The sequence below is a fragment of the Lactuca sativa genome, chromosome 3 (assembly GCF_002870075.4).
Source record: "Lactuca sativa cultivar Salinas chromosome 3, Lsat_Salinas_v11, whole genome shotgun sequence".
Classification (NCBI taxonomy): domain Eukaryota; kingdom Viridiplantae; phylum Streptophyta; class Magnoliopsida; order Asterales; family Asteraceae; genus Lactuca; species Lactuca sativa.
Window position 1 is genome coordinate 82,880,354 of NC_056625.2, and position 144,179 is coordinate 83,024,532.

Here is a 144,179-nt window from a genome sequence, read left to right on the forward strand (position 1 = left end):
GTCTACAATCCTTCTTGGCTCCGACAGCTCAACTTAGCTATCCACTGCAACACTTATGCTTACCTTTGATACATTAACTAACAACAACACTCGGGCTTACCCCGGTCCACTAACTAACAATAGCACTCAGGCCTACCCCAGATCCACTAATCAACAACAACACTCTGGCCTACCCCCGATCCACTAACCAACAATATCGCTCAGGCTCAACAAGACTTAACTTATCCTACTAGGTCTTCAGGCCGTAATTCAGACCTCCAAGCCCCAATAAAACAAGAACAGCCAAGGAATCCCTCATTACATCCCTCAAACTGGGCTCCTAACACCCTAAAGTCTAAAGCACAAGCACACCCCACAGATGTTATCACAACTAAAACTAATACGAGTCAAAGGGAAATCCAACAAGTGATGAACATATTAGCGTGAAATCAGAAGATTCAGTAGCGCGAAAGTCTTGAACTTTGAGAAATCCGAATGAGAACCAAACCTTAGCATAAGGTCTTCATGCTTCGAGGTTCCACTCTCCCCCACTTGAAATATGCTAGAATCTGGAAAATTCACAATCCTTCGATACCTAGACTAACCTGAACTCTATCACTTGATCCCAACCACTGATATCCAGATACACTAGAAAATCAAAACCCATATAATATTGCAGATTTTAATACACATACAACCATGGAAAAAGATAACTAATCCATTCACAACAAGAAATCAAAATTAACATAGCTAAATAAGATAATTTCTATAACACCTGGTTCATGGTACATATTTAACTTAAATTTATTCCATTTTATAGAGCAACTCGATGATTTGGGAGCCCCAAACTCATCGAGTAGAGATCATAAGGTCTGCGTAATTTAAGTAACCTATTCAACGAGTTAGGAGGCCTCAACTCGATGAGTAGGCTGACAGGGATGAAACCCTAATTTCTGGGGTTTACACCCTATTTAAACGTCTTAAACCTTTCATGCTGGCCTCATTTCCCGCCTCCAAGTCCAAAACCCTAAATCTCGAAAACCCTAAACCCTTTGAGTGTCTGTGAGCTATTTTTAAGTGTTTTGGTGTGTATTTGAAGCTATTGGAAGAAGGAAGAGCTTAGAGACACAAGAAGGAGTTTGTAGATCTAGAACCCTTGCTTCAACCATGACACTTTGCTGGTATAAAGCTTAAACCTTGCCTTGTGGTCATTTAGATCTCCATTTTCGAAGTTCCTTACTTATTTTGATCCAAATGATATGATTCTTGGGATTTGGACATCCCAAGTGGAGAACACTTTAGATCTAGGGCCTTAAGGAGTTTTCATGGCATAATGGTGCCAACTTTATGGCCATGGAAGCCCCATGCAACCTTTAAACCATCATTTTGGTCTTTTGAAGCTTCTAGGGCCATGCATGTGGGTAAAGTTTAAGACTTTTCATGGTTATTTAGTCCCTAGAGTCCAGATCTATAACCTCATGGTCTATCTTGTAGTTTTGGTGGTCTTTGGATGAAGAATTTGGCCTTTTTGGGTTAGGGTTTGAGATTAATCTCATTAGGAAGGGTATCGAGGGGTAAAGTTGGAAGCTTTACCCTTCTAGAGGCATTTCCATTCTAGATCTGGAATATGAGACTTGGATTTGAAGAATAAGGACTTAATGCAATAAGAAGGGTTGACAGAGTGATAAACTCGACGAGTTGGTTTTGAATGTTCCCGATTTTGTTGAAGGAACTCGACGAGTCCACAAGGGAACTCGACAAGTTGTACTGGGAAAGTTTCATTTATATTGAGAAGAAGGAACTCAGCGATTTGGAGGAAAACTCGACGAGTTGGATCACGATTTCATGATATTGTGATTCATGGGAACTCGGCGAGTTGAAGGGTAAACTCAACGAGTTTAGTCAACTTGGAGCATTGACTTTGACTTGAGTTGACCGGATTTGACCCTTAAGGGTTATGAGTATGGATGGTATCTAAGGGGTTGTTTTGGTTCAGGGAGTGAGTAGAGTTGTTTCTGGGCAGAGACGTTTCAGCTATCATCTGACATTTGAGTTGCCTTTCCTCTTGAATTGAATGGGTAGAAGGCACCAATGTCGACCCCTATATGTTATGTGTGTTGATTAGTAGGTAAGTGTGGGCAGGGCCCGTATCTTAGCATTGTTTGAGTATGAATATGGAATGGATTGGTAGATTTTGTTATACTTGTTGTCTGTGTGATACTTGTATGTGTGCTTAGTTAGTTGAGTTTGGGCAAGGCTCGTATCTCATTATTAGATGAGTGTGGGCGAGGCCTGTATCTCATTATTAGCTGAGTGTGGGCGAGGCCCATATCTCATTATTAGTTGAGTGTAGGCGAGGCTCGTATCTCATAAATAGTTCAGTGTGGGTGAGGCCCGTATCTCATAGTTAGTGGAGTGTGGGCGAGGCATGTATCTCCTAGTTAGCCGAGTGTTGGCGGGGCTCATATCTCCTTGAGTGTCGGTGGGGCCCGTATCTCCTAATAGGATGATATGTGGATGATATGTGGTAGTTTGGAGCGAATTCACTAAGCTTCGTGCTTACAGTTTTTAGTTTTTATTTCAGGTACTTTCGATAGCAAATGGAAGAGCTCGAGATGACTGCATTGCACAAACCACAATGTTTAGCCTGGGATGTTCACTCTGATGTTTTGATATTATACTCTGATATGATACTATGATTTATGTTTTTGGATGGAATGATTTTAATAACTATGGTTTATTTAATAATTAAAAATGAAATTTTTGGTCATGATTTTTGGGATTTTACAATTTCATTCAACTAATCATCCAAGTTTACAACTGAACTTTGAAACACAAACTGGAATTACAGATGAATACCAACATTACAATAATTGCCAAATAGAAGAATTGATAACTAAAACCTCGGTCTCCAATATTTCGATCGTCCAATAATGACCGTCGGGTAATTGCCAAGCTAGGATGTAGGGTCCAACACCTCACCTAAAACAAGAAAGGGACACCGAGCTTTGATGTGACCCCTTGGCCACAATGGAAACAAGTCCATAAACTCCGCCTATAATCCCTACCAAAATGACCCTCATCGCTATACCTGCGACATATAAACGATCGACATCTTCCATTATGAAACTCCTCGCACCTGCCACACTCGAAACACCTCCCCTAAGATGATCCTGAACCTGGGTCAACGGACTTGACCCGTTTGGCATCATCTAAGGATGGACAATCTGCCCTTTCCTAATGTGGATCCCGTTGTACCACCCCCCTTCTCAGCCACACAACATTGGTTAGGATTGTCCCGGTCCTTCAGGCATGCATCCTAGAGACACAAATGACAATGACGACGATGATGAAGATGACGATGACAAGGAGACCGAGACAGATTCGAAGGGTAGTGAGGAATAGATTTGTGGGTTTTATTTTGTATTTTGATACTTTATGATGTATTCTAACATATTTTATTTGGTTTGGGATTGTATTTATATATTTACAGATTTTATGTTTCATTTGTCTATCCTATTTCAGATGATGTTTTGGTTCTGTCAAGATTAAACATAGTTAATCAGACTATAATTAGGGTGACTCAACTTTTACACACTGAATTTCCAGGATATTTATCTTTATTTGTTGCATTTCTGTATATGTTTATTTGTGATTGGTGGTTTATTTTTTTTATACTTCTAGACAGTGTACGGATTGGTTAGGTAGGAAAAGTCGGTGGGCAGGACCATTTTGGCATATAGTTGTTTTGAAATCCAACAACCTAATGTCACAGTTCCAGTCTAGTCACCTTTCCAATACATAATCTATCAGTAAAAAATTTTATGGTATAAAATTCTTAGTTATAGGTTTGATAACAAACCCAATCAGTGTATTTGACCTAAGCTATTGTCGTAATTTCTAAAGAAATACTACGTCGCTATTCCTAAGGAAATACTAAATCACTATATCTTAACCTATGTTATGATACCATCTCAATCACACCCCCTGCCCGGCCTTTGGCAAAAACACTGAGTTGTGTGACGGTATAAAGAGCGTCAATCCTATTAACCAGAGAATATATGCATTTTGAAAGTCAACATAATGTTGGTGAGTTCTTGAGTTTTTATTTTTGAATTCCTTTAAGCATAATTTTATTTTATGAAAAGCTTTCTTATTTGTTTACCTAGCCTTCTATCTTTTTAGTGCATCTTTTATAAATCTTAAATGACTATCTTTTCAGGATATCTAACGATCCTAACGTATTTTAATTAGGATTATCTTTTGTTAACCCTAATTTACTATCTTTTATGGATTTATAACAATCCTAACATATTTTAAATACCATACCAAGCGTCCCTAATGGTAATCTAAGCTCTAAGGCGATTTTTAATGTATTAACCTGAGCCCCTATAATCGACGCTACGACCGTAAATGTACCCCTAATCATGACGCTTCATAGTGCATCGAATAGTAACTTATATTGAAGGTATTATGCCGGGATTGTAACTAGCAATCGCAGGTGAGGTTGTCATGGCCTCGTATAGATATACATAACTTTCTAGCTTTCGCAAGATTAACGATTATAGGTATTGGGGATTTGCCGAATTTAATCAAGGATTTTGGATGAATAACCAACTTAGTAACCCATTAACCATAGGCTTTTATCTTTTATCTTTTAGTTTTTGATCTTTATCATAATTACCCATATATATATATATATATATATATATATATATATATATATATATATATATAGATCCAGTAAGAAAATTTTTTTGGTAGGAAGGTAAGAATTTTTTTTTCGGCTTATTTTTTTGGCGAACAAAACAAATGAATCATTAGATGAATCAATAATAACATGATTCACAAAAAAAATCCCGAAAAACATTTCGATGATTCATTTTTACGATGATTTTGTTGATATTCACTAAAATTGTCATAAAAGTGAATTTTATTATTGATTTACCTAAAAATGAATCATGAAAATGTTTTATTCTGGATTTTTTTTTCTTATGAATCATCTTAATTTTGAATCATCTAATGATTCATTTGGGCAGCGTAACAACAAAATACAGTGCATATCCTAAATCTTATCTAGCATAACTCCTAGGTACTTAAGGTTTCCTAGGGATTTGACCATTATAACATCTAGGTAATACCTACTCCTTGATTATTGGGCATCATATCTTTTATACACACATCATAGCTTAAATCTAGGCATAGTATCTATAATTATACTATCCTAAGGCATTTAGCTTATTATAAGATGTATTAATATTTATAAAATAAATATTTTTATAAAATCATTTATTAATCATGTATCCCCCATGAAAACATTTTAAAACAGTAAAACAAGGGTCGTGACCTCACTCTAATAGCATATCGAGAAGTGCCAGAACCTTTGCAACCAGAGATTCTTGCCCTCAAGAGGGTATTGAAGTATAGAAAGAGAGTTTGAAGGTTGGTTTGAGATGAAAAACCAGGAAGCAAGCACCTTTATTTATAGTGATTGTGCGTGTCGGGCACTCTCCTGCACGGCGTGCACTTGCATCATGGCTCGTGCAAATCTTGCCACGTGTCACCCTTCTGGTGGTCTACGTATCCAAATCTCCGACGAGTCTGGTGGTCAGATGTGCGCAATGGGCATGACGTGCATATTGACGCGCACCCTTAAATCCGTTTTAAAAATTCATACTTCTTCATATGAACTTTGTTTCTTACCCTCTTTATATATTTGTGTAGCTCTTTCTTAGAACTACAACTATCCTTTAGGTTGCATCTTCTAATTTTAGCTTTCATGTTTAACCCACATTTTTATATTTTATAAAAATCGTATCTCCTTCACAAGACTTCCATTTTTCCCTCCTTCCTTCCCAAGTTCTTATCTCATGCTTTACTACAAATTTTCTTTTTGTAGTGTTAGCCGAAACTCAACCGTTATCTTTTTTCTATTTTTTATGTCAATAGCGGTATTAACGTGGTTGGTTTCTATTCGTCATAAAATCATAACTCTTCAAATCTGAGTTAGATTTTTTAGCCATTTATATTTTTGGGATCATTAGGTCGTGTATTTTTTAAATACACTAACCATTTTAACTTTTTGATTACTTTATTTTCGTCTAAACTTTCCATATTATTCTTAAATATGAGAATTTTTTTTTGTTATTATGAGTCGATCCTAAGTCCTAGTAACGATTATTGATGTAAAATTCTCAATTGTTACACTTCCCCCTTCTGCTGAATCTCCAACTCAATCTCCCTCCTGGCGCTTGACTGCATCTCGGTCAAGGTCTGGTATTGCTGAGTAGATAAAAATGCTCGAATGTCTGTCTTGAGCATACTCAGGTATCGTGACATCTTCACTTGCTCTAAAATGGCATGCTTAGGGCGGAAAAGAGCCCTCTATGTGAACATCTTGGTGATCTCCATGACCGACTCAGCCGTCTACTTGAGCGACAGGTACTCCTGTGCTAGTCGCTCCCGCCCCATAAGAGGAACATACTTTACTCGGAACATATCCAAAAACTGCTCCCAAGTCACTACAATTCGCTCTGCCTACGAAAATCCTTGGTTCAAAAACTCCCACCAATCCTTCGCACCTTAACGAAGAATATTTAGTGAAAATTTCACCTTTTGGGCCTCGGGAGATGAAGACTTGATTTTGAAGAAAAATCCCTCCACTTCAGAAATCCGTCTTGAAGCGATGATCGGGTCCCTATTGCCTCTGAACTATGGAGGCTTCGTATAACTAAACCCTCGATACTGCATCACCCCGCCTCCCTGAGATCTTGAAATGGAAACAACTGTTGTGGCTACCACAACAACTACCCGCGTGACGTCGACATAGTGCTAGTCAAACTCCTCAATCAAAGCGGTCTTCACTAACCCAAACAACTCTAGAATCACCTACTTGATCACCTCGGCCACATTGGTAGCAACGATCATGCAGATCTCCTCCTCACTCAAACCTACTCCCCCAGTACCAGCAGATTCCGATCCCGAATCTTCAATAGCCGCCATACTGAAAAATACACTATGCAAAGGTCAGACATTAAACACAGTGCTTAACACACCAAGATACCCTTCTATTAGTTCCTTATTTACCTCGAGGTTCCTCCTGAATCTCATATGGATCTTTTGCTTTCAGTAGTACGTGTCCATACTACCTTCCACACATATCCGCAGTCGAATCAGAATTTATCCCAATGTCCTAAGGCACTACACTAGACCACTCCTAGGCATGCTAACTGATACAAAATTCTACTGGCTACAACTAAATCTCTAGGTACTCCTCCTAGGATTACCCTCACTCTCGCTTAATTGGTTGCTTTTGTGCATGCTTGTCGTACACAATACATGGTCAGACAGACTGTCGAATAATTGACTCTGCTCTAAGTCCACAACCAAACAAGGAACATGAAGTAGGGTTAAGTTGATCATTCTAAGGCTACTTAATCCTGACCATATAAAACTAATCAACATACACACAACAATTGCACAATCAAGTAACATATAGCAAGCAATTCCCTATATCATAAGGCGTCATTGAAATTAGGAAGTTTCTATCCAATTGTAACATCCTAAAATACAGTCCAAAAAATCTTGTTTTTAATTATTAAGAAAATCATAATCATCATACATCAAATAAAAATCATAATTAGCTCAAAATATCATAACATCTGCCAAAATATATGAGAGTATAAACATCCCAGGCTAAACAAATATTGTGTACACTGCAATCATCCCGAGCTCTTCCCCTTGCTACCGAAAGTACCCGAAACCAAAACTGAAAACTGTAAGCACGAAGCTTAGTGAGTCTCCCAAAACTACCACATACCATACACATAATCACATAATAACATACATTGGGCCTTGCCCGCTACATCGCGCCCCACCCAACATCGGACGCATCCGGCATCGGGCGTCGCCGGACATCGAACCGAAGTCTGGTATACATATAACATATCAACAAACATATATCATAAACAATAAATATAAACAAATAAACATTCCTCGGGCTTGACCTGACATCAGATCAAAGTCCGGAACACATAACACATAACAAATAAGCTAAATATTCCTCGGGCTTGTGCTGGCATCGAACCGAAGTCCAGAACACATAACACACATGTAAGAATCATGAAGACATTAAGCATACAAACATTCCTCTGGGTTGCATCAGCATCGGACCGAAGTCCGGAAACATATAATCTACATCGAGCTAACCCCAACATCGGACTGATGTACGACATACGCTAACACACATAAACGGGCCGACCTTGGTGCCTTAGATCCATTCCTATAGGAGAATACTCACTTCACACTGCTAGAGTCCTGTGGACAAAACCCTAGCTACTAGATGATAGATTCTTGAACTATCAACATCAAAATAACACCCAATTAATAATTGGGTACCAACACATAACCATAAGTCCATGCTTGGGGTAAAAGACTACTTTACTCCCATCTTAGCTTGATTCAGGCTCAAGGCCCAATCCAAAATCCCAAAAGTCAAACTATGAACCAAAGCCCAACATATGGCCCAATTTTCCAAATTGGGCCCAAACCCCTACATGGTCTTACCTTAAGGCCCAACCATTTATTCTTGGTCCAATGCTTGGCATTCTGATGGTCCAATATCTCATAATTATCAAGGCCCAAATATCGCCCATCTATGGCCTAATTTTCCAAATTGGGCCCAAACCCCTCACATGGGCCTTACCCTAAAGCTCATCCAATATTCTAGTCCATATGCCTGTTCTTGGATGGCCCATCAGTAGCCCAATCACCAAAGCCCAAAAGAAAGGCCCAAATCAAGGCCCAATCCAAACTAGGTTTTCTAAACCCTAATTAGGGTTTCCAACCCAATCATGTTCTAGTTAATCCATTTGTTAAGTTTTTAGATTAATTAATCATTAATGAAGTTAGTGGCGGTCAATGGCGGCTAACGGTGGTGGTTATGATTCTAAACTAAAAGTTGATCAAACATCCAAAAAATATCACTCTAATCATTTAAATGTACACCGCCGCTGAACACGGTGACTGGTGGCGACAAAGGGTGGCAACCACCACCTTATTGTGGAGGTGGTGGGTTTTCTTTGGGTTTTTTTGGCAAAATGATACATTATACATCAATATCCTAAATCACACACACACACACACACCCAATATAGCACACACATACACTCATGCACAACCACCCTTGTGCTGGTCGGTGGTGGTATAAGGTGGCAGAAAAGGAAAAGTGGCGGTAGCCACCATGGCTGGCAGCCATGGTGGTTTTTCTCGATCTACGGCCAAACACAACTGCTAAGGGATACAGGAACACACATACACACAGGAAAAAATACCCACCATGCAACCACACAACGTTCTTGGAGGAGGATGGTGACGGAAATAGCTGCAGCGGTGACATCAGCAACGGCTAGGCAGAAAGGACGGAGGAAGCGCGTCCGAGAATGATAGCACCCAGCCACAACATTGCATTTCATCGGCCTTGCCCTCGTGAGAAGCACCGCGGCAATGGCTGGTGGTCGACTCCGGCTTCAACTGGTAAGGAGGCGGCTAGAGTTTACAAGCGACGGTGGTGGCAGCAACGGCTACCAGCTACAGAAACGAAAGGAATAGTAAGGATGGAGGAGTCCTGTGGTCCTTGTTGTCGTTTTCTGATCGGAAACGACATGGTAGCGGGACCAGATGTTGAAGAAGGAGGGTGGCGGCCGGTGGTGGGAGACATAAGGTGGCAGCGGGAGCTATTACTTAGGATTAGGGTTACATGGGGTGCGTCCATCCGACGGGTATGTAGGGTATCAGGTTTTAAATCTCGTCTCTATGAAAACTTATAATGAAAATGGCAGAACCGGTCCCTCCCATTCACAATCTCTTCAAACAAAGTCCATAATTTACCATTTATACCCTGCCTTCTTAAATTCCTTTCAAATAAAGTCTGAAATTTACCTAAAAGCCCTCAGTTTTTAAATCCTTTCATGATAATTCCAATACTTACCAAACACTCGATGTCTTCTAAAATTCTTTACAAAATAAATCCTGAAATTACAATTTGACCCCGAATAATCCAAATTATAACATTCGGCTCCCCAAAACCAACACCCTGCTAAATATTATGGATATTAGGGCTACTATTCATTCATCAATTTTATGTATTTATTTATTTAATAAACGGGATGTTACAACTATCCCCCACTTTAATTTTATTTCTTCCTCGAAATCATTTCCTACCATCCCTTACACGCCCAATAACTTGAACGACATGGCCACAATCCCGAGCTTAACTCTAGCCTTCCCAAGGCAATCTAAATCATCCCTCACAGGATTCTAGAACTCGAAGATAAACGAATTCCTCGCAACATGACCGCCTTTACTCAATCTGAAATCTGGATTCTTGAGATGGTCTGACTCCCTGACAGACCGCCCATATAGAATCATTATTGTTGAATCCAGTCCAGTTATCTCTCAACTGACTACTCAACTTTTAATAACTCGAGGTTCCCATTAGAAAACATAATTATAGACCCAATTGTCCTTGCAGATCACTTATACTTGGCCAAGGCTTAGATAATCCTGTTGTGAGTGGTTTAGCATAACCCAAGCAATATGTTACCCATTCATACTTGCAAACTTAGATCACTAATACCGCCCATGACACTGAAACTGCCCGAACACTGAACTGCCTGAAACAGTATGATGCATCCTGGGTGCCTTTCAAAATCCACTAAGACCTCCCTGGTCTCAATTTGTTTGCCAGTCAGCTGAAATACCGGGTTCTGGCCTAGTTGCGAAGCCAAAAGACTCTCACATAGTTGCCCTTTCCGACTTCCAAACGAAATCCTCGCGTGTCAATAGTTGCCACTAGTTATCTTGCCCCGTGGCTCTAACGACGTTCTGATCTAGCTTATCGAGTTCATATATTGAGTCCTGACGTCACCAAATCCAACGCTAAAAGTGATTGTTACATGACCAAGGGTAGCCGTATATCACAAACGACCTTAAATGGTCCATCGCTTCCTTGATCCCATAACTCCAGTTATGTTCCTACGGTCTTATCACTGGCTCAAATAGGTCTAATTCATGTTGGGAATTCCGTAAATCAATCTGTGGATTTGCCATGCCCTTGCAGTTGCACCAGGACTGGGGGTACCACTGTTCCCTCTATGATCCAACACACTCTCATGCTATTTACTAACCTAGTGAATGTTGCGGCTACACCCGTAGACTTATGCTACACTCGCAGACTTACAACACTTTAGCATTATCTTCCAATTGATGGGTTTTGAGCATTCTAACACTTCCTAAGTGTACATGCAACCCTAATAACCTTGGATCTATGTTTGTCTAATTATCATGCAAAGTTGAATTTCCAAGGTTATATTCCTATCTAGCATACATGGGGAACAATTTTAACTTGAATAATAGATAGAATAACTTACCTTGTTGATGCTTGTGTTCCTTGAAACCTTGTGAGCCTAGCACCCCAAGTGTGATGCCTCAAATGCTTCACACAACACCAAATGCTCTTGGAAAGACTCTTGAGATAATACACACTTCTTAAAATCGGCCAAGCCCTCTAGTTTCTTAGTGTAGCCGATTTTGGTGGAGAATATGATTCTTATATAGTGTTGACACATCTAGGGTTACACCATGTAAACCCTAATGTGTCATGATTCTTCATTTCCATGACCCATGGGTTTGTAACTCCCATGGAGCATCCTATGGGTAGAACCCAACTTGATAATCCATGGAGCCTCTTAGCCCACTATACAAGATATGGATGATTTACATAATCAACCCATATATTTAATTAGTTTCCTTTTGACCACTTAATTAATTCTAAATTAATTATTGATCAAACTAATCAAATAATGTTATTAATATATTAGAACTTATAATATATTAATAATCTCCAAGTGTTATTTCTCTCATTTAGTCTATCCAATTGCATGGTGCCATGCAACCCAAATGGACCATGCCGGGTCGGGTCAAGTACACACCCGAAATAGTTATGGACTTAGACACCTTATCCAACAGTCTCCCACTTGGATAAGTCTAATAACTATATCTCTAGTACTTCAGGAACCGACCGGCAATCGTAGCTCTTTCAAGGTCTCTCGGAACTGAAAAGATGATGGTACGGCATTTAAGATAAGTGATCATATAATCCTCCGTTCTAGATATCAGCCAGACAAATACATGGAACATTGTCTTGCTTATTGTCCAGCATTTGTTTCCCGATTTCCGATTTGTTTGACAAAGAACTTAATTAAACACATCAACTTAGTTTTGACCGGGCCCGATACATGGGTCAAAACAAAATCATCGAGGGGCCCAGATATCAGCTTCTAATCCAAGAAGGAACAGATAAACTTCGACTCATATGTTTGTTCTACCACTCATTGAATTACACACAAAAGTACGTTTTATAGCATCGAGTTACCAATGCGTTTTCGTACAGTCAATGCATAACCAACTTGTAAGTAACAAATCATATCTCTAGGTTTGAAGACTTATACGATATTATCGTCTCACGATCACTCGAGATAGAATTCCATGAAGTGATTCCAGTGAGCGTGGGTTGAGTCCAATGCTCAGAACTTATGAGCACTCATGATTGCTGTAGCCTTGTCCAAGACCTCTACAACCAAACATGACAGTCTTGATTCATACCTACTTCCGACATATGACTGACTGTGGAGGTTTGAATAATATGTTATACCAAACAAAATTATTCTGGAAGTCAAAACATGCAAAAGAAATATAGTAAACAATCGACAAGAGATAGCAACACCTTACTCATAAATAAAACATTTTTTTATTCATCATCAAATGTCAATTACACTTTACAAATTTCGAGGTTATCTAACTACTAAATCTAATATCATCCTTCAGCCCTATGCTCCGAGCATGCTGAAGATGCTTAACCCGAGTCAGTCCCTTTGTGAGGGGATCTGCCGGATTCTCATCTGATGATACCCTCTTTGCCACGAGGAGTCCTTCTTCGATCCGATGTCTGATGAAATGGTATTTTCTGTCGATGTGTCTGGATCTCCCGTGATCCCTTGGTTCCTTGGCTAAGGCAACAGCACTTTCACTATCACAGAAAATTTCCATTGGCTCTTTAATAGCTGGTACAACTCCAAGGTCTCCAATGAAGTTCTTCAGCCATATCGCCTCCTTTGCTACCTCGCTAGCTGCAATATACTCTGATTCACAAGTAGAATCTGCCACTGTCTCTTGCTTGGAACTCTTCCAAGAAATTGCTCCTCCGTTTAGGGTAAAGACCCATCCTGACTGAGAGCGGAAATTATCCCTATCAGTCTGGAAGCTAGCATCACTGTACCCTACTACTCTCAAGTCATCACTCCCACCGAGGGTAAGGACCCAGTCCTTAGTCCTTCGTAGGTACTTGAGGATATTCTTTACCGCAGTCCAGTGTGCCTTGCCAGGGTTCGCCTGATACCTGCTAACCATGCTCAGGGAAAAGGCTACATCGGGTCGAGTACACGTCATAGCATACATGATCGATCCTACAGCCGAAGCATAAGGTGTTCGACTCATTTCTGCTATCTCAGCCTCAGTGCTAGGGCTTTGTGTCTTACTCAATCTGGTGTTACTCTGGATGGGTAACTCTCCTTTCTTGGAATCCTGCATGCTGAATCTCTTCAGCACCTTATCCAAGTAGGTACTCTGACTAAGTCCAATTAGTCTTTTACTCCGATCTCTCAAGATCCTTATCCCTAAAATATAGGCAGCTTCACCAAGGTCCTTCATAGCGAAACACTTCCCAAGCCAGGACTTTACTTCCTGCAGGGTTGGAATGTCGTTTCCTATGAGTAGTATGTCATCCACATACAATACCAAAAAGCTAACTATACTCCCACTAGCCTTGACATACACACAAGATTCATCTTCACTCCTAGTAAAGCCAAATTCCTTGACCTTCTCATCAAAGCAAAGATTCCATCTGCGAGGTGCTTGCTTCAATCCATAAATGGATTTCTCAAGTTTACACACTCTATTAGGGTACTCATTGCTGACAAAACCCTCTGGCTGACTCATGTAAACATCTTCAGCCAACTTTCCATTAAGGAAAGCGGTTTTGACATCCATCTGCCATATTTCATAGTCATGAAATGTAGCTATGGCTAACAGAACCCGAATAGACTTAATCTTGGCTACCAGAGAAAAGGTCTCATCATAATCCACTCCAGGAATTTGAGAGAAGCCCTTTGCAACCAGTCTAGCCTTATAAGTGTGTACTTTACCATCCATGTCGGTCTTCTTCTTGAAGACCCATTTGCACCCTACTGTGTTACGACCTGGTACATTTTCAACCAAGTTCCAAACTTGATTGTCATACATGGATTGTATCTCGCTATCCATAGCCTCTTTCCATTTAGCAGACTCGGGGCCTGCCATGGCTTCCTCGTAGCTGTTAGGGTCATCTTGACTTACTAGTGTCCCATCACTAATAAGTGTCTCACCTTTTGCAGTAATATGGAATCCATAGTAATGCTCAGGTGCACTCCTAACTCTCGTGGAACACCTCAGAGGTACAGATTTGTCAATTGGCTCAACAGGAGTTTCCTCCTCAAGTTGAGGGCTAGAGTTTGAAGTTCCTTCACCACTTGATTCTTGAATTTCTTCAAGATCAATTTTCCTCCCACTGTCTCCTTGGCTTATAAACTCTCTTTCTCGAAAGACTCCTCTTCTTGCTACAAAGACCACATTGTCACTAGGTCTGTAGAAGAGGTAACCAAAGGATCACTGTGGGTAACCGATGAAAATACACCTCTCGCTTCGAGGTTCGAGCTTATCATGAGTCTCGCGTCTCACGAAAGCCTCACAACCCCAAATCTTGATGTGGTCTAGTTTAGGTACTTTACCAGTCCACATCTCGTGAGGAGTTTTGGCAACTTTCTTTGTAGGGACTAGATTAAGGATATGGGCGGCAGTCTCTAAGGCATACCCCCAGAATGAGATTGGTAGCGAAGCTCGACTCATCATGGAACGAACCATATCTAACAAGGTTCGATTACGCCTCTCAGCCACACCATTCAACTGTGGTGTCCTGGGAGGTGTCAATTGTGAGACTATCCCACATTCCCTTAGATAGTCAAGGAACTATGAACTAAGATACTCACCTCCTCGATCGGATCGAAGCATCTTAATGTTCCTGCCCAATTGATTCTCGACTTCCTGTTTAAATTCCTTAAACATCTCGAAAGTCTCTGACTTATGCTTGATCAAGTAGACATATCCATATCTACTATAATCATCAGTAAAAGTCAAATAATAACGATTAGCATCCCTTGTGGCATGTTTGAATGGTCCACACACATCCGTGTGTATAAGGTCCAACAAACCTTCACCCCTTTCACACGAGCCTGTGAAGGGTGACTTTGTCATTTTTCCATGTAAGCATGATTCGCAACTATCATCTGACTTTAGGTCAAACGACTCCAAGACTCCATCCTTTTAGAGTTGGCCTATGCGTTTCTTGCTTATATGTCCAAGGCGACAATGCCATAATGATGCTTTATCCAAGTTATTATTAGTAGTAGAATCAATACACAAAACATTATTTCCTAAGTTATCTACAACAGACACAGCTTCATACACACCATCACAAGGTAATGCTTTAAAATAAAGAACATTATTAAAGAAAGCATCAATAGAACCAACTTCATTATTAAACGAAAAGGTAAACCCTTGTTTGTACAAAGCATGAAAGGAAATAATATTTCTTGCCATTCCTGGCAAGTAACAACATTTATTCAAATCTAAACTAAACCCACTACTTAGCGATAAAGTATAAACTCCAATCTTGGTAACAGGTAAAGCTTTCCTATTCCCCATGATCAAGTTTATTCTTCCTTGCTCCACATCCTCACTTCTTCTTAGTCCCTGCAAGTCACAGCAAATATGAATACCACAACCGGTATCAAGGACCCAAGAATTAGAATGGGGTGAGTTATTAGAAATGATAGTGTAAATACCTGCATGGTTGGGTTTGACTTTCCCATCCTTCACATCCTGTTGGTACTTTGGGCAGTTCCGCTTCCAATGAGCCTTTTCATGGCAATAGAAGCATTCAGCCTCTTTTGGGTCAGAAGAAGGAGTAATGAAACCTTTCTTGGTTCCACTCGAGGAAGAGCCATCAAGGGTCCGAGCCTTGGTACCCTTCAAAGATCTCTTTCTCTTCCTCCCTCGACTTTTCCCGATTGCCAAAACCGGAGTTGAGTTTGGAGTAAGAGTGATAGCAACCGACTTCCCTTTAAGACCTGATTCTGCGGTCTTGAGAAGTCCCTGAAGTTTGCTGAGGGTGACTTCTTCCTTGTTCATGTGATATGTCATGCGGAATTGATCATAGCACGATGGTAAGGAGTGCAAAATGATATCTATTGCAAGATCCTCCGGGAAGTTCACATTAAGCTTCAGCAAACGATCCACATACCTTTGCATTTTCTGCATGTGGCTCATGACGGATTCCCCATCCTTCATCATGGTTGTTATCATGGAGCAGATGATTTCATACCTCTCTTGTCTTGCACTTTGATGGTATCTTTCCATCAAATCTTGGTGCATTTCATAAGGGTAGAAATCCTCATAAGACTTTTGGAGCTCCGCTGTCATCGTGGCCATCATGATGCAAGCCACTTTCGTAGCATCCCTTTCATGTGCCCGAAAGTCAGCGATCTCCTGAGGAGTTGCAGTGGTCTCATCAATCTCCTTAAGCTCCTTGTCAAGGACATATTCTTTGTCCTCGTAGCGGGTAATCATCCTGATGTTTCTGATCCACTCATTGAAGTTGGATCCATCAAAGGTGACTTTCCCACACAAGTTCATAAGGGTAAAGGAGCCATTAGGATTAGAGCCAGAAGCATTGTTGAAAGACATCTGAAGAGAAGAGAACAAGGTTAGTTTAGATATAAGAGAGTCCTTAATAAGACACCCAAATGTAATATTAAGGCTAGGATCCAATCACAATATAATATAACTTAGAAGAGGTATGCCGTAATCTAAGCTATATCATATTTGAAAGGTAGGTGAATGACGATTCACCAATTTCCACCACGAAAACCGCAATATTTTAGTATTAGGTTTTTGAATGGTTCTTAGAAATTCCTAGATTCTTTGAGATTCAATGAACTTTTCAAAGGCATGTTTCAATCTCGAGTGTGCCCTCCAAGTTTTGTGACTGGGATACCGAGGATCACAAAACGAGGTGTGAAGTAACCATGCAAATCACTTGGTACCCTTAAAGTTTATCACTCAATCGATGTGCCGGTAAACCACACACGCTCCATCGATACTATAATAAACCCTAAGTCACCCTTTACCTACCTTGTTAAGTCCAAGTTAGTGTGCCGGTTAACCACACACGCTCCACCAACGACTTAAACAAAGTGTAAAGTGTAATTTCATGGATTAGCACCTTATTCACATTTTTCCTAAAGTAACTAAGATTGGGAATTTAATAAAACATTTAGTTACTTTATAATATTCATCATACTTTGAATGAGAATTTGTAAGTCCTTGTCTTACCCGTTCGGCTAACGACCCTCCACCGGTCAAGCAAGCGGTGGGTGAGAGTGGACACCCATTAAGTCACCATTTTATAGGCAACAACCTTATACCCACCTTATAGACCGGCTTCGTGAATGAGGCGTACTAGCGGTAAGACGACTTTGTTCTTATACATATATATATAATTATTAAATCATAATAATATAAGTATAAGGGTTGAATTTTAACTTTTAAAATTCTAGGGGTTGGAACTAAAGTTTTAACTTAACTTTACTTGTTCCAAAACTTGAGGGCAAGTTTTGTAAACTTTCAAAACTTTTCATTTCTTGTAACTTATGAGTTTAATAGAGTAATAAAATGAGGACTTTTCATTTTTCCTAACTCTAGTGTTCTTTTAATGGTTCTTAAATCCAAGAGACTTTTGGTTTTCCATAACTTGAGGACAAGTTATGGACTCCATTAAAACACATTATGATCATGAATTAATCTACCACATAGGTTACAAATAATTCCTATGATCATCTAAACATCATAAGAACAAGAATATGAATATGAACACCTTCAAGAATCAAAATCACATTTAATCTTTGTAATTTTGATAACTAGTTGTTGTAAATGAGTTAGAAAAGACATTACACCTTCTAAAACAAGTTTTCAAGTACCAAAACAATTTAGGGTAATGTTTCTAATCCATTTCCAGCAACTGAAGTCGAAATTCTGCACTCTGTCGACCCTACTCGCCGAGTGCATAAACCTACTCGCCGAGTAGGTTGAAGATACACGTGAACTCGACGAGTCCTCCCCATGGACTCGCCGAGTCCATCAGTCAGACAGCAAGATTTTCGACTTTCTTCAACTTTTAAGCACAAATAACAAACAAACAAGCCTAGGCTCTGATACCACTGATGGGTTTTGAGCATTCTAACACTTTTTAAGTGTACATGCAACCCTAATAACCTTGGATCTATGTTTGTCTAATTATCATGCAAAGTTGAATTTCCAAGGTTATATTCCTATCTAGCATACATGGGGAACAATTTTAACTTGAATAATAGATAGAATAACTTACCTTGTTGTTGCTTGTGTTCCTTGAAACCTTGTGAGCCTAGCACCCCAAGTGTGATGCCTCAAATGCTTCACACAACACCAAATGCTCTTGGAAAGACTCTTGAGATAATACACACTTCTTAAAATCGGCCAATCCCTCTAGTTTCTTAGTGTAGCCGATTTTGGTGGAGAATATGATTCTTATATAGTGTTGACACATCTAGGGTTACACCATGTAAACCCTAATGTGTCATGACTCTTCATTTCCATGACCCATGGGTTTGTAACTCCCATGGAGCATCCTATGGGTAGAACCCAACTTGATAATCCATGGAGCTTCTTAGCCCACTATAGAAGATATGGATGATTTACATAATCAACCCATATATTTAATTAGTTACCTTTTGACCACTTAATTAATTCTAAATTAATTATTGATCAAACTAATCAAATAATATTATTAATATATTAGAACTTATAATATATTAATAATCTCCAAGTGTTATTTCTCTCATTTAGTCTATCCAATTGCATGGTGCCATGCAACCCAAATGGACCATGCCGGGTCGGGTCAAGTACACACCCGAAATAGTTATGGACTTAGACACCTTATCCAACACCAACCTCGTGAGTGCTACGGCTACACCCACAGACTTACAACGCTTCTAGCACTATCTGCTAACCTTGTGATTGCTATGACTACACCCGCAGACTTACAACACTTTCCACATTATATGGCTGCTAGTGAATGCTACGCCTACCCCACAGTCATACAACACTTTCCACACTATCTCAATCGTTAGTTACTAATCCGAACACATCCAACGTCGAGCATACACACGACCTAACATCCCAAACTTAACTCATGTCATGACTGGAATTCCCAACCTAATTCCCTAAGGCCTGCTATCAAACATTCCTAGAATGTGATCTCATTATTGGCAAGTTTTTGAACTTCCAACTCACACTATCCTCAATCCATATAGCCGCTTGGGCTGTTTTCCTTTCTGACAAGGATGCGGAACTTATCCCAGTTTCAAAACTGCTCTTGCTTCTGAATCCCTGGATGATTCTACCCCACTTATATTCGAATAATTCTTCACAATACATGAAAATTGGAAAATTCCCAATCGTTCTCACTTTCCAACGATCTATCCGATGACAACCAGTTCTTAGCAGCTAACGCTCCACTACTAGCCAATGAATAACGGTTACTAAGACCATCGAATCCTATGGATGCTGGATAACCATCTTGCAGATCCTTGACTGCAGACCTTCCATAGAACACCCCTGATTTGATCTCGACCATAAATCAAGATGACGCTGTACACTCCCAATCCCACAATTAGGAAAATGACCTTTCTATATCTGCTAATAATTCTCGGTATGCAATTGGCATATTACATCTCTATAAAATATAATTCAAACATAAACAGAGGATAAACCCAGAGTTACACTTACTCAAATCCTTAAAACGAAAGGCTCCACCATGCAGTTTCCCGCACGTGCTACACTGAATCTGGCCCTGCTGGCCTCTCAAAAGCTGATCCGAAATCTTGGTTCTCCTTCCGAGACCCTTTAATATAAGTAACTGACCTGGTTTCCTCTTTCCATTTTTATCCAAGTCAATATCCCGTTCTCGGGCTCTAAAAGTCATATCATTCTGGGTCTCACACCCCGTGATACTCACGATTTCCCTGCTAACATTCTGTAGTATGTCATGATACCTTACCTTCTCCATTTCCTCATCTGCTACATACTGCAGTACCAAATAACCTCTCTCTCGAGACTTGGAAGTGATCTCTGCCTCAGTCTCCGTCTGGCGGAGATCCAACAACTCTTGCGCCAACTATCACATCTCACTTGCCGGGGCAACTTCACCCAGAATCCAATTGAAAAGTCATCCCGTGACATTACATCAACCGCTTCATCACTCACTACCAACCTCTACCAATCAATCACATGCCTTTTCTTTCAGGATGCAGGGATAAAGTCGGACCTTATCCCTCTCGGGCAACGGCTGGTACAAAAAGTGTTGGCGACATTTGCTAACCATCTGCTGCTAGAAATGGGGTCCCTCACCCCATGAAAATCTAGAGCTTCATAAGCTCCTAACTCCCGAATCATCCACGTACGGACCTCTATCATGGACACTATCTCAGTGCGGAATGCACTCCGCCTCTCATCAAGAAACTCCAAAATGTCCTCCTTGACCATGCCGAAGATCACATGAGTCTGGTAAGTGATATTGTGCGTAATCTCATGTAACATCCCAAGCCCAGGTATACCTTGTAACCCTTGGTCTTTTGAATACTTGTCCATTTTAGTCCTTTATGAGAAAAGATGGCAAATGAGTACGTGAGGCGTATGTGAGTGTACGCTCAGTGTACTCATATGCTTGTATTTGACTTGGAAGCCACCTTGTACGCTGGGCATACCAAAGGGTATGCTGGGCGTACCAGAGGGTACGATGGGCGTACTAGGGCTAGAGTGAAAAGCCTAATTTAGGGTGAGTCCCCTATATAAAGGTTATGATGGCCTCATTCATGCCCTCCATTCTGAAACACTAACCCTCCTAAACCTTAGTTTTCTTTCTTAGTTCTTGTGAGTGCATTTGAGAGCCTTGGGAGTATTCTTATGTTTCTTTGGAGTGAAGAAGGAGCCTTGAAGAAGGAGCGGGATTCCAGGCTTTTGATCTAAGTTTATCTGAGTGTAGAGCTTCATTTTGAGGTATAAAGATTAAAGCTTTCTCACTCTTTTGATTTGTGCATTTTTGTAGAGTATTTTAGGGTTTTGTCCCAAAAGTTGGAGACTTTATGTGATATTGAACTCCAGAGACTCTGATCAACCCTCTTTAAGAGTATTTAGTGGTGTCGTGTCATAAAAATGCAATCTTGGACGTTGGAATCAACCCACGAATAAGATATGGGCTTTTTGAGATAAGAGAGTGAGTGTTTTGTGTGCTTGTGACCATTCCAGCCATGCAAAGGCTTAAAGTCACTAACTTTATGGAATAAGAGCTATTAGGGAGTCCAGATCTATGATATGAGCCAAGGTCTTAACTGATTATGACCAAGTGAGTGAGAAGAGTGAAACTAGAATGTACGATGGGCGTAATCCCAGTACGCGTAGTGTAGTGGTTGAGCATCTCCAATGCATGCATGATGGCAGAGTACGCCCGACATAGTAAGCTGGTATGCACAGCGTACTCTCTGTCGTTGACTTTTGGTTGACTTTTAGGGTTTGGTCAATTTGTGGACTATTAAGGCCATTGAGGGGTAAAATGGTCTTTTACCCTTCTATAACTTTGTAGAAGGTTTAGTTTAGCTTATTGAGATCCATGATTAATTAGGGATAATTGTCATGTGTGTTAGGCGGAGGATAGACCGGTGATTTGAGTTCGAGATTAGCCGATTTCTTGCGAGGTGAGTCTTCTCACTATACTTACCATGAGTGGTATCTTTGTGTGATTGCGATGTCTTATGTGCTTATCTGTGTATTCTGATACCCTAAATTTTGTCTTTGTGGTTTATGTTTATTGTTATGAACTTATTGAGTTATGGCCGGAGGGTCCACCCGAGTTGTGGGACCGGAGGGTCTCTACTGGAATACATTGATCAGAGGGTCGTATTGAGTTACACTCGAGTGACTAATGTGGTGTGTGTGGTATTTTGGGGAACTCACTAAGCTTCGTGCTTACCGTGTTATGGGTACGTGTTTCAGATTCTTCTCAGGATCACGGGAAGGCACCGGCTTGATTGTACACACACTCGCTTTGAAGATATGTTTTCGGAGGATCCTGGATTATATATATATATATATATATATATATATATATATATATATATATACGCATAATTTTTGGATATGAGATTTGATGATTTGACATTGTGACATTTTGTGATTTCATTATTGAGATAAAGGTGTTTTTAAATTGAAAATTTGGTTTAAAATTTTACGTTGTTACAAGTTGGTATCGGAGCCTTGGTTTGAGGGATTCGGATGCACCTTCGGGTGTGTTTGGACTCAAACTGAGGATTTGAGAAAAAATTTCAAAATAAATGATTTTCTAAAATGGGAAAGAGTTCTAAGAGGAAACGAGTTGGAGCGGTGTGTACAATCAGCCAGAGCCTGAACGGTGATTTCCCAAAATACCCTTACTTTTGTGTTATGGGATATTTTATTAGAATTTCATGCTAGAGTGTAGGCTACATATTTTATATTTTAGGGCTAGAATTTCCTGATTTGTAATGCCTTTGCCTAGGAGATGCTTTTGATTAGTGTTATCTGTTATTTGCTTGAGTACATGCTGATTTATGAGTCGGGAGATAATCTCGGAAGAGATACTTAGATGAGTTTGAAAGGGGTCTTCTAAGAGAGTAGTCTATGATTCGTGAGATATAGAGTATTTGAGAATTAGAATCCTAGGAGGAGGACTTGGGTGACTACAGGTGGGGTGTGGAAGGTAGTATTGAGCTCGTACTACTGAAAGCACCCGATCTGTATGCAATCCAAGTAAGAATCCTTAGGATGCCAAGGGTCAAGTAGGGATGAGTAGTCGAGTGTGAGTATGCTCGAGTGAGTCTTTGATTATTTTGTGTAGTGTTTCAGAGACATCATGGTGGGTAAACGCCATACCCCAGGGAGTAGTGGAGTTAGAGATGATCAGATTTGCAGGATGATTCACGACGATATGGCCGCAGTCATATGAGAGGCTATTCCGGAGATGCTTAAGTCTATTAAGACCACTTTGATTGAGACGTTTGACGAGCGATATGCTACAGTTTCTGAGGCGGCTGCTGCTGCAGCCACCGCAGCTGTCGCTGCTGCTAGGCCGCATGGAGGTGACTCATTGCTGTATCGGGAGTTCAGCAACATGAAGCCACTAGATTTTGATGGGACTCATGATCCGATTGTTGCGATGAGATGGATCTCTGATATCGACGGGTGTTTCTGCACTTATTCATACCCATACGATTTTAGGGTACGGTTCGTGCTGAACCAACTTCACTTGGGAGCGGAAGACTGGTGGAGGTTTGTGACGACCAATTTTACTCCTGCAGAGCACACTGCAGTGACTAGGGAGAGGTTTACTAGGATGATCCAAGATGAGTACGTTCCCCTGATGGAGTGGGAACGGTTGGCCCAAGAATTTTTGTCTCTCAAGAAGAAGACTGAGTCGGTGACTGAGATTACACGAATGTTTTACGAGAGGGCTCTATTCTGCCCTGAGCATCTGTTGCCGGAGCAGGAGTGCATGACCCGGTATTTGAGCATTCTGAGGAGGGATATTCGAGAGTTCGTGGGGAACTCGTATTATTGGACATTTACTGAGCTTCAGGAAAATGCCAGGAGGAGGGAGATCGAGCTAGAGACTCAGGCTAAGGAGGATGCGGAGTCTCAGTGGAGAGACTGGAGGCCGGTGCAGTCACAGCTGGCAGCTAAGCGGGCTAAGCCCACTGATGCGAGGATTGGGGCCCAAAAGGGCCACACTAATGGAAAGTGTGGCAAGAGTCACGAGGGGTCGTGCCGAGCGGGGATTTGTTACAAATGTGGCAAGGAGGGACATATGGCGAAGGATTGCCCCAAGGGGTTTGCAGTTTTCTTCCACTGCAACCAAACTGGCCACCGGAAGGCCAAGTGCCCCCAGCTTCGTCAGGGATCATCACAGGGATCTGCACCTATTTCTTTGTGTGCTGCTGATAGTCAGTCGGTGAAGGCCAAGGTTCCGAGTGCTAGTGGGAGAGCTTTTTGAGATTTATTGTGCTTATTATGTTTTATCTTTAGGTACATTCCTTGTGATTTATGTACCTACTTTAGTGTTATTTGACTCGGGTGCGAGTCGATCCTTCGTGTCCTTAGCTTTTAGTCATTACATCAGCATCCAACGTGATACATTGAGTTGACCCTTGAGGGTTTCTATATCTGATGAGCATGCTGTTTTCACTACTGATGTGTTCCGAGGATGTGTGCTAGAGATTTTTGGACTCGATTTTCTGATTTCTCTGGTACCGATTGCGATGGGTGATGTCTGTATCATCGTGGGCATGGATTGGTTGAGTCGTTTTGGAGCTGTGATCGACTACGAGCTTCAGTTGGTAACTATACGAGACTCTAGTGGGGGAGTCCTTACAATGTATGGAGAGGATACCAGATCTGGGTCAGCCTTCTGCTCTGCTGCCAGGGCGAGGCATACCTTACAATAATTTTGTATGGGTTTTCTAGCATAAGTGATGGATACACAGTTTGTTTTAGAGAGGCCGAGTTCTATCTTCGTAGTTCCGATAGTGTGCGAGTTCCCGGATGTTTTTCCAGAGGAGTTACCAGGTGTGCCTCCCGAGAGATAGGCGGAGTTCCAGATTCATTTAGTTCTAGGTGTGACACCTATTCCCAAGCCACCTTATCACCTTGCACCACCAGAGATGCAGGAGTTATCTTCGTAGCTCCAGGAGCTGCTGGGGAAGGGATTTATCAGACCGAGCAGATCGCCATGGGGAGCGCCAATCCCTTTTTTAAGAAAAAGGATGGTTTACACCAGATGTGTATTGATTACCCGGAGTTGAACAACTTGACGGTCAAGAACCGTTATCCACTTCCAAGGATCGACGATTTGTTCGATCAGTTGCAAATGTCATCTTGGTTTTCCAAGATTGATTTGAGATCTGGATATCACCAGATGAGAGTATGTGAGGAGGATATCCAGAAGACGGCCTTTAGAACTCGTTATGGGCATTACGAGTTTGTGGTGATGCCTTTCGGGCTCACCAACGCACCGACAACATTCATAGATCTCATGAATCGGGTGTGCATGCCTATGTTGGACCGGTCGGTGATCGTATTCATCAATGACATGTTAGTATATTCAAGGTCCAGAGAGCAGCATGGGGAGAATCTGTGAGAGGTTCTTGGGGTATTGAGGTCCGAGAGGCTGTATGCCAAGTTCTCAAACTGTGATTTCTGGTTACGAGAGGTCCAGTTCCTGGGACATCTCATTAATCATAATGGGATTTTGGTCGATCTGGCCAACAATGAGGTAGTTATGTGATGGGAGGTGCTGAGATCCCCATCCGAGATCAGGAGTTTTCTGGGATTGGCTAGCTACTATAAGATATTTATCAAAGATTTCTATAAGATTGCGATTCCTCTCACCATGTTGACCCAGAAGGGCGTTACTTTTTCTTGGGGGCCTGAGCAGCAGACATCATTCAAGGCTCTTCGTCAGAGATTGTGCAAAGCTCCAGTTTTAGCCCTTCCGGAGGGAGTGGAGGACTTTGTAGTCTATTATGATGCGTCTATTTCAAGGATGGGTGCATTGTTGATGCAGAGGGGTCACGTGATAACATATGCGTCGAGGCAGCTAAAGCCTCATGAGACGAGGTATCCCACTCATGATTTGGAGTTAGGGGTAGCAGTGTTCTCCCTCAAGATTTGGCGCCACTATCTCTATGGTGTCCGGTGTACTATACATACGGACCATAAGAGCCTGAAATACCTGATAGATCAGCCCAACCTGAATATGAGACAGAGGAGATGGTTGGATGTAGTGAAGGACTACGACTATGAGATCTTATATCACCCATGCAAGGATAATGTGGTAGCCGATGCCTTGAGTCGCAGAGCCGAGAGCGCTCCGATCTGGGATGCGTGTATGAGGATAACGGTGATGACTACAATCTTAGATACTACCCGAGAGGCCCAGGTGAAGGCAATGAGACTGGAGAACCACAAGAGAGAGTGTGATTGGGCAAGTTTCCGAATGTGTGACGGATAATCGTGGGCTTATGAGCTTCCATGGGCGGATTTGGGTGCCCTACATAGGTGGAGCTTGCCATGTATTGTTGGAGGAGGCACATAGATCGAGATTCTCGATCCACCCATGGGCCACTAAGATGTATTTAGACCTAAAGAGAGATTATTGATAGCCCTTTATGAAGAGGGACGTGGCATGGGTGGAAGAGAGGTGTTTGAATTATCACCAGGTTATGGCGGAAAACCAATGACCTCATGGTCCATTGCAGCGCTTTGAGATTCCTTAGTGGAAGTGAGAACATATTTCTATGGACTTTATCACCATGTTATTGTTGGATTAGGTGTCTAAGCCCATAACTATTTTGGTATGTACTTGACCCGATTATGAGCATGGTCCTTTTGGGTTGCCTTCACCATAGCAAATGATATGATGAATTAAGGAGAAAGAGGATTAATTATGATTTATTAATATATTATATGAATAATATATTAAAAGAGAAAGCATATTGTTTAAGTAATATTAGTCAATAATTAATTAAGAATTAATTTTGTGGCTAAAAGAGATTAATTAAATAAAGGGGACTGATATTGTATTATAAGATAGTTGTATAAATTGGCTAATGGACTCTATAGAAGTTGGAGTGGACGAAATCTATGGGGAACCCCATAATAATTCGTCCAAGCCCTCTAAGGAGGGAGTCTATGGGCTGCTTAGAGCTTAAGCAATCAAATTAGGGTTTCCTTGTTTGATAACCCTAATAGCCTAACTATATAAGAAACCTCTAAGGCCCCAAGAACGTGGCTAAGTGATCCCTAAGGGTTCTTGGACGTTTTTTTTGTGCCTCCTCCTCCTTCTCCTAAGTCATCTTGTTGCTCATGGTGTTTATGATTCCATTAGAGGTGCAACATTTGAGGCACTAAGCGTTCAAGAGTCAAGATCAAGGAGATTTGTGATTATTATTGCAACATAACAATCAAGGTAAGATCTAAACCCCAATTCATATGTTAATTCGATTATTGTATGCTAGATCTTTGGATGATTATTGCATGTTCATTAGACAAACTAGATCCAAAGCTTTAGGGTTTGCATGTACACCATAGGATTGATGTAGTGCTCAAAACTCATTAGTAGTATCAGAGCCTAGGCTGTTTGTTTGATGTATTTGATGCTTAATTGTTCATCGCTTTCTTGAAAATCGAAATTTTGAGTTTCTGACTGGTAGACTCACCGAGTCCATCAATGGACTCGACGAGTCCAGGGCTCTGATGCCGGGATTTTCATTTTTTCTACCAGATTTTGTTGAGGATAATTGCCAAAACTCGTTTTTCTTGCCTAAAATCGATTTTTTAAGTTTGGAATGGTTATCTTCATCAAAATTGATGGATTTGGTTAAATATGGATAATATAGGATTATTATTTGTCAAATATTTAACCTAGTAAGTTTGAAAAGTTTCAATTTACACCCTTAGGTTTTATGGTTTAAATTTGAACTTAAAGAGTTTTAGTTTTTGAAATTTAAATAGTTAAACCCTAATGTTTTGAAAGGTTTCAAAACTTGCCCTCAAGTTTTAGAATTAAAATTTTTTGATTAAAAGTTTAATTTTGAAAATTAAAATTCTAAAACCCTAGTTGTTTGAAAAGTTCAAATTACACCCTTATGGTTTTATTAAGTTAATTAAATGTATAACTAAAAGAGAGTTAATAAATCCATAGTGATATATTTTATATTTAATTAAATTAAAATGTATAATTTATTAAATTGGACCACCTAGTATTTTAAAAGTGTAAAATACATCCTTATACTATATATAAAATTAAAAGTCTAATATTATCTATGTATGAGTAAAGAGTCAGTCTTACCGTTAGTAGGCCTCATTCACAAAGCTGGTCTCTAAGGAGTGTTTAAGGAAATTGCCTATAAAATGGCGATTGAATGGGTATCCACTATTACCCACCGCACTCTTGACTAGTGGAAAGTCTTTAGCCGGACAGGTAGGGTAGGATGCAACCTTCCATTATAAGTATAATGAAATACGAAGTTACTAAACACTTTTATAAATTCCCAAATCTTAGTTACTTTAGGAAAAATGTGCATTTGGTGCTAATCCATGAAATTGCACGTTGCACCTTTTTGGTCGTTAGTGGAGCGTGTGTGGTTAACCGACACACTAATATGGAACCAATGAAGGATGTCAATGGATAGCCCGTAGATTATTATAGATCAATGAAGCATGTGTGGTTAACCGCCACATTGATTAGGTGATATGCGTCTTCGAGAGTACTGAGCAATTTGCATGGTTATCCACACCTTGTTTGTGATCCTCGGCATCCCGGTCACAAATAAAGGGCACAATCGCGATTTAAACATGCCATTGAAAAGTTCAATGAATCTCAAAATATCTAGGAGTTTCAATTTATTTAAAACTTAAATTTCCTCTTTGTTTTTCATGGTGGAAATTGGTAAATCGTAATTTACCTACCTTCAAATGTTCTGCAATTTGGATTACGACATCCCTCTTCCAAATTGTAAAATATTGTGTTGGGTCCTAGCCTTAATATCTCATTTGGGTGTTTTATTAAGGACTCAATCAACTAACTTGAATTTTCTCCCATTTTGTAGATGTCAAAGTATAAAAACCGTGGTCTTCCTGAATCCATTGGAAAAAGTTTTCCACTTGAAGATGGTGTTCCACGATTGGATTGTGGAAAAGGAAATCATTCTTTACTTCCTCCACCTCCTCCAATAATTCTCCCCGACCCACGTGTTCGAAGACTTGAAAAGTTCACGGTCACTCAAGCCCTATTGTTGAAAAGACACGAAGATGGAAATTCGGTATGCTCTCATGTCTTGGATATGAAGTTGCATATTGATAGATTGGGAATGTTGGGTGTTGATGTCTCGGAGGAGTTGGCTATTCACTTGGTTCCTCACTCACTTCCCGAATCATATGGTAAGTTTTTTAGAGAGTGCTATATGATGGAACACGACGTGACCCTCATTGATTTGACTTATTTGCTTATTCCTGCTGAATCAGAAAAGATTTGGCGCACTGGTCGAGCAAATTTTTCTGGTAAATCAATATCCCAACCTTCTATGGGCAATGGCCACATTGGAAGTCCAGAAAAGTTTTCTCCTCGCAAGAGAAAGGCTGGGTCTGAGATAGTCCCGTGTACCACTCCAGAAGAATCCATATGTTTCTATTGCCAAAAGAGGGGGCATTGGTTACAAAGCTGCCCTGACTACCTGAGAGATCTAAGAGATGGGAGAGTCAAGATGTATGACTCTACTTCAGGTAAGATCCACTATCTAACTCTATTAAGTTATTGTTTGTAGATTCTTAATGCATGATGTGATAAGATTGCATTTTAATGTGTTGTAGGATCGAAGAAAAGAAAGGAAGCTTAAAGGAAGAAGCGTGGTGAGTCTAATCGCGAAGATATGGATTTCAATCGCATGATTCGATGATCGGATTTTTGAGCTGCTGCTTAGTGTTATGATAGATTGCTTAGGTATATGTAATAGCATAGTTTTCATTTGAATTTCATTGTAAGGACAAGTTTTTCCGCACCTTTTATAAATAAAATAAATTTTGGTTTTTGTCTTATTTATATATTTCATTGCAATGGCATGTATGAAAATTGATGTTTGTGTATTTCTATTTTTAGCATTGTTGAAATGGATGTGATTTTCAGTTATGTTATTTGTGGTGATGTTGAGTATTTACCAAAATAAGGAAAGATTTTTGTCGCCCGAGTTTCAATTGAACATAAACTTGGAATCATACAACTTGTATTGTATGATGAATGAGAACCTTCATATTTGGAAAATTAAGACTTATTCCTTGACAAAGAGTCAAGTGAAGGACTAGGAGAACTGGTACACAATGTTGTGCACTGGTCATGTCTACCACAAAGAACAATAAGATTATTCGTCATGATTTACTAAAAGTCTAGTAAATGTGGTTATGCTTACAAGATTAAGTATAATTCTGAATTATTGAAAAGTTTCAATGAACGGCATAACGAATAAGAAGAATCAATTAGGCTGGAAAAGTTTCTCCAATCTTAAAAGATGGGAGAGTACTTTAGTATCATGTTTTATGGTCGTCTTATTGATTGTAAAACCATATCACTATTAATCCTCTAAGGACACCTTAGTGCACTAGTATGGCTAAGAAGAGGAATCGGAAATTGTTGTAATGGTTAAATCAAAAGGTGGATCATACTTTGTTTCAAAATCAAGTCTTAGAGTCATACTCCAAGATTGTGATTTGAGTAACACATCTTAAGAAGTTTTAACACACTCATCAAATATGGAGTAGAAAAATATTTTCTTAGTCTTGCACATTTGAAATTGGTAAGTTGTGATGTCTTGACCAATTGTGTGTACTGTTTATCTTGATAAGAATCCACACTAACTCTTGAATATTTGTTTGTCAAGAAATGTTTCTTGACAAAAGAATCTTATATGTCAAGAGGTTAGTGGGAGTCCAAGTGATCTTGAAAAGTTTCAAGAACTAATAAAGAGTAAACCTATTATTAACCACTAGCATACCACTTGAGGTTTGTAACCTATTGTATTGACATAATCTTGTTTCTGTGCCATTCCAGTTTGGTCAACCATGCATGTGAGTTCTACAAGTTCTCAATAGACTGCATAAAGGCAAGCACCTTGTTCAATGAAAGTACATTGACTAGTATAGGTGAGCTGCTAAATAACATGGAAGCAATGGTGGGACCCTTGATGAAAAGAAATTAAGAATGAACAAGTTCAGTCCATATGAGTTTGGATTTGTCTTAAACCTTGTGTTACGATTATGGTTATGACAATTCAGATGGATAGGAACACATACATCATAAAATCTAAGTGTCATAAGGTTTCTCTCCATTTCATGAAAATGATTGTGATGAAACGCTTTCACTAAGAGAGATTTTAAGGAGATAGCAATTGTGATATTTGCATTCTCAAATTTAATTATGATTACGACATCCCTCTTCATAGTTCTAATAGTGAGATTTGGCAATTAGTTTAAACATTTAAGACTTATTGCTATAAGTGTTGAAATTGTTTAGACACACATATGAGCTATCTAAGGAAAGGTGTATGAGTTTGAGAAGCTTAGATAAAGGGTTATCGAAGCATATCGTATTAGAAATATGAACTTTGGAAGTCAATAAGTATTACATTCTACAAGTCCAAATGCTTTCTGAATATGTGTCAAAGCGAGTAGGAGCATAACTGTTATGCTGGTATGGATATAATCATCATGTTAGTGGGAGCATGATTATTATTTTAAGTGTTGCAAGTTAGCAATATTAATTATAGAAAACAAAAGGTTTCACTTTTCAAAGTTGCAAGGGGTTGAAAAGTTGTTTTTCTATAATTATGGGAGAGAATATTATACTTCGTTTCAAAATCTAAAAGCTTGGATCGAGAAATTTTAATCAAATTCAGTCAAAGGATATATATATATATATATATATATATATATATATATATATATATATATATATATATATATATATATATGGATGTTATGTTGAAAAAGGTTCAACTTAAAAGGATTCTATATATGGAAATATTATAGCAAGAAACTGGTAAAGTATCACGTTTTTCATTATGAATCGGGTCCCATACGCTTCGGGTATATGATCGATTGCATATGCTGTAATATTCGAACGTTCTAAATTTTCCAAATGCCTAGGGCATTAGGAGGGAAAAGGGACTAGAACCGGATGGACTAAAGTAATTAAACTACTGTCAGTGACAATCTAAGGTTCGATAAGGATTGGTCGCTTGTGAGCAATTGGAAGTATAGTAATGAATGGACCATATCAACATTATTATGAATAGATAAGACTCTATTCACAATGAGTTGTCGTACGGAAAATATGGGACTGTTTCCATATTGGGAGTTGGATATCAAGAATCTGTGTCTAGATTAGAAACTTTTATGCAAAAAGGACGTTCAAAGGAATGTACTTTTAATGTGAGACTTCATGTCTATGGAATTCTCTTGTAACAATCTCCAATAGAGCACTTTGTAATTTCATTGGCAAAGTCTTTGTGATTTTGGTACTGTGACATTACAAAGGATCATTGCATAAAATGTTGGAATCAAACATATTCTAATAGTGGGAAGAAATTCGTATTCTTACACTAATAATAAGTATTAGGAGTTGTGAAATGAGTATCATTGGAAATGTGTTCAATTGATCTATTTCACAAATTAAGGACCATAGGTAAACATAATGTGCATGCTTGGAGCACGGGACAATTGTTGTTATAATTCAAGTAATAAGTTGATTACCTGAAAAATTATACAATGAATAATGAGTAATCAATATGGTGATTAAATAAATGTGTCTTATTTACACTTAAAAAGTTTGGGGCCTTATAGGATTACGTATTACTCTTGTGTTTCACTTTGCATGTTTTGACTTCCTGAATAACAAGATTATTCAAACCATCCACAATCGATAAATACTTTAGAAGTAGGTATTGAAGCTAGACTGTCATGAATCCGTCTGTAGATTGTCTAAAGGGTTTAGACATAGCACAAGTTTGCTGCAGAGTTCATGAGTGCTCTTATAAGATTAGATTATTGGATTAAACCCATGCTCACTTGGATTGCTTCATGGATTTTATCTCGAGTGATTGGTGAGACGATAGTATCTTATATTCTTGAAACCGAGACGTGTGAGTTGTATTCTACAAGTCGGTTTCACATTGATAATATGTAAACGCACCAATAACTTGGTTTTATAAAACATATTGTTGTGTGTGATTTGTTGAGTAGGTACAAGCGATAATTTGAGTTGAAGTTTATCCGTTCCTTTTACCCAAAGTGGGATAAAAGGGATATCTATGGGCCCCTCGATGATTTAGTGATGACAACCTAAGCGCTTGGCCAAGCCGAGATTAAGTTGATGTGTTCAATAATAGTCTGTTGTTAGTCGTCATAAATCGGAAATTGGGAAACAACACATGAACAGAGAGTATGATTAAAATCCATGTCTCAGTTCATACGATATCTAGAATGGAGGAATATATGATCCCTTATCTAAAGGACACGTTACAGATAAGATTTGAGTTGACAGTGGTTTTTGAAAGCTATGATTGTTGATTAGGTTCCGAAGTCATATGCAAAATAGTTATTAGACTTATCCAAGTGGGAGACTTTTGAATTAGGTGTCTAAGCCCATAACTATTTTAGTATGTACTTGACCCGATTATGAGTATGGTCCTTTTGGGTTGCCTTCACCATAGTAACTGATAGGATGAATTAAGGAGAAAGAGGATTAATTATGATTTATTAATATATTATATGAATAACATATTAAAAGAGAAATCATATTGTTTAATTCATATTAGTCAAGAATTAATTTTGTGGCTAAAAGAGATTAATTAAATAAAGGGGACTAATATTGTAATTATAAGATAGTTGCATAAATGGGCTAATGGACTCCATAGAAGTTGGGGTGGACGAAATCTATGGGGAAACCCATAATAATTCGTCTAAGGCCTATAAGGTGGGAGTCTATGGGCTGCTTAGAGCTTAAGCAATCAAATTAGGGTTTCCTTGTTTGATAACCCTAATAGCCTAACTATATAAGAAACCCCTAAGGCCCCAAAAACGTGGCTAAGTGATCCCTAAGGGTTCTTGGACGTTTTTTGTGCATCCTCCTCCTTCTCCTAAGTCATCTTGTTGCTCATGGTGTTTGTGATTCCATTAGAAGTGCAACATTTGAGGAACTAAGATCTTAAGTGTCAAGATCAAGGACATTTGTGATTGTTATTGCTACATAACAATCAAGGTAAGATCTAAACCCTAATTTATATCTTAATTCGATTATGTATGCTAGATCTAGGGTTTATGAGCTTTGGTTGATTATTGCATGTTTATTAGACAAAATAGATCCAAAGCTTTAGGGTTTGCATGTACACCATAGGGTTGATGTAGTGCTCAAAACTCATCAGTTACCGAGGACTGCGCATGGATTTGACGTGATATGGGTGATTGTGGACCGCCTAATGAAGACCGCTCACTTCCTCGCTATCAGTGAGAGTTCTTATACAGAGAGAGTGGCCGAGATTTATGTGAGAGAGGTGGTAGCTCGGCATGGTGTGCCAACCTTGATTATGTCAGATCAACATGTGCGCTTTACTTCCAGGTTCTGGAAGAAATTTCATGAGGAGTTGGGTACCCGGTTACATTTTAGTACCACATACCATCCGCAGACAGATGGGCAGAGTGAGCGGACGATTCAGACGCTTAAGGACATGCTGCGTGCATGTGTTATGGACTTCAGAGGAAGTTAAGACACTTATTTTCCCTTGGCTGAGTTTTGTTACAACAATAGCCATCATTCGAGTATTGGTATGCCTCCCTTCGAGCTTCTTTATAGGAGGAAGTGTCGGACTCCCATTTGTTGGGGAGAGGTAGGGCAGCAAGTGATGGGTGGCATTGAGATAGTGCTAAAGAAGAATGAGCAGATTTAACAGGTCAGATAGAGGTTACTGACAGCCCAGAGTCACCAGAAGAGTTATGTAGAGAGGCGACGATCCGAGTTGGAGTTCTAGGCCGGAGATTTGGTACTCTTGAAGGTATCCTCTTGGAAAAGGGTGATTCAATTTAGGAAGCGGGACAAGTTGGGGCCCCGGTACATTGGCCCTTTCAGAGTGATCGCCATAGTGGGTAAGGTAGCATACTGGTTGGAGCTATCTACAGAGTTGAGTCAGATTCATAATACCTTCCACGTGTCTCAGTTGAGGAAGTGTGTAACCGATTAGACGACAGTGGTACCTCTAGAGGACATTCAATTGGATGCAAGACTGAATTACATTGAGAGGCCGATCGTGATTTTGGATCGAAAGGTGAAAGTCATGAAGAACAAAGAGGTTCCCTTTGTCCGGGCCCAATAGCAACATCGGAAAGGGTTCGAGTCGACTTGGGAGCCGGAGTCAGAGATGCAAGAGCAATATCCCAAGTTATTTTTGGATCATGACTACGAGGGGGAAGTCTGATTCTAGTGGGGGAGATTTGAAACATCCCAAGCCCAGGTATATCTTGTAACCCTTGCTCTTTTGAGTACTTGTCCATTTTATTCCTTTATGAAAAAAGGAGGCGAATGAGTACGCGGGGCGTATGTGAGTGTACGCTCAGTGTGCTCATATGCGTGCATTTGATATGGAAGCCACCTAGTACTCTAGGCATACTTGGCCCAAAGTGAAAACCCTAATTTAGGTTGAGTCCCCTATATAAAGGTTACGATGGCCTCATTCCTGGCCACCATTCTCAGAAATTAACCCTACTAAACCCTAGTTTTCATTCTTAGTGCTTGTGTGTGGATTTGAGAGCCTTGGGAGTATTCTTGTGTTTCTTTGGAGTGAAGAAGGAACCTTGAAGAAGAAGGAGTGGGACTCCAGGCTTTCGATCTAAGCTTATCTGAGTGTAGAGCTTCATTTTGAGGTATAAAGCTTAAAGCTTTGTCACTCTTTTTATTTGTGCATTTTTGTAGAGTATTTTAGGGTTTGTGTCCCAAAAGTTGGAGTTTATGTGATATTGAACTCAAGAGACTATGATCAACCCTCTTTGAGAGTATTTAGTGGTGTAGTGTCATAAAAATGCAATCTTGGACGTTGGAATCAAGCCATGCATAAGATATGGGCTTTTTGAGATAAGAGAGTGAGTGTTTTGTGTGCTTGTGACCATTCCAGCCATGCAAAGGCTTAAAGTCACTAGCTTTATGGACCAAGAACTATTAGGGAGTCCAGATTTGTGATATGAGCTAAGGACTTAACTGATTGAAGACCAAGTGAGTGAGAAGAGTGAAACTGGGATGTACGTTGGGCGTAATCCCAGTACGCGCAGTGTAGGGGTCGAGCATCTCCAATGCATGCATGACGGCAGAGTACGCCCAGCATAGTAAGCTGATACACGTAATGTGATGGGTTTTGTAACACCCAAGATCAGAAAGGCCAAGAAAAAGGAAAGAAAACCCTAAGTTTAGGGGTCGACTCGGCGAGTCCAAGGAGGGACTCGGCGAGTCCGAGCGGGATCCGGGTTGGGGAGTAAGTGACTGACTCGGCGAGTCGGCCAAGGAGACTCGGCGAGTCTGTTCTGTGTGAGGAAAACCCTAATTCTGGGAGTTGTATCTTATTTAAAGGGTGTTATGTCCCTCCCTCAGCCTCCATATCATCCTAGAGAACCTGTAAACCCTAGATTTCGTGGGAGCCTCCATCATTTGAGAGAAATAGCTTTGGAGGAAAGAAATCTTGGAAGGAAATTGAAGATCAAGAAGGTTGCTTCAAAGGAGAGGTGTAGATCCAAGATCTACTTCAGTTTGTGTTCTTCTTGGAGGTATTAAGCTGCCATTTTTCCCTTCTTTGCATCTAGATCTATTTTGTTATGAGAATTGGGGGTTTATGGTTGATTGAGACCCATTTCGAGTTAGAAGCTCAGATCTAAAGTTGCTACTTCAGATCCAAGTGTATCTTGGCCTAGAGAATCATAAAGCATCAGTTGTTGGGTTGATTGTTAAGCCCCTTTGTCTTAAACCGTAGTTTATAGTGTTTTGAGCCTAGATCTCCATAGGCACATGTAAATTTTGCCACTTTACGTAAGGAATAGACTTTAAAAGAGTGGACCTACAGTTTGGATTCCATGCATGACTCAAAAGTCCTCTACATGTATGTAGAACCGAATGGACTCGGCGAGTCCTTCGAGTGGACTCGGCGAGTAGCTTGAAGATGAGGAGGAACTCAACGAGTGGGATGAACAGCTCGTCGAGTCGGATGAAGATGGGCATGAACTCGGCTAGTTGGATGAACAACTCGGTGAGTTGGTTAGAGATTGCCATGTGCTCGGCGAGTCTGTTCTTGGACTCGACGAGTCAGGTCGCATGGTCCCAAACCCTTCGAGTTAAGACTCGAATCAGTGAGTCGGGTGGAGACTCAGCGAGTTGGACAGGTCAGGACTTAGGAATAGTTGACTCGGCGAGTCATGGACTGATTCGGCGAGTCGAGTCGTGAATAGAAAGACCCTGAGCATATGAACTCGGCGAGTCATTAGGTGGACTCGGCGAGTAGGGTTGACCTGGAAGGTTGACTTTGACCAGATTTGACTTAGTTGACCTTTGGAGGTCAGTTGGACTAAGTGTTATATTGATATTGGTAGCTCGAGGAGCTAGTGGAGCAGCAGTTCGGAGTCAGAGGTCAGGTAGCAGTCAAAGGGATTAGCAGCAGCAGTTCAGCAGTATCAGGTGAGTTTCCTTCCAGTAGGAACGGGTCTAAGGCCACAATGCCGGCCCGTTCAGTTAGCAGTAGTTTCCGGACATCGGTCCGATGCAATAGTTAGTATGTTTGATGCCTTCGTGGCTCAGACAAGATTTATGTGTTATGTGCTATGTGTTATGTGTTCCGGGCTACGGCCCGATGCAGTATGCAGTATATGTGTTCATGCTAATTGATATTTTATGCTATGCTATGTTCAGTCAGTTTCCGGACTACGGTCCGATGCAGGGGGCAAGGCCCCAGTTAGTCCGGACTTCGGTCTAATGCAGGGGACAAGGTCCCAGTCAGTTTCCGGACTTCGGTTCGATGCAGGGGGCAAGGCCCCAGTTAGTCCGGACTTCGGTCCGATGCAGGGGACAAGGTCCCAGTTAGTTTCCGGACTTCGGTCCGATGCAGGGGGCAAGGCCCCAATTAGTGCGGACCTCGGTACGATGCAGTGGGCAAGGCCCAGTATGTGCTTTATATGTTATTGCATGGTATGTGGTAGATTGGGGGAGGTCACTAAGCTTTGTGCTTATGGTTTTCAGTTTTGGTTTCAGGTACTCAGTTTTCAAAAGAGGAGCTCAGGAAGATTGCAGTGCACACACCATAGTCAGTTAGCCTGGGAATATTTGACTCTGATAATGATATTATGTTTTGAATTAATACTTGAGAAATTATGTTATGACTTATGATACAGTTTTTATAAATATGATCTTAGTAATGTTTGAAAGAAATTTTTAGTTGAGATTTTTGGGTCGTTACAAGTTGGTATCAGAGCCTTGGTTTGAGGGATTCGGGCATACTCTCGGGTGTGTCTGAACTCAAACTAAGGGATTGGTATAAAGGTTTTCAAAAGGAAAAGACAGTTTTGTAAAAAGAATTTTGAGAAAGAAAGCAGTTTTAGTAAAGCAAAAGAATTCAGAAAGAAAGGAGTTTTGGTAAGAGAAAAGGGTGTGGTGCATGGAATCAGCCGAGCTCAAGTAAGTACTCCCAAATTACCCATACAAGTTACGTTATGATTATCAGTATCAGTATCAGTTTCAGTTTCAGTTTCAGTTTCAGTTTCAACTTCAGTTTCAGTAGAACAGCATGCTAGAATAGGACTAAGGATCTAGGATGATACCTTATGTGCCTACTTTATGTGTTTCAGCTTGATAAGAATTTCATGCTAGTAATGAGTAGATAGTAGTAGGATAGCCTGTGTAGGTTATGCCTGATAGTATGAGCTTAGCATTTTATGCTAGTACAGTTTCTTGTTATGAGAATAGTTTTGCCTGAGTATGTTTCCTTTATCCGAATGCTGCTTGCTTTGTGCTTTGTGGGACTCTGAGTGATGGGAGTTAGCCATTAGGTGAATATGTCACATCACATGTGATCAGGGTTGAATAATCTCAGAGTGCTGGATTTGGCCCTATTGCGCAGCTCTCGTTTGAGTCCAACCGTTGTAGGGACGAGACTTTTACTCGAAGGATTATCCGAGCCTCATTGCATGTGATGGTATTCAGGTGATGACTAATTATTATTACAAGGAGGCCTTTAGCAGCTGAGGACTGTTTTTGAGTGGAGTCAGAGATTTTCCTAGGGCAAGCTTAGGATAAGAGTAGAAGAGATCAGTAGTAGAGAACAGGGGACTTGGTGGAGTTGAGGTAACTCTTGAGGAAAGTACGGATATATGTGGAAGGTAGTATGGGCCCATACTCGATTCAAGAGGGGCCAAGGCAAAACAAGGGGCCAAGGCAAAACAAGGGAACTAGTAGAGTGTGTGAGAGATCCCTCAGCAGTAGTGTGTAAATTGATCAAGAATTGTTATATTTTCAGCATGGTGACGTTACGTAAGATATCAGTTGGCAGTTCAGGTGTCGGGGAGGGATCTGGCTCAGGCTCTAGAGCCGGGCAGCTTGATGATCAGATGAGGAATTTCATTTCCGCAGAAATCACGCGCAATATTGTTGATCAGACTCCAGTGATTTTCGGTTCAGTTATAGAGGCCATTGTGGAGCTTATGGACAGTCATCTTGAGGCCTTTAAGGCCGGGATAGTTTCAGGACAGATTGGGGCTCGTCTAGACCCCGATTCTTATGGAGTTCAGGGATCCATCGGGAAAGGAGATCCCATTGCTAGTTTTTTCCATCAGGGGACAGGAGTGAGTGGGGTACCCTGTCTCCAAGAGAGACCTTTGCATGATTGGATAGTAGAGGAGGTTTCGCGAGCCATTCGCAAGGATCTGCCCAACACGGTTGTGAGGATCACTGATCGGTTGATTGTGAAGCTCCAGGATCAGACTGTTGTTGTTCAGTCGACGGGTGGTGTCGACAAGGTAACGCAGGAGCGAGAGACAGGCATGGAATCGGAAAGGAAGAGGAAAACAGATGGGACACAGGTAGCCACAGGTTCGGGCAAGAGGCCCAAAGGGTCGGATTGGAGATCGAGGTACCATCAGAGCCGCAGTCGATGCGGGAAGTGTGGTAGGTCGCACTTGGGTGCGTGCAAGAGTGGTAGTGGTGGTAATTTGGGCTGCTTCAGATGCGGCCGAATGGGTCATTTCAGCAGGGATTGTACTACTACCATCGCCCAGGGACTTGACCCGATATGTTTCCATTACGGTCAGAGAGGCCACAAGAAGGCCCACTGTCCAGGTGTGTATGCAGCAGGGCAGGTGCCAGCTCCTGCCCTTGGGACTTCAAGTACCGCTAGCGGTTGCCAGGGCCGGGCAAGGGCGCCCACGGCTCGGAGCTGAGTTTTTCCGGTTGATTTCAGCAAGGATTCGAGCAATGCTGAGTGATGGAGGTATGTATCTTTTACCTCCCTGTAAATTATTATTCATGGTATTATTGTTATGTTGCTGCAGCGATATTTATAAGCGTATGTATTGGGGTATCATATTACCTGCTTGTGACGGAGTTTTATGCCATCTGCATACCATGGGATTAGAATGGTGAATTGGAGGTCATTCCCTCTAGATCAGGTTGCTTCAGATGCGGTGACTGTAACATGTATGTGTAAGATTCAGTAGTGCTTTACTACTTGCAGAAGGCGTTAGTCGGGTAATGATCAGTTATATTCTCAGTAGTGATAATCCAGAGTTCTTAGTGGAGTAGCTAGCGGTCAGTAAGGAAGTGGGTTGGGGATGTGCACCCCAAACGCAGGTTCTTAGAATGCAGTTCCCTTAAGCAATTATGGTTAAGGATTGAAGGTTGCTCAGTTAGATAGCAAGAATGGTTCGGAGCTGGTAAGAGTTAGTTGGAGCGCTGACATAGGTGAGCGTTGGCGGATAGCATATCGCCCTTTTAATGGAAGGAAGGCTGGAAATCCTTTCGACCAGTGAGCAGTAAGGAACTAGCCGAATCCAAGTGGGGGAGAACCCTACGATTATACAAGGATAAGACCCACAGATACCCAGAATGAGTGCGCGGCCTCTGAGAAGAAATAATAGTAACACAGTGATTGATGGATTGAGAAGTTCAGAATTGGGAGTTCGAGGACCTTCCCAGCAGTTAGTTAAATGTAATCGAGATGGTTAGAAGCTGGTTGGGAATCCAGGATTGGAGGACCACCTGTAGGGCTCAAGTGAGTCGGAATGAGGATCCTGAGAACGGTTAGCAAGATATGTTTTCGTATTAGTAGTCAGTGACAGAGTCAGCATGCAGGATTGTGTAGATTCAGGAGTTGGGAGTTTGGAAACTTCCCAACAATATCTTCTGGTATCCGGACTAGTAGAAGGTTGGTTTGGGAACCAAGCCGAAGAGTTCCTCGATGAAGCGCTAAGTATATCAAGGATATAAGATGTCGAGGATGATGTAGTATTCAAAGACCGAGGGCTGGTCTTGAGAAATCAGGATGAGGAATCACTAGCAGGACTAGGGATAGTTAGGATGTCCTCAGATAATAGTAATAGTGTTATAAGTCTGCGGGGGTAGCCGTAGCATTCACTAGGAGTCCGATAGTAGTAGTGGTGTTGTAAGTTTGCGGGGGTAGCCGTAGCATTCACTAGCAGCCAGATAGTATTAGAGAGTTGTAAGTCCGCGAGCGTAGCCGTAGCCTTTATCAGATTGGTAGGCAGCATGAGCGCGTTGTTGGACGCGGGAAAGCAGTAGTACCCACCAGTTCGGGTGTAGTCGTGAGGATATGGGAATCCACGGGTTAGATTCTGGATTTCCCAAATGGTTCAGTTATGGTTAAGTCGGCGATTTGTTAGTAGATCGTCACCACAGTTATGAGATCAAAGTAGCAGTGGACCGTTGGGGTTCGGATATGTTAAGGGCTACCGTCAGTCTGGGAGCCATCATATTGTTAGTCGTGGAATTGATGATGTCAGGATGTGACGTAAGGACCTGATCGGAAGTCGTGGGAGCGACTAAGTAAGGAGTCCTTTGACTCCACAGTTGAGTTGGAACTCAGTGTTTCAGTCAGTCCAGTGTTGCAGGCAGTTCAGTGTCTGGATAGTTTCATAGTTTTGGACAATATTAGTATTTGTGTTGGAATGCAAGTGCTGACGGTATAGTTGGTTGCTTTGGTAACGACAAATTCCTCTCAACAGGATTAGTTGAGCCCTTCTACCAAGTATAAGTGATATGAAAGGATAGCTAGGCAGGTAGCTTTTCTTTCAGGATGAAAGGCTCGAGTTAGTAGGAGTTGAGTAATCAGGTGAGAGATAAGCAGGCTGGTTCCAGCAGCATCGATTCAGTATGGATGGCGGAAAGGATAGAACAGTTATAGATAGTCGAAGTATCTTCCGGAGTCGCTGGGAGCGACTAGGAGATTGCCATGGAGTGTAGTAACCGGTGGGGAGTCCGGTAACTCAGATATTGGCAGAATAGTTGGACCAGGGTGGTCTCAGTGCATCCGGTAGGCGGAGGAGGGGTAACAGAATCTTCAGTCGGAGGAGGTAACGTTAAGAAAATTATGGAGAAGAGAAGGATTCAGTATGTACCAACAGTAGTGACCAACAATGTAAGTGGCTGGAGTGATGGACAAAAGGCTGTTAGTTTCCCAGACAGAGAGTTGGAGGCAGTTCGCAGGACAGTTGGCCATAGCAAACTTCGAGGACGAAGTTTAGTTTAAGTGGGGGAGAGTTGTAACACCCAAGATCAGAAAGGCCAAGAAAAAGGAAAGAAAACCCTAAGTTTAGGGGTCAACTCGGCGAGTCCAAGGAGGGACTCGGCGAGTCCGAGCAGGATCCGGGTCGGGGAGTAAGTGACCGACTCGGCAAGTCGGCCAAGGAGACTCAGGGAGTCTGGTCCGTGTGAGGAAAACCCTAATTCTGGGAGTTGTATCTTATTTAAAGGGTGTTATGTCCCTCCCTCAGCCTCCATATCATCCTAGAGAACCTGTAAAACCCTAGATTTCGTGGGAGCCTCCATCATTTGAGAGAAATAGCTTTGTAGGAAGGAAATCTTGGAAGGAAATTGAAGATCAAGAAGGTTGCTTCAAAGGAGAGGTGTAGATCCGAGATCTACTTTAGTTTGTGTTCTTCTTGGAGGTATTAAGCTGCCATTTTTCCCTTCTTTGCATCTAGATCTATTTTGTCATGAGAATTGGGGGTTTATGGTTGATTGAGACTCATTTCGAGTTAGAAGCTCAGATCTGAAGTTGCTACTTCAGATCTAAGTGTATCTTGGCCTTGAGAATCATAAAGCATCAGTTTTTGGGTTGATTGTTAAGCCCCTTTGTCTTAAACCGTAGTTTATAGTGTTTTGAGCCTAGATCTCCTTAGGCACATGTAAAATTTGCCACTTTACGTAAGGAATAGACTTTAAAAGAGTGGACCTACAGTTTGGATTCCATGCATGACTCAAAAGTCCTCTACATGTATGTAGAACCGAATGGACTCGGCGAGTCCTTCGAGTGGACTCGGCGAGTAGCTTGAAGATGAGGAGGAACTCGACGAGTGGGATGAACAGCTCGTCGAGTCGGATGAAGATGGGCATGAACTCGGCGAGTTGGATGAATAACTCGGCGAGTTGGTTAGAGATTGCCTTGTGCTCGGCGAGTCTGTTCTTGGACTCGACGAGTCAGGTCGCATGGTCCCAAAACCTTCGAGTTAAGACTCGAATCAGTGAGTCGGGTGGAGACTCAGCGAGTTGGACAGGTCAGGACTCGGGAATAGTTGACTCGGCGAGTCATGGACTGATTCGGCGAGTCGAGTCGCGAATAGAAAGACCCTGAGCATATGAACTCGGCGAGTCATTAGGTGGACTCGGCGAGTAGGGTTGACCTGGAAGGTTGACTTTGACCAGAGTTGACTTAGTTGACCTTTGGAGGTCAGTTGGACTAAGTGTTATATTGATATTGGTAGCTCGAGGAGCTAGTGGAGCAGCAGTTCGGAGTCAGAGGTCAGGTAGCAGTCAAAGGGATTAGCAGCAGCAGTTCAGCAGTATCAGGTGAGTTTCCTTCCAGTAGGAACGGGTCTAAGGCCACAATGCCGGCACGTTCAGTTAGCAATAGTTTTCGGACTTCGGTCCGATGTAGTAGTTAGTATGTTTGATGCCTTCGTGGCTCAGACAGGATTTATGTGTTATGTGCTATGTGTTATGTGTTCCGGGTTAAGGCCCGATGCAGTATGCAGTATATGTGTTCATGCTAATTGATATGTTATGCTATGCTATGTTCAGTCAGTTTCCGGACATCGGTCCGATGCAGGGGGCAAGGCCCCAGTTAGTCCGGACTTCGGTCCGATGCAGGGGACAAGGACCCGGTCAGTTTCCGGACTTTAGTCCGATGCAGGGGGCAAGGCCCCAGTTACTCCGGACTTCGGTCCGATGCAGGGGACAAGGTCCCAGTCAGTTTCCGGACTTCGGTCCAATGCAGGGGGCAAGGCCCCAGTTAGTCCGGACCTCGGTCCGATGCATTGGGCAAGGCCCAGTATGTGCTTTATATGTTATTGCATGGTATGTGGTAGATTGGGGGAGCTCACTAAGCTTCGTGCTTACGGTTTTCAGTTTTGGTTTCAGGTACTCAGTTTTCAAAAGAGGAGCTCGGGAAGATTGCAGTGCACACACCATAGTCAGTTAGCCTGGGAATGTTTGACTCTAATAATGATATTATGTTTTGAATTAATACTCGAGAAATTATGTTATGACTTATGATACAGTTTTTATAAATATGATCTTAGTAATGTTTTTAAAGAAATTATTAGTTGTGATTTTTGGGTCGTTACAGGTTTGAGCCATTAGAACTTTCCTATGTGCACATGCAAACCCTAATTGCTTGGATCTAGGTTTCTCTAATTGAACATGCATTGTATCCAAGACTTACAATTCAAGATTTAATGAAAACAATTGAGTACAATCATATGAAATCGGATCTAGAACAATACCTTGGATTACTTGCTTGATACTTCTTATTCTTGGAGCTTAGAGCCACAATTGTCACTCCTCTAATGGCTTACAAACACCAACTAGCAAGAGAATGATCTTGAGAGAGAGAGAGGAGGGTGAGAAATCAGCTCTAAGGTTCCTTGCCTTGCATGTGTGCCGATTTCCCTCACACTAGGGATTTATTTATACTTTGAGCTACTAGGGTTTCACCTTTAACCCTAATTGAATAACTTAGGCCCTAAGCAATCCAAGATCCTCCTAGATATTAGGCTTGGACGATTTTGTGGTCTCCTAATCCTAAAATCCGTCCACCCTTACATCTATAAGGATACATAACCCAAAACACAACTGTCACACATTTGGCAATTTATGCCCCTTTATTCAATTAATCTCTTTAAGTCACCAAATTAATTCTCAATTAATATATGACTTATATTAATCAATTAACATTATTATTCTTTTAATATATTATTCTCAAAATATATTAATATCTCTTCTCTCTTAACAAATCATCCTGTCAAGTTGCAATGGTGAAGGCAACTCAAAAGGATTATGCATAACCGGGTCAAGTACTTACGAAATATAGTTACAGTCTTAGACACTAATCCAAAATAACATATTCTCTGCCGTTGACTTTTGGTTGACTTTTAGGGTTTGGACAACTTTTGTAACACCGTGATTTCCAAACAAAACAAAATTTTCATTTAAATAAACAATTTAATATTAAAAACACTTGTTTAAAATCTTATTCACATTCGAATTACAAAACATAGTTTCATTTTCATTTTAATAGAAGACCAGGATCCTCCAAAACACAACTCTTTCTTCGGTGTGTACAATCGAACCGTTGCCATCCCGCGTTACTGTAAGAACCTGAAACAACATAACATAAACAACGTAAGCACGAAGCTTAGTGAGTTCCCCAGTATACCTTACGCACATACGCCTTCCGGCCCGGACCTTTCGATCCACATAACATTGCCTTCCGGCCCGGACCTTTCGATCCACATAACATTGCCTTCCGGCCCGGACCTTTCGATCCACATAACATTGCCTTCTGGCCCGGACCTTTCGATCCATAAGATAATTGCCTTCCGGCCCATAAGATAATTGCCTTCCGGCCCATACACATATATAACACATAATACAAATACTTTAACACATAAAGCACATATATCATATATCAACCTGCCTTCCGGCCCGTAACATATTCTAACACATAAAGTACATACACCATATATCATACCTGACCTTTCTGTCACATAATACCTTGCCTTCCGGCCCATATATAAGCATGTATATCACGCGTAACAGCTAACTTTCCATTCATAGCATATAAACATAATACATAACATACTTGACCTTCCGGTCACACAATCAAACCCTTCCGGGTGAAGTATAGTGAGAAGACTCACCTCGCGGACACTGGAAGATAGCAACTCCTGAAATCTCTTGCACTTGATCCTCCGAGCTACAGCTCCCTGTATCATCATATATCTATTATTATTACTTCTATCTTCCTCGTTAACTGATTCTAAGAAATCACACCAGTCAACTCTGGTCAACAGTCCATTGTCAGCTCGACTGGACTCGGCGAGTTCCCTGGCGACTCGGCGAGTCTAGTCGTCCTCACCAATTCCTGCATGATCCCTTTCCACTCGTCGAGTATCCCTCTTGACTCGACGAGGTCCTCGTGGAAGAATCGCGGGGCCACCCCGACTCTACTCGCCGAGTCTGATGAACAACTCGGCGAGTCCCAGTAAATCTTCAAGCTACTCGCCGAGTCTGAAGAACAACTCGGCGAGTCCATGCCATGCAGACGAGCAACTGCTTCCTGAAATACGTATGGTCCCGAAATACACAATCATGGGACCTTCTGGACCTCTAACCATCCTATTACTGGGTTACAAACACTTGGGTAACAATATAATAATCCATCTAATCACCAAATGGGTTTCATAAACCCTAAAATCGTGTACACATCAAAATAACAGGAATGATCCGAAACATAACCTGAAAACGTACTCTCTGTGTCCCCAAACCTCAGAACTCGACCCCCTTGCTCTTCCTTTGGCCAAAATCCTTCCTCTTCTTGCACCACAATTCCTTCAAAGTCAATAATGGCCTTCAATTTTGCTCTAGATGCCACAGTCGTTTAGGGTTCTCCACAATCGGCCAAAAGACGTGAATTGACGACATAACAACCCTTATATACGACCCAATACGAAACGGCTAGGGTTTCCGCTGAACAGCGTCGACTCGTCGAGTCCATACCTGGACTCGTCGAGTCCAGTCGCGAACCCGCGACCAAATCTGCGACCCTACTCGGCGAGTCTTGCTCCAACTCGCCGAGTCTCCCCTTTAAAACACCCCAAAATGCAATTTAACAATACTTGAGATTTTGGGCTGTTACAATTCTCCCCCACTAGAATTAGACTTCGCCCTCGAAGTCTCGCTCTGAAAATAGCTCTGGCTGCTGCTCCCGCATCTCACGTTTCGGCTTCCCTAGACACTACCGATCTCTCCCGAGTCCGCTACTGAACCAATACCAGAGGTACCTCCTTATTCCTCAGAACCTTGATCTTCCGATCTCCGACGGCCACTGGCCTCTCGACGTAACACAGGCTCGCATCCACCTAATCGTTCTCTAGTAGAACCACTGCTGACTCATCCGCTATACACCTCTTCAACGGCGACACATACCAGTGTCATGGATCCGTCCCAATTCCGTTGACAGCTCCAAACGATAGGCCACCCTTCCTACCTTCGCACCTTCACGAAAAGACCCAACATACCGGGGCCCCCCATTTACCCCTCTTCCTAAATCGAAGCACCCCATCAGAAATACGAAGTCGCTGACCTGAATCACATGCTCGTAACGGCGTCTGCCTGCATAACTTTCCTGTTAACTCTAGACGATCACTAACTCTCTTTAACCTGCTGAGTCTGCTTTGTCAACTAAAGTACGAACTCCGAACCGCTCATCACTCTCTGTAATCGGAAATTACCCACGATGCACTCTGCTCCAAATCTCAACGATCACTCAACCCATAAGGGTTAGGAAACCCTGAACCACCGGATCCCCGATCCAAAGCCCACTTTGCCCATTCCAGACCGACTGAGAGATCCGTCCTCCCTCTCAGATCAACTCTCACAAGTTCCCTCTTGCCATCACATACACCTACTGAACTAGTCCCAACACCCGCAGGTGGAAAGACCCGATACACTGATGATATCCTCGAACATCTCCCAAGATGAACCACTACATCCACCCTACACTCTGATCAGATTCATACTGAGAATTTAAAATTTTTCTCTCTCCATGCATCCCTTCTGAGCCTCAACAGACATCCCAACCGGATGGGTTCCTACTCCACTGCCGCGAACACGATGCTCAAAACCGTACTCGAAATACTCTAACCATAACTCTGCTCTGCAGCTTTCACTTTCGTGAACTTGCACCCCCTTCGGAGTTACATACCCTCCTCTTTTCCTTTTCCACGGAACTCTCTTGAACATAACGCCACTCCAACCGGTGCCACGGTGCTCGCCCCAAGCGACACCACCCTTTTTGCGTAACTGCTATTCACATACTCTGGTTCTCATTGCAGGGGCTCTCAATCCCATGTACTCTTTCCACTCATCAAAATCACTGCCTCCGCTAAACAAGATCAATAACCCGGGGCCAGACCTTCCAATGCAATCACACTGCAACATACGCGATCCGAAAATCTCAAACTAATCCAGTAATACCAACAGAGTCTCCAGTATGACTGGACCGACTCTCATAACACATACTAGCCACTCGAGGCTACATCTCTGTGGGTCCGTACACCCAAACTCTGCGAACCCTCAGGTTCTAACTCTGGGAGCCTTCCGGTTCCAGCTCTAGAAACATGCACAACATAATCCCGTGGGATTAATGCAGTACAACCCATCACGTACCTCAAACGTACCAATACTCTGATCGCAAAATTCCGATTACTTACTCCAGCTTGATCCCGACCTCCTCTCAGGCCTCCACAATCAAATGCCCTAGGTCTGTATCTCGCCCCGCATACCCAACACTCGCTCTCGTCGGCCTATACTTTGCGCTGACAAACACTGCTGAATCCCAACAGCTAAGCACCCTTACATACTCATCGATCTCCCGGAGAAGTTTACAATTCTCCCCCACTAAAGCACTGACTAACTGCCACCGATCGTCATTAACGACCTTTCAGAACCATCCTGCACAAAAAGAACATTTACCCACTGACTGCTTCCCACAAGCGTAAGCAACCCTCAGCAAAACACATCTCCTCCCTGATCAATCCGCTCAAAAGAATCCGATCTTTCAATTATCCACTCCACCACTGCAGATGCTACCCGTCATTCAACCCAGTGCCGCATCTCCACTATCAACCCTCACGAACGATGACCAACGGAATTCCCAAGCAATAACCCATAACCAAGCCCACAACCTGCCAAAGGTTGAATATCGCATCGAAAACCGCACAAGGCTACTGACACTAAAACACCAATTATAACCATACCCAACCATCAGGAAATAACGTATGCCAAAGCGAAAACCTGAAGCACCAATCCATAACCATGCCAGACCCGCGAAACAACGAATACCGCATCGAAATCCATACAAGATACCAGCACAAACAATACGCCAAATCAACGCAAGCTACTCAAGACATCAAGAGAGCATCATACCCGCAGCTGCCTCCGGCACTGCTCCGTCTCCCTCTGCCGCAAGCCGATAAGCACGACCCTGAGCCCTTGGGCTCTGCTCCATCCTGTCCTCCTCCTGAACTCCTCATGGTGGCCGATGCTAGAGCCTGCAGCGGTCCTGCAGGAAACTGTGGACGGTTGGCCCTCAAATGTCCAACTTGCCAACACTGTCAACAAATCCTGAAATCCTGAATTGGCACTGACTGCCGACAATCCCGTGCACCATGCCCCTCCTTTCCGCACATGCGGCATGCACCACTGGGCCATCAAGCTCCGGTGCCATCTCTCTCACACTTCCCACAAGTGTGACCGCTCTGATCCCCCCCCCCCCCCCTTGAGCATACTCGGATATCGGGACATCTGAGCCTGCTCCGAAGCGAACTCAGGGCAAAACATCACCCTCTCAATAAACATCCCGGTGCTCTCAGTCACCGACTCCAAATCCTGCTTCAGCTTAAGGAACTTCCGAGCCAATTTCTCCTTTTCATCCCGCGGAACATAGCTAGTACTGAACATCCCTCTGAATTGATCCCATGAAACCGCAGCCCTCTGCGCATCGGAAAATGACCTCGTGGTCAATCTCCACCAATTCTTCGCCCCGAGCCTCAATAGGTTCAGAGCACACCCCACCCTCTGATCAGCAGGGCATAAACTCGTGGAGAAACACCCCTCCATGTCTGATAACCATCTCATAGCAACAATCGAGTCCTGAACTCCATCGAATGTGGGAGGCTTCGCATAATAGAAGTCCCGATACTGAAAACCCCGACTAGCCCCTTTCTTTGCCGTTGCTACAGCCGCTGTAACTGCCGCGGCAGCCGTCTCTGTGAGAGCCGCATATCGCTCATCAAACTACTTCAATCATAGTGGTCCTGATCGACCCAAACAATTCTGGCGACCCAGCCCGCAACAATGCAGCAACCTCATCACGCAGGATCTCGCGAATCCTCACATCTCGCTCGCTCGTGCTCGTCCGATCGATAACCGGATAACAAGATAGCCACAAGCATCATCCACTACGAACCATGGTACTCATCCCATGACATCCCTCCTCATCATGCTTCGGTGTATGGTACCTGAACCATAGCACCACTCCTCAATCTGCTCCAATGTATAGCACTCGAACCACAACATCTATCTCAATCTGTTCCGATGTATGGTGCCCTGACCATAACATCACTCTGTATCCGCTCCGATGTATGGTATTCGAACCATAACATCACTCCTCAATCTGTTCCTTAGGACCTTCAGAATGCCCCCTGTATCAAGTATGGGTCCTCTGCTTTCAGTAGTACGGGCCCATACTACCTGCCACATCTACCCATACTTTCCACACGGACCATCCCAGAGTTCCTAAGTAGCTGATAAACCTGCTCTTTCACCCATCTCATCGCGCGTGCTCGCTTTCCAGCGAAATCCTCTACTCTACCAGCGCACTCATCTGGCTAGGTTTACTCCCTAGTCCCTTCCGCTGTCCTCCCACTTCTTTGCTATCAGCTGCTGAAGAGTTCCTAATGATGCCAGCCCTCTACCTCCTGAGTATCGTCATACTCACTTAGTAGCTGACTCCCATCATCGATAACTCCACAAAGCACAAAGCAAGCAGCATTCGAGCATTGAAGCATACATAGGACTCCCCATCTGTGGTAGCTCCACCTTCTCGGCTCATCCTCGGAAGTACCTCTGTACCCCGTAGCTTTACCCCTTGTGCGTTCTAACTAGATACTCTCACTCATCACATACACACAAAAGCATAACGCACATATAACAGCAAACCCTAGACTAAGGCATCACAAATCAGGCCACTCTAGTCCTAAGATGTGAAATACCTAGCCTGTCTCTAGCATGCAATAATGTCTCATAAAGTGCATAATAGGTATTTCATAATACAAAAGTAAGGGTATTTTGGGAAATCACCATTTGGCTCTGGCTGATTGTACACACTGCTCTTTCTTGCTTTCTCTTTGAACTCTTATTCACTTTTAGAAAACCATTTATTTGGAAAACTTTTTCTTACTTCCTCAGTTTGAGTCCAGATTTACCCGTAGGTGCGTCCGAATCCCTCAAACCAAGGCTCTGATACCAATTTGTAACACCGTGATTTCCAAACAAAACAAAATTTTCATTTAAATAAACAATTTAATATTAAAAACACTTGTTTAAAATCTTATTCACATTCGAATTACAAAACATAGTTTCATTTTCATTTTAATAGAAGACCAGGATCCTCCAAAACACAACTCTTTCTTCGGTGTGTACAATCGAACCGTTGTCATCCCGCGTTACTGTAAGAACCTGAAACAACATAACATAAACAACGTAAGCACGAAGCTTAGTGAGTTCCCCAGTATACCTTACGCACATACGCCTTCCGGCCCGGACCTTTCGATCCACATAACATTGCCTTCCGGCCCGGACCTTTCGATCCACATAACATTGCCTTCCGGCCCGGACCTTTCGATCCACATAACATTGCCTTCCGGCCCGGACCTTTCGATCCATAAGATAATTGCCTTCCGGCCCATAAGATAATTGCCTTCCGGCCCATACACATATATAACACATAATACAAATACTTTAACACATAAAGCACATATATCATATATCAACCTGCCTTCCGGCCCGTAACATATTCTAACACATAAAGTACATACACCATATATCATACCTGACCTTTCTGTCACATAATACCTTGCCTTCCGGCCCATATATAAGCATGTATATCACGCGTAACAGCTAACTTTCCATTCATAGCATATAAACATAATACATAACATACTTGACCTTCCGGTCACACAATCAAACCCTTCCGGGTGAAGTATAGTGAGAAGACTCACCTCGCGGACACTGGAAGATAGCAACTCCTGAAATCTCTTGCACTTGATCCTCCGAGCTACAGCTCCCTGTATCATCATATATCTATTATTATTACTTCTATCTTCCTCGTTAACTGATTCTAAGAAATCACACCAGTCAACTCTGGTCAACAGTCCATTGTCAGCTCGACTGGACTCGGCGAGTTCCCTGGCGACTCGGCGAGTCTAGTCGTCCTCACCAATTCCTGCATGATCCCTTTCCACTCGTCGAGTATCCCTCTTGACTCGACGAGGTCCTCGTGGAAGAATCGCGGGGCCACCCCGACTCTACTCGCCGAGTCTGGTGAACAACTCGGCGAGTCCCAGTAAATCTTCAAGCTACTCGCCGAGTCTGAAGAACAACTCGGCGAGTCCATGCCATGCAGACGAGCAACTGCTTCCTGAAATACGTATGGTCCCGAAATACACAATCATGGGACCTTCTGGACCTCTAACCATCCTATTACTGGGTTACAAACACTTGGGTAACAATATAATAATCCATCTAATCACCAAATGGGTTTCATAAACCCTAAAATCGTGTACACATCAAAATAACAGGAATGATCCGAAACATAACCTGAAAACGTACTCTCTGTGTCCCCAAACCTCAGAACTCGACCCCCTTGCTCTTCCTTTGGCCAAAATCCTTCCTCTTCTTGCACCACAATTCCTTCAAAGTCAATAATGGCCTTCAATTTTGCTCTAGATGCCACAGTCGTTTAGGGTTCTCCACAATCGGCCAAAAGACGTGAATTGACGACATAACAACCCTTATATACGACCCAATACGAAACGGCTAGGGTTTCCGCTGAACAGCGTCGACTCGCCGAGTCCATACCTGGACTCGTCGAGTCCAGTCGCGAACCCGCGACCAAATCTGCGACCCTACTCGGCGAGTCTTGCTCCAACTCGCCGAGTCTCCCCTTTAAAACACCCCAAAATGCAATTTAACAATACTTGAGATTTTGGGTTGTTACAACTTTTGGACTATTAAGGCCATTGAGGGGTAAAGTGGTCTTTTACCCTTATGTGAGTTTGTAGAAGGGTTAGTTTAGCTTATTGAGAGCCGTGATTAATTAGGGATAATTGTCATGTGTGTTAGGCGGAGGCTAGACCGGTGATTTGAGTTTGAGATTAGTTGATTTCTTGCGAGATGAGTCTTCTCACTATACTTACCATGAGTGGTACCTTTGTGTGACTGCAATGTCTTATGTGTTTATCTGTGTATTGTGATACTCTACATTTTGTCTTTTTGGTTTATGTTTATTGTTATGAACTTATTGAGTTAGGGCTGGATGGTCCACCCAAGTTGTGGGATCGGAGGGTCTCCACCGGAGCACATTAACCAGATGGTCATATTGAGTTAGCCTCGAGTGGCTAATGTGATGTGTGTGGTATATTGGGGAACTCACTAAGGTTCGTGCTTACCGTGTTATGGGTATGTGTTTCAGATACTTCTTAGGATCACAGGAAGGTACTGACTTGATTGTACACACACTCGCTTTGAAGATTTGTTTTTGGAGGATCTTGGATTTGATATATATATATATATATATATATATATATATATATATATATATATATATATAGTTTTTGGATATGAGATTTGATGATTTGACATTGTGACATTTAGGTGTTTTTAAATTGAAAATTTGGTTTAAAATTTTATGTTGTTACATCTCAGATGGAATGAACTCCCTTATCTAATCATGGAGCTGCCCAACTCCAGAGTCCGAGCCTGATCCCTGGCCGGTACCAGAACTGCCATATGGTCTACCATGTATTTTCACCATAATGAGAAATATAACATAACAATCATCAGAATACTCATCATAATTCGAGGGATCTCACACACTACAAGTTCCCTGGATTCATCTCGACTTTCCTTGATTCGAGTATGGATCCTCTTTTTTCAGTAGTACGGGCCCATAATACCTTCCACATCTATCCATACTTTCCTCAAGAACTGCCTTGACCCCACCAAGTCCCTTCTACTACTACTGCTCTCTGCTACTCTCATCCTAGGCTTTCCCTAGGGTAATCATCACTCTGCTCTCCACCATCAACTGCATAAGAAGTCCCTGCTATCTCCCCTATCTAGCTCGCGAATACCATTACTTATCCCTAAGACTAGATAATTCTTCGAACGAGAGGTTCTACCCTACAATGGTTGGACTCAAACTAGAGATGCAAAATAGAGCTAAGCTTAACCTTCTGAAATTCTTTAGTCCTCAGAATATGTAACTTAACATATTCGTTTACTATTTAGTGAAAGGTAACTAGAACTCCTAAAAGACCAAAGCAAGAAGCATTAGAGCATTGAGTAAACATAATCAAACATAATCTAATCAGGACAACATATCATTGACTAATCGGTACTAGCATACCGCTCAATAAGCTCATATAATGGGCACATAAGGCATCCTTCCTAGATCCTTAGCCCTAACTAGCATGTAGTTCTCACGCACATATAACAGCCGTACAAGGAATCATTCCTAGATCCTTATCCCTAGTCTAGCATGTAGTTCTCATAATCATATCATAACATAAACTTGCATGGGTAATTTGGGAGTACTTACTTAAGCTCGGCTGATTGCATGCACCACACCCTTTTCTCTTTTCAAAGTTATTTTCTCTTTTGAAAATTCTTTTTAGAAAAATGATTTTCCTTTGAAAATTTTCATACCAAGTCCCTTAGTTTGAGTCCATACACACCCGAGAGTGTGCCCGAATCCCTCAAACCAAGGCTCTGATACCAAAATGTAACATCCCAAAATACAGTCCAAATTTTCATTTTTAATTATTAAGAAAACCATAATCATCGGACATTAAATAAAAATCATAACTAGTGTATCTCAAAATATCATAACATCTGTCAAACTATATCAAAGTATAAATATCTCAGGCTAAACAAATGGTGTGTGCACTGCAATCATCCGACCTCCTCCTCTTGCTACCGAAAGTACTTGAAACCAAAATTGAAAACTGTAAGCACAAAGCTTAGTGAGTCTCCCCAAACTACCACATACCATACACATAATCACATACTAGCATACATTGGGCCTTTCCTGCTACATCGGGCCCAGCCCGGCATCGGACGCATCCGACCCCGCCCGACATTGGACCGAAGTCCGACATCGGGCCGCGCCTGGCATCGTACCGAAGTCCGGTATACATATAACACATTGAGCTAACCTCGACATCGTACCTAGGTCTGGCATACGCTAACATACATAAACGGGCCGACCTTGGTTCCTTAGACCCATTCCTTTAGGAGAAGACTCACTTTACACTGCTGGAGTCCCGCGGACAAAACCCTAGTTGTTGGATGATAGATTCCCGAATTGTCAACATCAAAATAATACCCAATTAATAATTGGGTACAAACACATAACCATAATTCCATGCTTGGGGTAAAAGACTACTTTACCCCCATATTAGCTTGATTCAAGCTCAAGGCCCAATCCAAAAGCCCAAAAGTCAAACTATAAACCAAATCCCAACATATGGCCCAATTTTCCAAATTGGGTCCGAACACCAACATGGTCTTACCTTAAGGCCCAACCATTTATTCTTGGTGCAACACTTGGCATTCTGATGGTCATATATCTCATAATCATTAAGGCCCAAATATGGCCCAATTTTCCAAATTCGGCCCAAATCCCTCCCATGGGCCTTACCCTAAAGCGCATCCAATATTCTATTCCATATGCTTGTTCTTGGATGGCCTATCAATAGCCCAATCACCAAAGTCCAAAAGAAAGGCCCAAATCAAGGCCCAAGCCAAATTAGGGTTTTCGAAACCCTAATTAGGGTTTCCAACCCAATCATGTTGCAATTAATCCATTTGTTAAGTTTTTAGATTAATTAATTATTACTTAAGTTGGGTACCACCCACTAGCACCTCGAGTAGTGGTGGTCAATGGTGGATCATGGCGGCGGCCACCACCTCACAGTGGTGGTTATGATTCTAAACTAAAACCTGATCAAACATCCAAAATGGCAATCTAATCATACAAATGCACACCAATAGTCAACACGATAACTGGTGATGGCAGAGGGTGGCAGCCACCACCTCACGGTGGTGGTGGGTGTTCTTCGGGTTTTCTGCCTAGATAATACATTATGCATCAATATCCCAAATAACACACACACACACAATATAGCACACGAATACACTCATGCACAACCACCCTTGTGGTGGTCGGTGGTGGTAGAAAGTGATAGGAAAGGAGGCGGCTGGAGGTTACGAGTGATGACGGCAACATCAACGGCTACCGGCGGCAGAAACGAGCGATGTCATCATTTTCTGAGCGGAAACGCCATGGTAGCGATGCTAGAAGTTGAAGAAGGAGGGTGGCGGCCGGTGGTGGGAGACATAAGGTGGTGGTGGGTGCTTTTACTTAGGGTTAGGGTTACATGGGGTGCGTCCATCCGACGGGTATGGAGGGTATTAGGTTTTAAATCCCGTCTCCATGCAAACGTATAATGAAAATGGCAAAACTAGTCCCTCCCATTCACAATCTCTTAAAAAAAAGTCCATAATTTACCATTTATACCCCGCCTTCTTAAATTCCTATCAAATCATGTCCGAAATTTACCTAACAACCCTTAGTTTTCAAAATCCTTTCATGATAAGTCCAATACTTACCTAACACCCCTAGTCTTCTAAAAATCATTACAAAATAAATCCCGAAATTACAATTTGACCCCCGTATAATCCAAATTATAACATTTGGCTCCCCAAAACCAACACCCCAATAAATATTATGGATTTTATGGCTACTATTCATTCATTAATTTTATTTTTTATTTATTTAATAAACGAGATGTTACACCAACTAAGTCAAAATCTCAATACCTATAACCAATATGGGTATTTTGGGAACCACTCTCCTGTTCGGGCACTAGCTGACTTTACACATCGCATCTTCCAGAAAAACCAAAGTTAAGTCAAGGTCCACGTTCCCGATCGTAGGCCAACAATAATAAAAAGAACATGAAAAGATACCGATCACATTTTCCTAACCCAATCATTTTATTATAAATTATTTTTCAAAATTATTTTTATGAAAATTCTTGGATCCTAGTTTGAGTCTGGATTCGCACATATGTTCCTACAATTCTCTCAAACTAGGGCTTTGATACCTAATAGTAACGCCTATTTTCACAACCAAAAATTTCATTTTTATTAAGGTAAGACTTCCCAATTATAAATCCATTATTAAGAAAACTGTTTATTCCCTAATACATTTATTGAAAATATTGGTAATATAAGAAACGCTAAATGTTATTGATGAGTGCACAATCTCGCCTTTGCCTTCCCATGATCACTGATAAAACTTGAAAAAAAAACATAAACAATTGGGTAAGCACAAAGCTTACTGAGTTCCGCTAAAATACCACCACACAAAAATATAACAAGATGCATACTAGGTCCACATCTAATAAACTAGATTACTCTTGCGTCCTCTGCATGAGTCTGGCTTGCCTATAGACCCACACCTCATCTCTGGCTTACTCTCAAGCCCATATCGCAAGCCTGGTTTTCCTCTCGGACCCAAAACGTATGTATGGCTTGCTCCCGAGCCAACAACAGAAGTCTGGCTTGCCTTTCGGGCCCGCAACTTATGTTTGGCTTTTTCCAAGTATGTTGACTTCCGTGTAGAGCAGAACTGCCCCAACCCACTACCACCATATGCCAACATATAAAAAATCAATGATCAAGTAGGCACATAATACAATCACATATCAATCATACGACTAACTACCTCCTACTAGTCCTCTCACAACATACTATCTCGCTACCAACTAGCCTCCATGAAGTGCGTAACAGTAAGTAACCAGAGTCGAGATAGGCACCCGAACAAATGATCCTACTCTAGAGCCACAACCAAACAAGGAACATACAAGAACGCCTAGATCAGGAGTTCTTAGTCTATCGTACATGATTATATACAACACCATATGGCACTCTGCTAGATGAAAACCAGTCTACTAGCACTCTAATCAGCATATCACTACAACAATACCCCATCATATAAGGATATATACACATATCTTGCAGAACACTATATAACAAACATCCTATATACCAGTATACAGATCTAATAGATCATCACAGCATAACAACATCCTACATACCATGATACATAACCTATTGGGCCAGCATTGGTGCCTTCATCCACAAGTACAATGAGCAAAACTCACCTTAATCGACAAACTCTGAAACAATGTGATACAATCCCTTTTGAGCACTGCTTGCACCTGAAAATCCACTAACATCGTAACCATATAGAATCTTAATTAAAAGCCCAAAATCCTCAAGTTTCTTTAAATTCAAACTTGTTCAAAAACTCAATGCTCAATGGAAGTCAATGAAAGTCAAAGTTCAAGGTTGCTGAGTACTCCCAACATACACGGCTTGATCCCACTCCTTCGTTAAGCCCTTTATCCCTTAAGATTTTTTCTCCAGAGATCAGATCTAGACTAAAAACATTGACTTAAGTCATAAAGTTTCCACCTTTATGACTTTTCATGGTTAGAAAAGGTCCAAAAGCTAAAACCCTAACTAATTAATCCATTAAGACATTACAACTCTTGAATGAAAGGGATAAAAGGACCAATATCCCATTTTTATGGTTCCTAATATCTCCATAATGGATATAGTTTCCAACTTTATCCATTAGGATGGTCCAAAAAACCAAGATCTAGTCTTTAAATCTCAAAGGGATCAAACATGCATCTTTCTCAACTTAATCCGTTAAGTCCAAGTCTCTAACCTTCAGATTTGAATCAATATGATTTAGATAGATAAAGTTTCAAACTTTATGTATAAGAAGGTCACAAACTTTCAAGATCAAAATTTATGCACTAAATTGACCAAAAGCTCATAACACCCAAAACTAGCAAGATCTAACAAATGCATCATCAAGATCCAAGCTTTATTCCTACAAAAGAAAGATCAAGGTGAACAAGGTGTATGTAACATCCATAAAAATCTTGAAAAATTTAAACTTTTTTTTTAAAAAGCAACGCAAGATCATAAATTTTTTACAACAAAGGTTTCAAAACATGTTCAATATCAAAATTTCCCAAAATCAAAAGTCAAAAACATTAGGATGTGTACGGTCATGCCTTCGCCTTCCCGCGATCCTCTGAAGTACCTGGAACATAACACAAAACTGTAAGCCAATGCTTGGTGAATTCCCCCAAAGTATCAACATAACACATAATCATAATAATAATAGCAAACAACATGCATATAGAGCCTTCAGTCTAACTGAACCGCCTCACCGACCTTCAGTTTATCTGGTACGCTCACAAAACCTTTAGTATAACTGGACCGCCTCACCAGGCCTTCAGCCTATTTGGACCATTCTCCGGGCCTTCGGCCTGACAGGTACGCCTCTCTGGCCTACAGTCTATCCAGGCTGCCCTGGGTCTCTTGCACTGCAGCACACAGCAGGGCTGCCTCAACCTAACACACCACCACATATTAACATACACCATATCAACCCTAGCTAGCATATATAGACCGTCATATAGATCTAACATATCACTAAGCATAACATCATCCTATATACCATGATATAGATCTAATAGATCACTACTACATACAATTGCATGATAAACAAGGATAATAGTCCAAAGGGACGACCTTGGTGCCTTCGATTCAAAAGTATAGTGAGGAAAACTCACCTCGCGAACTGAATAGAACTGATGAGGTTCGACTCCGAATCTCATCTCTCTAACCGATACCTACTTCCACCAATGACCAATTAAATAAAACCCCCCAAAATACCCTCAAGGTCAAACATGGTGAAAGTCAACTGGTCAAACCCACTAAGTCAATCGAGTCAACCCAGCCAAGTCAACTTAACCCAGTTAACTCAACAAGGATGACCAGTGCAAGTACGTGGAGCGTACTTCAGAGGTACGCATGGCGTATACGAAGCCTCGCAGTTGACTGCTTATCGTGGTGGTTAACCATGTACACGGGGCGTACCCTTGTAGCCCTCAAAATCCATTAGGTGCTTAACGACTTATATACTCAAGTCCATATTTCAGATCTACGGTCCAAATGCACTCTAGAGTCAGCAAGTTTCCAACTTTATGACTTTACAATCCCAAAAAGTGCTTAACAGAAGGTCTTAATCGATTAAGACCGTCTACAAGATGCATGAAACAATTCTAACAATTGGGACATCATTTTTATGGCTTAGGACCCTATCTAGGGTCTTAAAGGATAGTTTAAGATCACGAGAGCAAACCATGCACAAGATCGGACTTATGGGACCAAAAGTAACATGAAAACACCCAAAAATAGGATCTAACAATTAAGTCATCAAGGTATAAACTTTACACCCTATGGAGCTTCTCAAGAAGGCAAAGATCCCAGATCCACAAGCTTGCTTCTACACCAAGGGTTCCTTAGTGTATCTTCATTCCTTCTTCAACACACCAATAACACATACTTAAGCTCAAAAAACACACTCAAAGGGCTAGGGTTTTTAAAAACGTCTTAAAGGAAATGGAGACTGAAGAGGTGAGGGGAAATGAGGCTTAATGTTGCTGAAATACCCCCAAAGCCCTAAAAATTAGGGTTTTCCTTCTGAAGCTAGTACGCCCCATATATATAAGTGCATGCTTAACGTACTAGGGCGCGCCCTAGTAAGCACAACATACACACATGTACGCATGGCATACTCCTCTTGCCTTATTTACGAAATTTTCACTAGGGGTTCAAAGCACAATTTCTTAGACTTAGGGACCAAAATGACATTAAATAGAATTATAGGGATGACTTTAGATGTACCTGAATATGGTGATGTTATGATTCTCTCCCACTTGGTCTAGACTTCGTCCTCGAGTTCTGCTATGGCGAATAGCTCTAGATAATGCTCCCGCATCACAACCTCCGACTCCTAGGTCCACTCAGAGCCTCTTCGATGTTGCCATTGTATCTTTACCAAAGGTAACTCATTGTTGCGCAAGACCTTCATCCTTCTCTCTAGAATTGCTACAGGATTCTCAACATAGTTCAGGGGCTTATCGACCTGAATATCATCCAAGTAAACCACTGCATCCTCATATAATGCGCACTCTCGCATTTGTGAAACATGGAAAATGCTGTGAATATAAATGAGCTCTTCAGGTAGCTCCTATCTGTAAGTAACCTTGCCAACCTTGGCAATCACTCGAAAAGCTCCAATATATCCGGGACATAAATTTCCCCTCTTCCTGAAGCGTATCACACTTTTCCAAGGTGAGACTTTCAGTAATAAAATATCACCGACATGAAACTCCAACTCGAATCGGCGCTGGTCGACATAACTCTTCTGCCGAATCTGAGCGGTCTGCTGTCTTTGCCTGATCTGCTAAATGAGATCCGTGGCCTGAAGGACAACTTCAGTTCGTCCCATAACCCTATGACCAACCTCGATCCAACAAACCGGGGTATAACATATACACCCATATAAGACCTTGAAAGGCGGAGCACCAATGCTAGAGTGATAACTGTTGTTGTAGGAGAACAATTCAAGAGGTAGTTAGGAATTCCATCTCCCACCAAAATCGATAACATAGGCCCACAACATATCCTCCAGGGTCTGTATCGTCCGCTCACTCTGACAATCAGTCCGTGGATGGTAAGTAGTGCTGAAATATAGCCTCGTGCCCAGTTCCTCATGGGACTTCTGCCAAAAATGGGAGCTGAACCGAACATCACGGTCTGAAACGATGGAGACTGGAACCCCATGGAGAGCAACGATCTCACGAACATACACACCGGACAACTTCTCGGCCGAAGAACTATCCTGGATAGCCAAGAAGTGAGCACTCTTGGTCAATCGATCCACGATGATCCATATAACATCAAAACCCTTTTCCGTCTTCCGCAACTTGGTGATAAAATCCATTGAAATATGTTCCCATTTCCACATGGGAGCCTTCAGAGGCTACAGTTTTCTATGCGGCCTCTGATGCTTGGCCTTGACCACCCTACATGTCGTACATCTCTTCACATACCATACTATCTCTCTCTTCTTACGTGGCCACATATAGCTCAATCTCAAATCCCGGTACATCTTGGTGTCCCCTAGAAGAATAGAGAAATGAGAATTTTGAGCGTCCTCCAACACAATCTGCCTGATCCCAACAGAAACTAGGAACCAGACCCGACCACACTGAGTCAATAACCCTCGATTATCCGTGGAAAATTGGTCAATCTCACCTCTAATCCTCTCTTTCTTCCAGTTCTTTTTCTGAACCCCCTTAGCCTGAACCTCCCTGATCAAAACCAAAATTGGAGAATTAACCGATGTCATCATACATGTCACCCTATCTCGAACGTCCCAAAATTCAAGACTAAAATATTTCTTTTAATAAAACATTACTTTAAAGAAAAGTCATCATTCCAAAACATAATCAGAGTATTAATTTCCAAAACACATGTTCGTTATCAGAGTAAACATTCCCAGGCTGTCTAATCTATGGTGTGTGCCATGCGATCACCCCGAGCTCTTCCCTCCACTACCGAAAGCACCTGAAACCAAAACTGAAAACCGTAAGCATGAAGCATAGTGAGTTCCCCACCCTACCACATACCATGCATAACCACATACTGCACACACTAGGCCACACCCGCTATCCTGGGCCTCGCCCGCTACAATGGCCCCGCCTGGCTTCGAGCCCTGCTCGGATACAGATCTGTTTCACTTAGGCCTCGCCTGTCACAGGGCCTCGCCCGCTAACATATAAACATATCACATCACATAAGCTAAACACATACTAACGAATCTTGTACTAAGGCCTCGCCTGTCTCTGGGCCTCGCCCTTGTCCTGCTACTGATGAGTCATGGAACCCCGTCTGTACTCCTGTTGATAGTGAGGTACGGGCCCAGCCGACTCTCACTCCTTCCCTAACTTGGGCCTTGCCCCTGACCTACTGCTAATGAGATGTGCAACACCATCCACACTTTGCTATTGGTGAGTTACGGGACCTCGCCCACACTCACCTCCCTACCAGGCACATACAAGTATCACACAGACAACAAGTATAAACTATCACATAAACCATTCCTTGGGCACCAGTCCGCTATCATTGGACCTCGTCCTGAATATCATACTAGCATACTGTGCCTAGGGCTAACCCCCTGGGCCTTCTACTCATAACTACATGGGTCGGCATTGTGGCCATAGAACCATTCACACAAAAGGGAAACTCACATGCACTGGCTAAACTTGCTGATGAACCCACTAGCTGCTCCCCGGCAACTCTCTGAACTCCTGCTCCACTCGCTCCCCGAGCTATCAATATCAATGCAACACTGAGTCCAACTGACCCCCGAAAGACAACCAAGTCAACTCTAGTCAAAGTCAACCTTCCAGGCCAACCCCACTCGCCGAGTCACCCTAGTGACTCGCCGAGTTCATATGTTCAGAGTCCTTCCATTCGCAACTCGACTCGCCGAGTTAGTCCATGACTCGCCGAGTCTACCGATTTCCGAGTCTTGACATGTCCAACTCAACGAGTCTCCATTCGACTCACTGATTCGAGTCTCAACTCGAAGGGTTTGCGGTTTCGCGACCTGACTCGCCGAGTCCAAGAACAGACTCGCCGATTCCAAGACAATCTTCAACAGACTCACCGAGTTGTTCTTCCAACTCGCCGAGTTCCTGCCCAACTTCATCTGGCTTGACGAGCTGTTCATCCCACTCGTCGAGTTCCTCCAAATCTTCATGCTACTCGCCGAGTCCACTCAAAGGACTCGCCGAGTCCATTCAGATCTCCATGCATGCAGAGGACTTTTGAGTCATGCATGGACTCCAAACTATAGATCTATCATTCCCAAGCCTATTCCTCACGTAAAGTTGCAAACTTTACAAGTAGTGAAGGAGATCTAGGCAAACTACATCATAAACTAGGGTTTAAGGCAAAGAGGCTCCATAATCAACTCAAGGGCAGATACTTTGTGCTTCTCAAGACCGTAATATGCTTAGATCCGAAGTAGCAACTTCAGATCTGGCTTCTAACTCAAATGGATACCATCATGGCTGAAAAGCCCTAAAACTCACACATAGATCTAGGTGGAAAAGAGTCCAAGAACTAGTTTATTACCTCCAAATGCTCAGAAATATCTTCCCAGTCCCGGATCTATAGCCCCTTCTTGCACCTCCAAGATCCTTCTTCCTTCTCCAAGCTTTAATGCACTCTTCAAGGCAAATATTGACTCACTCAATGGATATGGCGGCTCGGGTTTGGTGTTCTGGGTGAAAGAGGTAGTAAAGGAACTCTAGGGGAGAGAATGAGACGTTTAAATAGGCTCCAAGTCTTGGATTTAGGGTTTTCCTCGTACATACTAGACTCGCCGAGTCTCCTTGGCCGACTCGTCGAGTCGGTCACTTACTCCTCGACCCGGATCCCGCTCGGACTCGCCGAGTTCCTCCTTGGACTCGCCGAGTCGCCCCTTAAAATTAGGGTTTTCTTTCCTTTATTGGCCTTCCAAACTTTGGGTGTTACATTATCTTAAAACCTTACCGACTTGCGGCTCAAAGCATCCGCCACCATATTCGCTTTACCCGGATGGTAAAGGATCTCGCAATCATAATCCTTAACCACGTCCAACCACCTGTGGTGCCTGATGTTTTGGTTTGGCTGATCTATAATATGTCTCAAACTCGTGTGATCTGTGTAGATAGTACAATGGACCCCATAAGAACATCCTATGTGCTCATGCAACCCTAATGCTTGGATCTAGGTTTCTCTATTGTACATGCAATTCATCCAAGACTTTAAACCCTAGATCTAGCATACAATAAATCATATTAACATGTGAAAGGTTTTTTAGATCTTACCTTGATTGTTATGTAGCAATAACAATCTCAAATCCTCCTTGTAATGACTTTAGAAAGCTTAGAGTCACAATTGTCACTCCTCTAATGGTTCACAAACACCAAGAGCAAGAGGATGAAGAATAAGGAGAGAGGAGGCTGCCCATAACGTGTAGAAACTCTAGTGGAACTCTTAGCCACATTTTTGGGGCTTAAGGGTACTATATATACATGTAGGCTATTAGGGTTTTCAGCTAGGAAACCCTAATTTGACTACTTAAGCACTAAGCAGCCCATGGACCCTTTTAGAATACCCCTTGGACGATTTCTAATGGGTTTCCCCATAGAATTCGTCCAACCTATTATTCCAAGGTAATCCATAGCCCAAATGCAATTATCTTATAATTACGTTTCCAGTCCCTTAATTTTAATTAATCTCTTTTAGTCACAAAATTAATTATCAAGTAATTCTTGACTAATATTAATTAAACAATATGATTTCTCCTTTAATATATTATTCTCATAATATATTAATAAATCATAATTAATCTTCTCTCTCCATAATTCATCCTATCAAGTTGCTTTGGTGAAGGCAACTGTCACAACTGGAAATTTTGTGTCATGTAATCTATACATTCAAGCTAATGTGAATCAAAAACTTCAATCAAATACATCATACTAGTACTACAAATAGTCATCAAGCAATTGGAAACCTTAGAAGTCCTTGTTTAAGTCCATTTTGGGCTAGGACTCCCTTATTGGATCCAAATGGACCAATAAGCTTCCAATTTGACTATCAAGGGCTTAGAACCATAATTGGACTCTAATTGGACCCACACTAATTTATTTCAACATTTTGGGCCACATTGGGCCTAGAATGAAATAAATTAATGTCTATGAACCATAATTAACCTAATTTGACCCTAACAAGTCATAAAAATTTCCTTTAAATTTATTTGGATCAAAAATCACTCAACTTAACCATGAAAATTGGGCTTAAGTATTTAAGGCCCAAACATTCTCTTTTCCTCCAACATTTTCGGCCCAAATCAAGCCCAAGAGGAGAGTTGACTTTACCATTGCCACCTCATTTTTATCCATGGGACATCCATGCATTATTTCTCATTCTTCCATGCATATCACTTCAAAGATCACATCTCTTCTTCCTATCTCTCTCACTCTCGGCCACAAACACACACACACACACACACACACCACAAAAATCTCTCAAACTCTCTCTAGATCACTTAAGAACACTCCTTCCTCCCCTCTCCAAAAATCTCGAAAATTAGGGGCTTTCAAGAGGATCTTGCAAGTTAATCATCATCTAAGGTAAGATTATGCTTGGATCTATGGTTTAGATTCTTTTTGTTATCAAAATCCTTTCCTAATCTATGCAAAAATCGTGATCTTGCATCCTAGAACCATCTCAAACTCGAGATCTACCAAGGAAAGGTGCTAAGGCCAAAAATCATCAAGTTTTCTTCCATTTTTCTTCCAAAAACCGAAACCACACCCAAGGTGAGCTTCATACCCCCTATTTTCTGTTTTTATGAGTTTTGTGGGGGGGGGGGGGGGGGGGAATACAAGTGAAAGTGTAGATCTATATGTGTTTTGTATGCCTTGTATGATTTCCATGCTTATATGTATGCATTTGTGTGTTATAATGTTGGATCTAGCCATAAAACCCCTCAAAACCGAAATATATCTTGTGTTAAATGATTTTAGCTTCAAATATATTTCTACATACAAAGTGTTTCAAGAAAAATGGTTAAGTGGTATAGTAACAATTTTCTTTGGGTTAAAAACACAAATTTTGGGCCTAAAATGTGAAAAATACAAAATTAAGGGTCCAAATTGGCATATCACGAATTCTGATGGATGAGGTGTGCCAAAACAGTTTCAATAAAACAATTTCTGGAAATATACTCATTTAGGGGATTAAAAACATAAATTCCAAGCTTAATGGGCTAAAAATGACATTTTTGGCCCAATGAGGCCCATTATGCGAGATTTTCTGTTTTGGAGGGCCAAAACTGTATTTTTCTGTAAAACAGTGGACTATAAGTGTTCCAAATCCTATTCAAAGGTTTAAAACGCTTTTTAAATTTAAAAAGGACCAAAATTGCAAAAATATTACAATTTGGGCCAAAATTGTCAAAGTTGCGAAAAAGAAGGGTTATAACCGAGAAAACTGAAATTTCAGGGGCTTAAACTGTTTTCATTGAAAAATATGCAGAAAAATATTAATTTCAATAATTTTTGGTGTTAAAATGTCAAGAAAATCGATTCAAGGACCAAACCGGAAATTATTTAACAAAAGGGTCGAAAAGGTAAATTTTACAATCAATGAGGGGCTGAAACAGAAAACTTTCAAGGCTATTTCAATACTTGCAAACAATGGTACCACGACTATCGACGAAATACAATACATTCCAATACCAAAAGTCGTTGTTAAACGAATTGGTTCGGTCTCGAACCAATGGAAATCTGCAACTACTAACACTACGACACTACGATACTACGATTCATACAAGTAACGTTTGGTAATACATTATACATGCGAGTGTGCACAGACGTCTACGCACCATCTTTGGGCCCCAAAAGTGTAAAATCTTGTTCGTTGAGCCTAGCTAGCCCAATGACCTGATCTTAAGGCCCGAAGACATTTTTTTTACGGAGTGTTGGGTTTTACCGATCCGACACAACGTAAATGGACTTTCAATGGCTTGTATACTACTGGTCCCCAAGGGTCCTTTGGTATAGCTAGTAAAGTCTACATTTTATGCGAGGCGGGTCGGGGACCCCTCGTACATTTTTATCCCAACCGGTTAATGGAGTCATCGGGGTCTTCGTGACCTCTTTCTCTTCGGATGTGGGACTACACATAGTCAGGGCGATTGGGTAATGTGATTAGTACGGACGACGCCTATGGGATCGTTAGTATAGCTATAGACTACTCGTTTGTGTAACGCGTGTTTGTAGCAAATAATCATGCTCAAAAATAATCCAACGTCGCCTGGGACTGACACTACACGCTACGCAATGTTTTCAATGTGACTTCATGGAATTCAAGGAATTAGGAAAACATCGGGTTTTCCTAGGGTTTTCAATACATACAGATTTGAAATGCATACAATTTTAAATGAACCATTTTTTTTACAAGCATAGAAACAAACAAGCATACCTATGGATCTTCACAACATTTTCAAAAGCTTTTCTTTTAGAAAATGTCGGATTTTCTGGTAGTTTTCAACCAATACAAACATTGGATTTCAAACACTACTTATGAACTCACCAACATTTCATATGTTGACGTTTTTCAAAATACTTGTATTCTCAGGGAACCAGTGAACCAAAGGAAAACATATTCGGTGATGGCTTGCAGTTTGATTATGAACGAATCGAACAATTTTTTTTTTTTTGGGGAATGTAGTATTTAAACAATGTATGACATGTAAACACTACCGGTTGTACTATATTAATGCATGGTGATGAATGTTGTTATGTTTCATATATATTCAATGTTATGGTATTCAATTGAGTCACGACAGCCCCCGGACGTTTCCGCCGTCTGGTTCGGGGGTGTGACAGCAACCCAAAAGGACCATGCACCATCGGGTCAAGTACATACCAAAATAGTTATGGACTTAGACACTAATCCAACAGTCTCCTACTTGGATATGTCTAACAACTATTCTGTGTATGACTTCAGATCTTGATCTGCAATTGTAGCTTTCAAAAGCCGCTGTCAACTCTGATCTTATCAGATACGCGTCCTTTAGATAAGGGATCATATATTCCTCCATTCTAGATATCGTATAGACGTGAGACATGGATTTAAATCATTCTCTCTATACTGTTTCCCGATTTCCGATTTATGAAGACTGACAACAGACTACACTTGAACACATCAAATTAGTCCCGGCTTGGCCAAGCGCTTAGGGTGTTATCACTAAATCATCGAGGGGGCCCACAGATATCGCTTTCATCCCACTTTGGATAAAAGGAACGGATAAACTTTGATTCAATGCTTGCTTGCACTCACTCACCGAATCACACACAACAATAAGTTTTATGACACCAAGTTACTGGTGCATTTACTTATTATCAATGTGTAACCGACTCACAAGATACAACTCACACATCTCGGTTTCAAGAATATAAGATGTTATCGTCTCACCAATCACTCGTGATAAAATCCATGAAGGGATCCATGTGAGCGTGGGTTTAATCCAATGCTCAAATCATATTCATAAGCACTCATGAACGTTGCAAAAAACATTTTCTTATGTCTAATACACTTTAGACAATCCACACACCAATTCACGACAGTCTTCATTCATACCTACTTCCAACATATGAACGACTGTGGCCCGTTCGAATAATTTGATTGTTCTGAACCAATTTAATTATTCAGGAAGTCAAAACATGCACAATGAAACACAAGAATAATACTAATCCCATATGGCCCTAAACTCTGGGTATAAATAAAACATTTTATTTAATCACCATATTGATTACTCATTATATGTTGTTTCGGATAATCAACTTCTTACTTGAATTATAACTACACTTGTCCCATGCTCTCAGCATGCAACAATGTTTATCTACGGTCCTTGCCTTGTGAAATAGATCAAATGAACACATTTCTAATCATACTGATTTCACAACTCCTAATCCTTATCATACGTATAAGAATATCAAATTCTTGTTATTTATGCTAGATTCTAACACTTTATTCAATGATTCTTTCGTAATTCATAGCTCAAAATCATCAAGACTTGGCTAATCTCTATCAGAAACAATTCTATAGATATGATGTCTCTCACTCAAAGTACATTCCTTTGAACATCCTTCTTGCATAAAAGTTTCTAATCTAGGCATCGATTCTCAATATCCAACTCCCAATATGGAAACATTTCCATATTTGCCATATGAGAACTCATTCTTAATAGAATCTTATCTATTTATAATAATGTCGATATGGTCCATCCAATACCATACTTCCAACTACTCACAAGCGACCAAGCCTTAGCGAGCTTTGGATCGTCCTTTGATAGTTGTTTAATTATTTTAGTCAAAACCGATTCTAGTCCTTTTTCCCTCTAAATGCGCTAGACATTTGGAAAATTTTTTAGAATGGTCAAATATTATAGCATTTGCAATCAATCCTATACCCGAAGCATATGGAACACGATGCATAATGTCTTACATAAAGATCTGATACTTTATCAATCTTCTGCCATAACATTTTATGTGCCACGTTCTCATAATTTGAACTATGCCATAATCATAATCGAAATTTGAGAACACAATATGAATCCTTGACTAAATTTATTAACATTCCACAACCTAAGCCTTTAGATTTGAAATGAAGCATAATATTCTCTCCCTTAATTATAGCAAAACCACTATTCAACCCTTACGACTTTGCAAAGTTTAACTCTTGTTTTCTATAATTAATATTGCTAACTTGCAATACTTGCCTTAATAATCATACTAGCACAACATTTATGCTCCCACTATCATGATGATTATTATCAAATAAGCATAACACTTATGCTCCTACTAGCTTTGACATGTATTCAGAAAACAACTAAACTACCATAAAACAATACCTATTGAATTTCTTAAGTTTATATTTCTAATACCTAATGCTTTGATAACCTTTTTATCAAGGATTCTTAATTTATACACATTTGCCTTAGATAGCTCATATGTGTGTCTTGAACAATTCAGACTAATTGCCAAATCTCACAATTCTAATTATGGAAAGGGATACTGTAACCATAATCAAATTCGAGAATACAATTTTCACAATCATTATCTTCTTAAAATCTATCTTAGTGAAAGCATTTCCTCATAATCATTTTCATGAAGGAAGGAATCTTTTGACACTTAGATTTTAATGGTGTATGTGTTCCTATCCATGCGGATTTGTCAAAACCAAAGTTTGCGACAAACCCAAACTCATATGGACCGAACCTTCTCAATCTTGATTTCTTGCCATATGGTAACACGACTGCCCACCATGTCTTCTAAGTAGTTAAGCAGCTCATCCTTTCTTATCAATGTACTTTTCATTGATCAAGGTCCTTGCCTTTTATGCATTCAAATGAGAACTCATAGAACTCACATGCATAATTAACTCAATTGGAACCGCACATAAACAAGATAGTGTCAACATGAAGGGTTGTAAACCTCAAGTCGTGTGCTAGTGATGATCGATAAGGTTTATTATTGATTTGTTCTTGAAACCATTCAAGACCATTGAGACTCCCACTAACTCCTTGACATATAAGATTCTTTTGTCAATAAACATTTCTTGACAAACAAATACTCAAGAGTTAGTGTAGCTTTTATGAAGACAAAACACTTCACAAAATTGGTCCTAGTTGGTCTTTGTCTTATCCAAGACATCACAACTCTCCACATTTGATGAATGTTATAAACCTTCTTAAGAATTGTCACTCAATGTCACAATCTTAACTATAAGGTATGTTTTTGGAACGAAGTATGATTGACTTCTTGATTTAACCATTACTTTAATTCTTGATTCCTCTTCTCAGACATACAATTGTACTAAGATTCATTTAGAGGATCAATTGAGATATGGTTCTTAATCATTAATACCTATCATAAAACATAATAAAAAGTACTCTCCATTCTTCTTAGAATAGAGAAACTTTTATCTTTCTGCCTACTTGATTCTTCTTTATTCGTTTTGCTATTGATTGAAACTCTTTCAATCAACTCAGAATTACACTTAATCTCATAAGTATAATCATATTTACTTAACCTTAGTAAATCATGACAAATGTCTTTGTTACTCTTGTAGTGGACTTGATCAACACACAACCTTGTGTATTGGATCTCCTAGTCCTTCACTTGACACTTTGTCAATGAATTAGTCTAATTTTTTAAATATGAAATTTCTCATTCATCATGCAACCAAGTTGTATGATTCCAAGTTTCTGTCCAATTGAAACTTGGGCGATGAGAAACTTTCCCTATTTGGTAAATTCTTGACATTTCCAAAAATAACATAATTAAGAATCAAATCCATTATTGCTAATAATAGAAACATTCAAACATCAATTTTTCATACACGCCATTGCAAGGGTAAATATAAATAATATAAAATCAAAATTTATTTTATTGCAGAAAAATTTGTCCTTACAATGCAATTCAATTGAAAAACTATGTTAATACATATTTCTTAGCAATCTTATTCTAACTCCAAGTAGTAGCTCAAAATCAAATCTTCAAACAATGCGATCGAAAGCCACTTCTTCACGATTAGATTCCGCTCACTTCTTACCTTAAGCTTCCTCTCTTTTCTATGATCCTACAAAACACCAAATGTAATCTTATCACATCATGTATTAAGAATCTAGAATAGGAACTTAAAAGAGTTAGTTAATGGATTTTACCTAAAGCAGAGCCATACGTTTTGACTCTCCAATCTCTTAGATCTCTTAGGTAAATAGGGCAGCTTCGTCTCCAATGCCCCTTCTCTTGGCAATAAAAGCAAATTGAATCTTTTGGAATAGCACATGGAACTATTTCTGACTTTGCCTTCTTATGTTCAAACTTTTCGATCATGGCATGCCTTTTGTTGCCATTGCCTATATCCATAGAGGTCTGGAAGGCAGATCCACCAATCAACTTTGCTTTTCCAGTGCGCCAAATCATTGCTGATTCAGCAGCAATAAGCATATAGGTGAGATCAATGAGGGTTACGTCGTGGTTCATCATATAGTACTCTCTTACGAGCTCACTATATGAGTTAGGAAGTGACTGAAGAACCCAGTCAACAGCCAGCTCCTCACATATAACAGATCCCAACATTCTTAACCTATCAATGTGTGACTTCATCTCTAGGATGTGTGCACACACTGACTTTCCTTCTTCATGTTTACTTGCCAAAAGGGCTTGAGTGAGTTTGAACTTTTCAATCTTTTGAACTTGTGGGTTAGGGAGAATAATGGGAGGGGTGGAGGAAGTGAAGCATGATCTCGTGTTCCTCGATCGAATCGTGGAATATCATCTTCATGTGAAAAGCTTGTTCCACGGGATTTGGGAAGACCATAGTTGTCATACTTTGACATCTACAAAACGGGAGAAAAATTAAATTCAAGTTAGTTGATTGATTGAGTCCTTAATAAATCACCCAAATGAGATATTAAGGCTAGGACCCAACACAATACTCTACAACCTAGAAAAGGGATGTCGTAATCTAGTTGCAGAATATTTGAAGGTAAGTGAATGACGATTCACTAATTTCCACCATGAAAAACAAAAAGAAATTTAAGTTTTAAATCTATTGAAAATTCCTAGATCTTTTGAAATTCATTGAACTTTTCAATGGCATGTTTAAATCTCGATATGCCCTTCTAGTTTGTGACTGGGATACCGAGGATCAGAAAGCGGGTGTGAATAACCATGAAAACTTACATGGTGCCCCCACATGTTACAATCATCTATTCGATGTGCAGGTTAACCACACATGCTCCACCGAACCATGACAAACATTGAGTCACCCTTTGCTACCTTTGCTTAGGACCATTTAGTGTGTCGGTTAACCACACACGCTCCTTTAACGTCTTCACAAGGGAACAAAGTGTAATTTCATGGAATTGCATCAATTCACTTTTGCCTAAAGTAACTAAGATTGGGAATTTGTAAAAGCATTTAGTTACTTTTGTACTTTATTATACTTATAATGGAAGGTTTCTGTCCTATCCTACCCGTTTGGCTAACGACCCTCCACTAGTCAAGAGTACGGTGGGTAAGAGTGGATACCCATTCAATCGCCATTTTATAGGCAATTTCCTTAAACACCCCTTATAGACTAGCTTCGTGAATGAGGCCTACTAACGGTAAGACTGACTTTTACTCATACATATATATTAGATTTTTAATGTTATATATAGTATAGGGTGTATTTTACACTTTTAAAATACTAGGTGGTCAAATTTAATAATTATACTTTTAATTTAATTAAATTGTAAACCAAAACCTTTATGGGTAATTAAGTTTCTTTTAATTATACACCTTAATTAATTAATAAAACCATAAGGGCGTGATTTGAACTTTTCAAAAAAATACTAGGGTTTTTAGAATTTAACATTTCTAAATTAAACTTTTAATCAACTTTTAAATTCCAAAACTTGAGGGCAAGTTTTGAAACATTTCAAAATATTAGGGTTTCAACTATTTAAATTTCAAAACAAAACCTTTAAGTTCTAATTTAAACCATAAAACTTACATGGGCACAAATGAAACTTTTTCACAACACAAGGATCAAATAACAAATAATAAAAATTAAACAAATAATTTTGTCATTATCTATATTTGACCTAATTTCAATTTCTTGCAAGATAAGTTACCCAATTAATACAAATAATCAATCTTTAATCATATAAGGAAGTTATTATCTAATCAATTGGTAACTATCTTTTGTTTAATCAAGGATATACTCAAATATAAGATAAAATTCGAATATTAAAGACCCAAAACAATTAAGACAAGTATCCTCAAGCAAAACAGCAAGAAATCCCGAAATCTGCTCTTACTGATGCTCGAACTCGCCAAGTTCCTCTATGGACTCGCCGAGTTGGAGCAACTCGCCGAGTCCACATTGGAACTCTCCGAGTTCATCAGTCAGGGAGCCAAAAAATCAATTTTGAAGCTTGAACAAATAACCAAGTCATCAATACAATAGAAACCAATCAAAGCTCTGATACCACTGATGGGTTTTAGCCATAAGAACATCCTATATGCTCATGCAACCCTAATGCTTGGATCTAGGTTTCTCTATTGTACATGTAATTCATCCCAGACTTTAAACCCTATATCTAGCATACAATTAATCCTATTAACATGTGAAAGGGTTTTTAGATCTTACCTTGATTGTTATGTAGCAATAGCAATCTCAAATTCTCCTTGTAATGACTTTAGAAAGCTTAGAGTCACAATTGTCACTCCTCTAATGGTTCACAAACACCAAGAGCATGAGGATGAAGAATAAGGAGAGAGGAGGCTGCCCAAAACGTGTAGAAACCCTAGTGGAACTCTTAGCCAAGTTTTTGGGGCTTAAGGTTACTATATATATATATATATATATATATATATATATATATATATATATACATGTAGGCTATTAAGGTTTTCAACTAGGAAACCCTAATTTGACTGCTTAAGCCTTAAGCAGCCCCTGGACCCTTTTGTGACAACCCGATATTTCAAGGCAATATGATGGAACGCAAGTTAAATTTGGGTCAAAATTTAACTTTCCTAAAATCTTAATTTGGTTAAATAAAGTAGTAGGAATCGTATCAAGGTTTTTATACATATAAAGAATCCTAAAATCCGAGTTATAACGAAGAAGTTATGACCAACCGAAGATTCTCGGCAAAACCGACAATACTGATAGACGTAAAATGCGAAGTTTCAATACAATAGTTTTTAGCCTTATGTATCAAAATAAAAGTTTTAGATATCATTAAACCGTAAACGTACATAAAAAGAACGTCCAAATCCGACTTCGTATGAGGAAGTTGTGATTTTTCTAAGTTATAGATATAATAGTAGACAGCTAAAAACTCGAAATCGAGATCGAGCGGATTTTTGCCAACATGACCTAAACGAGAATCGAAGATCTCATCAATGGTATTATAACGGTAAAAAGTCTGGCGAAAACGGACGTCGGATGAAGAAGTTATGGAACTTTAACGGACTTTTCCTGTCCCGACCTATTAAAATATTATATTAAAAATAAATCAAGATTTGCTGACCGAGTCTAAACGAAAGTTGTAGATTGTAGTCTCACCTACACGTGGATATAAAGAACGTCAATAACGGAGTTCGTATGAGGAAGATATGAATTTTTGAAGTTTACTAATTAATTAAAATATAAATTTAATTAAAATCCGGTATTATCCAAAGAAGGAGTCATCGAACCAATCCATGTTACGCCCAACGTACTCGGGTGCTCGGCCTAAATCCATCCACGTCGCTCCGATGCTTCGACCGTGGATGCGCTCATGCATGACGCATGGGTACGCCCAACATACCGAGGTATTTCAGCCCCTATAAAAGGGATGCCAGGGTGCCGGCCACTTTTGCTCATTTCCTTCCTTTCTCGCGCCGAAGCTATGCGTTTCAACCCTCGGAGCCATCCCAAAGTCTCGGTTTTCATATCCAAGTTTGGAAGGAAGTTTTACGCTCTCGAGATTCCCGAGAATCTCGAGAGATCCGCTTTCTCGAGTAGAAATTCTGCTCGGTTTTCGTCACGATTTCTTCAATAAATCAGGTGACTTCATACCCCTACAATCCTCACTTTTAAATGTTTTATAAATGCTTTTATATGATTTTAAGGGGGGGGGGGGGAATACAAGTAAAACACACGATTATTATCGAGTGTTATATAAAGTTTCATTATACACTTTTTATCAACGGAATCATATGTGATTTATAAGTAGTATAGGGAAACTTTCGTATGCAAAATATATCACGATAACATCATATCTTTTGAAATGAAACATGTTGTTATATATGTATAAGTCGAACACTCTGTTTATACTGTATGTATATGTGTTCATCTTAGGCACTACAAAAATCATAATTTTCATAACAAGTGAGCATTCACTAGGGATTACTATACTAACGAGACACACTTTTAGAAAACTATAATAGGTATAGTTTTACGAGAACATCACGAACTTTTACGTACTAGAAATACTATTTCAAGGAGATACATTCATATACAAGAACAAACGAACATTTTCATAGGTACTTCAAATAGTTTTCACAAACATTTTTACATGTTGAAACACTTTTAGAAACTGTCTTACAAACTGTAGGTTTCCTTTTTGAAACTGTTATAGTTGTGCTTCAAACAAATGTTTTCTCACACTTAAACTGTTTTGTCAAACGGTTTTCGAATCGATTTAAAAACTGACATCAAGTCATAAATTCTTATTTATTAAACTTTTCAACGGTCTTACAAAACTTCTTTTACGCTTTTATATTATAAATTGCATGCCTCTATGTGTATAGTTATATAAGAAATGTTTAAAAGACTTAGGAAGGCTATCCACCCTGTTTCCTTTTCCTCGATTTGGATGTGGTCTGGTGGGATATCGGGTACTCATCCGAAGGTCGTTTAAATATTAGTTATACATTATGTGTACATATATAGTCATAAATGTTCCATCAGTTAATTCAGTTCCGACACTCTTGGTTAGCAAGGGTGTACAAACTTACTTGGACACTCATCAATTACATTCTAGTAAACTATTATAGGAATAATTTAGGGGATACAAAACATTATCCCTATTACAACAAATTACACCAGAGTTAGTTTATTCATGAGTCTAGACTACATGCTATATGAAGGGATACTCTTATAGAGATTCCTCTTACATGGATATATTTATAGGGATACTTTTACAGAGATTTCACTTACATGAATACGTTTACATAGATTCGCTTACATGAATACGTTTACATAGATATGTTTACATGAATACGTTTACATAGATACGCTTAGATGAGTACGTTTACATAGATAATATATGATGAGTTACTATTACATATTATATGTGTAGATACTGATATATAGTTCTCCTTCTTATCTTTACCTTGTGATACAATCACATCATCGACGAGATAGATTGGACTTTATATCCTAGTACCAAAGGATACTTTGTGGGACTAACCATTCCTATAACCACTGTTAGCTACAGAGGTAAATGAACACCTACGGATGTTTTCGGTTGATACCATTACAGGTATACTTAAGGGACTAACTATTCCTAAACCCGGCTGTTAGCAACAGAGGTAAATGCACATCTACGGATGTCTACGGTTGAACCATTTACGACGAGTTTCCACGCCGTGTGTATCTTAGTACCAAAGGATACAACATAAGTTATTATATTATTATTTTTTGTTTTATAATAATAGTTAAACAGGGAAAAACCGTCACATTTTCAAGTGATGCATACTTTCAAAATAGTCAGGTCTTGGTTTAAGACTACTTTCAGAACATTCGGGTCTTGGTAGAAGACTACTTTTTATACTAGTAGGAAATATGGGATTTTCTAGGGTTTTCATACTTATACTAAATGTTTCATCAAACGTTCACCAGTCTTTCATAACAACTTTTCAAAGAAATAACATTGAAATACTTATGAACTCACCAGCTTAAATGCTGACCTACACTTTCAAAATAACTTGTATTCTCAGGTCACCAGTAGACAGGTACGATGATCATGTTTTGCGAAGACGGAGCAGTCAAGACTCGTCTTTTATTTTGATTACTTGTTGTAATCTCTTATTTCTATGAAAGAACACACATGTATTAAACTATTGCTATTAATGCAATGGACGATGTTGTTGCTTGTTTACTACTTTACATTGTTGTGATACATACATGACATCCTCCGCCCCAGAACGTTTCCGCCGTTCTCAGTTTAGGGGTGTGATAGATTGGTATCAGAGCATTGTTTATAGGGAATTGAGTATATCAACCCATAAAAGATATACTAACTATAAATACAATGGGATTAAAAATACTCTGACTTAGAGTTTATACTTCTAAATAATAAAATATTTAAGTAAGTATATATGCCTGCATTCATACTAAAATCGGTGTCACAATGACAAGAACAAAAGTATTACGATTGTTGAATATCACAACTAAGCTTGGGGATGTATAGTCAGTATTGGGAGTGGCATAGCTTGATCAACTATGCTGGTCTGAGGAGTGATTAGCATATGCCCAAGAATGGTTGTGATGTAGCAACAATTCTATAAACTTACCAACATTACCACAATGAGAACATTATAACAGAACCTAAGTCTAAAATACCATAGGGGTGTTTTGTGTTACCATAATTACGTACTTGAGAACTAAAAAGGATCTTCATTACTAAGTTGATAGTTGCTAAGTGGATACGCTAAGGCTATATGTAACTAGGATGTTATAGACTTAGAATCGGTGAAGTTTTTGCTTTACCCTTATTCCTTGTGAATTTGGAGTTAAGGTCACTTATTCGAAAGCCTATCCTGTGTTGATTACATATGACTGATATGCACTTTACAAATAGCAATGTAACTAATGAGGATTTTCTAATAATTATCTAGATAGTTCGTCTAATAATTATTTCCTTACCCCAATTCTCGCATAGATAACATAACTGGACTCTATCCCCACAACAACACGTACCTTCCGAACAAAGGAAATGTTGGATGGTTTGAAGAAGAACTAGAGAGTGATCATCCAATCCATTTGAATGATCACCATGCTGAAAACCTTTCGGATGTTGATAACTACGAACCCGAGGTTTAGAACCTACCCCAGGCAACTCGCGTTCCAATTCCTAACCCTCGTCCGACTTTTCATAGCCCGACGCTCTTGGGTAGAATGTGTGGAAACAGGGAGCGAACAACAAGATCAACCTATGATGTTTAATAGACACTGAAGCTTCTACAACGTAAACGAAGGGAGCTCAGCAGACAGAGTCTAACAATCCTAATCCGTAGAGTTGCCCAAAACGAAATTCAGGGCAGGACAGCTCTCCAACATATCGAAGAGGTTAATACCGATGCGAGAATGCATACCTTACGCACCTTTCGTCTAGAAGATGCTCGTGAGAGATCTGAAAGATACCCTAAAGCTTTGCTTCAAGCACTGACTAAATCACGGGCCGAAGTCATAGAACTCCGCGTACGCCAGAGGGTGTACGAAAGATACCTGCTTGATATGGAACGTCAGCTAGCCAAACTAAAGGTTCACCATAGGGGTGACCGTTGCAAGTAGGAGATACTTTACTTTACATCTTTGTTTTAAAAAGAACCGTTTTCCTATCTAAGTTTTAAGTAGTACTGTTCCCTGTGACTACCTTGTACTATAAGTACTTTTAGTTAGGACTTTATGCTGTCAAAGAGTTTTCTACTTTGGATATGATCTAAGACATTTTACAAGGTCATTTTCCTGAACTTTTACGTCATGAATATCAAAGATGTTGACAGTCGGCTAACTTTTGTGTCATTCTTTATTCAAGTACTCTTATTATACTTTCATTGGAGTCTATCTGAAATATGCTTTAGTCAAGTCATTTGACCATAGTAATTTAGCTCTGGAAACATCTCCAAGTCTCTTTTAGTGGTTGGATCAGGTTATTCACCAAGCAACGATACCTCGGCTTGAACGACAAGCGTCTTGTGACCATTCTACGAGCACACTTCTACTCAGTACTAGGACTGCATCACAGGGATGTAGGTCAAACCTCCGCACACATACTTCCAATCCGTACTAGGACTGCATCATAGGGATGTAGGTAAAACTTTCGAGAACATAGTCTTACTCTTTACTTGAACAATCGAAGTACATCTAGAGTCAACTAGAATCGCTCACAAAATCTTTATCTTTTATGTTACAGAATCATGTTGTCATCCAGAAACAATCAGCCGAGCAACGAAACCCCTATCCTCCATATCGACACCGCTACATTACAAGCTGCAGTAGCAGCTACTGTGACAACTTTCCTTACACACATCAACTCAGGCAACACAAGCAAGACTGACAAAGGAGTCGAGAGTTCCGATGGTAGTACCAAACCGGGAAACCAACAAATGGCAACAGTCATAGACTTGCGAAGCCGTAAGACCGAAAGGAAGAGACGATATCGTCAAGCCCTAAAGGAGCGCAAGAGATCCCAAAGACTTGCGATGCCTCAACAACAAGTGGCAACTCCTGCAAAACGCTTTAGGAAGCAATTTCCAAGGTGGTGTAATGATAAAGGCACTCGTGTCCACATAACACTGGCTAAACACCTCACTCCCGCCACCAAGGCTAGTAATAGCCAATCATGCCACCAATACGGGGAGATAGGGCACCTTAAGAAGGATTTCCCTATAACAAAGAACTCTGGCGCAGACGGTAGGATTCTCAGGATCACAGCTGCAGGAGTACCTACTCCGAACCCACATTATTGTAATTTAGGCGTTTCGTAGTAACAGACTTATAAACCATCCAAATCTAGTGCAACCAGAGTCTTATCTTTTACGGGATCCCGTCAGTATAGGGATGCTCGTGCTGCGTATACTTGCCTTTTTAGTATACCCTATTCGCGGCAATAGTCTTGTAGTAGTCTAAAGTACTGTAACTCTGTTGATGGTTTCACGGTTGTGTTTTGTCTGTAAACGTCTTATGTTCAAACCTAATGTCTTTAAGCTTCCTGATGATTCCGACATTATCATACGACTTGATTCAATTTGATCCTCACAAAAACAACTTCATACGTACATCTCTTCCTTCAAAATCGTTAATCCATGGAAGGGGATAACGGTTCTTCACCGTTAACTTGTTCAAATCCCGGTAATCAATGCACATCCGATGTGACTTCTTGATGAGGAGTATCGACTCTTTCCACAGAGAACTTCTCGACTTAATGAAGTACTTGCCAAGTACTTCCTACAACTAAGATGATAACTCCTGCATCTCAGGCGGTGAAAAGCGGTACGACGCCTTGGAAATAGGGGCCACACCTGGCACAAGGATGATCTTGAACTCGACTTGCCTCTCGGGAGGCACACTAGGTAACTCCTCTGGGAACACATCTGCAAAATCTCTAACAATCGAGACCTCTGAAACCGAAATCTGATCCACAATACACACATCCACCACATAAGCCAAGTAACCTGCACACCCATGCTGAATATACTTACGATCCCTGGTCACTGAACAAAACCCTAAACCCATCCTGGGGCCCTCTCCACAGATATCTAGTTCTCCCCCACATGGGGTTCAAACGACCAATAGCTGGCCCTTACAATCAATCATGGCACCAAACCTGCTCAGCCAGTCCATGCCTACTATCACATATACATCCCCCATGGGAATAGGAATCAGATCAATCATATAAGAGGAATTTAGAATACACATATAATTAGCTATTGGAGTCTAAATGATAGTTGTAGTACTCGTAAATACCTATATGTGGATATAAAGAGTGTGAAAAACAGAGTTTGTATGCAAAAGTTACAACCTTCCGAAGATACAACTGTTTGAGAGAATAACACGTGTCAGAAACCCTAATCTGATTGAGCTCACGATGGGAGCATAGGTGTTCACGACGTGAGAAGTCAAATCGCCACATTTTGGAGCTAGAAGATGAATGGCAAGCCTACAGAGTGATAATTCAAGAGCACACGACGTGAGCAAGGATTTTCCCACGTCGTGAAGAGTGAAAGGGACACCATCCGAATCTAGGGACCAAATAAAGAGTCTACGAAGTGAGCAGTATCGAGCTCACGACGTGAGCATGCTTGGCTCACATTGTGAGAAGACAAAAATCATCCTATAAATAGCCATTTCGACCCCAAGGCTTATTACACCTAAATTTCTTCCTCCTCTCTCGTTTGTTGAGGCCATTTCGCAACTCGAGCCCTACGATCTCGAAGCGCAGACCGTTTCTATTTAGATTACATAAAATCACGCTACTAAGGTGAGTTTCATGGCCCCACTTTTTTAATGTTTTCGGGGGAAATGCATGCTAAATATTGAATACAAGTTAATAGTATATTTATATGATAGTATGTTCGTTAATCGGGATATAATTAATTTGTATCTATACAACTATCGTAAACTTGTTAGCGTGCTATTGTTATAGAAGTATACTAATGTAGATCTTGAGTTATACTTACGATTATATATATATATATATATATATATATATATATATATATGTTGTGTGCGATATAGTTACAGAGTTATACTCGGAAGTTCTATATGCTAATTGATAAGTATGTTGTTATTGTTGGTTTTATGTAAGATAAAACCAGGTATGCTATATGTTGCTATTGTTGGATTTATGTCAAGATAAAACCAAGTATGTTATATGTTGTTATTATTGGTTTTATGTCAAGATAAAACCAGGCATATGATATGTTGTTATTTGGTTTTATGTCAAGATAAAACGTGGTTTTTCCCCAAGTTATAGTTGTTGTACTGCCTAAAGTATTATGAACTTAGGTGTAATTTTTAAAAGTATAGTATAGTAACTTAGGGTTTTAGACACGAAAATACTTTTGTTGTTAGATCTATAGGAAGCCGACAAAGTCTACATGAGTTATTATATTCATCAACTAAGATTGGGGATCTCAGTGAAAGTCCTTTGAGTTGTAATTGTTACTCCCGTGTGAGCGAGGAAGTCCTGTATGAATAATATACGGGTTGATAACCCCACTCGTGGTTGCTAGCTACAACCCAACCTAAGCAAGTGACGACTGCACTTTTAATTGTTTATTGTTCCGGCATCGATGACGCCTGCGATATTGAGTATATGTTGTGGAAATCCTCATGGAAATCGTGAGTAGGCTGTCCTCATGGAAAGCATGAGTGGGATCTATCAAAGGCTTTGTATGTCATAGCAACGGTTATAGACTTATGGTAGCAAATTGTTAGAAACATTATACTGTCATTATACAAGTGTTAATGTTAAGTATAAGTTTCCCCATACTTATACCCTATGTACATGTAATGTTTAGTTATATCACTTATTTGATAAGTTAACTATTTTACCTAGTATATCTATTTAACGTTGGAGAGTCAAAATGATACTTCCAAAACTATACTTTTGAACTTGGAAAATGTTATTTTTATATGGAGTCAAAACCTGTGGACTCACCAACTTTATATTGACGTATTTTCAAAATGCATGTGTTTTCAGGAACATGATAAAGCTGGTATGTTATATGAACAAGTGAAGTTTTACTATTACCCTTTTTGTTCATTAAGAAGTATACAATACTCTGATATTATGTAATAAGTACTAAAAAACAATAATGTAACTTTCAACCATCAATAAAGGTATGTATTTTATAAAATTATTTAGTATCGTTCAATGTATGTTGTATAATCATGATACAATGAATGACGTTACACCGCCCGGTGTTTCCACCGACGGTCGGGGTGTGTCAGATTGGTATCAAAGCTATTAACTATAGTGAACTAGTACTTTCTTAGGAAAGCATGACTATAGTTTATAGCTTACTCTACTAGGTTTAGGTATATCCCTTAGCCTACATTAAAAAGTATTATTAATTATTCTACTGAAGGACTACTTGTTGGAGTTGGGACAAGATAGACATGTCGATTTGGGTTGTTGGATTTCAGAATGACTATATGCTAAAATGATCCTTCCCTTTCGACTATCTTGACTGGCTGGTGCCTTATCAGATAGATCTGAAGTAACAAACAATAATTAAAGCGTGAATACAATAAATAAGAATATAGAGTCATATATAAAGACTCAGAGCCACGATGAGAATACAACTTAATACCTGGAATGATTTTGATCTCAAGGATTTAGATCAAATATTCCAACTAAACTTTATATGTGCGTAGATCCTATCACAACTAGGTGTAGGTGCGCAACTACATTTTATTATGATAAAATCATATGAACTATTTAATTTGGGAGAAATATTTCATAGACTAAAAACTTGGTGATCCAAAATATATAGGAATTCGACATGGCTCATTCACAAGAATGGATAATCATCGAAGATACGGACGAAGAAGAAGTTTCATTCCCCATGTTGGTAGGCGATCCTGACTACCCTATAAATCCAAATACCTTTCATCCAATACCTTCTAACGATGGAGAACCTTTACCTTCCAAAACATGGGAAGAAAGTGAACCAATGGAAGAGAGTGAGCCTATGGAAGAGACAGCGTCAGTTTCATCTTCTTTACCACCCATGAACACTCTTTATCGTAAAGTTCCAGGAAGAGCAAAGATGAAATGTATAGCTTGCAAATCCATACCGAGATGGATAAAGATTAAGAAGAATCAGAAGGTGCCAACTTTTGGAACCCATAGAGTTCAAGATGAACCTGCACGGATAGAACAAACCATTGATAGGTGGGTGGCAGAAGAAAGAGTTGCTAAGATGTATGAGACTGATCAATCATCTTGAGCACATCCCCCGCATTCTTCTGAAGTTAACAAATTATCTTAATTGTTTGAGAAAAGTGTGAGAATTTAAGATAAGATGGAAATTCTCAAAGGAAGGGCTTCTCATCTCTCCGGAAGGGTGGGAAGGCTAGAAGGACAGAGGACACGAGATCAAGAGGCGATGATGGATGTCCATCATCGTATAAATTTCGCTTATAACGGAATGATTACTCACGATGCAAGGATTGTAAAGTTAGAGCTCTTCAATCAAACTTCAAGAAATGAAGAGCGCATAGGAGGTCTTGAGCAGAGAACTCAAGCACTTGAGGACCAAGTGATTAATGTCACTGACGTGCTGGGTCATCACCTAGGTTACTGGTAGATAAACAAAAACTAGTGGCTGTGTAAATAGAGAAATCAAACAAGTTAAGGCAAAAAGAGTAAATTTTAGAGCAAAGTTGTAGTAAACCTTGCAAATTTTACATTTTTTATAGGAACTTTTCTCTTATGAACTTTTCTCTTATAAGCCTAAATAAACTGATGTAGCCACTGGTGATAATATAAAGTATATATTATAGTAATCATTGTGTTATCTATAATGTTTTACAATTTAAAGAATAATTGAAGTATTCAGTACTCGTATAATTAAATGACTAATAAAACTCATAAAATTCTTATTATTTAAAATAGGAAATAAAAAATGCCTAGAAGGAGTAGTGCTAAGCTAAACCTTAACCAACAATCAACACCACAACAACCACCAGAACCAAGCCCCCCCCCCCCCCCCAATAAGTTCAGCAGAACTTAAAGAAATAATAGCTCAGAGAATCACTGCGGTTCTATCTAATATCACAAGAGGTGCAGTTAGAAATGAAAGAAATGTTGGGACCGCTAGAATGTGTATCTACAAAGACTTTTTGAATTGCAGACCAAAGAGCTTTCATGGAAATGAAGGGGTTGTTAATTTGACCAGGTGGATTGAAAAACAGAGTCCGTCTTTAAAATAAGCTTCTGTCCAGATGATTGTAAAGTACGATTTGCAGCATGTACATTCGCTGATGCAACACTTACATGGTGGAACTACCATATGAATACAATGAGAATTGATGCTACAAATTCCACGAAATGGGAAGAGCTAAAGATGATGCTAGTAGAGGAGTATTGTCGTATGGAGGAAATACAAAACCTAGAACAAGAATTGTGGACCCTAACCATAAAGGGTTCAGAGATAAAAGCTTATACCTCTAGATTTAATGATCTTGCAGTAATGTGTCCAGCACTTGTAACCTCTGAATATAAGAAGATTGAGTGATATATATGGAGTTTAGCATCACAAATCAAAGGCTTGGTGATCACATCAAAGCCTATAACCTTTGACAACACCAAGAGAATAGCTCATCAACTAACCACCACAGAGATCCAAGGAAAAGTAGTGGTCTCAAAGGTTGAGTCTCCCAAATCAAAAACAAACAAGCACAAGTTTAATGGGAAGAATCCCAAACAATCATCTGAGAAAAGACAAGAAGTAGTAACCAATTATGCAGCTACAACTACAATACCAAAACAAAAATGATAGTATGATGGAAAATTTCCATGGTGCATTCGGTGTAACCGTCATCGCCCAGGTGACTATTTTTGTTTGCAACAGGTGTAAGAAGAAGGGGCATACTGCTAGTCACTTCAGGAGCACAACACCTGCAACAATCAATCAGCAAAAAAAATAATGGAATAGACAATGATGAAGGAAGAAAGTGTTTTGAATGTGGCAAGGTTGGAAACATCAAGAGAGAATGTCCAAAGTTAAGGAGTCAAGGAGGTATAGGGTGTGGCAAAGCATTCGTGATCGGAAGCAGAGAAGCTATCCAGGACCCTTTGGTGGTATCTGGTACATTTCTCATAGATAATTTATATACTACCATACTCTTCGACTCTGGAGCGGATAGAAGTTTTATAACTCCAACGTTTAGAAAATTGTTAAGTCATGAGTCTAGCAAATTAAAAGAAATATATGAAGTAGAAATCGCTAACGGTCAACCGAGAGAACACAAGAAATCCTAGAAAATTGTCTATTAACTCTTAATAACTACCTTTTTCACGTCAACCTCATGCGAATCCCTAGAGGTAGTTTTGATGTCATAATTGGCATGGATTGGTTATCCTCACACCACGCCGAAATTCTATGTTATGAGATAGCCATACAACTACCCTTACCAAACGGCAAAGCCCTAATTATCTATGGTGATAAATCTGGAAAGAACCTCAAAGTGATTTCTTGCACCAAGACCCAAAAATATCTACAGAAGAAATGTAGCGCACTCTTGGCTCACATTGTAGCTAAGAAAAGAAAGACAAAAGAAATCAAGGACATACCTCAAGTATGTGATTTCCATGATGTATTTCTTGAAGATCTACCTAGAATACCACCCGTCCGACAAGTCGAATTCCGAATCGACTTAATTCCAAGAGCAGAACCAGTAGCGAAATATCCTTATCGGTTGGCTCCATCCTAAATGCAAGAATTGTCTAGCAAACTACAAGAACTTCTTGACAAAGGCTTTATCAGACCAAGTTTTCACCTTGGGGAGCACCAATCTTTTTTGTCAAGAAGAAGGACGGATCCTTTCGAATGTGTATTGATTATCGGGAGTTGAACAAACTAACGGTCAAGAATCATTACCCGCTTCCAAGAATTGATGATCTATTCGATCAATTGCAAGGATCCAGCTACTACTCAAAGATAGATCTCAGATCAGGATACCATCAACTCAGAGTACAAGAAGACTATATTACAAAAAAGCATTTAGAAATCGGTATGGTCATTATGAGTTCTTAGTTTATGTCTTTTGGATTGACCAACGCCGCAATAGTGTTTATGGAACTCATGAATCGTGTTTGCAAACAGTACTTGCATAAATTTGTGATCGTATTTATCGATGATATATTGATATATTCACGAACCAAGGAAGAACATGGTCAAAACTTGCAAATCATCTTGGAACTACTAAGAAAAGAAACGTTGTACACCAAATTCTCCAAATGTGAGTTTTGGATTAGAGAAGTACAATTTTTTAGGTCATGTAGTTAGCAACGAAGGAATTCATGTTGACCCATCAATGGTTGAAGCAATCAGGAATTGGGAAGCACCAAAGACGCCAATAGAAGTGCGTCAATTCTTAGGACATGCTGGCTATTACCGTAGATTAATAGAGAATTTCTCCAAAATAGCCAAGTCGCTTACAACACTAACCCAGAAGGATATGAAGTTCAACTAGGAAGACAAACAAGAAGCTGCTTTTCAGAAACTAAAGCAAATGTTGTGTAGCGGACCAATCTTATCCCTTCCAAATGGGATAGAAGATTTCGTCGTATACTCGTATCAAATCTCAAAAGATGTCTATCTGATGACACTCCTGTTGTACCTATCGACAAGATGCAAGTCAATACTGATGGGTTTTGAGCATTCTAACACTTCCTAAGTGTACATGCAACCCTAATAACCTTGGATCTATGTTTTTCTAAATACATGCAAAATTTGGTTTCCAAGGTTCATAATCCTATCTAGCATACATGGGGAACTTTAATCCTAAAAGGATGGCTAGAATTACATACCTTGTAGTTGATTTTGATTCCTTGAAACCTTGTGAACCTAGCACCCCAAGTGTGATGCCTCAAATGCTTCACACAACACCTAATGCTTTTGGAAACTTTTGAGAGAATACTCACACTTAAAAAATCGGCCTAGCCCTCACTTCTCTTTTTGTGTAGCCGATTTTGGTGGATGAGATGATTCTTATATAGTGTGAGACATCTAGGGTTACACTGTGTAAACCCTAATGTGTCATGGCTCTTCATTTCCATGACCCATGGATTTGTAACTCCCATGGAGCATCTTATGGGTTTAACCCAACTTAATAATCCATGGAGCCTCTTAGCCCTCTATACAAGTTATGGATGATTTACATAATCAACCCATATATTTAATTAGTTATCTTTTGATCACTTAATTAATTCTAAATTCATTCGTACTATTAATATATTAGAACTTATAATATATTAATAAAATACAAGTGTTATTTCTCTCATTTAGTCTATCCAAATGCATGGTGTGACATCCCCAAAATCTCGGCCAAAAAAGACCCGTTTCATTTATGTTTTTAAAATAATTTCAGAGTAAATCCTTTTAATTTAAAAGAGTTGCGGAATTTGTTCCCGAAAACAAAATATGATAAAATAATATTTATCAAAGCATTTCATCAAGAGATGCATTTTCATTATATAATCAAAACTCGGGATGTCATGTTCCGATACAGACCATAAAGCATAAACGATAACATTAGAAGTCATTCAACAAATATATACATATACAGACTTGTAAACAAAACAACTCGATGATTCATCCATCTTATGCCCATGCGCCACTTCCTGTAATACAAATAAAACTGAGTGGGTCAGGCTTGGGATCCTGGTGAGCATATAGGGTTTTCAACCCACAATAAATAACTATATTTAATTTCACCAACCAACAATAACCCGATTACTCATTCCCGTTATCCTCACTTTACGTCCCTAAAACAACATCTATCTCATGGGACCTAATATAGGATTTTCATCGGGACGGACATTACTACAAAGGGGTTTCCTCAAGAATAGATATCATAAACGCAACAATGAGGGGGACAGAGTACACCGGTGAACACATTGTTCACAACACCTACAGGTTATGAACCTGCTAGCATTCCACATGACTATCTAGAAAGAGTCGGTGGTCGTTATCCATACTCCGCTAAATAACTATATCAACAACAACAACATCGAGGCCTCTCATCTATTTATCATACATCAACTATCTACCCATGTTCTACCCAACATATTAGTAGATAAAAATATATATTTTAATTTATACATAGTTTAAAAACTGTATAGTATTTTCTTTCAATACATATTCCAAACAACAGATGAGACACATACACATAACACGTATTTCATAGACAATAAATCATATCTATGAGATAGAAGAAAGTGAATATACATTCACATATATAACAACAAAATATATACATAACACGTATTTTATATAAAATACTTCATAATTATGTGTGAAGCCTCGCATGCTATTTATAGAGGCTGAAGCCTCGCATTACGCTGGGCGTAATGCTTTACGCGGGGCGTAATGCGAAACGTCACTGCATGCGTCATCGGAGAACTTGAGTGCGAGGCAGTGCATGCATCGAGGTACGCTAGGCGTAGTTCGGATCAGATCGGTGACTCCTTCGGATATCCATCTGAATTAAAGATTAAATAATAAATATTAATTATTTAAAAGCTTCAGAAATTCAAATCTTCTTCATACGAACTCCGTTTTCGACGTTCTTTATATCCATGCGTAGGTGAGACTACGCTCTACAACTTTCGTTTAGACTCCGTCGGCTAATTTTGATTTTATTTTTATTATTTATTTTTAGCAGGACGGGACAAGAAAACTCCGTTATAAATTCATAACTTCTTCAACCGACGTCCGTTTTCGCCTATATTTTTATCGTTTTACTACAATTAATGAGATCTTCGATTCTCATTTAGATTGTTTCGGCTAAAAACCGCTCGGTCTCAAATCGAGTATTCGGGCTGCATACTACTAAGTCGAAACTTCAGAAAATCATAACTTCCTCATACGAAGTTAGATTTTGACGATCTTTTTATGCATGCTCTCAGTTTAACGAACTCTACGACGTTTGTTTGATCACTAGGGCTAAATATCGCTCTAACGTAAATTTCACTTTTTACGTCATTGAACGTTGCTGGTTCTGTCGCGAAACTTTGACAGGTCATAACTTCTTCGTTATAACTCGGATTTCGGCATTCTTTATATTTGCGGAAACCTCGTTTAAACTACTACAACATTATCCATACATATCGAGCTTATCTAATATTTAATTTTGACGCTTATTTTTATTCTTAATTACATTAAGACACACAATTAAGCACGAAACACATAATACTCAAATAATACACTTCTATTATTTCAAAACGGGTTAAAAAGGTTAACCTACACTATTACATCAACAAACAAATGCGGATAGCGACCCATCGTGTCACTCTCCATCCCCCAGGTGAGATTCGGCCCATTCGTGTGTTTCCATCGTACAAGCACTAACTCGACCATCTTGCGTCGCAACTTCTTAGTCTTTTGGTCAACGATTGCCTCTAGTTCTTCAATCAACCTTTTGTTCTCATCGATTCTCAACTCCAAAAGTGGAATCATGTCGGGAACTTCTCTCGTGAACTTCCTCAAATAACACACATGGAAAGTGTTATGAATTCCATTCAGTTCTTCTGGTAGTTCGAGCTTATAACCTTGATTCCCAATACTCTGAAGAACTTTAAACGGTCCAATAAACCTTGGACTTAGTTTTCCCATTTTACCAAATCTTATAAGTCCCTTCCACGGCGAGACTTTAAGTAAAACCGAATCTCCAACTTCAAAAGTCATCGGTCTTCGCTTGTTGTCAGCATAGCTCTTTTGGCAATCCTGAGCTACTAACATTCTTTCCCTAATTATTTTCAATTTTTCAGCAGTTTGATGGACTATCTCCGGTCCCATAAACTGCTTTTCCCCAGCCTCAAGCCAACAAGACAGCGTATGACACTTTTGTCCGTACAAAGCTTGATAAGGTGCCATCTTTATGCTCGAGTGGAGACTATTATTATAGGAAAATTCTACCAACAGTAAATGTTCATCCCAATTACCTTGGAATTCCAGGGTACATGCTCTCAACATATCTTCAAGTGTTTGTATCGTCCGTTCACTCTGACCATCAGTCTGTGGATGGTAAGCTATACTCAAACACAACTTGGTACCCAATTCCTTTTGTAGTCTTTTCCAAAATTGTGAGGTGAAACAACTGTCATGATCTGACACGATCATTAACGGAACATTGTGAAGCCTCAAAATTTCCTTCACGTAAGAATTCGCAAGCTTATCCATAGACCATCTCTCCTTGGCTGCTATGAAATGCGCACTCTTAGTGAATCGATCAACGACCACCCAAATCATGTCGTGACCATTCTTTGTTCTGGGTAGTTTAGTGACAAAATCAATAGCAATGTCTTCCCATTTACCCATAGGCACATGTAAAGGTTCTAAACTCCCTTACGGTTTCTGATGTTATGTCTTGAGTCTCGCACAAGTCACACACTCAGCCACATACTTTGCAACATCAAGCTTCATCGTCGGCCACCAGTAGTAGGGTTTCAGGTCCCTATACATTTTAGTGCTACCGGGATGAATCAAGTACATGGTCTTGTGAGCTTCTTCCATCAGAAGATCTTTGACTCCTCCTGTCTTAGGTATCCAAATCCGATCTTGGAGCACCTTCAGTCCATGACTGTTTACACCGAACACCAACGTTTTGCCCAAATGTTCCTCCTTTCGGTCATTCTTCTCAGAAGCTTCCTCTTGAGCTTTCTTTATACTTTCCTCAATGGTCGAGACAACTTCTATTCTCAACGCTCTTGGCCTCTTTCTTTCAAGATTGACTTTCCGAATGAGAGCATCAACAACAACATTTGCTTTACCGGGGTGGTAAAGTATCTCACAATCGTAGTCCTTAAGTAACTCTAGCCAGCGTCGTTGCCTCATATTCAATTCTTTCTGATTAAATAGATATTGGAGACTCTTATGATCAGTGAAAAGTTTGCACTTCGTGCCATAGAGGTAATGCCTCCATATCTTCAGAGCGAAAACTACCGCTGCCAACTCCAAATCATGAGTCGGGTAGTTCTTTTCATGCTCTTTCAATTGTCGAGACGCATCTGCGATCACCTTTTCCCTTTGGGTCAAAACACAACCCAATCCAACACCAGACGCATTACTATAAACAGCGAAGTCTTGAACTCCATCGGGTAGAGAAAGTATCGGTGCCTCGCATAGTTTCTTCTTTAGCTTCTCGAATGCTTCTTTATGCTTATCACTCCAAGCATAAGTAGCTCCTTTGTGAGTCAAAGCTTTCAATGGAGTAGCAATCAAAGACAAGCCTTGGATAAACCTTCGTTAATATCCGGCTAATCCTAAAAAGCTTCGGATCTCCGTGGGACTTTTCGGTTGTTCCTACTTCATTACAGCTTCAATCTTTGCTGGATCAACCATTATCCCTTCTTGGTTGATCACGTGACCCAAGAATTGGACTTCTCAAATCCAAAAATCACATTTGGAGAACTTTGCATACAACTTCTCTTTTTTCAAGACTTCCAACACTTCTTGCAAGTGTCTACCATGCTCTTCTTGGGTTTTCGAATAAATCAGAATGTCATCTATGAACACTATTACAAATTTATCAAAGAACGGATTACAAACCCGATTCATTAAATCCATGAATGCTGCTGGAGCATTGGTTAGTCCAAATGACATAACCAAAAACTCGTAGTGTCCATATCGTGTTCTGAATGCAGTCTTCTCCATATCCTGCTCTCTCACCTTCAGCTGATGATATCCTGACCTTAGGTCGATCTTTGAAAAATAACCTGAACCTTGTAGTTGATCAAACAGGTCATTAATCCTCGGCAACGGATATCTATTCTTTATTGTTGCCTTGTTCATCTCTCTGTAATTGATGCATATTCTCATACTTCCATCCTTCTTCTTCATGAATAACACCAAAGCTCCCCAGGGTGATGAACTAGGTCTAATGAAACCTTTGTCCAATAACTCCTGAAGTGGCATCATCAGCTCCTTCATCTTCGTCGGTGCTAGTCGGTAAGGTGCTTTTGCTATTGGCGTCGTCCCTAGTAACAAGTCTATTCTAAACTCCAGTTGTCTATCAGGTGGTAATCTGGGAAGATCTTCAGGAAATACTTCCGGATAATCACACACGACAGGAATGCTCTGCATCTCCTTTTTCTCCTTCTTTGCATAAATCACAAATGCCAAATATGATGTACATCCTTTGGCCAAACACTTTCTGGCTTTCATTAGAGAATGATCCTAGAACTTACTCTGCGTTTGTCTCCATACACCATAAATGACTCTTTCCCTGGCGGGTTTACCTTAACTATCTTCTTTCTGCACAATATCTCGGCGTCATTGGCGCTAAGCCAATCCATTCTCAACATGATGTCGAAACCGTTTAGTTTGATAGCCAATAATTCCTCGTGGAACTTATTCCCATTGAAGTCAATTAAGATGTTTTTCATACGATCGCTAACAGGTACAAACTTGCCACTAGCAACTTCGACTAATAAGGCATTATCTAGTCTATCAACAGGCAAAGCTAGTTTTCTACCAAATTCATGCGATATAAAGGAGAGTTGCCTCCAGAATCAAATAAAATATGGACAGACAATTTGTTTACGAGAAAGGTACCTGAAGCGACATCAGCTTCATCTTTAGTAGCTTCCAGTGTCATCTGGAATGCTCTCGCCTTCGGCTTTGGCAGAATGTTGGGTCTTGCTGCATCCTTCTTTTTCGGGCAGTCCCTCGACATGTGTCCCTCCTCACCACAACCATAGCAAACTTTCTTAGTGAGGGTGCATTCATTGGCATAGTGCCTTGGCTTTCAATATTTAAAACATGTGGCCACTACCTCACATTTTCCATGATGCTTCTTCTTATATTTTTCGCACCATTTCACTTCCCCTCCTCATCCTCTCGAACTAGACTTCGAGAACTTGTTTTTCATGTTGGAGTCTGAAGGTCCATCGAACTTCCTTTTCTCACCAACCTCTATCCTTTCCAGACCCTTTTCCTTTTGATGGGCCTCCACATTCTTAGCTGCTCGAACATGTGTTTTCAGAGTAGTTGCCATCTTGACTGTCGGGCCAAGGTCGGAAGGCAGTCCATTAGCGAACCTCTCAATCTTGGAGAGTTCCGTTGGCACTAGGTACGGAAATAACTTCATTTTCTCAGTGAATGCAGTAGCATAGTCATCTATGCTCATCCTCCCCTTCTTCAAGTTTTGGAACTCATTGTTCAGATCAATCAACAACTTTGCACCCTTAGTTGTTCCAAGAACTCCTCCCATGACATTTTCATGGCTTCTCCTCACGGCATAGTATCTACCAACAACTTCCACCAACTCAAGACTCCAGTCTTCAGTTGTCTAAATGCAAAGACAGTCTTCTGTTTCTTGCTACAGTCGCAACTTTCAAATACCATCTATATTTCGGAGATGCAATCCATAATCTCAACAGGCTTCGGGCTCCCAGAAAGACTTGGCGGCTTGGCGCCCAAGAAATTCTTGTACATTCGCCCATCCTTGTTGTTTCTCCTTTCCGGGTCTTTCCTTCGTTCTCCTTGAGTCCCAACTTGACTCACCATGCGACTGTTGTTCCCTTCCACCGATTGCTCGGGAATCAGTTCGGGTTCCTCAATAGATATGATTGGTTCGTCCCTATTTTCATGTAACATCCGTCACATTTCTTCCCTTTGTTCGGCTAATATACTCGAACCATGGCTTGCACCCCAGCCATCGTTATTGGTTCTAGTGCTGCTGCTACAACAGGTATTTGCTCAATCACTGGCGGTTGATTCCTGTTTTCATCCGCGTTTCCAATGCCACTTCTCATTCTTACCATTTTTGATCTACACACCGAATAAGGTGAAATTAGATCCTCATCCATGATAGATAATTAAATCATCCTTATCACTCCGAAACGTTTACATGTTAGTTCTAATACCGTAGACGTACGCTTAGAAACCTACACACATAAGGTTTCCAGATCTGGTCGGCAACAGACCATAGATCCGAACAAATAATATCATATATGGCAGCATATAACATTTAGCACATAAACGCGTTTTAGGCAACTTTCCTAAAATAAAATAGTGCTGGTGTCTAAAATATATCAGACACACATCTCATAATCTCCACTTAGCATTCTAAGTTTATGTCTAGAAATCCTACAAATTCCTAGTTCGCTTAAACTAATGCTCGGATACCAACTGTGGCATCCCCAAAATCTCGGCCAGAAAAGACCGGTTTCATTTATGCTTTTAAAATAATTTAAGAGTAAATCCTTTTGATTTAAAAGAGTTGCGGAATTTGTTCCAAAAAATAAAGTATGATAAAATAATATTTATCAAAGCATTTCATCAAGAGATGCATTTTCATTATATAATCAAAACTCAGGATGTCATGTTCCGATACAGACCACAAAGCATAAACGATAACATTACAAGTCATTCAACAAATATATACATATACAGACTTGTAAACAAAACAACCCGATGATTCATCCATCTTATGCCCATGCGCCACTTCCTGTATTACAAATAAAACTGAGTGGGTCAACCCACAATAAATAATTATATTTAATTTCACCAGCCAACAATAACCCGATTACCCATTCCCGTTATCCTCACTTTACGTCCCTAAAACAACATCTATCTCGTGGGACCTAATATAGGATTTTCATCGGGACGGACATTACTGCAAAGGGGTTTCCTCAACAATAGATATCCTAAATGCAACAATGAGGGGGATAGAGTAAACCGGTGAACACATCGTTCACAACACCTACAGGTTATGAACCTGCTAGCGTTCCACAGGACTGTCTAGAAAGAGTCTTTGGTCGTTATCCATACTCCGCTGAATAACTATATCGACAACAACAACATCGAGGCCTCTCATCTATTTATCACACCTCAACTATCTACCCATGTTCTACCCAACATATTAGTAGATAAAAATATATATTTTTATACATAGTTTAAAACATGTATAGTATTTTCTTTCAATACATATTCCAAACAACATATGAGACACATACACATAACACGTATTTCATATAAATCATATCTATGAGATAGAAGAAAGTGAATATACATTCACATATATAACAATATATAACAATATATATATATATATATATATATATATATATATATATATATATATATATATATATATATATATATATATATATATATATAACACGTATTTTATATAAAATACTTCATAATTATGTGTTAGAAGATAGTAACTACACACTAACTTGATCAGAAGATGATCGGCCAACACTACTGCTTGTAGAAGTAGTATTCTCCGGTAGATCTGGAAGATCTTCACAAAAACCGGGCTTCTCGCGGGTAGAGCTTCGGTTCGGGAATTGCACTTCTCGGGATCTTCGGGGCTTCGGGACTTGCTTCGGGGCTTCGGGATATTTCTAGCACGTAAAACGGTGCAAAACGGAAGAAAGAGAAGAGAAAAAGAGCAAAAAGATCGGCTGGCCTCGCATGCTATTTATAGAGGCTGAAGCCTCGCATTACGCTGGGCGTAATGCTCTACGCGAGGCGTAGTGCGAAACGTGACTGCATGCGTCATCGGAGCACTTGAGTGCGAGGCGGTGCATGCATCGGGGTATGTTGGGCGTACTGAACTACGCTGGGCGTACTTCAGATCAGATCGGTGACTCCTTCGGATATCCATCCGAATTGAAGATTAACTAATAAAGATTAATTATTTAAAAACTTCAGAAATTCATATCTTGTTCATACAAACTCCGTTTTCGACGTTCTTTATATCCACGCGTAGGTGAGACTACGCTCTACAACTTTTGTTTAGACTCTGTCGGCTAATTTTGATTTTGTTTTTATTATTTATTTTTAGTAGGCCGGGACAAGAAAACTCCGTTATAAATTCATAACTTCTTCATCCGACGTTCGTTTTCGCCTATCTTTTTATTGTATCACTATAATTAACGAGATCTTTGATTCTCGTTTAGATTATTTCGGCTAAAAACTGCTCGGTCTCAAATCGAGTATTCGGGCTGCATACTGCTAAGTCGAAACTTCAGAAAATCATAACTTCCTTATACGAAGTCAGATTTGGACGATCTTTTTATGCATGCTCTCGGTTTAACGAACTCTACGACATCCGTTTAGATCACTAGGGCTAAATATCTCTCTAACGTAAATTTCACTTTTTACGTCATTTAGCGTTGCCGGCCTTGTCGCGAAACTTCGACAGGTCATAAGTTCTTCGTTATAACTCGGATTTCGGCATTCTTTATATTTCGGAAACCTTGTTTCAACTACTACAACATTATCCATAGATATCGAGCTTATCTAGCATTTCATTTTAAGGATTATTTTTATTCTTAATTACATTAAACACACAGTTAAGCACAAAACACATAATACTCAAATAATACACTTCTATTATATTTCAAAACGGGTTACAAAGGTTAACCTAGACTATTACATCAACATTAACGACAAGCCCAGAAACACAGACGTTACACATGGTGCCATGCAACCCAAATGGACCATGTCCGGTCGGGTCAAGTATATACCAGAAATTGTTATGGACATAGATACCTTATCCAACAAATACTAAACTCAACTTTGTAGAAGAACCTGTCGAGATCATGAATCGAGAAGTCAAACGATTAAAGCAAAGTCGTATTCCTATAGTGAAAGTTCGATGGAACTCTTTACGAGGACCTGAATTTACTTGGAAACATGAAGATCAGATGAAATAAAAATACCCCTAACTATTTGACAATACCCCATCCACAAGATAAATTTTAAAATGATAAATGTTTCTAATAGGGGGAGAATTTAACACCAGTCAAAATAAGTCAATAACAATCACATGTGATTATGCCAATCATGTAATGTGATTTTTGTTAAACTAGTAATGTGATAAACTTACTATGTAGTTAATGACAAATTCTAATAAAAATATGAATTTTCTTTATGATACAACTCAAAGTATATGTCCATACGATTCCTAAAATATAGAGAACGTCTAAATCTGACTTCGTGTGAAGAAGTTCTGATAAATCCCAACTCTATAAATATCTATAATAAGAGGAATTTAAAATCGAATTAGAATTGGCTATTGGAGTCTAAAAGAGAGTTGTAGTCCTCGTAAATACCTACGTGTGGATATAAAGAACGTCAAAAACGGAGTTCGTATGCAAAAGTTACGACCTTCCGAAGATACAGCTGTCTAAGAGCATGACACGTGTCAGAAATCCTAATCTGACTAAGCTCACAATGTGAGCGTAGATGTTCACGACATGAGAAGTCAAAATGCCACATTTCGGAGCTAGAAGACGCACGACAAGCATACGAAGTGACAAGTCAAAAGCTCACGACATGAGCAAGGATTTTCCCACGTCGTGAGGAGTCAAAGGGACACCATCCAATGGCGGGTGTATGAAGTGACCAGGATTGAGCTCGCGACATGAGCATGCTTGGTTCACGTCATGAGAGGCCAAAAATCAACCTATAAATAGCCATTTCGACACCAAGGCTTCTTAGACCTAAATCTCTTCCTTCTCTCTCATTTGTTGAGGCCATTTCGCATCCAGAGCCCGACGATCTCGAACCTTTTAACGTTTCTAGTTAGATTACACTAAATTATGCTACTAGGGTGAGTTTCACGGCCCCACTTTTCAATGTTTTCGGGGGAAAACGCATGCTAAATACTGAATACAAGTTAATACTATATTTATATGATAGTATGTTCGTGAATCAGGATATAATTAATTTTTATCTATACAACTATCGTAAACTTGTTAGCATGCTATTGTTATAGAAGTATACTAATGTAGATATTGAGTTAAACTCAGGATTATATATATATATATATATATATATATATATATATGTTCTGTGCGAAATAGTTCCAGAGTTATACTCGGATGTTCTATATGCTAATTGATTAGTATGCTGTTATTGTTGGTTTTATGTAAAGATAAAACAGGTATGTTATATGTTGTTATTATTGGTTTTATGTCAAGATAAAACTAGGTATATTATATGTTGTTATTTGGTTTTATGTCAAGATAAAACTTGTTTTTTCATCAAGTTATAGCTATTGTACTGCCTAAAGTATTATGAACTTAGGTTTAAAATCATAGTCTAGTAACTTAAGGTTTTAGACACGAAAATGCTTTTGTTGTTAGAGCTATAGGAAGCCGACAAAGTCTACATGAGTTATTGTATTTAACAACTAAGATTGGTGATCTTAGTGAAAGTCCTCTGACCTGTAACCGTTAATCCCGTGTGAGCGAGGAAGTCTTGTATGAATAATATACGAGTTGACAACCCCACTCGTGGTTTCTAGCTACAACCCAACATAAGCGAGTGACGACTGTCCTTTTATTTGTTTATTGCTCTGGCGTCGATGAAGCGTGCGGTATTGAGTATATGTTGTGGAAATCCTCATCGAAATCATGAATAGGTTGTCCTAATGGAAAGCATGAGTGGGATCTATCAGAGACTTTGTATGTCATACTTTGTCGTTATACAAGTATTAATGTTAAGTATAAGTTTACCCATACTTATACCCTAGGTACATGTAATGTTTAGGTATATCACTTATTTGATAAGTAAACTATTATACCTAATATATCTATCAAACGTTGGAGAGTCAAGATAATACTTTCAAAACTATACATTTGAACTTGTAAAATGTATTATTTTTATATGGAGTCAAAACCTGTGAACTCACAAACTTTATGTTGACGTATTTTCAAAATATATGTGTTTTCAGGAACTTGATAAAGCTGGTATGTTATTCAAACAGAAGAAGTTTTACTATTACCCTTTCTGTTCATTAAGAAGTATACAATAGTCGGATATTATGTAATAAGTACTAGAAAAACAATAATGTAACTTTCAACCATCAATAAAGGTATGTATTTTATAAAATTCTAGTATGTTATATAATTGTGATACAAGGAATGACAATACACCGTCCGGTGCTTCCTTCGACGGCCGAGGTGTAGCATAAAAGGCACCTTGCGTTTGGTATCAATGTTTTTTCATATATATATATATATATATATATATATATATATATATATATATATATATATATATATATATATATATATCACATATATTTTCTTTCACCACAATCGCTCAAACAACTCCCTAGTAAACTATTATCACGGAGCTGAGATTATTTTTCCTTTCTTATACATCGATGATATCATTCTTACTATGTCTTCTTTGTCTTTATGATGAAGGTTATTTCCTATTTATCTTCTGAGTTCTTCTTGACAGAGTTAGGACCTATTTATTCTTCATCTACATCAATACTACTCGAACTACAAAGGGGCATTTCCCATCCCAAACTATTTTCGCGAAAGAAACTGTCTCACCCGGACACGTCCACTTGCAATCAATGTAGTACTACCACAATCAGCAAGCCTAACTTTCCTTTGATGGTACACCTATGGTTGACCTTACTTTATATAGAATCCCTTTAGAAGCCTTACAATATTTGACTTTCTCTCATCATGATCTTTTTTATACGATTCAACAAATTTGTCTTTTTATTCATGATCCCCGCGAACCACATTTTCTTTCCCTTAAGCGCATTTTGTGATATCTTTAGGGTACTTTATCCAATAGTCTATGTATTCGTCTATCGTATGTCGATCGTTTGGTCTCTTGTTTCGATATTGACTGGGCTATCTGTCCCATATATGCCAATCAACATCCAAATTCTATGTGTATCTTGGTGATAATTTTGTCTCTTGGTCTTCACCGTCATGGCACAGTCTAGTGCCGAAGTCGAGTACAAGGGTAGCTTATGTTGTTGTTGGTGCCGCAGGCTACGAAACCTTTTACTCAAATTATATTGTCATTTCTCTTTGTTACAATTGTATTTTGTGACAATATGAATGTTATGTACTCAACTTGTAACCTAAGTGCAACATCGAAGAACCAAATATATGAAAATATATTTATATTTTTTTTGTGCAACATCGAAGAACCATGTGTACGCCTTGCATGTTTCATCAGCTCGTCAGTTTGCAAATATATTTACAAACAAACTTTCTACACAATTATTTCTATACCGTCGAAATAATTTAAGCATAGGTGAACCTTCCATTCAAATTGAGAGGACTATTAAATATTACAACTTGTTTCTTATCTTCATATGATGTATAATCTAGGGTTCCCTTACATAAATATTTATAGTTTCTACATCATAAGCATTTTATTATTGCACCAAATCTACCAAATTAATAAAAAAAAGCATTTGACCAAATTATGCATGTCCTTTTGGAGACTCCAATGTCAGTCCCTCCAAAACTGAGTGGGGCAGCTTCACTTGTGAGGGCCACTACATCGTACTATTATACACAACTAGATGTATAGATGAGAAAAAAGTCGCCCATCCTCACCTTCTAAAAAAGTCAAACTCAAAGCCTTACATTTAAAATCGAATCCAACAACGTAACACCGTAGTAGGGCCTAGCCTGATTTGCAGATCAACAAATTCATGACACATCACCAACAACTTGTCCTTAAACTACTCCGTTTTATATGTCCAACACAAGGTACAACCACACACATCATACTAATGTCATTGTCTACATCACCAACAACCTAAGTAGAGATTAAGGTAAGTTATAGGCAACCTAACTCTGATTCAAAATTCATCTTTATATACATTGCGAAACCAATTAACAGAACTGAAAAACATATATTGAACGACATATACAATCTTGTTTTTAATATTCTTCAGTTATCTTTTTTAATATTTATGGAAGTGTTTTTTAATCCTTAATAATGGTGGACCCCTAGTCCAAGTAGCCCGGTAAGGATGACCCAGGCCCATATCTGAGCACGATCACATGAACTGCCCAGTCTCTTGTAAAATCTTGCCAGAATACATATTCATTGTACGACTTTCATGTATATTTTTATTTCCCAAAAGAGAAACTACAGAAAACATAAGTACAAACAAAATGCAAACTTGTCACTTGTGAAGATATGGATGCTGAACTACCTTTATTATCATAACACCTAAAATATTATATCTCTAAATACCCATATCATTTTTTTTTCACAAAGTCAGGCCGATAATTTTAAGGCGTTGTGCAAAAAGAGAAAAAAATGGACCTTAAAATTACTTTATATTTCAATAATTGTTATAAAATTAATCATAACAAAATTTGTCACTCATCCATCGCTAATACTAATGTACATAAAAAAAAATCCACCCCCCTAAACGACACGGGTCCTATACCGTCGCACACACTACACACCTGCAAAATATAGTTAGTTACCAACAACAAAACAAACTTTTTTTTAACAACTACAACATTTAAGCATGCAAAGGTTGCAATATAAACGACAAAGAAATCCCTTTAGTGGTCAGAATGGTTTCGGATATCAACAAAAATAACAAGGAAACTAATCGTGCCAAATAAACACAAGCATTCCACCATATCTGATTTTCTGATCATCCTAAAATAGATGTTCATGTCGATTTTTATCCAGTGGGTAGATTGTCATTTTTCTTACCTTTGTTTGCCATACCAAGAGTATTTTACACATCTTCTACTCTCCATTACTTTCACAAATATCTCCATTTGCAAGTATTCTTCCTTTTTTACATGACAACATAATTTTTGTAGTAATCATTACAACTTTTGTGTTTGACACAAAATGGTGAGAAAGTCCACACATTATATATATGTTGGTTTATTAAGAACCATATCATCATTTTTGTAAGCGTGTGATGGAGAATCATTTTGGACACTTTTAACATAACAATAATTTACATCGTATTTTCAGCAAAGTTGATACTGTTGGTAAATTATTGACCTCCACACCGAACTCTGGAAAGTTCACACATTATATATGTGGGTTTATTAAGAGCCACAAGTATTTAGAATGATTGATCTCTACAGTGAGATATTAACCCAGTAGTTGTCCTACCCCTTTGTTTTTTTGCTAGTCATATTAGATAATGCTTTAGGGTGAGAGTCAATCTTTCTTCTCCAGATATTGCTATTGACGCCACAACCTGCAATAGAACAGATAAAATATAGATGAGAATCAGCCATGAAAAGAGCTACAACAATGTTAGTGTGAGTTCACTAATTATAAATGTTGGGGTTTGCTAAATTCCTTGAGATGATGCGAATCAGATCCATATATAGAATGAACATTATATCATAAATCAACAAATACAAATACATTGGAAAGAAAAACTAAATGGATATCATTTTGAATTGAAGATTCCCTTGCAATCAACATTTTAATGAATTTCTGATAAGTTCATATAATGTTTCAAATGATTTAGTAGCCATAACTAACCTCATTGTTCAAACGTAGTCTAGATGAAAAGCATGAAACATTTGTTATCCAAAACAAAATTCAATGCCACATTTTGTCGAACAAGCTGTGTGCATGAAAGAATATGATAAACACTTTTGACAAAAGTGTTTGGAGCAACATAATATACGTATAACATATTCAATGCGATTCTAGATGGAGTTTACCAAATGAAATCCGATTTATCAGATAGTTACCTCGATCATCCGGGAATATATATAGATTCAATTTTAATTTTCACTAGGAAGACCAACGACCGTTCGAATCAATGTGATTTCAATCGCACTAGATAGCAGCAACTGCCATGCAACAATTTTGGAAGTTTTGAATCGATTTTAAAGAAGCAACAGGGAAAGATTAGTCTTAGGGCCGGGTCCTGAGGAATTAAATATCCTCAAATGCCCTATGCCAGAAAAAAGGGCCCTTTCGTTATTATAAGTTTTTATTTTTAAATAAAAAATATATAATATATAATAAAACAAATTGGGCCCTGTATAGCTGCCCACCTTGCTTCAACGCCCCTTATGGTGATTCTACAACGTTTGTTCTTGATTGAAATTGAAGCCAAAAACTTCGGATGATCATGCATAACTGATACGATCCAAGAAGCCAGTTTGTCCTAGTAACCCACTAAACAGCCCCATCAGCCCAACTGATCTGACGTCAATATGACGATTGGTACGTCAATCCGGCCCCAAGACATGAGCATGAACATGACAGTTGCATGGTCTTCGCTAGTAACAAGGAGCAGTTTTAGCGATCAGTTTCTCCATTAGTTTTTAGAGCATCCATAATGATGAATTTAATGGAAGAATCAAATGAGTTGACATTTCTATTTGTCATTTAATAGATTAAGCTCTACCAGATATGCCACCTTGACATTTAATTGATTTGGAGTTCAATGACTATTAAACTCTTCAGCGAGAAAAATAAAAGTTTTTAATCCTTAAATATATACTATAAATTAGTTTTTGTAGTTTTGTTTTGAATTTTATAGATTTGAATGCATTGTAGAAAAAAAAAATTGATAGAGTTGTATGAAATTTAAAAGAATAATATGACAATCCATTGAACCACATATAGTTCAATTCATTGTGAATGTCCTTATTTTTCATGAAAATTTCTCTTTCCTTAATTTGAGGGGTAAGTATTCAAGCTGGAAGTCATTTTCTTTGGATGATATGAGAAAATTCTTCTAAAAAGACCTTCATTTATTCTCTTAACTTTCTGCAAGATCAGCCATCTCTAATCGGCCTTATCATTAAAACGTGATCCTCCAACCCTTGAAGAGTCTATGGCAACCATGGCGGATAAGGTCAACAAACTCGTACTTTCAGCCGCCGCCGATATCGAAAAAATCATATCTGCTCAAACCTCCTCCTAAAATAAACTTGACATTATTGTCAGACAACTTGCCACTCAATATGAACAAACCTCCTCCCTCGTTGCCGCCATTACAAAAACGGAAGCATCTACCTCTGACATCAAAACAAACGTCACACCACCTACATATGATACCCAAATCTGACCACTAATAAACACCCTCCTATCTTCAATGGGTCCAATCCACTAGATTGGCTCTTCCAGGTTGACCGATACTTATCATTTCACAACATTAAACCACTAGATCCACTAGCAATAGCTTCCTTTCAACTCATGGGAGACTCGTTGTGTTGGTACAACTATCTCCACAACAACCACCTCCTCACTACATGAAAAAAGTTCACACGAGCCCTAAAAGTCCACTACGGTCCATCATGATACGACAACCACCTAACCATCCTTTTCAAATTTCGCTAAACTTCCACTATCACTGTGTGCTAAACAGAGTTTGAACGCTTAATTAATTGCATTATGGGACTCTCCGCACATGCACTCCTCAATTGTTTCATATCTAGTTACTCAACAAGAAATTACAATACTTCAACCTCTATCGATCACCCAAATTATTGGCATGATTAAACTAGTTGAAGACATACTAAATGACAAATGTTATTTGCCCCGTTTTTCCTCCCTGTACTCTACCCTACCCACACACCCCAATTAGACCCGACTCCCACCATGGTAACAACCCCACTAACATGCCTTCTTCCCACCCTACATGCTCACCATTTAACCTTCCTTTCACACATTTATCACATGACGCCCTACAAGAGCATCATGTCGCCGACCATTGCTTACATTGTCCCGAGAAGTACCAACCCAGACATAAAAGCAACCACCCTAATTATTCCTTGACTCAACAACCAAGAAAACCACACCCTATTATGACTTCCACATTGAACAATCAATGCTCATAGATAATGACATCAAGCACTATTTTCTTTCCCTCTCACCAACCACCTTATTTGGGGTATCATCTAGAAAAGCTCTATGTATGTCAACGGTTGTATAAATGGTCATCATGTCGATGTTTTAATCGAATCAACAAGTACATATAACATTATCCAACCAAGGGGTAGCAAACTTCCTCCATCTTGACGTCCAATCGAGCCCTTTAGTTCTTCTCATGGTTGAAGTGGGTCTTACATACATTGCAAGTCTTTCTGCCCCAACATAGTTGTTCACCTAAAAAACATACCATTCACTGTTCCATTGTTTTTCCTTTCAATTGAAAGTATTTGAAATTGTCCTCGACATCGTTTGAATAGCTTCCCTTGGTCATATCAAACTTGCCATCTCCATTCCAAAAATCACGCTCCAATCCAATGTTGAACCAGTCACATTACAAGGAGAATCCTTTTCTTCCCAAGCATCATCAAGTATAATCCACCATCTTTTGAAAAAAAAAATGAAATACCATTGCTTCAAGCATACATTATGGTCCTAAAACTCTTTAAAATTAAAAAAAACACAATTTTAGTTTTCAAAAGGTTATATAGGAGGGTTCATAATTCAAATATCATACATAAGATAAGTAACAACTACATCACAACGGCCTTCAAAATGTTTATAATCCTCTAATCCTCAATCGCTACTAGAACCTAAGTAATAATAGGATTCCACTATGTTTATAGTCAAGAATTAATTCAATCCGTGACCTATGGTGAAATCCCCAAATTCTTTTTAAAACTCATAATTCATTTTTAAACTCTTCTGATAACATATTTATTGTCTTTGAAACTTTTTACTCTTTGATCTTCAAATCATTTAAAGGATATAATCATTTAAATGCATCATAATAAGAAAGAGTGTCATGTAATCTACACCCACACTAATTACCGGTCATCACAGGTCCCTTATAAGAGGTAGCTAGCCTCTTAGCACAAGTGGGAATGTATAAAATACGACATGAATTACTAGCCTCTTATTTAGTTTGCCATGGATATTGGAGGGACACACAAATCATTTCCCATTCTTACAGCCATACTACCTTCTCTAAATTTCACCGGCAGTCTAGAACCGAATTACCATTATCGGCAGCAGTGCCCTTCGTTCCTCGTTTAGTACTCTCTCATCGTCGCCCATGGACTACCTATCGACACCCAACGACTTCCTCACATCTTCAAGCAAATCAACTTGCAAATGCAGTCGTTCGTCGCTTCTGTCCCGGCGAAACGACCCTCATAACTGCCTTTGTCCTCTTTGGCAGAGATCATCGGCCTCCTGTGTTAGATTAATCACCACATACTGGAGCTATGACACCACCAAATCACCTCTAGTCACCGACTGTCACCCCTTTACCTGTTGACCACTAGCAACATCAACATCAACGCCATTTTCAATGTAAGATCTTACCTATCGACGACCTCCTTCAAAAGCGAACTAGTGGAGCAGCGATGCAAGTGGAATCGAAGCTCCAACCACCGTGCCATCTCCTATTGACCCAATAAACATGCGTCAATGATGCTGTGGCCGCTCCGATCCCTTTCTCAAATGACAAACTCCGGTGATCAGGAATCCCCACTCGGCAACCACCGACGAACTCACATCTCTGGTTTCTTCTCTAACCGACATCCCCCGCGAGAACAACCTATCCTCAGTCGTTGTTTAATGTTCTCTTCCCATGATCTCCGCTCAACAAAGACATTTTTAGAATACGCATTGCGGCCCGGACCAGTAAGCATTTTCAAAAAAAAAAAAAAAAAAAAAAAACAAAACAAAAAGGAAATAAAGAAAGAATTAGCATTTCGGCTCATAATTTGCAAAACAGGCTACCGTTTATCATTGGGATCCCTATCAAGTGGGCCCTTTCTAGTTTATTTTGGGCTCCTTCCAAGTGGGTTCCTTCATTTTATTGGGCTACAATAATATTATGGGCTATTTTGCAAGATACATTCAGCCAATCAACTGCTCATCGTTAATGTGCTGCGACTTCGTTCGAAAAAAATCGATTTTAGAAGATGTTTTGCAGTCCAATCCACTCGACAAATTTTCAAAAAAAAAAAGAGGAGGGAGAAGAGTAGTATGCTACTACTACTCATGAAGCATTTCTAAACAACCCTCAACAACTACGCTACCTAGCTATCAGCAGCCAGGCTGACCAGCTCCAGGCAATCTTGCTACTTAACTCTCACCAGTCGTGTTAACTAAACTCCAGTTGTCGCACTGCCTAGCTCTTGGCAGTCGTGATACCCAACTCTTGGCAGTGCTTGCATCGTATAACTCTTTCCAACAGCTGTGTTGCCTAGCTTTTATCAGCTACACATCCATCTTTATCTTTCTTCGTCTCCTCTATGGAAAGGATGGGGGGGAAGGGTTGGTACGACACTATGCAGAAGTGATTTTTATTCTGAAGGGGTAGAATTAAAGTACATGAAGAGATGATACTATACATGACAGTGCATTCCCAAGGTGACTTTAATATTCCATATCGAAAGAAAAGCCTCATGGTCTAACTCTCGATAATATCATTGACCAACTCTCAGTGGTCATGCTGCTCATCCATCGCTAGCAGCTCGCCGCCCGACCCTTAGAGGCCCTGCTACTCGGCTCGTGACATTAATCCCACTACACAACTCTTGACAGAAGCTCCACTATCTAACTCTAAGTAGCCTCACCGCATAATTCTCGGCAAACAGCCAAGACAGCGAGGCACTGATTGTCACTAAAGCTAATGATGCAGCAAAGAATCAAGTGCCATTACACTTCATCCTAGATCGATCACCCGGGAATGACACATAGATAGTAGAGTGCTATGCCCAGTCTTGCAAGGTTCAACACCCTTGCCTTGAGTTGCCTAGCTTCTCAGCCCGACTCCATATAGCGGAGAGCCCTATCTGCAAGGTTTAACACCCTTTCCTTGAGTCGCCTGGCATCTCATCCCGACTCCATTATAGCAGCAAGCTCCGCCTGCAATTCAACACCCTTACTTTGAGTTGCCTGGCTTCTCAACCCCTCTCCATTGTAGCAGAAAGCTCTGCGTGCAAGGTTAAACACCCTTTCCTTGAGTTGCCTGGCTTCTTAGCCCGACTCCGTTATAACGGCAAGCTCTGCCGGCAAGGTTCAGTACCTTTGCCTCGATTCGCCTAGCTTCTCAGCCCGACTCCATTCTAGCTTCGCCTACAAAGTTCAGTACCTTTTCCTCGAGTCGCCTGGCTTCTCAACTCGACTCCATTCTAGCGGCAAGCTTTGCCTGCAAGGTTTAGTACCTTTTCCTCGAGTTACCTGGCTTCTTAGCCTTACTGCATTATAGCGGCAAGCTCTGCCTGCAAGGTTCAACACCTTTTCCTCGAGTCACTAGCTTCTTAGAATGACTCTATTCTAGCGGCAAGCTCCACCTGCAAAGTTCATTACCTTTGCCTGAGTCGCCTGGCTTCTCAGCTTGACTCCATTCTAGCGGCAAGATCCGCCAGCAAGGTTCAGTACCTTTGCCTTGAGTAACCTGGCTTCTTAGCCTGACACCATTCTAGAGGCAAGCTCCGCCTATAAGGTTCAGTACCTTTGCCTCGAGTCATATGGCTTTCTCAGCTTGATTCCATTATAGAGGCAAAATCCACCTACAAGGTTCAACACCCTTGCCTCGAGTTGCCTAGCTTCCCATCCCGACTCCAGCAACATGCTCCGCTAACAAGGCTCAAAGGCCTGCAACTTTTTCCTATATGATTCCACGCGATGCTCTCCCGCGTGATGTGTCCATGATCGTTGGCTGTTAATCCCGATCTGTTCCATGCGATGCTCTCCTGTGTGACATCTCTATGATCGTTGACTGCCAAGCCCGATTTGTTCCATGCGATGCTCTCCCGCGTGACATCTCCATGATTACCGACTGCTTAGCCCGAGCTATTATTCTAAGTCGTGCAACATAAGTCACACATTCTTGTGCATCTTAAGTCGCACATCATAAGTTTATACCATGCTCTTGGTGTTTCTTCTCCACAATCATTATGGTTTTCTTGTGCTCGAACGATCAATAAAACGTTTTCTACACTACATCATGCTATAATGAGGTTATTCTCCAGCAAGAAGGTTATCACGACAGCAACCCCGGCTACCTACAATCTCTCAACATGTATGTTGCATGGTTCTTGGAAACAGTCTTGTTGCGCATTCCCTACCTGTAGCCTCGCTGCTTATCCCTCGACATCTCTATTGCCTAGCCCTCAGCAATGGATCTGCTGCGCATCCCCTAGCAGTAGCCTTGCTGCTTATCCCTCAATATCTCTGTTTCCTGGCCCTCAGCAATGGCTCTGTTACGCGTTCCGTACCTATAGCCTTGCTGCTTATCCATCAGCATCGCTGTTGCCTAGCCCTCGACAACGGCTCTGTTACGCATCCCCTACCTGTAGCCTCACTGCTTATCCCTCAACATCTTTGTTGTCTGGCTATCAGAAACAATCTTGATGAGTAACTGCCACTAACAACCTAATTGCTCAGTCCCCGTAACGTCTACCACCTATTATATGGTCAATAACCTTACGGTTTATCGGTTTGATAACATCCATCTCGGATAAGAGTTTTCTACTTTTTATTGTGCCAACAACTTCGTCGTATATTGATATAGAAACCTTGCCTTATTCATCATAGATTGATCCAACTACGTACGCTACCCTCATCAGACTGGGGGGGATCCAGCTTGGTATAGCCCAAGCAGGAAACACCTTCAGGACAAGTATTAATGTTCATGTAAAGCATTCTATGTAGATGGTTATTGGTGACATTCCATTTACCTGTGAATACAAAAACAAATGTGTCAGATAATAGTCTCAAGGACTAAATGGCGAGCTTAAGCTTCTTAGCTACCTTGGCCCGACGTTTTATCGACATCATTGTCGCATAGCAGCCCTGCTCCACATAACATCATCAACAGCCTTGTTCTGCATAATGGCAGTAACAGCTACGTTACATCTCACCGAACGGACTGTACTCTTGACAAGGAAAGATAATTAATCCAACCTATGCTTGGCTCATTTCGTGAAACCACGACTTCTCGCGGGCGAGGTTTGGTCTTTCTTTCTATTCTTTGATCCATTGGTGCTTTGTCTAGTCTGATCCGATTCTCAGCAATTCACTCATATTGGAATAGGGTGACTTGATGACATACTTTTTATATGACTAAGTCAAGGTCAATCTCATTGGCCATGTACCAATAACATCGTACTGGAGGGACTTGATGATATCAGTTCCATTAGCACGGCCCAGACAGCGCTGGCACGCCAGCCTATCCTAGCGCTCCCTTGCCAGCCTTGCCTAGCACTCTCCTGCCAGCCTTTCCCGACGGTCCCTTTCCAGCCTTGCCTGGCACTCTCTTTCTGGCTTGGCCTGGCGCTCCCTTGCCTGGCACTTCCTTGTTAGCGTTTCCTGGTGCTTGCCTTCTGGCCTTGCCTGGTGCACGTCTGTTAGCCTCGCCTGGTGCCCCCGGGCGGCCTTACCCAACTTCTTGCTAGCTTAGCCTGAATTGGGCTGGCCTAAGGCCTGACCTAATTTCCCTTAACCTAATTGTCCCATATATATAGTGAACATTATCTCCTCTATGGAGGAGGATCTCTCCCCGGTGGCTCAGCCGCCGCTCTAGACTCCGGCTAGGTGACTCAGCCGCTACCCTCCACCTCCAGCCACCATACACTACCCCCAACACCAAGATGGTTGTCTTTAGCTAAGGAGAACCTTCTCATATCTATCAACTGATCTAACTTGATCGTCAGAGCCTACTCCTGGGGAACAGTCCCTGGGGCGGTTCTAACGACCTTGGCTATTGTGACCATGCAGATTCCCTCCGACGTAGAAGCACACATTCAGAGCAGGTGGTCGGAGCCAATGTTGCATCAAACTACAAGGGCGATCAAGAAATACTAACCTTTATCAAAACAATTTTCTTGAAGAAACTTTGATATAAATTTCGAAAAATCCAAGTTAAGGAAATATAACCAAAGTAGATTACCTCTAACGGTTTACACCAAATAACTCCAAATTATTAGTTTTAGAATATTAACCCTTAGAACAATAGGGATTTACTAGGGAATTAATCAAGAGAGAAGAGAGACTCTAGAGATGTAGAGTGGGACAATTTTATAAGGTGCCAAGGAGGGATATTTGGTGTTCCTGGTTGCTTGAAAAAAAAATAGATTTGAATCGGTAACTAAATAAATATAGTCATTAAGTAATACAGTTTATCTAAAATTCCTTCCTTGTATAGCCTTGGACGAAAATTCCAATGGTTATCCTTGCTAATTTTCATCCTCCACATAGATGGATCCAAAACCTACCATTATTCAACTATTAAATAATTAACATTTAGTCCATGCTCTTTTGAGTTAACTCCAAAATTGTTTCTAATTAATTTATCATCCAATGAAGAATTAATAAACTATTTACACCTCTCTCCGATAACCTTCTAATACTATTTGGACCATTAAGGGCAACCCAAAAGGACACAATTATTAATATAAGTCTAACCAAATAGTTATGACAGTGGACACTATTCCAACACAAATAAAGATCCTTAACACTATATGAACTCAATTGAGTCACATACACTTCATAACTTAATCATTAATACCTTTAGAGGCCATATATGCTTTAAGGTTTATTACATGAACTTCACATTACCAACAAAGATCCTAAAAGATCATAATGACTAATTCATCAAAAATGATTCATTTATGCTATTTTCTAACCATAATTTCCTCATTATACATTTATAAACATTCAATTAAGTCATGGAGCTTAGTCATTGGAATCCATGGAATGGAATTGTGTATTCGATCCATGAAATTCCTCTAAGCTTGATCTAACTTAGAGTGCATCAAGTAATTAACATATTAATTACTCCAATGATTAAAAAACAGTCCAATGCACATATCAAAGTATTTTAATCATTTATTTCATTATTTCAATCAACCAAACACATACTAATTCTATAATTGATTCCATAACTATGAATAAAGGCTAGAGGACAATTCATCATAGCCAAGGTACAAATCAACATGAAGCTAAATATTGAATTACTCATTTCCACCATTGATGATAGCTTTTAACCATTCAAGGATTAAATGGAAATATGATGGTGATTCAAAGAGTGATCTAAACATCTAAAACTTATTTAAATCCATAACTAGAGAATTCCACCATTAATTGAGCTTGGAGCTCAAAACCTTAACCAATTGTCCATCAAACCAATTAGGGTTAGTTCAATGAATAAAAGGAGTCCAAATACCAAAATATAATATGAATCTATCATCTAGTTCATCAATTAATTTACATTATTGGATTTGGGCTTCAACCCCAAACCACAGGTTTAAAACCAACATAATAAGAAGATAAATTTCATCTCCCAAGCGTGATGTTTCTTCTTATCATCAAACCCTAACTTGATTTCTCAACAAAAACTCTATATCTTCTTTTGCTCCATAGAAATCGCCATTTATCTCACTCTTTCCTCTTAAACACGTTCTTCCCTCTTTAAATGAGGAAAAAACCCTCTACCAGTTACATCTTTAGTCATTTTACATATTTACTCCACCTAACTTTCATTCTTCTTAGATTTGACACCATTTAACCCACTAGTTTATGGAAGTTCTCTTTTCACACATTGATCTCAATAATCATCTTTTTTTAGTTAACTGGTCATTGAATAAGTCAACAACTATTCATCAAATTGTCTATTTGGCAAAAATAGTCCCTCAACTTTAATCTATATCCTTTTTATGATCCAATACTTTATTTTTTTAGGTATCGTCATTTATATTTCAAAACATTCATGAAATTTGTCATATAATTCATTTATTATTTATTTAAGTTTATTTTATTTGTATTCATAAATTTTAATTACTGATCAAAAGAGGAAAAAATCGTAGGCCTAATATATGGATATGACATAATCACATGACACCATATACCCTTTCAAACTAAAGTCACACCGGTTAGCATACAACAATACTGCTACTCAGTTACCAAAATACAATCATGACTGACCTATTTTCTGACATGTTAAAGGGAGATATCGTCAAACCAAGTTATAAACCATTATCTTCATCTACCATCCTTAGTAAAAAGAAATATGACAAGTGGTGCTTTTTTTTCGACTTTCGTTCCCTTAATGCTATCATAATTAGTGAAGGACTGTTTTCCTATACCCACGGTTGATGAAGTCCTCAACGAGATTCATCATGCCCAATTATTTTCTAAAACACACCTTTGTGCATGTTACAACCAAATCTATATCAACACATCCGATACATACAAAACAACGTTCCGTATGCTAGATGATAATTATGAATTCCTCACCATGTCACTTTGTTCTTGTGTTTTCGACATCATACACATCTATATCATGTTGCACGAAACATATTATGAGCATCTCTGTTATGTTTTTGACGCCCTTATGCAAAATTGATACTTTTCCAAGCTATTGAAGTGTACCTTAATGGTCATGGAAATCCATTACACTGGTCATGTAAATCTCCAAGAATGGTGTCACCATGGATCCAAAATGTTTACCCAGAGGATTGTATAATTCCCTCCATCATTATTGGTCTTCATGGTTTCATCAGCCTTACAAGCTATTACATGTATAGAACTATACACACATCATCTCCCTACTTAAACATCTACTCCAAAATAATACTCAAATTGAATGGAATAGAAATCACTCCTAGTGATTTTGATTACCTCCGACTCGCCATGATATACCTATGAATGCTCTTTCTCTCACTCACTTACTCTTACTCACTCACTCACTCTTTCTCTCTCTCTCTCTCTCTCTCTCTCTCTCTCTCTCTCTCTCTCTCTCTTTCTCTCTCCCCTAAAGTTCACATTCATATTTTAAGTCACAAATGATGCATCTGTAACATGCATATTTATTGTTTTCTCCCAATAAGGTAACAAAATTGCCTTTTTCTTTTACCAAAACAATATTCCTCAGTGTACATCTCACACCCACTTATATGTGGAAACATTACATCGTCACAAAAGTTATAAAATAAGTGGTGATGATACCGGGTAGGTCGCCATTCGTGATTCTCCATGGAGGAAAGAATCCTTCACCATATAGTCAGCAAATTGTACAAAAACAGACCAACGCAAGTAGGCCACAAAATTGTAAAGCTATGACTTTGAAGTCCATTATAAGCCCGATAGAGAACAAAATAGAAGATGCCCTATGTCACACCCCCAAACCAAGGATGGCGGAAACGTCCGGGGGTGGAGGACTTCATGTAGAGTATCACAACAACGAGTATAATAGTGCTCAAAGTAAATACAACCATCATAAATATAATTGAAAAAGTTACACCAAAGTATATGTTTACATGATTCAAATCAATTACATTATGATACAAAGTGAACTGTTCGACGATTTATCGTCCCATCCTCAAAACGTGGTTGATTTCCTGTTTCACTGAATTCCTGAGAATACAAGTAGTTTTGAAAAGTGTCAACACAAAGGTTGGTGAGTTCATAAGCTTTTGACAGTAAGAGTTTGAAAATCGATCTTTGTAAAGAGATGTATGTTACCAAGAAAATCCAATATTTTCCTTACAAAAGTTATGTAGTCCTAAATACCAGGACCGAAAATGAACAAATATTTGTCATACTTAAAAATATAAAAGTGGTTTTAAATTGGCATAAAACCCTTTCTGATGTGAGAAAAATTCCGTAATGAATGATGTGTAGTCTTAAATACCAAGACCAAAAGTATACAATAAAGTATGTAATTGTTGATGTAAAAAGTGATTTTAAATCGACATAAAACCCTTTTTGATATGAAGGCGTACAAGTATTTTTCCATACTTAAAGTAATTTCAATGAGCTAAATAGACATAACTCGCTAATTTAAAGTTAGAACCCGTAAATCTTATGATTGTTAATACCACATGTGAGTTATCATAACCATACTTGACATAGACGGCCTCGTAATACGACGTTCTTCAGGCGTCGCAGTTAAATGACACTTGTCACCACAGACCTGCCGGTCTAGCTGTTGCAAGCAGCTCTGGTGTGGGTTTGTCAAACCCAATATAGATCTATACACAACTATCACGTTCTCCCTACAAGAGACTCTGGTTACAATTTACAGGACTTTTCGACTTTGTTACTTTGGAAGTAACCCGAAGGGAATGACTCACAAATTTATTGATTAACAGATTTACGTGAACTAAATTGAAAACCTTTGGTAAGTAAGTTTGAGAAGTAAGTGATACATAAACTATACCTATTATAGTTTATCCAAAACGTTTGTAATGTATAAGAATTCTTTTATGAATGCTTTAATGCTATGAATCCATAAACTATGCTCATTATAGCTTAATATACGTGTTCTAAATGAATGAATAATCTTATCATGAATGACTATATTTCAGTTTATGATGATAAACTAACAAGGAAACACATTCAATATTTAGAACTTATCGTTATGCACTTTGCTCAACATAATACAAAGTGTTATGAAAGTTATAAGCTGTTAACAAATTTTCAACATTTCTACACTGTTTTTGAAAAGTCATAGAAAAATCATACGAAGTTGAAAACTAAATCCGTAAATTCTGAGAGTTTCCAAAATGTGTCTAGTTTACTCATAATTTTTATCATGATTTTTAATGACCTCCAACTTGGGTGAAAAAGTCCATAATCACAGACTGGTCCGGATTGGTGTTTGAAATGATAGGCAGTTTTGTAAAAATTACCATAAATTGTAGAAAAATCGTATGGAGATGTGCAAGTAGTCATTTTAAAGCTAAGAACTGGAACTACTTACACCTAAAATAGTTTTTCAAAAAAAATGTTTAAGTTGTCCAAAACAGTCCGTGAATGGAGTCCAACTTTTCTGATGAAAGTTGTTAGAAAAATTTAGTTACGTTCTTGGTGTTTTAACTTGTATTCCCCCCCCCCCCCCCCCCCCCCCTAAAAACTTAAGAAAACATAAAAATGTAAGGGTATGAACTCACCTTGAGTGATTTCAGTAGGTAAGTGTTGAAGAAGAGAATTTTTCAACCCAAGAACACTTGAAGAATCACTTGAAGATTCGAAGATCTAACAAGAATGTGATGATGTTTGTGTAAGCAATCTTTGATTTTGAGTAGGAGGATGTGTAATAATCGTAAGAAAGATGATGATACTTACTAAATGTAGGAGAAGAGTCTTGGAGTATGCCTTGAAGAGAAAAAGATGAGAGAGTTTGGAGTGTGATTCTTGGTAAAAATGAGAGAATGATTAAAGTGTGAGGAGAGAGGATGGATGTTCCAGCCCTAAGAACGTGGGAATAGTTGAAAATAGTGACAAAGGACCTATGAAGTGACTAGGGATGGGCTGGTGGTGAATAGTGACATGGAGTGGGTATGGGAGTGGTTGCTTGTGTCATAGAAATAAGTAAAGTCAACACTCTACCTTTGTACTTCACCCACTCTCTTTTGGATAAGGTTTTATCCTTAAAAAAATGTGATTAATTAATAGTTAAGGGTCCTTATATGTTAAAATAAAGTTTTGGGTGAAAATCCAATGTTAAAACAATTAAAAAGGGGCCTAAAATGCGAATTTAGTCGAAAACCGGGAGAAAAAGCGTTCCGAGCGAGACCTCTCGGTCCTAGGCCGAGGTTCGGTCCTTGCTGGTGCTGAGCCGGAAGCGAAATGCGAACCAGAAGAAGAAGGCGAAGGCGAGGGGCTCAGTCCGAAGGGTCAGAAGCGAAGGTTCGGTTCGGTTCGGTTCGGTTCGTTTCTTTGAGTGAGGTTCGGTTCGGTTCAGCAGCCTTCTTCATCAGGAGGGTTCGGTTCCTAAGGGGACTTTCGGTTCCTAAGAGGGGTTTCGGTTCCTAAGAGGACTTTTAGGTCCTAAGAGGGGTTTCGGTTCCTCAAGCCCGTTTTTCGCGTAGACTTCCGCTTTTGGGCTGTTTTCGCCAAATTCGAGGGTCGGAATGCCCCGAGTGATTATAGAAAGTTGAGAGAGATTTTGAGAGATATTTGAGAGAGATTCCACATACTTAGAGAGATTTGGGAGAGATTTGACATACTTGGAGAGATTTCACATACAAAGAGATATTTGAGAGAGATTTCACATTCGTAGAGAGATTTGGGAGAGATTTGACATTCTTGGAGAGATTTCTCATACAAAGAGAGATTTAGGAGAGATTTCACATACTTAGAGAGATTTGGGAGAGATTTGACATTCTTGGAGAGATTTCTCATACAAAGAGAGATTTGGGAGAGATTTCACATACTTAGAGAGATTTGGGAGAGATTTGACATTCTTGGAGAGATTTCTCATACAAAGAGAGATTTGGGGGAGATTTCACATACTTAGAGAGATTTGGGAGAGATTTGACATTCTTGGAGAGATTTCTCATACAAAGAGAGATTTGGGAGAGATTTCACATACTTAGAGAGATTTGGGAGAGATTTGACATTCTTGGAGAGGTTTCTCATACAAAGAGATGGAGTGAAAACGATTGAGAGAGGTTTCATTGGTGACCTTTTTGAGTGTCCGGCTTCGCAATGCAAGGTCTGTGAACCCCGTTAAGCCTTGTTTAAGGATCTTGCATACTCCTGATGAGTATGTAACATTGTTTTATTGGTTTGGCTCTCCACGTACCACCGTTTTAGGTTAAGGAGATCTAGATGTACGCACTTTTCGATTTATGATCTCTCATTAGAATAGAGAGTTGTTTAGAAATTACATAACGTAAACTCTAGTACCTACGGGCAAATTGGGTTGACCGGTTTGACTTGTTGACTTTAGTTGACTTTGACTTGACCGAAAATTGACAGTTGTCACATCATCCCCCCGTTAGAGGGAATTTCGTCCCTAAATTTGAATTTAGGCAAGGAGTAGGCACGAATAATCGAACCATGAAGTGGGGATACTTCCTAATCGACTGATTCTCGCACTCCCAAGTGACTCCAGGTCCTTGGTTAGTATTCCAGCGAACTTCCACTAATGGGAAGCGGCATTGCTGCGTTCGCTTAACCTCTCGGTCAATGGTCACTATGGTTCTTTCACGAAGATGAGGCTCTTGTGGAACTCGATCTCGTCGAGGGGGATTACAAGAGTCTCGTCGGATAAATACTCTTGCAAGTTCGGGATGTGTCGGGTAGAATGTACTTTACTAAGCTCGCGGGAGTAGATTGAAGTTGCGATTACAAGGCTGATTCTTACTAGAATTTCGAAAGGCATAATTATCTGGGGTTTTTGCTTTCCACGCTTTCTGAAGCGTACTAAGCCTGCCCAGAGTGAGGTTTCCAGAGGAATTTGGTCTCTTATTCTGGAGTTCTAAAGGTTTCTTCCTTTTGCTTCTCTTCCCAGTCGAGGGTTGCTCCCTTCAGAGTAAAAGTCGTAAGGGGGGTTCTGTAATTTACGAGAAGTTCCAAAGGAACTAAGACGGTAGGTCAGCGAGACCCAGAATTTTGGGGTATTCCTACCGACGCCTTTGGTGCTGATTGTTTCTCAACGGTTTTGATCAATTGAAAGGGTCCTTAAGGATTTCCACATTGATAAGGATGTGTCTGAGAAATTCGAGTCCTCAATTCCAAAACTCGTATCTAGAGAACTTCGGGTAAAGCTTCTCTGATCGTATTGCTTTCGCGGTTTATTGTAGCTGCTCTCCTTGGTTTCCTTCTTACTATAAGGGTAGATAAGCAAGTCAGTTACAATGACAATGACTAACAGATCCTAGTAAGAATGGCATAACATATGAATACTGCGAGCGGGTTGGTCCCATCCGAGGGGTATCACTACGGACTTGCAGCGTCCGCATCGAATCTGAAGGGTTGTCCTCGGACATCCTTCTCCAATACTCGCGATTGGTGATATTCAGATCTCAGGTCCGATTCCTGAAGGGTTCCTCATTCCTTGTGGTTGGTCGGCCTATTCGTTTATGCTAGGCAGGTAGTAAAGGTTTCTACTGAAGATATTGTCGAGGCCTCTGAAGTCGATGGAACTATGAGCAATTTGCTTTTCTATTTGAAGAATAAGACCATAGCTTTCCAGGGTGAGAAGCTTGGTTCTTCAATTTTATTGTTGAGTAGTTCGACAGGTTTGGACCTGATAGTTTTTGTAGCTCGGTAGGTAACATGTGGGTTTGGTTTACACGGCTAGGCCTTCTCGGATGGTAGGACATTTACTCGTCCCTCTGGGCAATCTTGGCCCGAAGCTCTTAGCAGGACTCATACCCGGTCTATCTATCATTAACTTGCACATATAGGTCGTATGTGTTTAAGATTGGCAAGGCAGTTGGATGGGTGACTCTGCCCCAAATCAACAACCAGACATGGAACAGGAAATAAGGCGGAAACACCCATCCGATGTCTGTAGAATCTTAATTATACATTATCCTCTCGTATACACGTAGTAGTGGTAGACTAACCATATCCGTCCCAAGCTTATGTGCTTGAACCTTGTCCGCTACATGCGTGACATTCCCGAAAGTCTCCTGTAAATACTTGTGGTAGGTTTTCAGGAAGTGTAACACTTCTTTGGTGCGTGCTTTGGGATCTAACCACGAGAGATGAACCGGAGATACGTGTTAGGTTCTTATGTGAGGAAAAGGTCACGGCATTCAGAGGGTTAGGTGAAAATCCCTTTTGTAGATGTTAAATCAGGAAGGTGAGGATTATACGTAATTGAAAATGAATGGAGACGACTGAATCTTTTCAGATAACATGAGCCAAGCTGTACTTATAAGAAGAGATCACTAAAGTGATGGAGTATTCTTGTGCTTCTTTTTCGTATTTCATTTTGTTTGATGTTATTATTACTGTAGATGATTTATACCACAGTGTCTAGCACTGGCAGTGGGTGTGTTTCGATAGCCAGTAATGATTATTGATATCATGATCCCTGACAGGTCTTCCTACGATCGAGCGGTATATGAACGGCGTATGTAAGTTGATGTTGGCGAGGTTGTCGAGTGGGTGGCCCCACTTAGTTCTTACTGCTAGACACGGAATAGGAGTCAGGATGGAATTATTTGTTTCATGACTTCGGTATGTTGATTATAATTAACCCCGATGTATGTACAAAGTCATCACATCTTACAGGTAATGATCCTAAGATCATATATGAATGTCTTTTGTTTGATTTGAACAAGAGAGTATTTTAACTACTTTTAAAAAGTCATGGATTTTAGCAAGCATATAAAAATTCATTACAAACATATGATACTTAAACGTTTTTGTCGTTGGGAAACATTACAAAAGTCCTAATATGGTTCCTTATTACCCTTGCTGGTTCGTTTGCTATACTCCTCCGGTTTCCCTGTCATTCCTCTCAGTTGGACAGTTTCTCTTGAAGTGTCCTACTTCGCCACAAAGGAAGCACACTGGAATTACTTTGGTACTGGGTGTTGAAGTGATGTACTGAGTCGGGGTCCTACAGAAACGGGCAGTGTGCCCTTTCCTGTTGCAGTTTTTACAGTGCATTTCTCGGCAATCCCCATGGTGATGGAAACCACACTTGACACACTTTAGGAGTGATCCCTCATATGGTCTGGCCGACGTATGGGTGGCAGACCCCGTGGCTAGTGTCTCAGCGTTCGTCGTGACTGTCGTTATAGTGGCCGGTGCAGCTACGAATTGCTTTCTTCCAACAAGTTTTTGAGATAGGTTACACTTTTTTTTTGTCCAGAACTTTCGCTTCTTGCTCGTAATTTTGTGGCCCGAGGTATTTTCGCTGGCAGGCAACTATTGGTATTCCTGATTGTTACCACAATCTGTATTTTCAGTACCGCTTCCACTCCTGCTGGCGTTGTTAGCGTCAAATTGTGCCATGACGGCTGTCACGGCTGCCGTGACTGCAGCCTGAAAAGTAGCAGCGTCTGTCTGCAGAGTTGGCGCCTTACTAGTTGGTTGGTTGCCTCTTGGTGAAGACATAGCTTTGTTTCACAATGAAAAACATCTTCGTTAGTGGAAATGATTATCTTAAGTGCATCCTTACGATTTATATTTACGCATATAAATTTTTGCACATTACTGTACTATTCCTAGTGTTTCCGCTAACATTCTTGAAATGGAGTTACAGCAGTGGGTAGGAGTAGGTTTCATACGGGCGTTAAGCTTTACTCATCTTAGAATCATGTGTGTCCAAACACGCTTGGCTGAGGAGTTTGATGGGACCCGGTGTATTAGTGCTGGTATGATCGCACCCATAAGTCTATGAAGAAGAAACTTCTCAACAAAATGATTAAGGGTGAGATGATAATGAGTTTTTACACGTCGCGAGTTTCTAACTAAGTTTTATCTTATATCGATTTGTAACGTCATTCGGTCGTTAAGGGCGTTCTGAAAACAATTCATAACGGGAGTCTTTATATGGTAAACCCATGAATTTTTAGTAGTTCTGTATCCAAGTGAACCCTTATACTTGACCCAAGCTAGGTCCTTATTATGACCAATTGATGTATGCTTAGTTATATAATTAAGGCTAAGTAGTCCTTCGAGTCTGTTAGGTATGTCCTAAGCCCATCTTGTTAATATGACTGTAGTAATTTGGGTTTTGGTGAAATTTTTTGACCTAGATGTAGGTTTACCTCACATCTGTGCATGGAAAAGTTTTGATATCAACTAGATCCCTCGTTTAGTATGACCGCTTAAATCCCAGTGTCGTGCTTACGCCTAGAATAGAGTAGCACCAACGCATACTCACGAATCTAATTTACAAGGTCTTGTGAGAGGTATGAACTCTACTTACGACGATCTGTCCCTTGCAATGCATGAGGCAAAGTCGATGCACCTTGCAAATCGATGCTTGGCTGCAATCCTCCTCTCTTTGAATGTTATGTGTCTACCCCTTTACTCTCTTACCTCTGCCTGAGTGGTGATAAGGTCCTAAATAGAGAGTTGGTCTCCGAAATAGTAGTCTCTTTCCGAGTCTCGGGTACGTGAGACAGTAGGGCCTGTAGTAGCGTGTAGTTTCCGAACTCGGGTTATAGTCTATCTGCTTTAATCCCCGATGTTCGCGATCTGCCGGTGTGACATCCCCAAAATCACGGCCAGAAAAGACCGATTTTGTTTATGCTTTATGAAAATCAGAGTACTTCGTTTTATAAAAAGGTTGCGGAATGTGTTCCCAGAAAAACATGGTAAATACGTTATTAAAACATTTTCGAGGAAACGTATTTATTTCATTTTAAAACGTTTGGGATGTCATCGTTAATACCGAAACATAAGCATAAACAGAACTTACAATGATTTACACTAGTGATCTACATCTCTTTAAATCTCTCAGTGTAATGTCACTTCACTTCGTCACCTGTGATATACATAAACTGAGTGGGTCAGGTTGGGAAACCTGGTGAGTACATAGGGTTTTCAACCCACAATAATATAATTGTTATGTTTAATCATCAAACAATTAACCCCATTACCCATCCCTGTTATCTTCTTTACTCTTAAGGATTTAACCTAAGAGTCGTCTATCCTGCATTCGTTTATTCCGAAGTCCCTTACTTCCAGGGTTATAGGACTGGCACTAAATCCATAGCCGCCAATGTTCGTTCATAAAGCACTAATTCCATAGCTGCTATAGTCTATTCATCGGGTACTAAATCCATAGCTACCAGTCTTTATCTAATAGGTACTAAGTCCATAGCTACCAATGTTTAACAGGTACTAAGTCCATAGCTACCAATTCCTACAGGTACTAAATCCTTAGCTACCAGCGTCTAACTAATAGGTACTAAGTCCATAGCTACCAATTCCCAACAGGTACTAAATCCATAGCTACCAACGTCTAAAAGGTACTAAGTCCATAACTACTGGTGTTTGTCCCATAGGCACTAAGTCTATAGCTGCCAATGTATACTCACGTCATCTTCTATCTCTCATCATTCATCTACCCATCTCATACCCAACATTTTCGTATATATAAAATACGTATACAGTTTAAGTCCTTTAAAACATGTATAAAACGTTCAACCAACATAGACAGCAAGTATTCAGATAATGTGCACACATAGCACGTAGTTTATATAAAATACTTCATATCTATGTGTAAGATGAAAGGGACTATGCACTCACCTGAAAGGTGGTGAGTCGGCACTCGGACAGCACTTCGTTACTCTTAAAACAATTATCCCTTGACGAAACCTAGTATCATTACCACTAGAGTTTAGTCTAACGCTTGACGAGACTAATTTAATAGTCTAGCTATTATTACTATTATATAAGCGTTAAATAACACTCAATATAACTCATAATAATAGCCTAAATAATTATTTTAAGGTCCTAACAATGTTACTATAATTAAATAAAATCTATATTAAATATACTATAGGCGTAGCTCATTTACAGCGGGTTTTTATTAAAAACCGGGCTTCGCTGGAGCAGCGTTTCCGAGCCGAAAGCTTTTCTTCTCGGAGCCGTCGGGCGCTCCGGGGCTCTCTTCTCGTGCTAGGGAGGTTCCGTAGACTTGGGAGGGGTTTAGGGAGGTTAGAGAGAAGTTAGAGAGAGAAAGAAAGGCTTATGGTGTGAAGAAAATATGAGGAGTTCACCCTTGTATTTATAGGAAGTGTATAGTAAAGTAGTCTCCAAGCTTCGTCCGTAACTTTTGCATACGAGCTCCGTTTTTGTCTGTCTTTTTACTGTTGAGTTCCTATTAATGAGATCTTCAACTTTCATTTAGACCTCGTTGGCTAATTCTCATTCTATCCCGGATTTACAAAACTGTATCAAATTCGCCGCGCTCGAAAAGTAGGGACTAAGCTTCGTCCATAACTTTCGCATACGAGCTCCATTTTTGTCTGTCTTTTTACCGTTGAGTTCCTATTAATGAGATCTTCAACTCTCATTTAGACCTCGTTGGCTAATTCTCATTCTATCTCGTATTTACAAAACTGTATCGAATTCGCCGCGCTCGAAAAGTAGGGACTAAGCTTCGTCCATAACTTTTGCATACGAGCTCTATTATCGACGTTCTTTATATCCACGCGTTGGTATTTACGAGTACTATAACTTTCATTTAGATCCCGTCGGCTAAAAATCGACCGATCTAAAATTCAGATTTCGGGCTGTGCACTGCTGTGCTAAATCTTAGAAAAATCATAACTTCCTCATACGAAGTCAGATTTGGGCGTTCTTTTTATCGATTTTCTTAGTTTAACATATTCTACGACTTTCGTTTAGATCGCTAAGGCTAAATCTCGCTCTATCGTAAATTCACTATTTACGCTTCCCGGTATCGTGCCGGTTCCGTCGCGAAACTTCAACGGGTCATAACTTCTTCGTTATAACTCGGTTTTCGGCGTTCTTTATATGTACGAAAACCTTGTAACATACTATACAACTTGGTTAAGATTATTTATTCTAAATAATCTTTTGTCGAAAAGTCGTTTTCGACCCCTATTGCCTCTAAATTGACTAGCCCGGATTTGCGGGCGTTACAATTATCTCCCCCTTAGGATGATTACGTCCCGGAATCATCAACGAAACATGGTCGTATAATGACTCCATATGTCTTCTCTTCATCCTAGGTAATAATTATAACTTCTACATTCCTTCAAGTCTATCTCTCAGACTTATTGACTGTATGTAGTACTCGATCGTGCACCTGCTCTTTTCCTCAGGCTAGACTCTAAATTATGATCTTCAAGTCAAAATCTCGATCCTTACTGGATACGAATTTGAGATGACTTCTTTTATTACTACTATGGATCGATGTGTCATATTCTAATGACCTATCATCGTATGTTGCAACACTTAGACTTAGGTCTCTTAGAGTTAAATTCTAAAACAGACTATGCCTTCCTTCATGTTCTAATGTGATATAATCACACTTTAAAATTAGGCATTTCTAGCCACCAACTTCTTTAACAACGAGTGCGATACTTCTATTGATCGCTTTGATTTCAACCGTTTGGTTTAAGTCGGACGCTACATCAAACTTGGTCCTCTGAGCCACACAACATACTCATCGTAGTCGGACTCGATTCGATATGACCACTAGGGTCGGAATATCAACAATCTTCTTAGTCATTACCGAAACGATGGTAACAACACACTTGAATAAAACGAAATCAATTACTAGCTTCTTGGTAACCTTGTGACTTTCCCTGATCCAAGTGTGAGTCCTGTGCTTCCGGTAGTATAGGCCTCTACTACCATTCACACCTACTCATACTCGTCCCAAGTATTGTCTCGCAGTTTCCCAAGTCACCATGCAGCAAATCACACAATCATTCGACACATCAGATAACAAAACAAAGGTTTTATATTAATTCTTGAAATGATTACATAGGTGTTCAAGTTCACCCTAGACTATGCCTCTACTAGGCTACATCATAAAATACTATGGCTACTACATAACTTGCTCTTCTGATATGAAGTCCTCATCCATGATTCCTCGCACGGTTTTCTGCTTCGTCGAGGATCATGTGAAATGCCCTTAGCCTTGGTGGCGTTTCTGGTCTTACTGCTTTATTTTTCTTTGGGCAGTCTCTGGACATATGCCCCTTGCCTCCACATCCGTAGCATACTTTATCATCATGAGTGTAGTCTTTGGAATAGTGGCCAGTCCTCCCACACTTGTAACAAGTCACTTCTTCATTGCACTTCCCACCATGCTTCTTCTTGCATCTATCACACCATCTTGCTTCACCTCCATCTGCTCCTCCAAGTTTTGAGAATTTTCTTTCCTTGTTCGACCTCGAAGATCCCTCAAACTTTCGCTTCTCTCCTGCCTTATCTTTTTCTAGACCCTTTTCTCTTATCTGGGCCTCTACGTTCTTAGCTGCCCTAACAGCTGCTTTCAAGGTAGTTGCCATTTTGACCATTGGGCCAAAGTCGGTGGGCAGTCCGTTAGCAAACCTATCAATCTTGGAGAGTTCAGTAGGCACCAAGTAGGGGAATAGCTTCATCCTCTCGATGAATGCGGTGGCATACTCATCAACACTCATCTTCCCTTTCTTCAGGTTCTGAAACTCGTTGTTTAGGTCTATCAGATCTACCTCTGAGCAGTACTGCATTTTCAACTGTTCCAAAAACTCTTTCCATGACATCCTTAAGGCTTCTCCTCGTGGCTTCGTATCTGTCAATAGCTTCCACCAGCTCAAGACTCCAGTTTTCAGCTGTCTTACTGCAAAGACAGTCTTCTGTTTCTCATTACAGCTGCAGCTCTCAAACACCATCTCCATCTCAGAGATCCAATCCATAATCTCAACCGGCTTTGGGCTTCCTGAGAGGCTTGGTGGTTTCGCACCCAAGAAATTCTTGTACATCCGCCCATCCTTGTTGTTTCTCCCTTCTGGGCCATCCCGTTGCTCACCTTGAGTCCCAACTTGACTCACTTGGCGGCTGTAGTTCCCTTCCTCAGATTGCTCGGGAATCAGTTCGGGTTGCTCAATGAGCATAGTAGGTTCGTCCCTATTCAACATCCGTCTCATTTCTTCCCTTTGTTCAGCCAACATAGCCCGAATCATAGCTTGAACTCCAGCCATGGTGACTGGCTCAGGCACAACTTCTTCTACAACAGGTATTTGCTGAACCACTGGGGGTTGGTTCCTGTTCCCATTTGCGTTTACATTTCCGCTACAGGTCCTTACCATCTCGATCTATACACCGAATAAGGTGAATTTAGACCTTTACTTGACGTTTAAATCATCCTTATCACTCCGAAACGTTTACATGCTAGTTCTAATACCGTAGTCGTACGTTTAGAATCCTAAACACATAAGGTTTCCAGATCCGGTCGGCAACAGAACATAGATCCGAACAATTAACAACATATCATGCACAAAGCATTTAGCACATAAAAGCATTTTAGGCACAATTCCTAAAATAAGCTAGTGCTCACACCTCACAATCATCGCTTAGCATTCTAAGTTTAAGTCTAGAAATAAATCCATATTCCTAGTTCGCTTAAACTAATGCTTTGATACCAACTGTGACATCCCCAAAATCACGGCCAGAAAAGACCGATTTTGTTTATGCTTTATGAAAATCAGAGTACTTCGTTTTATAAAAAGGTTGCGGAATGTGTTCCCAGAAAAACATGGTAAATACGTTATTAAAACATTTTCGAGGAAACGTATTTATTTCATTTTAAAACGTTTGGGATGTCATCGTTAATACCAAAACATAAGCATAAACAGAACTTACAATGATTTACACTAGTGATCTACATCTCTTTAAATCTCTCAGTGTAATGTCACTTCACTTCGTCACCTGTGATATACATAAACTGAGTGGGTCAGGTTGGGAAACCTGGTGAGTACATAGGGTTTTCAACCCACAATAATATAATTGTTATGTTTAATCATCAAACAATTAACCCCATTACCCATCCCCGTTATCTTCTTTACTCTTAAGGATTTAACCTAAGAGTCGTCTATCCTGCATTCGTTTATTCCGAAGTCCCTTACTTCCAGGGTTATAGGACTGGCACTAAATCCATAGCCGCCAATGTTCGTTCATAAAGCACTAATTCCATAGCTGCTATAGTCTATTCATCGGGTACTAAATCCATAGCTACCAGTCTTTATCTAATAGGTACTAAGTCCATAGCTACCAATGTTTAACAGGTACTAAGTCCATAGCTACCAATTCCTACAAGTACTAAATCCTTAGCTACCAGCGTCTAACTAATAGGTACTAAGTCCATAGCTACCAATTCCCAACAGGTACTAAATCCATAGCTACCAACGTCTAAAAGGTACTAAGTCCATAACTACTGGTGTTTGTCCCATAGGCACTAAGTCTATAGCTGCCAATGTATACTCACGTCATCTTCTATCTCTCATCATTCATCTACCCATCTCATACCCAACATTTTCGTATATATAAAATACGTATACAGTTTAAGTCCTTTAAAACATGTATAAAACGTTCAACCAACATAGACAGCAAGTATTCAGATAATGTGCACACATAGCACGTAGTTTATATAAAATACTTCATATCTATGTGTAAGATGAAAGGGACTATGCACTCACCTGAAAGGTGGTGAGTCGGCACTCGGACAGCACTTCGTTACTCTTAAAACAATTATCCCTTGACGAAACCTAGTATCATTACCACTAGAGTTTAGTCTAACGCTTGACGAGACTAATTTAATAGTCTAGCTATTATTACTATTATATAAGCGTTAAATAACACTCAATATAACTCATAATAATAGCCTAAATAATTATTTTAAGGTCCTAACAATGTTACTATAATTAAATAAAATCTATATTAAATATACTATAGGCGTAGCTCACTTACAGCGGGTTTTTATTAAAAACCGGGCTTCGCTGGAGCAGCGTTTCCGAGCCGAAAGCTTTTCTTCTCGGAGCCGTCGGGCGCTCCGGGGCTCTCTTCTCGTGCTAGGGAGGTTCCGTAGACTTGGGAGGGGTTTAGGGAGGTTAGAGAGAAGTTAGAGAGAGAAAGAAAGGCTTATGGTGTGAAGAAAATATGAGGAGTTCACCCTTGTATTTATAGGAAGTGTATAGTAAAGTAGTCTCCAAGCTTCGTCCGTAACTTTTGCATACGAGCTCCGTTTTTGTCTGTCTTTTTACTGTTGAGTTCCTATTAATGAGATCTTCAACTTTCATTTAGACCTCGTTGGCTAATTCTCATTCTATCCCGGATTTACAAAACTGTATCAAATTCGCCGCGCTCGAAAAGTAGGGACTAAGCTTCGTCCATAACTTTCGCATACGAGCTCCATTTTTGTCTGTCTTTTTACCGTTGAGTTCCTATTAATGAGATCTTCAACTCTCATTTAGACCTCGTTGGCTAATTCTCATTCTATCTCGTATTTACAAAACTGTATCGAATTCGCCGCGCTCGAAAAGTAGGGACTAAGCTTCGTCCATAACTTTTGCATACGAGCTCTATTATCGACGTTCTTTATATCCACGCGTTGGTATTTACGAGTACTATAACTTTCATTTAGATCCCGTCGGCTAAAAATCGACCGATCTAAAATTCAGATTTCGGGCTGTGCACTGCTGTGCTAAATCTTAGAAAAATCATAACTTCCTCATACGAAGTCAGATTTGGGCGTTCTTTTTATCGATTTTCTTAGTTTAACATATTCTACGACTTTCGTTTAGATCGCTAAGGCTAAATCTCGCTCTATCGTAAATTCACTATTTACGCTTCCCGGTATCGTGCCGGTTCCGTCGCGAAACTTCAACGGGTCATAACTTCTTCGTTATAACTCGGTTTTCGGCGTTCTTTATATGTACGAAAACCTTGTAACATACTATACAACTTGGTTAAGATTATTTATTCTAAATAATCTTTTGTCGAAAAGTCGTTTTCGAACCCTATTGCCTCTAAATTGACTAGCCCGGATTTGCGGGCGTTACAGCCGGGTCTTCACCGGGAGGGCTCTGTCAGTCGGTCCCCCGTGGTTGAGGTCATAGCACCCTCGTTGATCTCCACATGGTGGTTGTTGTCATTGCTGTCGACATTCAACCCTCGATCATGATTGCCCAACGGGGCACAGGTTCGATGTAGTCGAAACGGTTCGCGGAAACCCTTGCTATGCATGGAGGATTGATTACCTCCGGTTCCACTTCTGATTCTCCTCATAACCATTCACCATTTCTCGGGTTCGGATTGGGAATGTAGGGGTCTTCCGGTAAGTAGGATCTTGCTATGTTGTACTTGCGAGAATAAGAGTGGAAGAGATAATTACTAGGCGTCTAACTCTATAATTAATTACTTATAGGGGTGATCCTTATTAGTTACTTCTATAATGACATAGTTCATACTAATTACATATAACAAGATAGGATAGACCTTCGAATAAGTGATCCTACCCTAGATCCACATCCAAACAAGGAAAAGGAAGTAAGGCAATGACCACAAATTCTAAGTCTATGATTTCTAAGTTATATAATATCTTAGGGTATCCACTTAGGGGCTATAGATCTATTATTAAGGATCTATTTAGTTTTAATATAAGTAATTATAATAACGCAAAATACCCCTATGGTATTTCATTGTGGTAGTGTTGGTAAGTTTTTAGACTTGTTGCCATATCACAACCATTCTTGGGCATGTGCTAATCACTCCTTGGACCAGCATAGTTGATCAGGCTATGCCACTCCCAAGACTGACCATACATCCCCGAGCTTACCTGTGATATCCAACAATCATTACTTTTGTTTTGTTCTAGAATGATGTTGACCTTAGTATGTATGCATGCCTGTATACTTTTAATAAGAAACTACTTATTTCTAAAAGTGTAGTTGTTTTGAAAACTTTAAATCAGAGACTCTAGTCCCAATGCATTTATAGTTTGTATATCTTATGTGGTTCGATATACTGAGTTCACTATAAAAAATGCTCTGATACCAATCTGTCACACCCCCAAACCAAGGATGGCGGAAACGTCCGGGGGTGGAGGACTTCATGTAGAGTATCACAACAACGAGTATAATAGTGCTCAAAGTAAATACAACCATCATAAATATAATTGAAAAAGTTACACCAAAGTATATGTTTACATGATTCAAATCAATTACATTATGTTTAAGTTGTCCAAAACAGTCCGTGAATGGAGTCCATCAGTTGTTAGAAAAATTTAGTTATGTTCTTGGTGTTTTAACTTGTATTCCCCCCCCCCCCCCCCTAAAAACTTAAGAAAACATAAAAATGTAAGGGTATGAACTCACCTTGAGTGATTTCAGTAGGTAAGTGTTGAAGAAGAGAAGTTTTCAACCCAAGAACACTTGAAGAATCACTTGAAGATTCGAAGATCTAACAAGAATGTGATGATGTTTGTGTAAGCAATCTTTGATTTTGAGTAGGAGGATGTGTAATAATCGTAAGAAAGATGATGATACTTACTAAATGTAGGAGAAGAGTCTTGGAGTATGCCTTGAAGAGAAAAAGATGAGAGAGTGTGGAGTGTGATTCTTGGTAAAAATGAGAGAATGATTAAAGTGTGAGGAGAGAGGATGGATGTTCCAGCCCTAAGAACGTGGGAATAGTTGAAAATAGTGACAAAGGACCTATGAAGTGACTAGGGATGGGCTGGTGGTGAATAGTGACATGGAGTGGGTATGGGAGTGGTTGCTTGTGTCATAGAAATAAGTAAAGTCAACACTCTACCTTTGTACTTCACCCACTCTCTTTTGGATAAGGTTTTATCCTTAAAAAAAATGTGATTAATTAATAGTTAAGGGTCCTTACATGTTAAAACAATTAAAAACGGGCCTAAAATGCGAATTTAGTCGAAAACCGGGAGAAAAAGCGTTCCGAGCGAGACCTCTCGGTCCTAGGCCGAGGTTCGGTCCTTGCTGGTGCTGAGCCGGAAGCGAAATGCGAACCAGAAGAAGAAGGCGAAGGCGAGGGGCTCAGTCCGAAGGCTCGGTCCGAAGGGTCAGAAGCGAAGGTTCGGTTCGGTTCTTTGAGTGAGGTTCGGTTCGGTTCTCTGAGTGAGGTTCGGTTCGTTTCTTTGAGTGAGGTTCGGTTCGGTTCAACAGCCTTCTTCATCAGGAGGGTTCGGTTCCTAAGGTGACTTTCGGTTCCTAAGAGGGGTTTCGGTTCCTAAGAGGACTTTCGGGTCCTAAGAGGGGTTTCGGTTCCTCAAGCCCGTTTTTCACGTAGACTTCCGCTTTTGGGCTGTTTTCGCCAAATTCGAGGGTCGGAATGCCCCGAGTGATTATAGAAAGTTGAGAGAGATTTGAGAGAGATTCCACATACTTAGAGAGATTTGGGAGAGATTTGACATACTTGGAGAGATTTCACATACAAAGAGATATTTGGGAGAGATTTCACATTCGTAGAGAGATTTGGGAGAGATTTGACATTCTTGGAGAGATTTCTCATACAAAGAGAGATTTGGGAGAGATTTCACATACTTAGAGAGATTTGGGAGAGATTTGACATTCTTGGAGAGATTTCTCATACAAAGAGAGATTTGGGAGAGATTTCACATACTTAGAGAGATTTGGGAGAGATTTGACATCCTTGGAGAGATTTCTCATACAAAGAGAGATTTGGGAGAGATTTCACATACTTAGAGAGATTTGGGAGAGATTTGACATTCTTGGAGAGATTTCTCATACAAAGAGAGATTTGGGAGAGATTTCACATACTTAGAGAGATTTGGGAGCGATTTGAGATTCTTGGAGAGATTTCTCATACAAAGAGAGATTTGGGAGAGATTTCACATACTTAGAGAGATTTGGGAGAGATTTGACATTCTTGGAGAGATTTCTCATACAAAGAGAGATTTGGGAGAAATTTCACATACTTAGAGAGATTTGGGAGAGATTTGACATTCTTGGAGAGGTTTCTCATACAAAGAGATGAAGTGAAAACGATTGAGAGAGGTTTCATTGGTGACCTTTTTGAGTGTCCGGCTTCGCAATGCAAGGTCCGTGAACCCCGTTAAGCCTTGTTTAAGGATCTTGCATACTCCTGATGAGTATGTAACATTGTTTTACCGGTTTGGCTCTCCACGTACCACCGTTTTAGGTTAAGGAGATCTAGATGTACGCACTTTTCGATTTATGATCTCTCATTAGAATAGAGAGTTGTTTAGAAATTACATAACGTAAACTCTAGTACCTACGGGCAAATTGGGTTGACCGGTTTGACTTGTTGACTTTAGTTGACTTTGAATTGACCGAAAATTGACAGTTGTCACACCCTAATTCATGTTGGGGATCCATATCCACTACCACTTTTCCTTAGTTAACCGGGGATTACAATCAATACACAACCATGAGAAGTGCTTGGCTGGAACCGTAAGAATCTACAATTTAGAGAAAGTTGACTTTTAGTCAAATATTTACCAAAAGGCAAAATGGACAATTATGAGAAAAATATTAGATTATGAAGTTGTGACTTCATGAAACTAGCCAAAATGAGTTTAAGTCACTTAGAAGAGGTTAGATAAGTAAGTTCAAGCGAAAGAATGCATAAGAAGCTGCATTTTGGCTAAAAGGGTAAAATGGGAAATTTTATATTTTTAGTCAAACTTTGTGACTTAACAATGAAGAACCGTACTAAGGTAGTGCAAAATGGCTTAAAGGATTTGTAGAGTATGTTCCCTATTTTTTATTAATATGAAGATCATAGAAAACAAGTTAGAAACGAAGAAGTTATGTACGTTGGAAGTTGGGATAAAATTGTCCAAAAGATGGAATGCAATCAGCCAATGAGTTGTTGTTAAACAGCTAAGGCAGAACAGTGGGTAGTTCCCCATAGCAAGGCGAGACTTTTTCTTAAGATGGAAAGGCAATGCACTTTTCCCTAAGGTGCGATAAATTGGTGCCATAACGCGGTGGTCAAATTAGGATGCTAGTGTAGGAAGAGCACTACGACATAGCATACAGATCTCCATGACACGGTGGATTAAATGGCTGCCATTGAGTGAGGTCAACTGGCTACCATGACATAATAAATAGATGGTCGTGGCATAGTGTCACATCATATGAAAATGTTGTTAAACCTTCATTCTCGTCCTTTAACACCCTAAGCCCTCCTAAGCAAAACTCAAATGATTTAGAGAAGGAAAAAAGGACAAAAGGCGGTCTAGGGTGTTTATGGATTGGATTTAATATGGAAATCTTGTGAGATAATCATATTCTCCATAATTAAGCTAATTAGGGCTTAATGGTGTTTTGATGAATTAGTTAGATTGCTTGGCTTGATTAGCTTGTAAATTAACTATGATGCTATTGAGAGTGTCTGTATGCATTAATTAATCTTAGAAATTGACTCTTATGGTGGAATCAATCCAATAAGAGTTAGGGTTTGAATTACTAACTAGTGATTATGTTTAATTGATGCATTAGATGATATATTATAATGGATTTGATATTATGTGGTACTTAATTCATTAATTGATTGGGATTAAGAGACAAATAATGAAAAGATACAATTTTGATCAATTAGGTGGTCATTTTTATCTTAAGAATCATTAAGATCTTAATAGGATAAGACAAGTATAAAGATGCTTGTATGCATGTATGAATAAGCCTAAGAGCAAAGAATATGGATCAATATGCATCAATTGAAGAAAGGAGCCAAAGTAGGACAATTAATCTTCACTAACTGATAAGGTGAGTTATTACCCTTTCTCTCTCTCTCTCTCTCTCTTTGAGTTATTTTATATATTTTATTTATATATGTATGTATGTTTATGTATGTTAGAGTAATGTATTTGAGCATGGAAAACAGAAAGGAAATATATGGTTATATAGATTATAACCATATATGAGGTTAAGTGTTTGTGGATATACATGTAAGACCATGTGCCTGAGCGTGTATGTATAACCAAAGCATGTGTATATGTATAAGGAAGGGATATGTGTATTTTAAGTAATACCCATAAGAGTAGATAAAGGAGTAATATTATTATATGAAATATAATCCTATGCATGACTAGAGATGATAAGGGTATTTGGTAACACCTAAGAGATAATACAAAATAAAAGAAGATGAATATGAAAATAAAAGAAGATGAATATATACAGTATAATCATAAGAGTAAGAATGTATGACTAGACATAATTGATATTGTGTATAATACTTATATATTATTATATACAGATAGAGATGAGATACTTAATGAATTAAGTACTAGAAGAGAAAAATTAAGTGATCTCTTGATGATATATATATATATATATATATATATATATATATATATATATATATATATATATTGTCCATGGGAAGTGTTATGTGATGAGTCACATAACAAAGATAGAGAGTTAAAGATAGAGGTTCCTTCAAGGACAAAAGTATGGTTCCTTCGGGGAAAAGAGATAGAGGTTCCTTCGGGGACAAGAGTATGGTTTCTTCGGGGAAAACATATAGAGGTTCCTTCGGGGAAAAGGTTATGGTCCCGATGGGGACAAGAGTATGATTCCTTCGGGAATGAGCTTATGTCCTTACTGGGTAAAATATGATGATTCCCTTTGGGAATGTAGATATATGATTCCTACAGGAATCCAAATTGGTTATGGTTAGAAAAGAATGGTTCCTTGAGACTAACAAGACAAGAGCGTTCTTTGTAAGAACTTAGAGATAACCTGTGAGGGGTTAAGAGTAAGGACTATGTGATGGATTCAAGAGAAGAAGAAAGATTAAGGATCTACGAGGGATCGTAAGAGTGAGAAGTAAGACCATATGAGAATACATGGAAATGATGGTGGGATGTTGGTCCCTTAGAGTATGGTATGAGATGTGACTGTGTAGTCTAGATGAGAACAAAAGGTTGAGGCATTAGATATGAGATAGAGAAGAGAAAGAGTAGAGTAAAGAAAGAGCAAATAAGAGATAGTGTAGAGAATAGACATAGTAGATACAAAGATAGAGTATGGGATGAGAATGAGAAGAGCGTTAGAAGAGGATAATAAATAGTAAGAGAAGGAAAGAGAAGAGCATGGGAAATAGTAGAAAGAAATATTAGAGAAGAGTATAAGAGATAAATGAAAGAAGTGAAAAGAATAATAGTGTATGCTATTAAGTGAAAGAGCATAGATGATAGAGTATGAGAAAGAGAAGGAAGAGAAAGATAAGAAAAGATAGAATAATGGCTTACTAGAGTGACACATAGTGTCTGATGTTGTAGATATGTTTTATGGTTTGTAGGTTCAAGTAGCAGTAGGCAGGGTAGTAGAGGAGATGACAAGACAAGAGCACAAGGACTTAGACTAGGTTGTTGTTTTAGTTATTTGTCCTTGTTGTTCTTTTATGAAAATCTATATTTAACCCATGATTATTTCCTGGGATATAAAATGTTTTTATTTTTATGAGTTAATAGAATTCTGATTTTTTTTAGAATATCTGGGTCGTCATAAGAACACATCACCAACACAACAAACCAACTCCTACATCCGCCATGGCTTGGTGTATTTCCACCACCATTTACTTATACCAAAACATCCATTTATTCACCTCAAAATTTTGCATGAATTCCACTTTACTCAAATCTCATATCATCTGGAGCTTCCACTAGAGGCTCACATACACCAGGTGTACCACGTGTCCCTCCTACGATCATGTATCGTCTCGACCACAAATCCAACAAATGGTAATGACTGTAAGGTTCGAAGTATATAATGAGGTGTCGAAATACATTTAGGTATGGGTAGTGTCGATGTTGAAGTCAAGTACTTCAAATGTATGTATTATGTAAGGCAGGTTTAGAGGTCGAAGCTTAATGTTTAGCCCTTACATATTTTTTTGTATACGTTTGTATCACCCTATAAATAGGGTAAGTATAAGAGTCGAGAGCAACTTTTGGAGCTTTTGTGTTTTACTCTCTTGTATTATTTTGTACTTGTTCAGACGCAATCAACGAGCCAAACAGATTTTATTTACATCTATGTTATTAACGCATTCAGTTCTTTATTTCGTTCTTAATACTCGATTCAAACACACTACATTTGGTATCAGAGCAGGATACAATCAATCATTTATGGTTTTCTTGTCTTTTTAAAAAGTTTTGAATCGTTCTTTTTGACTAAAAAGATTTCCGCACTTTTGATTAAGAAAACTAGCTCTATTTGAGTGATTTGTTAGGATTATGCAATCGTTTGATTGATTGAGTATTTTCTGAACATTATTTGAAAGATTCATCTGTTAGATCTCCTATTCTGAATCTTATCGTAATTTCAGTCCGTACAACATTGGCGAATTTTAACATGAACATAATGTCCAGTTTCTCTCATCTGTTTGGATCTTCAACTAAGATTCCAATGCTTGTTCTAGAGTACTTCGAGCAATGGGAAGATCACATGGAGGATTACCTCAACGGGATTGATGAGGATCTATGGAGATGTATCACTAAGGGAAATTATCGTCCATATATGTTTGATCAAGTCAAAAATGTTGGTTCAACTTCTGGAAAGGCATCACAAAAGGATAAGTATGAAGAAAATGACAAGAAGTATTTGCGTGAACTTCGCAGTGCTCTTCCACTGGTTGCTTACAATTTTTTTTGGGGATGGAAATCAGCAAAAGATATTTTGGATACTTTGAAAGAAAAGTATCAAGGAAGTAAGAAGACGAAGAAGATCTTTGTGAAGTAGTGTCTATTGGAACTTGGTGAATTAAAGCAAAAGGACAGTGAAACCAAATTACTCTACTACGATCGTTTGAATGAATTGATATTCAAGCGTAATCGATATGGAGTTGCACACTCAACTCTCGAATATAATCTTACATTCTTGATGGGACTTCGAAAAGAGTGTAGGAATATCCACTTGATGATAAATACTCAGCAAAAGCTCTGATGGCTATTCATTGGGAGACTTGTATAATGTGCTAAAAGCTCATGAGAGAAAAATCAATGAGATAGCTGAAGAAGGGAAGATGAATATGTTGGATTTAGTGTCTAAGCCCATAACTATATTTAGTATGTACTTGACCCGAGAGTAGCATGGTCCATTTGGGTTGCATGGCACCGGAAAAATTTATAAGGATGGACTTTTAATAAGAGGATATGTATGATTTATTAATATATTATAAGTTCTAATATATTAATACGAAATCATATTATTTAATTAGTATTGATCAAGAATTCATTTGGAAGTAATTTTGTGATCAAAAGAGACAAATTAAATACACGGGGTTGATTTGGTAAATCATTCATTCTTATAAAGTGGGCTTATGATCCATAGTTCTTCATGTTGGGATAAACCCATGTGGTAACCCATGGATACTCCATGTAGGTTTTAACCCATGGAGCATGAGGGATATGGAAGATCATTAGGGTTTACCTGGTGTAATCCTAGTTTGCCACGCTATATAAGAGACCCTAAGGCTACCAAAATTGGCACTTCAGTGAAAGGAAAAAGGGATAGCCAATTTTGAGTGCAAGTAAACTTCTCTCAAGTTCTTCCATTGTTGGTGGTGTTGTGTGAATCATTTGAGGCATCACAGTTGGGGTGCTAGGCTCTTAAAGGTCCAAGGAATCAAGCTACAAGTAAAGGTATGTCATTCTACTACATTTTTGTATTACATATACTTCATAGTATGCTAGTTAGAATGAAACCTTGGAAAATTGAAGGTTTGCATGTATAATAGAGAAAACATAGACTCAAGGTATCTAGGGTTGAATGTACACCATAGGAGTTTTAGAATGCTCAAAACCCTTCAGTGGTATCAGAGGCTAGGCTTTTTTTACTTATACTTGATGCTACTTACTTTCTAATGCTTCAAAAATCGATTTTCTACTTTTTGGACAGTGGACTCGCCGAGTCCCCTCACAAATCTGATCAACTCGCCGAGTTAGTTCATGTACTCGACGAGTTGGTGCTCCTGAGAGTAGATTTTTGAGTTTTAAGGATGGGATTGGACTAGGATCATTACCCTAACCTTTTATTTTGAACTTATAAACCTGTTTTTGATGTGGTAATAATCATGCTAATCTAATTTAAAAGATAATTATCAAAGTTTTATGTTTTGTATTAGTTTATATCTTTAGGTTAATTACATGAAATTTGTTTGATAAATTGTCTTGTTCATATGAGTTTAAGCTAGATCATGGACATTACTTGACATGCTTGTTAGTTTAGTTGATGATCTTAATGGCCTTTGATGTGCTCAATAACTTGTCCTCAAGTTATGGAAAATGAAAAGTCACTTATTTAAAAGACATTAAAACTCATAGGTTATGGACTTGAAAAGTTTTGACAAGTTTCAAAACTTGCCCTCAAGTTTTGGAATTTGTAAAGTCACTTTAGAATACTTTAATTCCAAACCCTAGAATTTTAAAAATTTAAAATTCAACCCTTATACTTTATAGTATTATAAGTTAATATATATATATATATATATATATATATATATATATATATATATATATATATATATATATATATATATATATATATATATATAAGATCATGTCAGTCTTACCGTTAGTAGACCTCATTCGCGAAGCCGGTCTATAAGGGGGGGGGGGTATAAGGTTACTGCCTATAAAATGGCAGTTTAATGGGTGTCCACTCTCACCCACCGCTTCCTTGACTGGTGGAGGGTCGTTAGCCGAATGGGTAGGATAGGACTATAAGTCTCATTAAAAGTATAATGATAACAATAAAGTAACCAACTCTTTTTTAAATTTCCTAATCTTAGTTACTTTAGGAAAATGTGAAATTGATGCTAATCCATGAAAATTGCACGTTGCACCTTGTCAAGTTGTTGATGGAGCGTGTGTGGTTAACCGACACATTAACTTGGACTAGTAAGGATGGCAAATGGTGGCTCGATGTTTATCATAAGATCAATGGAGCGTGTGTGGTTAACCGAAAAATTGATTGGGTGATAAAGCCGGGAGTACAAAGCACATTTTGCATGGTTATTCACACCTTGTTTGTGATCCTCGATATCCCAGTCACAAACCTGAAGGGCATAATCAAGATTTAAACATGACATTGAATTTTTCAATAAATCTCAAATGATCTAGGAATTTCAATCCAATTAAAACTTAATAACTATTTCGTTTTTCATGGTGGAAATTGGTAAATCGTCATTTACCTAACTTCAAATATTTTGCAAGTTGGATTACGACATCCGTCTTCCAATTTGTAAAATATGGTGTTGGGTCCTACCCTTAATATTTCATATTGGGTGTTCATTAAGGACTCTTTATCTAGTATAAACTTGTCTTTATTTCTTTTCAGATGTCTTCCAACACTGCTTCTAGCTCAAACCCTAATGGCTCCTTCTCTATCATGAACCTTTGTGGGAGAGTCATCTTTGATGGTTCCAAATTTAATGATTGGATTAGGAACATCCGGATGGTCACTCCCTATGAGGACAAGGAATATGTCCTAGAAAAGGAGCTCAAAGAAATTGATGAGTCTTCTACTACTCCTGAGGAGATTGCTGAGTTTAGGACTCATGAGAAGGATGCCACAAAGGTGTCTTGTATAATGTTGGACACCATGACAACTGAACTCCAAAAGTCCTATGAGGACTTCTACCTTCTAAGATGCACCAAGACCTGATGGAAAGATACCATCAGAGTGCTCGTCAAGAGAGGTATGAAATCATCTCTTCCATGATAACAACCAGGATGAAGGATGGTGAACCCATCACGTGCCACTTGCATAAAATGCAAAGGTTTGTGGACCGTTTGCTAAAGTTGAATGTGAACTTTCCTAAGGAGCTGGCTATAGATATCATTCTACACTCCTTACCTCCATGTTATGATCAGTTCCGAAGGATCTATCATATGAACAAGGAGGAGGTCACACTTAGCAAACTTCAAGGGCTTTTGAGGACTGCCGAAAGTGGTATCAAAGGTAAATAGGTTGTTTTTACTCCTACCACCACCCTGTTCTGGCAATTGGACAAAGGAAAGGGAAGAAGAGGAAGGCTCCCTCAAAGAGCCGCAAAGGAAAGTCTCTTGATGGATCCTCTTCAAGTGGGACCAAGGCTAGTTTTGTTGCTCCCATTTCCATTCCTAAAGAAGCAAAGTGTTTCTACTGTCATGAAAAAGGGCACTGGAAGCGAAGCTGCCCCAAATACTTTCAGGATGTTAAAGATGGGAAGGTTAAACCCACCCATGTAGGTATTTATACTATTCTATCTAAAAACTCATCACATTCTAACTCTTGGGTTCATGACACAGGTTGTGGTTTTCACATTTGTTCTAATGTGTATGGCCTAAAAGGAAGTAAGGATGTGGAGCACGGGAACATAGACTTGATCATGGGGGATAGGAAGGTTTCACCTGTCACCAAGATTGGAGTTTACTCTTTATTTCTTAATATTGGGTTAGAAATAGATTTGAATAATTGTTGCTACTCGTCTGATATGGCAAGAAATATTATTTCCTTTCATGGTTTGTACAAACAAGGATATAGTTTTTCATTTGATAATGAAATTGGTGCTATAAAGGCTTATTATAATGGTGTTTTTTATTTTAAAGAGTTACCTTGTAATGGTGTATATGAAACTGTGAATGTTGTAGACAACTTAGGAAATGATGTGTTGCATATCGATTCTTCCAATGAATTGGATAAAGCATGCTTGTGGCATTGTCGTCTTGGACATGTCAGCAAGAAGCGCATAGGCCAACTCCAAAAGGCTGGATTTTTGGAGTCATTCGACTTAAGGTCGGATGACACTTGCGAGTCTTGCTTACTTGGAAAGATGAATAAGTCACCCTTCACTGGTACTTGTGAAAGGTGTAAGGGTTTGTTGCATCTCATACACAACGATGTGTGTGGGCCCTTTAGAGCGAGTGACAATGTTGTCTTCTTTGCGAGGAGAGGAATCTTTCGCAAGAGAGAGCTCATAGGACAAGGAGACAGTAGGAGGAAAATTGACTTCGAAGAACCTCAAGAGTCAAGCGGTGAAGGAACCTCAAACACTAGCAATCAACTTGAGGAAGGAATTCCTGTTGAGTCAATTGACCAGTCTATACCTCTGAGGCGTTCCAGTAGAGTTAGTGTTCCACCTGCGTTATATGGTTTCCCTATAACATTTGAGGGTGATACATTTATCAGTGATAGCACACTGGTAAATTTGGATGAACCTCACAGCTACAAGGAAGCCATGGCAGGCCCTGAGTATGCTAAATGGAAAGTGGCTATGGACAGCGAGATTCAGTCCACATATGACAATCAAGTTTGGAACTTGGTTGACAATGTACCGGGTCTTAAGACAGTCGGGTGCAAATGGATCTTCAAGAAAAAGACCGAGATGGATGGGAAAGTACACACTTATAAGGTGCGACTGGTTGCAAAGGGCTTTACTCAAACTCCGGGAGTTGATTATGATGAGACCTTCTCGCCAGTAGCGAAGATTAAGTCTATTAGGGTTATGATAGCCATTGCTGCATTTCATGATTATGAAATATGGCAAATGGATGTCAAAACCACTTTCCTTAAATGAAAGTTGGATGAGAATGTTTACATGAGTCAGCCAGAGGGTTTTGTCAATGCAAAGTACCCTAATAGAGTGTGTAAGCTTGAGAAATCCATTTATGGATTGAAACAAGCATCTCATAGATGGAATATTTGTTTCGATGAGAAAGTCAAAGAGTTTGGCTTTTCGAGAAGCGAAGATGAGTCCTGTGTATATGTCAAGGCCAGTAGGAGCATAGTTTGCTTTCTGGTGTTGTATGTGGATGACATACTTCTCATAGGTAATGACATTTCAATCTTGCAGGAGATTAAGTCCTGGCTTGGGAAGTGTTTCGCTATGAAGGACCTCGGAGAAGCTGCCTATATTCTTGGGATAAGGATATTGAGAAATAGGAGTAAGTGACTAACTGGACTTAGTCAAAGTACCTACTTGGATAAGGTGTTGAAAAGATTCGGCATGCAAGATTCCAAGAAAGGTGACTTACCAATCCAGAGCAATGCCAAACTAAGTAAAACTCAGTGTCCGAGTACAGAGGCTGAGATAGCTGAAATGAGTCGAACACCATATGCTTCCATTGTTGGCTCGATCATGTATGCTATGACTTGTACTCACCCTGATGTGACCTTTGCTTTGAGCATGGTCAGCAGATATCAAGGGAATCTTGGCAAAGCTCA